Here is a 144,179-nt window from a genome sequence, read left to right on the forward strand (position 1 = left end):
CACACCCCCTCCCAACTGACCACGACACAGTGGGAGACGCGGCCTACTAGTATACAGCCCTCATGCGCTCATATATATCCACTCGGTCACGACATTGGGGCATCTTCTAGTACCAAGAGGGTTTAGCGATTTTTACCCAGGGCCATCTATGGTAGCCCTATGCTAATAACATATTGTTGGTGTCCCATCTGGCCATCCACGATATGCCTGTGGAGGCTACGACCCTGATGTCGATAGGGCATATAATAATCACAACACATAATGCTAAATGCATGAGTTATACAATCTAGTCATGCATCAATCCTACGCATACCGTGCGCTCATATGAGACAATCTCTGCCTATCAGGGAGTCTCATAACAACTTGCCCAATGACATATGCAATGGTCAACCACATCTCATAACAAACATGCAGATGATGCGTATGGGCATGTATCATGATTCTATGCTGTCACATACTCATAATTGGTATCGATAATCGTCATCGACAATCGGCCTCGACAATGTGGACATTTAACCAACATTGCCTCTAAGGAATGGCCCGCATAGAGCCTAACATATAGTGGACATATGGCCTCACACAACAGCCTAATATACAACACCATGGGCCTCGCTCAAGAGTTTAATATACATCATGATGGGCCTCTCACATGGGCCTAATATACAACACAAAGGGCTCCATCGCCTGGCCCTCAAATGCACCACACTGGGCCTCATCACATAGGCCTCATATATATAACATAGGCCTTAAATGCATCAAGCCGAGGCCGAATGCTCATCAGAATGGGCCTCAAAAATGGCTGCATATACATCACAATGGGCCTCGACAATCGGCCTCGATATCCAGCCTCGACAATCGGCCTCGACAATCGAAGTCGGCCTTAATAATCAGAATCAATCATGACAATCAGAATAGGCAATCGGCCACGACAATCGAAATCGATCGATAATCAGCCTCAATACTCGGAATCGGCAATCGGTCATGATAATCGGCCTCGATCGCTAATCGGTCAATCGGCCACAACAATCGGAATCGATCGATAATCGGCCTCAACTCGGAATCGGCAATCGTTCACGATAATCGACCTCGATTGCTAATCGATTAATCGGCCATGACAATCGAAATCGATCGATAATCGGCCTCAAAACTCAGAATCGGTAATCTGTAATCAGCCTCGACAAGAATGGGTTGTACAAGGCCTAAGGGAAGGTCACAACGTGGACGTTAAACCATCATTGCCCATCAATGTGGCCATTTAACCAACATTGCTTCCAATGAGTGGCCCACATAGAGCCAAACATATAGTGGGCCCATGGCCTCACATACAATCATGATGGGCCTCATTTACGTAACATCGCCCTCATCATATGGGCCAACATACATCACATCGGGCCTCGAATACACAATAGGTGAGCCTTGCACCTGGGCCTCAAATATATGATATGGGCCTCCTCGTACGGGCCTCAATGCTAGGCCTCATATATCAAGTGGGCCGATTTAAATGGCCAAATCAAATGGGCCGAATCGAATGGACCGATTCAAATGGGCCGAATCAATTGACCGAATCAAATGGGCCAAATCAAATAGGTCGAATCAATGGGCCGATTCAAATGGGCCGATTCAAATGGGCCGAATCAAATGGGTCAAATTAAATAGGCTGAATCAATGGGCCGATTCAAATGGGCCTCATAAACATCGAGTGGGCGGCACTACTTGGGCCGCACCATTCATCTATTGAAAAAGATCATTTTAAAGCACTATCTAAACAATGAATTGGATCAAAAGATCATTTAGACCATACCACAAATAACAGTGGTGATAATGATTTCCACTGTTAAAATTTAAAGGGGCCCACCATAGCGTTTATTGTCCATCCAGTCAGTTCATAATGTCACAAAAACCTGGACTGAGAGGAAAAACAAATTTCATATTGATCCAAAACCTCTGTGACCCAAGGGTTGCAATGGTAGACGTTCAAACCCACTATTCTTCAGGGTGGTCCAAGTGATAATGGATCTGTCTTATTTTTATTCCCAAGCCTTAAGACACACTCGCCAGGTAGATGGATGGTTAGGATGCAACATACGCATCAAATTATGGGGCCCACCATCCAACCATCTGGACGGTGCGGCTAAGACCCAAGCATCACGGTGGCACCACATGAATGAATGGACGGTACGGATTACAACACGTGAATCATGGTGGGGGCCATGTTTGGCACGCCAATCAGGTGGACAGCTGGGATACAACACGTACACCATGGTGGCTGCTCAAAGCTCCTGCCCATCCCAGCAAAATGGGTGGACGGTTTGGATGAAAAACATCCATCAAGGTGGAGCACTAATGGCAAGAGAGAGGTACGCCAGCTAATCCACTTGTAAGGTGGTCCCAGGTATGTGGGCTATGGCTTGGGACCAAGCAGATATTCGTGGTTTCCCCACCCTCCAGACAGTTGGACGGTGTGGACAGATACATCATAATGTGGCCCGCAGAACTTGCTACTATAAATATAGCAAATATATAGCTGGTGTGTAGGTCCACCATCCATCAGACGAATGGCTTGGATATGAAATAGATGGACATTGTGCAGATATAACACATACATCTGATGGGGTCCACGTAGATGGACGGTCTGGATAATCAGACCCAAACGTCAATACACCAGCTAGGTGGGCGGTACCTCTGCCAACCTGTCCAGCAGGTGGGTCCCACATGGGGCCCACCACACACATGTATATATATGTGTACATCATATATATATATATATATATATATATTTATATATATATATGTATATATATAATATAATATAATATATTATAATGGTATATGCACATTATATATATAAATATAATATAATATTATATCCTTTTAATAGGACCAGCGTCAAGGCCCTGGACTAACGGCCTGGATGAAATTCACATATCTCACGTGGGTCCCACCGTCCTGCAATGGACGGTGGACACCACATACACACATACATCAAGGTGGGACCACACGTGTGGCCCACCAGTCCAGTAAGATGGACGGGCAGTGTGGATGTTCACATACATCACATGGGGTCCATGTACTCATGGCTCACCAGCCACATTTTATCGAGATGGTCCCATGTTCATGTGGCCCACTTATGGACGGTGTGGATCGAATCCATTCATCAAGGTGGGGTCCATACGTCCCAAAACGGATGGTATGGATATAATACATGCATCATAAGTGGGCCACTCACATCATCATCATCACCAAGGAAAATGAAAGAGAGAGAGAGAGAGAAACGAGATGGAGGGGCCCCGCTACTATGGGCCCCTCATGATTACAATTCATACATCAAAATGGGTCCCACCTACAAGTGGGCCCCCAAATGTAAATCGATGGTAGATCACCCACCTTTGGGCCTCTTTCTTTAGCTCCTTGGACTTGTATGCTCCTTGCCTTCAACTTTGATGGACGTTGATGGAGAATGAGTGGTTGAGATGGGAGATGAGAAGGTGGGCCACACTTAATTTTTGGGAGAGACCTTGGACGTTGGAATTTTATTGCTTTGGAAATGAGTTTTGAGAAATGAGAGAAAGAGAGAAATAATTGATTAAAGGGATGGATGGAATGGTTGTTGTAAGGAAAAGAGATGGAGAGGTATGGGTGTGTTTGAAATTTTGAAAAAGAGGGATAGGTAGGGGAGAGAGAGAGTTGACTTAGGGAAAAAGGAGGGATGGGTGTTGGTACTTGTGGTATGGAGTGTACTTGACTTGATTGATTGATTGATTGATGGGACATGTTGTAGAGATTCCCTCAAAATTCACAACGCATGACATTTCTTATTAATGAACGTGGGCCCACATCTCCTGGCCCAGGTATTGGATCAATACACGAGTCGTGGCATTAGAACCCTGGTGACGGTGCGGTTGCTACGGTACAAGGTTCGGGTCACGCCAACTTTGGTATGCAGGACTCAGCTTAGCATCGCCCGTAAACGTCGGATATAGGTCGAGGGTTGCCGAAATTCGACCGGGAGGACCACGGAAGCCTATGGAACATTACGAACTAGAATACAGGTCTTATAACTCTCCCCTCTAAATAAAAATTTCATCCTCAAAATTTACACAATCATCACAATTAGACATAACTCATAAGGAAGAGAAAACATAACCTCATCATATAAAATCGGAGACAGTATACAAGATACAATATATAATCAATCGTCAAAGAGATGGGGATAGCGCTCTTGAATTTAGGCCTCGCGCTCCCAAGATACCTCATCAACAAAATGGTGACCCCTACTGAACTTCAAATCCTGGATTAGAAATGATTAAAACTAGGATACTTCACAACCTCCGAATTTTATTAATGATTACTCTAACAAGACGGTCCTATAAACTGGTCGCGCGAATCGTCGGCAACTCCTTGTGACCATGAGGGTCCTACTAAGCTGCATAAAGTCTGTCCTGTGCCTGTTGGGGAGGTGTGTCTTCTTTATGGTTGTCGCTGTCGTGGCTACTGCTAGGGTCCCGATGGTAGGAGTTGTTGTTGCTGCTACTGCTGCTCAAGGTGGGGACACTCGCGCCAACGATGTCTCATCTCGCTGCACCCATGACAGACACCAGTGAACTGCCTCAGAGGTGGTGCTAGGGGTGCTGTCGATGCTCGAATGGATGAGCGATTCTTATGCCTCTGCGGCCGTCGATGCTGCTACTACTGGGAGTTAACGGAGGGGGCCTGCCTCTTCCGGTCTCTTCTTTGGTCACAATCCCTCTGCGAGCTGACCCACTCGTCCTTATAAATTTGGGCCCTCCGTACTACCTTCTCAAAAGTCAAGATTCATTCCCAACAACATGGCCTTGGAGACCAAAACGTAAGCCGTTCTCGAAACGGCGAGCCTTTCGCCCCTCATTATCAACCAAATACAGCACGAACCTTGATAGCGCCACAAAACGGGCCACATACTACACCACGGACATGTCCCCCTGTACCAGAGTCTCGAACTCTAACGCTCTCTAATGACGAATATGGTCAGAAAAGTACCATTGTTCGAATCGATCAATAAATTCCTCCCACGTCCAGACAAAATCAGGCCCTACAACACGGGTGACGGAGGTCCACCAGTACTCAGCCTCACCCTGGAGAAGAAATACTGCCAACTGGACTCGTTGTTAGGTCGTACATGCCATAGTATCAAAAATCTTCTCCACATCGGAGCGCCATTTCTTGGCTACTGTCGGATCTGGCTCGCCTTAGAAACGCGGGGGATCGAGCTATCAAAATTTCCAAAGAAGGGGGCTCGCGTGCTCCTTCTCTGCCTAGGCTGGCGAAACAACGAGGTGCCTACCCTGCCCCTGAAGGGTGGCCATCACAGCTAATAACATCTGCTGTAACTGGGAAGCACTCATAGGTACGGTCGAATCCGCACCGGTCTCAGGTGGAGGAACAATATCCTCAGGCTGGGGGGGCAGGGATCTCTGGTGGTAGAGTGGAAGTCGCTCGCGTCGCTCTCTTGGGTGGCATGTCCTATAGGAAGGAACAAAGGCACCTATTATCCTTAAATACTCTCGAATATCCACACGATGGTGAGCTTTATCAGAAAGTCTTTAAATTATTCGAACTCGAGGATCTAATCATTCTAAGTTCTCAACAATCATAGAGTGTAAGGTATCTATCAGTAGATATGTAATGTTATCCTCCGGTATTCCTAAGTTATGCTCTGATACCAACTTCTGTCACTCCCCAAACCCGGAAATTGGATTCACAGGAATCTTGATTGTCAAATCTGATGTCGACAGCCTCTGTAGTGTCCCATTATTGGCTCCTAATACCCATATGCCAGGTTCCGATCTTAGGATCCTACAAGGAGGATTTTTCAAACGTGCATTTATCTTGTAAGAGGCATAACCACAAGTTTACCCAATCACAAAGGCAACATCATCATCATCATCATATATCCACTAATATAAACATTTGAATACAATGCTGAAAGGAAAATACATATGTTAAAATCAAAACTCCAGAAGTCAGCTACATGCTCCAAGCTCCAAGCTGCTGCAACCTAACATCACCTACACACATCTATCATGCATAAGCTTATAGAAAGCTTAGAGGGTGGTGAAAGTGTGTGCGCAAGATAAGTGCTAAGCACACAATTACAATGCCATAATCATATAATGTCGAAAATACAGGTAAGATCATGAATCATACAGCATCAGAGTAAGCGGAAATACTGACAAGTCCATAAGTCAAACAATATCAGAGTATGCAATACAGATCAGTTATGCAAGTGAGGAGTCATAAAGAACCAAACGTCAGATGCCGTACATCAACCATATAAATGCAGAAACACAGTAACCCAAAATACGAATGGAATGATCATGCTGGAGTACCCCATTCTCGAGTCCTAGCGTCCATATGCCAGAGTTCCGATCCCTGGGATCCTACAAGGAGGATTTATTTTTTTTGTATATACATTTACCTCGTAATAAGCAGAACCACAAGAGTACCCAATTGACACAGGCACCATCTTCATCACATATCCACTAATATAATCATTTGAGTACAATTTGAAAGGAAAATACATATATCGAAATCAAAGCTCCAGAATACAACTGCACGCTCCAAGCTCAACGCCGCTGCAACCTAATAACACCTGCACGCATCTATCGTGCATAAGCTTATAGAAAGCTTAGGAGGTGGTGTAAGTGTGTGCACAAGGTAAGTGCCAAGTATTCAATACAATGTCATTATCATAAAAACTGAAAGTACTGGTAATCCATAAATCGTACAATATCGGAATAAGCAAAGATACTAGCAAGATCATGAATTATCCGAGTAAGCAGAAATACTGACAAGAGCATGAATTATCGTAGTAAACAGAATACTCACAAGATCATAGATCATACGATAACGAGTAAGCGGAAATACGAGCAAGTCCATGAGCCAATCAATATCGGAATACGCAATATATAACAGATACGCAAACGAGGAGTCATAAAGAGCCAAATATCAAATGCCGAGAATGCAATGGGGTATATAATTCCTTATTTGTTCACAAATACGTCATCCATATCTAGACCATATAAATGCAGAAGCACAGTAACCCAAGATGTCGTATGTCGCGGATGTAATGCAATATGTGGTGCGAATGGAATGACCATGCTGGAGTGTGAAGTCGGGATGGTAGTGCGTAGTATCACAGGCTATGGGGTCTATCACAAGGGACTTCTATCCAAACCAGTCCCATACCTAAATTTGGATAGTCAGATTCAATGTGGTAAACTCCTGATCTCAGGTTAGTCGCGCGCCCCAACCGAAATCCTGGCCATTGCGAAGGCACACGTAACAACTAGTTGCATACCACCAACCCGAGTAGATAGTGAATGAATGAATGCATGAATGAGTATGCAACTCCTGCTCACTAAATCCACATATCAGTACGGTTCATCTCTGGGATCATCACCGGGGTTTAGTACACTCCAAATGGCACTGCCGCTCTCCCAGCCGCACAGTCCAAGTGAGCATAAGAAACCTCACTATCCGCCTTGCCAATAGTCTGCCAATACCTATCCGGCACGTCGATAGCGGACCCATTCACGAGCTGGTCAAACTCAGCCTAGTATTGCCCCTACCCTCGGGCGAGTAAGGCCACACCCCCTCCCAACCGACCACGACACAGTGGGAGACGCGGCCTCCTGGTATTTGGCACTCGGGCGCTCATGTATCCACTCGGTCTCGACGTTGGGGCGTCTCCTGGCCACGGAGGTTTAGGGATTTTCACCCAGGGACATCTATGGCGCCCGTATGCTAGAACCAAACATTTTCGGTGTCTCATCTGGCCATCCACGATATGCTGTGGAGGCTACGGCCCTGATGTCGCTAGGGCGTATAGTAATCATAATGAGAGATTCATGAGTCATACAATCCAGTCATGCATCATTCCTGCACATACCGTGTGCTCATGTGAGATAACCTCCACCTACCAGGGAGTCTCATAACAACATGCTCAATGACATATGCAATGATCAACCACCTCTCATAACAAACATGCAGATGATGCGTATGGGCATGTATCATGATGCTATCCTGTCACATACTCATAATCGGTATCAGCAACATCTATAATCGACCTCGACCATGTGGACACTTAACCAACATTGCCCCCAAGGAATGGCCTACATAGAGTCAAACATATAATGGGCCCACGGCCTCACACAAGGGCCTAATATACAACACAATGAGTCTTACTCAAAGGCCACATATACACAACAGGTGGGACCCCGCTCATGGGTCTAATACATATCACAATGGGCCTTGCCCATGGGCCATGAATACATCACAATGGGCCTTGCTCATAGGCCTCAAACACAGGACATGTGGGCCCTACACATGGGTCTTGAATTCATTAAATGGACCATGCATCATAGGCTTAATACATATCACAATGGCCCTCAACTACGGGTCACATATACATCATGCAGAGGTCTCGACAATCGGCCATGGCAATCGAATTCGATACTCGAGAATCGGCCTCGACAATCGGGAATCGCCAATACAATCGACCTCGACAAATCAACACCGATAATCTACATCGATAATTAGCACTCAACAATCGGCTTCGATAATCAACACCGACGACCGGTCACATAGACAAGATGGGGTCCATATGAACAGTCGATCAATCATAATATAAAGATCGACCCTCGACCATGGTTATATCAAATCTGGTAGCATGGAGCCATCCGTCCATGGTAAATGGGGCCCACTTATTTGGGTTAACCCACTAAGAGAATGATGAGAATGGGCCTGATAAGGCTTAAGGAAGGGTCACAATGTGGACATCTAACCATCACTGCCCAGCAATGTGGACATTTAACCAACATTGCTCCCAAGGAGTGGTCCATATAGAGTCAACCATAAGGTGGGCCCAAATATCCAACAAGTGGGCCTCAAACAGTCATCACAGGTGGGCCTTACACATACAGCACGTGGACCTACACATCACGGTGGGTCGATACATTGGGCCGCACGCCACACCAATGGGCCTCAATTCAACAAGTGGGCCGCATCAATGAGCCAGAAATACATCTCAATGGGCCTCATCACAAGAGTAGGAATATTTCACAATGGCCTCACTAAATGGGTCGGAAACACATCTCAATGGGCCACGACGTATGGGCCGAGTATATATCACAATGGGCCACGACCCATGGGCCGCAACCCGTGGGCCTCAAATACAAGTGGGCCACATTAATGGGGCCCATATATAAACCTCAGGTGGGCCCTGCTCATGGGCTTCAAATACATAATATGTGGGCCCTACCCATGGGTCTTATACGCTTCAAATGGGTCACGCGTCATGGGCCCAATACATGTCACAATAGGCCTTGCATCAATGGGCCGCACTAATGGGCCTCGTACACATCAAGTGGGTTGTATCAAATAGCAGCACTAATGGGCCTCTACCCATGGGCCCTGATATATATATCATAATGGGGTGCCTACCCCTGGATGGCGTGGATAAAAATACATCAAAGTGGGCCTGACAAATGGGCCACAACATACATCAAAGTAGGCCTCATAACATGGTCATACATACATCAAATGGGCCACACCAATGGGCCCCATATATATCAAATGGGCCACACTCAAATATAAGTGGTGATAATGATTTTCACTACTAAAATTTTCAAGGCCCGCCATAACATTTATTTCCCATCTAATCTAATCATAAGGTCTCAAGATTTCAAAGATAGCCGTTCAATCCTCACCGTGCACTATGGTCCACTTGATAAATAAATCTGTATTATTTTCATCCTAAACCTTAAAATCATTTTTCCAAAAATGGTTGGACGGTTGGATGAAACACATGCATCGTGGTGCGTCCCATTGGGATGGAAGGCATAGATAAGTCACATATCCCGCTATGGAGGTCCACAATTGTGGACACAACACATGCATAAATGGGTCTTAAGTAAGACCCACCAAAATGTTTATTTTCCACCCATCCTAGGGCCCAACATACTGTCCATCCAAACTGGGGCCAACATGATGTTTATTTTCCATCCAAACTAATCTGGTGATAGGGTCACATGGGCCTAGGGCCCGCTATAATATTTATTTGCATCCAACCTAGGCCACTGTAATATTTATTTGCATTCAACCTGGGCCACTGTAATATTTATTTGCATCCAACCTGTTAATAAGGTCATATAGACCTGGGGCCCACTACAATATTTATTTATTTATTTATTTATTATTATTATTATTATTATTTTAACCTGTTGATAGGGTCACACGACATTGGACCCACTACAACATTTACTTGCATCCAATGGGTTGATAAAGTCACATGGGCCAAGGGCCCACCGCAATGTTTACTTGCCATACAACCTCTTTATAAAGTCACGTGGACTAAGCCACTGTAATATTTATTTGTCCACCAAACTTTTGGTACGATTATGTGATCTTGGGGTCCACCATGATGTAGTTCACAAATCCAACCCATTCATTGTGTGTGTCCCACCAATTTAAGGGTCCAAACAGAGTTTCAGGTGGATCCAAGCTGCATGTGGACCCCAACAGTTGATTCCATGTGGCTTGACATACCACCGCATGAAAGATGATGGTGTGGGCCATACGAGAACGTTTTATAACTGATTTTTAGAACCAACGTATCAAATAAAGGGACCTATCAAATGAATGGCGTGGATGTAGAACATACATCATGGTAGGGTCCACCATTGGGGCCAATGGGATCCTCCCTACTTAACGTTGGACGTCCAGAGAGTCTGGACGTCAATGTACATGCATGCATATATATTTATATATTTTTTTAATCCTAGGTGGGACCCACATTAACCAGATCTACTCCGTCCATTATATCTGTCCCATAAAGTTAGGGGTCCAAACCAAGTTTCAATCACATCCAAAACTCAAGGAGGCCCCACCAGATGATTTTATATTTTTAGGCATGTTATCACATGATTTTAGATGGTATGGCCCACCTGAGTTCCGTATACAACTAATTTTTGGGATGGACGGCTGGTCCATGGGGACCCATCAAATGCACGGTTTCGATGTTCAAAATGCATCACGTGGGGCCCACGGCTGGAGCCGTGAGGTCCAGCCAAGCCGTCCGCCCGCCCATGCAGTCTTCTGACAGCGCTGCCTCGTTTTTTTTTTCTCTAAATCCAATTTTTCTAGGGAATTTCTTAGGTGGGGCCCTCATCAGGAAAATCTACCCTGACCATTGCATCTCACGGCTCAATATTGACCAAACAAGACCAATATTGAGTATTTTTCAACAGCATGTAGAATCGTTGGGTGAGTTTTCAACGATAAAAATTTCCATTTCATACAGTATGGCCCGCTTGATTGTCAGATTAGCCTCATCTTTTGGCTCAACGCCTAAAATGAGATGAGAAGTGAAATGGGCGGCGTGGATTTTATACATACATCAAGGTGGGGCCTGCATGAGCAGCCCACCTCCAAATACTATTCTTCTTCCTCTCCTGTGCTTATTAGTACACCACCATTTCAGAGCACGCACACCACATTAGCCACTCTCTGTCCAGCGTCCCTTGGACGTTGGACAACATAGGTATAACACAATCATCATAGTGGGTCCTACGTGTAGGTGGTCCACGTGTCACCAAGGTGGGTCCCACATGAACGTGGCCCACCATATTTAAATCAACTTGATATTTGTGTGTTTCCATCACTATAAAGTAGGGTCCACATGACTTGTACGGTTGGGATAAAACATACCTCAAGATGGGATTCATCCAAGTGGGCCACACATCACCAAAAAAAATGAGAGGAAAAGAAAGGAGCACCCACCTCGAAATCTCTTCTTCCTTCTTCCGCCAATGCATGATAGAGCCCCAAAGAAACAATTTCAATGGCGAAGATGATCATTGGATGGTGGAGATGGGAGATAGGGAGGTGGGCCACACTAGCTCTCTCATGGGAGCCATGGACGTGGGTTGCTCCATGGAGGGATTGCTTGGAATGGAGAGAAGTGAAAGAGAGAAATGATGTAAGGGAGTGATGGGAGAGAGGGATGGTGAGGTAATGGGAATTAATGAGTTGACTTATGGGGAAAAGGGAAGGTAAGGTGGTATGGTAGGGTGATGTCACCCCTAGGGTGACATCATAGTAATTAATGTTTTTAGGGAAGTACAACAATAGGGATAGGTGGGTCCCACAATCAAGCGATCAACGGCCTAGATAATGCACGGGCCGGATCTTATAATCTGAGCATCGTATTGACGCACAAGACGCATCGTCGGAACCGCGGCGACGGCACGATCAAAATGACATAGGTCTCATTTTGAGTCGGCTCGGGTTTACAGGATGTGACTCAAGAGCATGCGCCAATGCTATCTACTCGTCCCGGGTCGCCGAAACTCGACTAGAGGGAACCGTAGAAGTTTATGGAATGGTACAGGCTAGGTTACGGGTCTTACAGCTCTCCCCACCAAATAAAAATTTCGTCCTCGAAATTTACAGAACAGACAAGGGAAGATGAAACATCATCAAGTATATATGTTAAGGCTCAATCAATCTACAAAAGGATGAAGATAACGTTCTCTAATCGCAACCTCGCCCCCAAGGTGCATCATCAACACTATGGTGACCCTACTGATCTTCGGACGGATCAGAGACGATCGAGACTTGAATACTATGCAGCCTCACAATCCCAACGGTAGGGCGCTATATTAGAAAAATTTCTAGGTTATCTGAACTTGGGGATCTAACCATTCTAAGTTCTCAACAATCATAAAGTGTAGGGTAGCTATCAAGATATGTGATGTTATTTTCGTATTCCCAAGTTATGCTCGATACCAACTTCTGTCACGCAAACCTAGAAATCGGATTCGCAGGAATCCCGATTACTGAATTGTTGATGACCTCCGTAGTACCCCATTCTCGAGTCCTAGCGTCCATATGCCGATTCCGATCCCGGGATCCTACAAGGAGGACTTTTTTTTTGTACATTTAACTTATAATATGCATAACCACAAGATTACCCAATTCACAAAGGCAACATCATCATCACATATCCACTAATAGAATCATTTGAGTACAATGCTGAAAGGGAAAATACATATATCGAAATCAAAACTCCATAATACAACTGCACGCTCCAAGCTCAACGTTGCTGCAACCTAAAAACACCTGCACGCATCTATCATGCATAAGCTTATAGAAAGCTTAGAGGGTAGTGTAAGTGTGTGCACAAGATAAGTGTCAAGTATTCAATACAATGCCATTATCATACAAACTAAAAGTACTGGAAATCCATAAATCGTACAATATCGGAATAAGCAAAGATACTAGCAAGATCATGAATTATCTGAGTAAGCAGAAATACTGACAAGAGTAGGAATTATCAGAGTAAACAAAAATACTCACAAGATCACAGATCATACGATAACAGAGTATGCGAAAATACGAACAAGTCCATGAGCCAATCAATATCGGAATACGCAACATATAACAGCTACGCAAACGAGGAGTCATAAAGAGCCAAATATCAAATGTCAAGAATGCAATGGGGTATATAATTCCTTATGTGTTCACAAATACGTCAGCCATATCTAAACCATATAAATGCAGAAGCACAGTAACCCAAGATGTCGTATGCCGTGGAGGTAATGCAATATGCGGTACGGATAGAATGACCATGCTGGAGTGTGAAGTCGGGATGGTAGTACGTAGTATCACGGCTATGGGGTCTATCACAAGGGACTTCTATCCAAACCAGGTCCCATACCTAAATTTGGATAGTCGATTCAATGTGGTAAACTCCTGATCTCAGGTTAGTCGCGCGCCCCAATCGAAATCCTGGCCATTGCGAAGGCACACATAACAACTAGTTGCGTACCACCAACCTGAGTAGATAGTGAATGAATGAATGCATGAATGAGTATGCAACTCCCGCTCACTAAATCCACATATCGGTCGGTTCATCTCTGGGATCATCACCGGTTTAGTACACTCCAAATGGCACCGCCGCTCTCCCACCCGCAACCCAAGTGAGCATAAGAAACCTCACTATCCGCCTTGCCAATAGTCGCCAATACCTATCCGCACGTCGATAGCGGACCCATTCACGAGCTGGTCAAACTCGGCTAGTATTGCCCCCTACCCTCGGGCGAGTAAGGCCACACCCCTCCCAACCGACCACGACACGGTGGGAGACGCGGCCTCTGGTATTTGGCACTCGGGCGCTCATGTATCCACTCGGTCTCGGCGTTGGGGCGTCTCGGCCACGGAGGTTTAGGGATTTTCACCCAGGGACATCTATGGCGCCCGTATGCTAGAACCAAACATTTCCGGTGTCCTATTTGGCCATCCACGATATGCTGTGGAGGCTACGACCATGATGTCGCTAGGGCGTATAGTAATCATAATGCGAGATGCATGAGTCATACAATCCAGTCATGCATCAGTCCTGCACATACCGTGTGCTCATGTGAGATAACCTCCACCTACCAGGGAGTCTCATAACAACATGCTCAATGACATATGCAATGATCAACCACCTCTCATAACAAACATGCAGATGATGCGTATGGGCATGTATCATGATGCTATCCTGTCACATACTCATAATCGGTATCCACAACCAGCATCGATAATCGACCTCGACCATGTGGACACTTAACCAACATTGCCCCCAAGGAATGGCCTACATAGAGTCAAACATATAATGGGCCCACGGCCTCACACAAGGGCCTAATATACAACACAATGAGTCTTACTCAAAGGCCACATATACACAACAGTGGACCCTGCTCATGGGTCTAATACATATCACAATGGGCCTTGCCCATGGGCCATGAATACATCACAATGGGCCTTGCCCATAGGCCTCAAACACAGACATGTGGGCCCTACACATGGGTCTTGAATTCATTAAATGGACCATGCATCATAGGCTTAATACATATCACAATGGCCCTCAACTACGGGTCACATATACATCATGCAGGTCTCGACAATCGGCCATGGCAATCGAATTCGATACTCAGAATCGGCCTCGACAATCGCAAACGGCAAATACAATAGACCTCGACAAATCAACACCGATAATCTACATCGATAATTAGCACCAACAATCAGCGCTTCGATAATCAACACCGACGACCGGTCACATAGACAAGACCGGGTCCATAGATGAACATCTGATCAATCATAATATAAAGATCAGCCCTCGACCATGGTTTTATCAAATCTGGTAGCATGGAGCCATCCGTCCATGGTAAATGGGGCCCACTTATTTGGGTTAACCCACTAAGAGAATGATGAGAATGGGCCTGATAAGGCCTAAGGAAGGGTCACAATGTGGACATCTAACCATCACTGCCCAGCAATGTGGACATTTAACCAACATTGCTCCCAAGGAGTGGTCCATATAGATTCAACCATAAGATGGTCCCAAATATCCAACAAGTGGGCCTCAAATAGTCATCACAGGTGGGCCTTACACATACAGCACGTGGACCTACACATCACGGTGGGTCGATACATTGGGCCGCACGCCACACCAATGGGCCTCAATTCAACAAGTGGGCCGCATCAATGAGCCAGAAATACATCTCAATGGGCCTCATCACAAGAGTAGGAATATTTCACAATGGCCTCACTAAATGGGTCGGAAACACATCTCAATGGGCCACGACGTATGGGCCGAGTATATATCACAATGGGCCACGACCCATGGGCCGCAACCCGTGGGCCTCAAATACAAGTGGGCCACATTAATGGGGCCCATATATAAACCTCAGTGTGGGCCCTGCTCATGGGCTTCAAATACATAATATGTGGGCCCTACCCATGGGTCTTATACGCTTCAAATGGGTCACGCGTCATGGGCCCAATACATGTCACAATAGGCCTTGCATCAATGGGCCGCACTAATGGGCCTCGTACACATCAAGTGGGTTGTATCAAATAGGCAGCACTAATGGGCCTCGACCCTTGAGCCCTGATATATATCATAATGGGGTGCCTACCCTGGATGGCGTGGATAAAAATACATCAAAGTGGGCTTGACAAATGGGCCACAACATACATCAAAGTAGGCCTCATAACATGGTCATACATACATCAAATGGGCCACACCAATGGGCCCCATATATATCAAATGGGCCACACTCAAATATAAGTGGTGATAATGATTTTCACTACTAAAATTTTCAAGGCCCGCCATAACATTTATTTCCCATCTAATCTAATCATAAGGTCTCAAGATTTCAAAGATAGCCGTTCAATCCTCACCGTGCACTATGGTCCACTTGATAAATAAATCTGTATTATTTTCATCCTAAACCTTAAAATCATTTTTCCAAAAATGGTTGGACGGTTGGATGAAACACATGCATCGTGGTGCGTCCCATTGGGATGGAAGGCATAGATAAGTCACATATCCCGCTATGGAGGTCCACAATTGTGGACACAACACATGCATAAATGGGTCTTAAGTAAGACCCACCAAAATGTTTATTTTCCACCCATCCTAGGGCCCAACATACTGTCCATCCAAACTGGGGCCAACATGATGTTTATTTTCCATCCAAACTAATCTGGTGATAGGGTCACATGGGCCTAGGGCCCGCTATAATATTTATTTGCATCCAACCTAGGCCACTGTAATATTTATTTGCATTCAACCTGGGCCACTGTAATATTTATTTGCATCCAACCTGTTAATAAGGTCATATAGACCTGGGGCCCACTACAATATTTATTTATTTATTTATTATTATTATTATTATTATTATTATTTTAACCTGTTGATAGGGTCACACGACATTGGACCCACTACAACATTTACTTGCATCCAATCTGTTGATAAAGTCACATGGGCCAAGGGCCCACCGCAATGTTTACTTGCCATACAACCTCTTTATAAAGTCACGTGGACTAAGCCACTGTAATATTTATTTGCCCACCAAACTTTTGGTACGATTATGTGATCTTGGGGTCCACCATGATGTAGTTCACAAATCCAACCCATTCATTGTGTGTGTCCCACCAATTTAAGGGTCCAAACAGAGTTTCAGGTGGATCCAAGTTGCATGTGGACCCCAACAGTTGATTCCATGTGGCTTGACATACCACCGCATGAAAGATGATGGTGTGGGCCATACGAGAACGTTTTATAACTGATTTTTAGAACCAACGTATCAAATAAAGGGACCTATCAAATGAATGGCGTGGATGTAGAACATACATCATGGTAGGGTCCACCATTGGGGCCAATGGGATCCTCCCTACTTAACGTTGGACGTCCAGAGAGTCTGGACGTCAATGTACATGCATGCATATATATTTATATTTTTTTTTAATCCTAGGTGGGACCCACATTAACCAGATCTACTCCGTCCATTATATCTGTCCCATAAAGTTAGGGGTCCAAACCAAGTTTCAATCACATCCAAAACTCAAGGAGGCCCCACCAGATGATTTTATATTTTTAGGCATGTTATCACATGATTTTAGATGGTATGGCCCACCTGAGTTCCGTATACAGCTGATGGACGACTGGTCCATGGGGACCCATCAAATGCACGGTTTCGATGTTCAAAATGCATCACGTGGGGCCCACGGCTGGAGCCGTGAGGTCCAGCCAAGCCGTCCGCCCGCCCATGCAGTCTTCTGACAGCAGCAGCGTTGCTGCCTTATGTTTTTTTTTCTCTAAATCCAATTTTTCTAGGGAATTTCTTAGGTGGGGCCCTCATCAGGAAAATCTATCCTCACCATTGCATCTCACGGCTCAATATTGACCAAACAAGCCCAATATTGGGTATTTTTCAGCATGTAGAATCGTTGGGTGAGTTTTCAACGATAAAAATTTCCATTTCCTACAGTATGGCCCGCTTGATTGTCAGATTAGCCTCATCTTTTGGCTCAACGCCTAAAATGAGATGAGAAGTGAAATGGACGGCGTGGATTTTATACATACATCAAGGTGGGGCCTGCATGAGCAGCCCACCTCCAAATACTATTCTTCTTCCTCTCCTTTGCTTATTAGTACACCACCATTTCAATGCACGCACACCACTTTAGCCACTCTCTGTCCAGCGTCCCTTGGACGTTGGACAACATAGGTATAACACAATCATCATAGTGGGTCCTACGTGTAGGTGGTCCACGTGTCACCAAGGTGGGTCCCACATGAACGTGGCCCACCATATTTAAATCAACTTGATATTTGTGTGTTTCCATCACTATAAAGTAGGGTCCACATGACTTGTACGGTTGGGATAAAACATACCTCAAGATGGGATTCATCCAAGTGGGCCACACATCACAATAAAAATGAGAGGAAAAGAAAGGAGCACCCACCTCGAAATCTCTTCTTCCTTCTTCCGCCAATGCATGATAGAGCCCCAAAGAAACAATTTCAATGGCGGAGATGATCATTGGATGGTGGAGATGGGAGATAGGGAGGTGGGCCACACTAGCTCTCTCATGGGAGCCATGGACGTGGGTTGCTCCATGGAGGGATTGCTTGGAATGGAGAGAAGTGAAAGAGAGAAATGATGTAAGGGAGTGATGGGAGAGAGGGATGGTGAGGTAATGGGAATTAATGAGTTGACTTATGGGGAAAAGGGAAGGTAAGGTGGTATGGTAGGGTGATGTCACCCCTAGGGTGACATCATAGTAATTAATGTTTTTAGGGAAGTACAACAATAGGGATAGGTGGGTCCCACAATCAAGCGATCAACGGCCTAGATAATGCACGGGCCGGATCTTATAATCTGAGCATCGTATTGACGCACAAGACGCATCGTCGGAACCGCGGCGACGGCACGATCAAAATGACATAGGTCTCATTTTGAGTGGATCATACAGCATCAGAGTAAGCGGAAATACTGACAAGTCCATGAGTCAAACAATATCAGAGTATGCAATACAGATCAGTTATGCAAATGAGGAGTCATAAAGAACCAAATGTCAGATGCCGTACATCGACCATATAAATGTAGAAACACAGTAACCCAAAATACGAATGGAATGATCATGCTGGAGTGTGAAGTTGGGATGATAGTACGTAGTATCACAAGCTATGGGGTCCATCACAAGGGACTTCTATCGAAACCAATCCCATACCTAAATTTAGATAATCAGACTCAATGTGGTAAACTCCTGATCTCAAGTTAGTCGCGTGCCCCAACCGAAATCCTGGCCATTGCGAAGGCACACGTAACAAATAGTTGCGCAGCACTAGCCTGAGTGGATAGTGAATGAATGAATATGCAACTCCTGCCCAATAAGTCCACATATCAGTACTGTTCATCTCTGGGATCTTTACCGAGGTCTAGTGCACTCTATACTAGCTTGCCGCCCAATCAAGCGCACAACTGGATAAGTGGAAAAGACCTCATTATCCGCCTGGCCAGTAGTCGGCCAATATTTACCTAGCATGTTGATAGCGGACCCATTCACGAGCTGGTCAAACCCAGCCAAGCTATGCCTTCTCTCTCACGTGGGTATGGCCACACCCCCTCCCAACCGACTACGACATAGTGGGAGACGCGGCCTATTAGTATCAGCCCTCATGCGCTCATATATATCCACTCGGTCTCGACGTTAGGGTGTCCTATAGTACCAAGAGTGTTTAAAAATTTTTACCTAAGGCCATCTATGGTAACCCTATACTAATAACATATTAATGGTGTCTCATCTAGCCATCCACGATATGCCTGTGGAGGGTACGACCCTAATGTCGATAAGGCATACAGTAATCACAACACACAATGTCGAATGCATGAGTCATTCAATCCAGTCAAGCATCAATCCTGCGCATACCATACGCTCATATGAGACATTCTCTGCTTATCAGAGATTCTCATAACAACCTGCCTAATGACATATGCAATGGTCAACCACATCATAACAAACATGCAGATGATGCGTATAGGTATGTATCATGATGCTATGCTGTCACATACTCATAATCGATATCGATAACCGGCATCGTCAATCGGCCTTGACAATGTGGACATTTAACCAACATTGCCTCCAAGGAATGGCCCGCATATAACCTAACGCATAGTGGACCCATGGCCTCACACAAGGGCCTAATATATAACACCATGGGTCTCACTTAAGAGTTTAATATACAACACAACGAGCTCCATCACCTGGCCCTTAAATGCACCACAATGGGCCTCATCACATAGGCCTCACATACATTACATAGGCCTCAAATGCATCAAGTCGAGGCAGAATGCTCATCAGAATGGGCCTTAAATACGGACCGCATATATATCACAATGGGCCTCGGTAATCGGCCTCGACAATCAAAGTCGACCTCGATAATCAAAATCAATCACGACAATCAGAATCAGCAATCGGCCACGACAATCAGAATTTATTGATAATCGACCTCAACACTCAGAATTGGCAATCGATCATGATAATCGGCCTCGATCGCTAATCGGTCAATCGGCCACGACAATTGGAATCGATCGATAATCAGCCTCAATACTCGGAATCGGCAATCGGTCACAATAATTGGCCTCAATCGCTAATCGGTCAATCAGCCACGACAATCGAAATCGATCGATAATCAGTCACAATACTCGAAATCGATAATCAGTCACGATAATCGGCCTCGATCGCTAATCGGTCAATCGGCCACGACAATCAGAATCGTTCGATAATCGGCCTCAATACTCGAAATCAGTAATCGGCAATCGGTCTTGATGAGAATGGGCCGAACAAGGCCTAAAGGAAGGTCATAACGTGGACGTTAAACCATCATTACCCATCAATGTGGCCATTTAACCAACATTGCTTCCAAGGAGTGACCCACATAGAACGAAACATATATTGGGCCCATGGCCTCACATACAATCATGATGGACCTCATTTACGTCACATCACCCTCATCATATGGGCCAACATACATCACATCGGGCCTCAAATACACAATAGGTGAGCCTTGCACCTGGGCCTCAAATATATTATATGGGCCTCCTCACACGGGCCTCAATGTTAGGCCTCATATATTAAGTGAGCCGATTTAAATGGGCTAAATCAAATGGGCTGAATCAATTGGCCGAATAAAATGTGCCAAATCAAATAGGCCGAATCAATGGGCCAATTCAAATGGGTCGATTCAAATGGGCCGAATTAAATAGGCTGAATCAATGGGCCTCAAATGGGCCTCATAAACATCAAGTGGGCCGCACTACTTGGGCCGCACCATTCATCCATCGATAAAGATCATTTTAAAGCATTATCCAAACAATGAATCGGATCAAAAGATCATCTGGACCATACCACAAATAACAGTGGTGATAATGATTTCCACTGTTAAAATTTAAAGGGGCCCACCATAGCGTTTATTGTCCATCCAGTCAGTTCATAATGTCACAAAAACCTGGACTGAGAGGAAAAACAAATTTCATATTGGTCCAAAACCTCTGTGACCCAAGGGTTGCAATGGTAGACGTTCAAACCCACTATTCTGCAGTGTGGTCCAAGTGATAATGGATCTGTCTTATTTTTATTCCCAAGCCTTGAGACACACTCGCCAGGTAGATGGATGGTTAGGATGCAACATATGCATCAGATTATGGGGCCCACCGTCCAACCATCTGGACGGTGCGGCTAAGACCCAACCATCACGGTGGCACCACATGAATGGATGGACGGTACGGATTACAACACGTGAATCATGGTGGGGGCCATGTTTGGCATGCCAATCAGGTGGACAGCTGGGATACAACACGTACACCATGGTGGCTACTCAAAGCTCCTGCCCATCCTAGCAAAATGGGTGGACGGTTTGGATGACAAACATCCATCAAGGTGGGGCGCTGATGGCAGGAGAGAGGTTCGCTAGCTAATCCACTCGTCAGGTGGGTCCCAGGTACGTGGGCCACGGCTTGGGACCAAGCAAATATTTGTGGTTTCCCCACCATCCAGACAGTTGGACGGTGTGGACAGATACATCATAGTGTGGCCCGCAGAACTTGCTGCTGTAAATACAGCAGATATATAGCTGGTGTGCAGGTCCACCGTCCATCAGACGGATGGCTTGGATATGAAATAGATGGACGGTGTGCAGATATAACACATACATCTGATGGGGTCCACGCAGATGGACGGTCTGAATAATCAGACCCAGACGTCAATACACCAGCTAGGTGGGTGGTACCTCTGCCAACCTGTCCAGCAGGTGGGTCCCACATGGGGCCCACCACACACATGTGTATATATATATATGTACATCATATATATATAATATAATATAATATATTATAATGATATATGCACATCATATATATATATAATATTATATTATTTCCTTTTAATAGGACCAACGTCGAGGCCCTGGACTAACAACCTGGATGAAATTCACATATCTCACGTGTCCCACCGTCCTGCAATGGACGGTGGACACCACATACACACATACATCAAGGTGGAACCACACATGTGGCCCACCAGTCCAGTAAGATGGACGGGCAGCGTGGATGTTCACATACATCACATGGGGTCCATGTACTCATGGTGCACCAGCCACATATCATTGAGATGGTCCCATGTTCATGTGGCCCACTTATGGATAGTGTGGATCTAATCCACTCATCAAGGTGGGGTCCATATGTCCCAAAACGGATGGTATGGATATAATACATGCGTCATAGGTGGGCCACTCACATCATCATCATCACCAAGGAAAATGAACGAGAGAGAGAGAGAGAGACGAGATGGAGGGGCCCCGCCACTATGGGCCCCTCATGATTACAACTCATACATCAAAATGGGTCCCACCTATAAGTGGGCCCTCAAATGTAAATCGACGGTAAATCAACCACCTATGGCCTCTTTCTTTAGCTCCTTGGACTTGTATGCTCCTTGCCTTCAACTTTGATGGAGGTTGATGGAGAATGAGTGGTTGAGATGGGAGATAAGAAGATGGGCCACACTTAGTTTTTGGGAGAGAGCTTGGACATTGGAATTTTGTTACTTGGGAAATGAGTTTTGAGAAATGAGAGAAAGAGTGAAGTAATGGGTTAAAGGGATGGATGGAGTGGTTGTTGTAAGGAAATGAGATGGAGAGGTATGGGTGTGTTTGAAATTTTAAAAAAGGGGATGGGTAGGGGAAGAGAGAGTTGACTTAGGGAAAAGGAGGGATAGGTGTTGGTACTTGTGGTATGGAGTGTACTTGACTTGATTGATTGATTGATTGATGGAACATATTGTAGAGATTCCCTAGAAATTCACAACGCACAGTGTTTTTTAAGAATGAACGTGAGCCCACATCTCCTGGCCCGGGTATCGGATCGGTACACGAGTCGCGACGACGGCGTTGTCGCTAGGGTACAAGCTTCAGGTCAAGCCCATTTCGATATGCAGGACTCGACTTAGGATCGTGCGCAAATGTCAGATATAGGTCGAGGGTTGCCAGAATTCGACTAGGAGGACCGCGGAAGCTTACGGAATGGTACGGAGTAGGATACGTGTCTTATACCACTTACGGACCTAGTTTAAAAATTTTTAGAAACAGCATCAAATTTACGCAGTCCACGCGTGGGCCGCATAACCCTTGACTAGTCAAGCCAGGGCCTCTATTGGTCGAAGGACCTCTTCGACCGGTCAAGCCTGACCCTCGATTGGTCAATTGGCCCAGATCTCTAAAAAACAGTGCTCGCTGGACTTCGAGTCGAGCGGGCCTCGAATGGTCGAGTGGACCCTCGACCAATCGAGCTAGTCCCTCGACCAGTCGAGCAGTGTGGTGATCAGAAGATTTAAGATATCTGTTTTACAATAGGAACTCCTTTCCATGAGGGATGCCACATGCCCTAGCAAAATCTAAGGTCTAACTTCAATAATGACTACTTTTGTAAGAGGAAAGGATAACTCAATCAACTCCAACCAACCTTTTATTCTTTCAAGGAGTCTATATGTGGATTTAGGAGTATGGATTTGGAAACCCCCTAGATTCGGAACCCCCTTGATTTAAAACCCCCTAGATTTGAAATCCTCCTATTGTGTTTGGCACCCTGGATAGGGAATCAACTTTAATCCAAAAGTAGCTATGGATGGTATATTTATAGGGGCTTCAATTTAACTACTAAATCAACTTTAATATCTCTAATTAGTGAACGTATGTAATGTTTAACACAATGGTTACAATAATCCCGATGAAATATATGCTTTGCCCGAAAATGATGAAATTCTAAGTCTTGGATGGGCCACATGCACAAAATCATATCCGAGTGACTAACCAATAATTTTTACCTATTGATTTACATGGACAATGTTTGGACAGCATTGATCATCATATTAAAGTAATTATAGTGATGCAATTGATAATCTAATTGTTTTGGGACATCATTAGTGGGTCACGTGCCCAAAAGAATAATAGTACGGTGATATACATGTTACACATGCAACTTTTGGAAGGATTTTAGATGTAATCCAAGCTCTCACCGTGGATTTCAAACCCCTTTTTTGAGGAAATCGGACTGTGTATTGAGTTACTCAATTTGCTTTTGTCGTATAAAGTAAATTGAGTTGGGCCCATTGTGAATGTATGTGGTTTATCCACACTGTTCATCCATTTTTCCTGCTAACTGTAGAGGTTGGTACCAAAATCGAAGTAAATACAAAGCTCAAGTGAACCATGCCACAAGAAATGGTGTGGAATAATGATTTCCACCGTTGAAACCTTCCTAGGGCCCACAGTAATGTTTATTTGTCATCCAACCTGTTCATAAGATCACGAAGACATGGATGAAGAGAAACCACAAACATCAGCTTGATCCAAAACTTCTATGGCCTCCAAGAATTTTTCAATGGTAGAGGTTCAATCACACTGTTTCCTAAGGTGTGGTCCACTTGAGCTTTGGAAATGCTTCTGTTTTGAGATAAGCCCTAAAATTATCTGTTAACATGGATGAACCGAGTGGATAAAATAAATAAATAACAGTGGACCCCACACAGTTTAGTCAGTACTCAGTCCACTTTCCTTTTTGAGGGGATTTGAAACCCAAGTGTTACTCCATGGGCAGTACGCATGGTGCCAAACAACCGGGAGATTTGAAATCCCCCAAATCCACTCAAATCCCCCAAATCCATGTTGCCAAACAACCAGGTCTGTATTACTTGTGGGCTAATGCACTAAATAATTTGGAAAAAATGATGGACCGAGTGGATAAAACACCTACATCATCGTTGGCGGACAGAGAACCGCCGGCTGTAGGCAATCCGCGTCCCCCACTTGGCTCACCTAACCAGCGTCCATGAATAAGGGAAACCCAATGAAGTTTGAATTCACGGGCATTAGTTTTTGTCATTTTTCTCATTATCTTCTGCTTGGCAACCAGCTTACAAGCTACATCTGACGGTTGTAATTTCACCCGCAAAATGCAACGGATAGTCCAGGCGCAGAATCCGTTCTCAAAGTTACACAGATCCACAGAGAAGTGGTCGACTGATTATGAATGCGAAGATAACCTCATTTCAACACTAAGGTCTTCTGTATCGATTCCCCAGTGAAGCAGGTCCGACTTGAGCTCTAGTGGGCCATACCAAAGATGACTAGAGCTCTAGTGGACCATACCAAAGACACGGATTGTGTCCTACCCTGCCTGTCACGGGTGGGAGCTTTGAGTGGCAAGTATCATTTTAAGGTATAGGCCAAAAAATGTGGCAAATCCAAGGCTCTAGTGAACTACACAACGGGAATTAAAATTTTACCTTTGAACACTTCTTGGGTGCCACAGAAATTTGGAATGAAGGTAATAGTTGTATTTTCTCTTTATCTAGGTCCACGTAACTTTATGAGTGGTTAGATGACAAATAAACATCACGGTAGGCCCTAGAAAAGTTTCATAGGTGAGAATCATTATCACTGCTGCTTCCTGTGGTGTGGTCCACTTGACCCTTGGATCTGCCTCATTTTTGGGCATATACTCTGAAACGATACGAAAAAATGGATGAACAAGGTGGATAAGACCCATACATCACAGTGGCCACTCAAAGCTCCTACTCGTACCCAGTTGGAGACATGCTTTGTGTATTTAATCTAACCAAATTTATTATTTGGTATGGTTCCATTAGAGCAGCGTTGTATCTTACTTAATCTTGAGCCATATCTTAACATGATCTCAGAAAAGAGATGAATGGCATGGATAAACAAATACATCCCAATAAACTTGCACACAAATCTGCTAGAGCATCAAAGTTTTACGTCCTTCTTATTATATATGGATATAAAAATAAATGAGTATAAAATGTAAATATCTTACCAAAATAAATAAAGAAATCATTTATCGCATTGCTTCTTTGCGACATTCTCTGCGCCGGTGTATCATCGGCCAACGCCTGCTAGAGTATCAAAGTTTTCTGACATTCTTATTATGGATATAAAAATAAATGAATATAAAATGTAAATATCTTACTAAAATAAATAAAGAATATAATATCGTTACATAAATAATTGAATATGGACACTGATGACGACGGTGATAATGACAATTTGCTAAGCCCATAAACGTGCGTCTGCATGCATCCATATCCTTGCCAACATGGCAGATAGAGATCACCCACCGTTCCTATCCCTGACTAAAAGTCAAGATAGTTCATTTATCAGTCCGGCCTAATTTATTAAACAAATTAGATAGATGAGGAAAACTTGCCAATTATTTCCAAGTTCGTGCTTTCTTTCCAAATTGTTGGGTCATCTGATCATTTTGGGTTAGATCATTTGCAAAGGTTAAACCACTGGAATGGGTGGGCCTGGATATAGCTTCGTTGGTATATATGGTGTCATCAAGGTGAAATACCTTATTAAGGTTTTGATAGGGTAAAGTGGCCCCTACCACAGGTTCCTTACAATGGCCTGTTTGCACCCTGAATTGCAACTTAGATGGTGATATCAACAGTCCACGTTCTGAATTTTATACAATGGAAGAAACAATTCCTGCACAGGTGATTGTGTACGAAGATGAAGTGAAAGATTGAGAAAGTACTTTTCTAACTGCTCATGTTCATGTTCAAAGGAAACGGATTGGCTACTCCCCTGCCAATAGCCCGGTGGCTGGTGATCGGTGCTCTGTGGGCCCCACCATGATGTATGTGTTTCATCTATGCTGTTCTTCCATTTTTTACAGATCATTTTAGGGCTTCACACCAAAAATGAGAGGGATATAAATCTCAAGTGGACCACACCACAGGAAAACAATATTGATTGGATATCCACCATTAAAATCCTCCTAAGGCCCACTGTACTGTTTATTTGACATCAAATCTGTTTATTAGGTCATACAGACCTAGATGATGGGAAAAAACAAAGATCAGCTTCATACAAAACTTCTATAGGCCTCAAAAAGTTTTTAATGGTTGAAGTTCATTCAACACTGTTTCTTGTAATGTGCTCCAGTTGAGATTGGTACATACCTCATTTTTGGTCTCATACCCTAAAATGATCTAGAAAAATAGATAGACGGCATGAAAGAGATACATACATCATGATGGGGCCCACAGAGCACTGACCAGCAGCTATTGGTGGTGGCAGGGGGAGTAGCCAATCCGTTTCCACGTTCAATTCCAAAGCATTAGCAATGACGGACGCGGATTTCCTGCCAAAGCCTTTCGACGGAAGTTCCTGCTGCGCTAGGAACCAAGGTGGGGCTCACCGTGATGTTTGTATGGAATCCATCCTGTCCATCCATTTTGTGAGCTCATATTAGGCTATGACACCAAATTTGAGCAGGATCCACGACTCAAGTGGGCCGTAATAAAGGAAAAGGTGGTTAGGGAAATTCCTACCGTTGAAACCTCCCTGGGTTCTAAAGTGATGTTTACATGCCATCCATACCGCTAATAACGTCATTCCTACCGAGATGAACTGACAAAACCAATATTAGAATGATTCAAAACTTCTGTGGCCCAGGAATATTTCAACTGACAAAATTCAATTCTCACACTTTCGTCCTACCTGAGAATTGGGTAGGGTTCATTTTTTTTCTTCATAACCTAAAATAAACTCAAAAAATGGATGGACAGAGAAGATTTCTCAAAATCATCACAGTGGGCCTCACCTGAGTTCCCAGCCCAGGAACTACCTGTGAAAGGCTTTAGCAGGAAATCCATGTCCAGCAATGACAAAGAAGGACGCGGATTTCCTCGCCATGAACTTAGGTCGGGCCCATGGTGATGTTTACGAGAAATCCACCCCCATTCAGCCATTTTCTGAGGTCTTGATTCCGATATTGACATGTATCTAAGACTCAAGTGGGCTGCACTAAAGGAAAAGGTGGGTAGGTAAATTCATACCATTGAAACCTTCTCGGGGTTGACAGTAATTTTTACATGTCACCCATATTGTTCATAAAGTAATTCCTAGTGGGATGAACTGAAAACACAAATATCATACTGATTCAAAACTTCTTTGGCCCCACGAGTATTTTAACCGCCGACGTTCAATCCTCACTTTTTTGGCCCACTTGAGTATTGGATGCAGTTCATTTTTGTCTAAAAGTCCTAAAATCAGCTTCCAAAACGGATAGACGGGTTGGATTTCTCACAAACAACATGTTGGGCCCCACCTAAGTTCCCAGCGCAGGAACTTGGTGCGAAAGGCTTTAGCAGGAAAGCCGTCCGATAAAGAATATGAACGATTGGGTTCAAAACCTACCCAACAACAGCAATGATGACAACCAAGGAAATGGTTTCATGATCAATGGGAAAGGTTCAAACGTTGCATAATTAGCCGGAATTATACTGGGTCCAACCATCGCATGCTTAAAAATAAATCTCTCTGATTGAAACATCCTACCCGTCTATCAGTGGCAATATAAGTTGGTGGGACATCAATGGTCAAATAAAAAGGTATTTTCCAACCTGCAAGATGTTCATCAGATCAATAGACTGGATCGCTTACAAATAAAGGTTCGGCACATGGACGGCGACCATGTGCATAATTCCTCTTTAGTAATTATAAGATTGTATTTAGTACTTGCATGGATACCTCAATGGAGGCGAGTAGGGGGGCTCGGTCGTCGAGCCTGACTGGCTAGCTTGGCTCGGTTCAATCAGCAACTGGGGCCAAGTTCGAGCCAAGATCGAGCTAAGTTTTTCTGTGCGGCATTTCCACAAACACCTGAACTGCACTTTCAAAATCTTATTGTCTGTAAAACAGCAGCAAAAGTTGTTCAGGTATTTTATCAAATAACTTTCAACCAACCTAAAAATCTTTTTAAAAAAAAGGTATTTGTTTCATATACATACCTTCCTTGCCACCGGTCACGCTTCGTTGAGTGAGTTCATCAAACACTTGGTGAGCAACATCAACATCAAAGTAACCGAGTCACCAAATTGGTTCGATTCGAGCTGGGCTCAATCCAAGTCAAGTCGAGCTAGGGCCAGCTCGAACTCGGCTCAAACTCATTTTCGAGCTCAAAAAATCAGCTCCACTCAGCTCGAACTCAGCTTCGAACCAAGTCAAATTAAGCTTTTTCGAGTCAAGTCGAGTCGAGCGAGCTAACCGAGCTAGCTCGATTAGTGTACACCCCTAACGGCAAGGTTATTGCATGCAGCCAACATGGACATTTGAGCTTCAAAAAAGTGGGCCCCTTAACGAATAACACTTGGTGCAAAAATAGGCCGATTCACTAATCAAATAGAGCAATTAATATAGACAATCTATGCACGTAGACCTACATAGTGTCTGTAGGACCCATCATGATGTATTTGTTTTATCCATGCCATCCATCTGTTTTTCAAATTTAATTTAAGGCATGAGCTCAAAATTAGGATATATCCAAAATTCATGTGGACCACACCACTGGAAAGAGTGGGGATTGAACGCCTACAGTTGAAAACTTTTTAAGGGAAACAAAAGTTTTGAATCATGCCGATATCTGTGTCTATGTGACCTTATTAACAGGTTGGATGGCAAATAAACATCACTGTAGGCCCTAGGAAGGTTTCAATATTGGACATCATCATCCCCACTATTTCTTGTGGCTACTGTTGAAAACGAATGGATGGCATGGATAAAAAACATACATCATGGTAGATCCAACAAAGTACTTTATGAATCGGATTAGGTGAGGCACGACTAGAGGTGGGCATCGAGTCGAGTTGGACTGGATTGGGTCCAACTCGACTCGATCTAATTTTTCAAGAACCTGACCTAAACTCGATCCAATCCGGGATCGAATCCAGCAGGACTAACTCAATCCAATCTGAATCCTTGCTGACCTGACCCGAATCGAGTCTAACTCAGTCTGGGAAACCAAATCGAGTTGGATCAAGTTGAGTCTGTCTAGTCGATTCTGACTGGGCTGAATCAAGATAGGGAGAGAGAGGGAGAGAAAGAATGAGATGTGGGAAACCAGGAGAAAAAGAATGAGAGAAAGGAAGAGAAAAAGAAGGAGAGAAGGGAAATCGAGAGAGAGGATGAGAGATGGGTGGGTGTGGCGCCTCCTTCGGGTAGAGAAAGAGGGGTTAGGGTTTGTTCGGTTCGGGACGGGTAGAAATATGGGTAGTAGAAAGTAATATATATATATGTGTGTGTGTGTGTGTGTGTGTGTGTGTGTGTGTGTGTGTGTGTAAAAAACTTATACATAGGAACTGACCGGATCGAGTCGAATCAGTTTGGATCGAATCCATTCGGATCGGATCAGTCCAGATTGACTATGGTCCAAACTCGATCCAATGTACGATTAGATCTGAGTGGTCCTACTCAATCCACACCGATCCAAGCCTTCGGTTCGGTTTAGATCGGGCCAGATTCTACCCAGCTCTAGGCAGGACTCACCCAAGATGTTGCCGCCCTTACCGTGGGGCTCACCTTGATGCATATATTCTGTATCCACACCATCCATCTGTTTTTTCAAGTCATTTTAGGTTATCATTTCAAAAATTAAATAGATCTAGAAATCAGGTGGAACCATCCATTAAAAATAGTGGTGACTGACCATTAATGGGCCATAAAAGTTTTGGATCAATCTGATATTTGTTTTTTCCCCTTCATCCAGGCTTATGTGACCTTATCAACAGATTGGATGGCAAATAAACACTACAGAAACATTAAGGTCGACCTTAAGAAGTTTTCAATAGTAGGGTGTTCAATCGCCACCGTTTCCTATGTTATGGTGCACCTGACAATTAGATCTGCTTTATTTTTTATATAATGCCCTAAAATGATTGGAATAAATAGTTGGACGGCATTGATATAGAATAAATATATCAAGGTGGGCCACAATGTAAGGGCCCTGCACCATCTTGGGTGAGACCGGGTCTTACCTAATCCGCTCACCAAAAATATGGCAACCCCCCCGTAATGAAAAGGCAAAAGTTTATGGGCAGCTGAAGCCAGACCGCAACGTGTACAAAATTCATGGCCTGCCTGTAATTAGATTGCTGCGTGTAGGGTTCCAGTCCTTGCCTTAGTGGTAGACTCTGAGGAGTTTCAAAATGAGGTCTTAGGTTCGAAGTCCATAGGTGGTGAAATTAGGGGTGCACATTTAACCGGTAGAATAAAAAATAAATAAAAATAAAAGATTGCTGCATGTACGAAACCCACCACAGAGAAAAGTGAGGATTGAACACCCACTGTTAAGACTTAAAAACTTCTTTGGGCTACATAAGTTTTTGATCAAACTGATATTCGTATTTTCCCTTATTCCATGTCTGTTTTAACTTATAAACAGCCAGTGATTTCTGTGGTGGGGTCCACTTGAACTTTAGATCTGTCTCATTCTTTGTATAATGTCCTAAAATGATCTCTTCAAATGGATGGATGGATGATGTGGATACAACACATACATCATGGTGGGGGCTCAAAGAATATGGTGCCGTAACTTCAGTAGCCGACTTGTTGCCGTCGAGTTCAGTAGCTAATCCGCGTCCTACAAATATAACGGGCAGCTGACACCATTTATGCTCCGGCCCATCTACAATTAGATTGCCACATGTACAAAAATAATGGGCAGCTGACTTCATGTATGATATGTGGGCCCAGCTGATAAGTACATCAGCCTAAATATTGTTGCAGCAAGTGATCTCCAAGGTGAGGCTAGCATCTTGGTCAACTTCCTTGTCAGTTGCAAGAAACTCAGCAACGCACCGTCTATCAAGATGCATTTCAAAACTCTTCGTAGTCGTGAAGTTTCAGATTATTTGATGGTATTTTCTTGATAATAAAGTTTGAAAATCAAGAACTTAAAAATCGAATTCATCCACATTCAAACCTAAGGATTGACAATATCAAATATACGGTTGCGATGCAGTAATTACTCGATGAGACTGAGGTTCAATGTTCAAAGAAAGGAAAACACAACTTAAAACTAATACAAATGTAAATGATTTATCTGAGTTTTAATCCAGCGAAAAAAGGAAAACACAACTTGAACTAATATAAATGTAAATGATTTATCTGAGTTTTAATCCATCGAAGAAAGGAAACACAACTTAAAACTAATATAAATGTAAATGATTTATCTGAGTTTTAATCTAGCGAAGTAGAAAAAATAATTTTAAACAAAATAATAAAAGATTAAGGATATAGGAATCTACTCATATCAATCACAATATCGCATTCATTGATTCAAATTTAATAACTCAATTGAAATCGAAGTCCTATTGCATCTAATCAGAAGATAATATTGTTAAACCAATTATTAACACCAATAATATATGAATTTGATTAAACGATTCTCTCATGAAGCACTCAGACACCAATCGCAAGGAATCAAGATTGTCTAAAAGCATCCTTTGGCAACAATAGACTGGCCCTTTGCAACTATGTTGTTTTTATCCTCGACACCTTTCGGGTTTTTACCAAATCCGCTATGTGCCCACTGTTTTTAGTCATAGCGCCCTTTTGGGTTTTCAATCTTTGTTTAGGCACATCTTCTTTTTTTGTATTTTCTTCTGATTTTTGCAACGGCTAAAAGGTTAAAAAATTTCATCGTTGCTGACCATTTAGTAGTCTCTCCAACCTTATCTTGGGTCACAATGGTAAAGCTATTAACTTGGGTAAGGTTCACCCTAAGGGTGAAGGGGTGGATGATTTGTGCTTCAAGGTTGATTTTTCTATATATATATATATATATATATTTTCCATCCCTTTTTTCTTTGACCCTTATTTGTAGCACTTGTTAGTGAACAAGGAAGGATATCCTTCAGGATGACCTACCTTTGGTCGGTTTGGTTTTAACTTTACTAATATAACCTTTTTTACAACATTAGATTAACCTACCCGTGAAAGAATTTCACATTATCGGCATTGATTAACTGTAACACCCCATACTTTCTAGTACTCAGGTATTACCATGTAACCTAATTTAGTATAAATACAAACCTAGCTTAAGTAAACATTTATGTTCATTCTAGTCTCAATCCAACCATTGAAAGCAAATCATTATCCTTAAATAAATTGATCCATCATTTAGTTTTAAAGATGGACCATCACACCGCCATATGGATCTAATTTTGGGGTTGTAATCTCCTCGATCAAAAAATCCAACCATTAGATTGTTTGGGATTATGGACTAACGATCAGAATGTTAGTTGGATGGCCCTTTCAGGTATTAGAGCGACTCTTTATTGGAGTGCCATACTCAGTTTAACAATCCGCTCCTCGATGTTACAATTGGGGCCTTATATCACCAAATCCACTAAGGATTTCCATATAGGCAGGGCTAGAAATCCTAAGAATCACTAATGATCATATGAAGAATTAATCTGAATGTCGGATTGATGGAAACCAACATTGACCACATTTTGCTTAGTGCGACCCATCTAAGCTTTGGATTTTCCTCATCTCTAGTCAGATGACCCAGATAGGCCCATAGAGAATCATGGATGGAGTGGATTTTGATAAAACATCACGGTGGGCCCCAAACAAGTGCACGTGTGCACAACCCATGTATAACCGCGGTACACCGAACCCGGTCAAAATGGGTTTGACCAGGATTTCCGAAAGAAGGAAGATATCTTCTTCCTTTATCACTCCCGTGCTCAGCGCATTTTGAACGGGCAAGCGACCGTTCATCTATTCAAGTTGTTGCCCACCTCCATTGCATGCATGCTCAATCAAAACCGTCTATCATGTTAGGGAGCTCAGTCTGACCAGAACCATGCCATCCATGTGCATTCATGCGCGCGTGCGTGCACACAGAAACGCATGTAAAGGAGTGGCATGTGGTGGATCTTTCCAATAATGAAAATCCTGCTCTGCTGCTGCCAACCTGGCGATCCGTGTGTGCCTCTCCCTAGCCATCTCAACCATTGGATGAAATCATCCTAGCCCTTTGTTTAGAGAAGCGTGGCTTAGGGTTCCCGAGCAAACAATGGCAGATTTTGGTTGCACCAACTGTTTACAAATACCCCCATCAATAGAAACCCTAGCATCTAGGCAATCCCAACCGTCCATTCCTATCTCTTTCTTTCATAAATAAACCCTAGAAACCAGGTTCGAGCACACCTCCACCTTTCTTGCGGGTGCGAGTGAAAACCCATCCGCAAGCTTCTCCTTTCGAACCCACCAGAGAAATCACGTTCAAGCTTCATCCTCTCCATTCTCTAAGCTTCATGCAAGGAATCCACACAATCCGGATGCTTTGGAGCGAAGGAGTGGTCGAATTCAAACGCATCATTAAAGCTGCCAGTCGTCTTCCTCGATTGGCCAGCGAACGCCAAGGCATTTTAGTGAGTGCATTCGAGTTCTGGAACCGAGTCTAGGTGAGTACAAACTATGTTGGCCACATCAGAGGAAAAACAAGAAAGACGATCGGAAAATAATAGACGAGATGAGAGAGAGGGTAGGTGGTGCGGCTGCACTGTGACGCTGCTCTGCCCACCGGGTTGCTGACTCGGTCATGTTTGGGGTGGGCCTAATTCAGTCCAGGTCACCCTAGTGAAGATAGAAAGAGGAAAAGAAGAAGAAGGAGAATAAAAGAATGGATGCGTTGCTGCACCAACTCGAAATGAGCCGAGTCTAGACCAAGTCAGGCCAGGCTTGGTGTCCGCTGTTGGATGTCCAGAATAGGAGAAAAAGAAGAGATTGAGAAAGAGAGAGAGACCCATCTCGAGTCAACTCGACTCGATTGAAACTCGCTAGGTCTAGTTGTGCGAGTCAAGCATGTTTGGTTTAGTCCAGCAACCTTGCTCGCATATGGGTTTGAGTGGAAAAAAAGGGAGAGAGAGAGAGAGAGAGAGAGAGAGAGAGAGAGAGAGAGAGAGAGGAGAGAGAAGAGAAAGGAAAAGAGAGGAATGTGGAGGAGAGGTATTGTCGAGTTAGTTTCGGTCAAGAAGCGAGGTTCACCTCCAAACCACATTAAATCGCATCGAGGCGAGCTGCCGAGTCAAATAATGTAAGTCAACCTTTCTCCCCAAAACATATTGCTTCGAGCCATTATTATAATTAGTATTACAATGATAATTGCGATTATTAAGCATGATTAACCATTAGAAGATTATCCATGCTAATATTAGTTATTATAAATAAAAATTGCAGTTATTAAATATTAGCATTTTATTTATGATTCTTAAATCGTTGATAATAGATTGTACTAATTGGTATCATCGTAATGATTATTATTGCTACATTAGCTAATATTAAATATAACACTATTGTTAATAAATATTTTATAATTATTAAATTAACATTATAATTAATTACACACCAACTAGGGTTCAAACCATAAAAATCTAGCCTAGACCTAAACCGTAGGATGAAATCCTAGACCTAAGTAATCTAAACCCTAGGTCAATACTCTAAACATAAATAATGTGGATCTAATTGTAAAATTTAATAATTCATGGTAGGACCCAAGTCTAAGGGCGTGTGCACTTCCTAATGACATCAGTGGACGATTCGACACATAAGATGATGATTTCTTTCCCTTGAGCTTTCCACTTTCTCATTAGCTTAAGTGATAGTTTTTATTTTAATTTCAATTATAATTGATATATCTATCTCATAATTACTTATGCTAGTTGTTCGAATTGAATTCTAAATTACATACTCACATTTATCTTGTATGAACCTCCATATGTTGTACTTCAATATCTTCTTATACTGTGAATTGCTTATAGAACTTGAATTGTTATATCTATCAATGAAAATTTTCACTTATATATGTAAACCCAAACTAATTAGGATGTAACGGGATTGAATGTGTTGGAAATGGACCCTCGACTTGGAAGTTACCTTAGGTGGTGGAATATTAATGTGGGTTCACCATCCATATGTTGTTGTGCCTACATGGCTTTTGGGGATAACCTCTTTACCGCTTGATTTAAATTTTCCTACGTGACCTCTTTATCACTTCGACTTGGTATTTACTTCACGCGACCTTTTTTCGTTTCAGCTTGGTATTTATCCTTTGTGGCCTCCCGATCATTTCAAATTGACATTTGCACTGTGTGACTTCGATGGTTCATCCCTACATAACCATGCAGTGGTGAGTCCCACGTGTTGAAATATGATTGGCCACTAGTCGATGCGGTTCCATTAAATATCCTAATGTGGGAGTCTCATGAGCCGAGGATGGTGGTATGGGACACTATGCCTGAGCTGTCAGCCTACGCTGGGTGATGAGCCCCCTGTAATAACCTTTAAGCTTTCTGAAATTGACTGGTTGTAATCGAAATAATAGCGATTGAGCTAATCATGCATTCATAACATACGAACGATGATGGGTGGCTAATTCTGGATGTTGTAGCATGTGCCCTTAGCGTGGTATCGGATCACTATCTCTCAAACCATCGACTATTGACTCACGTATGTGATGTATGATAGCTTAGTCACTATGCTTGTACGTGATGTACTTCACTGGCAACCAACCATATATATGTATGGGTGATGACCCCAAGTCCAACTAGATGAGCATCCTCAAGTCGATGTGCATTCGTGCATCCATGCATTTAAACAAGACTACATCATGTATTGTTTTGGATGTCTTATTTCTTTAAACTATGCTTGACTAATGTGGTGATGTGTAATCTTGAGAGGAATTCACACTGAGCTGGTTACTCATTCATCAAATATATAACCATACATGTAATACAGGTGGTTTAAATGATATTCATATCTAGATTGGTAAGGACCAAGGTACAATTATCAAGGAAGCATGGCTGCATCTGATAAGGGAAGCTACGCGATCTTATGGCTCAAGGTTATATGCATTTTATTATTTCCTATGAGTTAAATTGTATAATTCTTGTATATGTTAACATAGAGACATTGGTTTGTATAAGTCATTTGGGTAGCCTCTCGTATATTCTGAATTTAAATGCAAATTTTTCTTTATGTTTAATTTGTCCATCTTCCGCTAAACTGCTAACTTTGATAAAAGAAAATAAAAAATATATATAAATATCTAAAATTTGGTTATCTTTAAAGGTTAACACTTGGGTTTTTGGAAAACAAGTCATATAATCGGGTTTCGAAAACCCAAGGCATTACATTGACTCTAGAGGATTTTCTCCCCTTAAGTCGGTGACTCGAAGAGCGCCTCCTAAAAAGACTTTTCAAATGATCAGTGGTCCCTCCCACGAGGGTTTTAACTTCCCTTAAGGATTAGCTAGGTGTGATGACAAAATGTGCTTCATGACCATGTCACCCACTTTGAAGCTTCTCTTTTGTACTCTCTTATTGTAAGCCCGAGTGATTCTTTTCTGATAGCATTGGGAATGACTTAGTGCACGCATATGCTTCTCATCTACAAGATGCAATTGATCATATCTGTCTTGTTACCACTCCCCTTTCTCAACTCTTCTATCTAGTAACACTCGTGATGATGGGATTTCTATGTCAACTAGTAGGACTGCCTCAATTCTGTATGTCAGCTCAAAAGGAGTGGCACCTGTGGCAAACCGTACAATTGTTTAACATGCCCAAAGTGCATATGGAAGCATCTATGACCAGTCCCAATATGTCTTGACCATCTTTTTTAGTATTCTAAGGAGTGTCTTGTTAGCAGCTTCAACCCCTTCGTTCATCTAAGGACGATAAGGACTAGACTGATGTCGTTGAATCTTGAATTTTTTGAAGAAATCATCCATCTTCTTGTTGACGAAGGGTGTCCCATTAACGATAATGATAGCATGTGGGACTCCATATCGATTGATGATGTTGTTTTTCATGAACTTGATCACAAAAGATGTTATTATAGTAGTGTAGGATGCTTCTTTTACCCACTTGGTGAAGTAATCGACTACCATGAGTATATATTCATGGTGGTTTGAAGCTTTCGAGTTCACCTTTATAATGATGTCAAGACCTTACATAGAGAAGGCTAGGGCATAGTCAGCTTGTATAATTCTAATGCTAGGACATGAATTTGGTTTCGTTTAGCCTCATTATCCAAACCGAGGTTGAAACCCTCGTAGTTAAAGGCTTTAGCCTCAGTTTTAGCAACCGACACTAAAATGACTTTTATAGCCTCGGTTCTTCAAGTGAGGTTAAAAATCTTTTTAACTTCAATTTTCTCAAAATGAGGCTAAATCAAAATTTTAGCCTCCATTGTTTTCAACTCAGACTAAATTCAAATTTTAGCCTTAATTGCCTCTAATCGAAGCTAAATCTATTTTTAACCTCGGTTCTCAACAACCGAGGCTAAAGCCTTTAGCCACGGGAATTTCAACCTTAGTTCTCAACAACCGGGGCTAAACTCAAGTCCCGGTTACAAATTGAGGCTAAAAATGTTTAATTTTTTTAAATATTTATTTAAACTACTAATCCATTCATTCAATCCACTCATGAAACAATCAATCATGAAAGCCACAATACCAACAAAACAGTTAACAACAGTCTATTTAAAGTTTAACTCAATCAAACTGTTACACAACATTAGGTTCCACAAATAATACAAAGTCAAGGTTGCACCCGTCATCACCGGTGCCGTCAGTGTTTAATGCGGCAGACCTCATCAGGTCCATGTTGTAGACTCTCAGCCTGTAGAAATTGATAAAAACTACGATGAGGCAGGAGAAATAAACTTATGCATTGTAACATAAGACTTTTATCCTATGAAAGACAATGCATCATAAGATATTCATTCTTTAAAAGCAATTGATATGACCTTCTTTTTCTGATCCAAGCTATGCTTTTCACAATAAGCCTTGTGCTGAAAAAACTTGCCTCCACCAGTCTTCACATCCATGTGCAGGCCAACATGTTTAGCACAAGTAGGATGAAATGCAGTTTGACAGTCATCATGATTTTTTTTTGTTAATAATGCAACAGAGAAACATACCAGCTCGTCCGATCTGTGGCATTTAGATGCAAGTAAAGGAAACCCAAGATCGCCAAAGCAAGGATAGGAAAGGAGTATACAGTGAAATTAAGGCCTTACAAATCAGAGAAATATTGATAATTAGGAGGATTAATAAAGGAGAATCTCAAAGTGCTGCTGCAATTCCATTCAAAGAAGGCATGTGAAAGAAGAAGTAACTATAGTGAGAATTTAAGTACCGGAGTATCCAAAGAAGGTGGATTTGGCATCATCTTCAACTACACGCCATGATTTTTTCCAGATTCCAGTGGGGATGATGAACCACACACATACCCAACTGGTGAATATCAAGATCATTAGCATTTTCATTAGCAGGAATGACCTTGTCAGTTGTGTTGTACAAATACAACTGAGGGCAGGGAAGCTGGTCGCTTGAGAGGATGGAGATGATCTACCTCAACCTCCTACTTACAGCAACATACTGTTAGAAAAACTATACACAAAAACTTTAATTCGTGACTGAGTAAGCTGCATTAACTAAGATCATCAAAAGATATAATGGTCTGTAATCATTCAGTGTTGATCGAAGGAGGAGGGCAAACATGATTAACTAAAACATTCAATGCTGGATGAATCACCTGCCAAATATGAACACATGCTACAAATCCAGTTGTTCAAACCCACCTTGAAGCTCCTCCCACTGTGATGATTATAAACTCAATATATCAATCACAGTGGATTGATATTACAGAAATGTACTTCATTGACTCCAGAAATGAGAATAATCTATCATAAACATCTATTATAATGTTTGTAATTTGAATTCAAAGAAAAAGTGCAGTGAGAAAATAAGTTTAACCATATGATTTTTTCTCTCTTCAAATATGAGCCACTCATTATTTTACTTTGAACCATCCATTTGATAGCAATTAATTGGATGGTTAGAATTGCTTTTGGTAAGTGGATTTTTAATGATATGCTCCATCCACAGTGGGATTCACAGTTCATGAGATAAATTACCAAATTCAATCACTTGAATCAAATTGTTTCATAATCATACCTTGTTAACACTGCAGAAGTTACATCATGGTCATTTGAGAACACCCTTCCGAATCATATTGCCCCAGAAATCAGAATGTCCACTTTCTCAGGCAATTCAACATCCTCAACTTTACCTTTGATCACTTGTAATATAAAGAACAAAAACCCTCACAAAAATGAGAACAATGTAGGAATAAGGTGAGTTCGCAAAGAACTCAAAAAAGTTAGGTATTAAGTTTAAACTGCAAAATAAAATCACTGCAAAATAAAATATTCTTATAATAGAAATAACAGATCTGAATGCAATGTCGTTTCCACGAGTACAAATTAGCCATGCAACCCATATAAATATACGATTTTGTGCTGGAATGTGAAGTCGGGATGATAGTACTGAAAAGGCCAAGCTATATGTCCTAGAGGAGGGGTGAATAGGACAATGCCAAATAAAAACTTATAACAGCGGAATAATAAAGAATATGATAGCCAAAGTGAATAATAATGCAAGAAAGAAAAACAACCTCAAAATTCAGATCTTGAGAGGTTGATACAAACGTTATTCTAAGGACAACCTTACACCAAAAACGAGTTTATAGTAGGACAACCTTATTTCTAGAAAGGTCTTTGTATCAAATCTCAAATCGAAGAGGAATACAAAAACAAATATGAACTGAATTGAAATAACTTGTAATTAAAGATGTATTGTTCTAGGGACAGCCATACACCATAAAAATGGCAGGGCAACCTTGCTGGAACAACTTTCAAATGAAATTGAAAAACAAGCTTATAAAGGAATAGCAGAAAGTAAATTCTAAGCTATTACAACATTCTCACAAAGCTTGAAATAATTACAACATTCACCACCATACATACATCCCACAAAAAGAATAAAAAAATTAAAAGAATAAACAACCACAACACAAAGGATTTATAGTGGTTCGCCTGTGTGTTCACCAACTGTTAAACAACAGCCACACAGCTACTCCACTCCTAATATCCTCACACAGGGATATTAGCGTTCACTAAAGATAGGTTTTCCCAGGTTCACCCAAAACCCTTACAATTGTGTCTTTGTATGTGGGCTTACACAATTAAAAACCCCCACTTCTGAGTTTTCCTGGCTCTCCTCAGATAACCAAAATAACAAGATTTTTCTGGCAAATCTTGAAAGAAACTAAAATAATAGAAAGGAATTTACAATATGTAAAATACCTGAAAATCTTCTTCGTTGTAGCAGCCCGGTAGAACCAAATCAAAGTAGATGATTGAATGTCCAAGTTCAATGTCCAGTACTCGATTACAATGGTTCTAGATCTAATTGATTTTAAATTAAACCAAACAGGGCTTGCCTTAATTGATTTTGATTCCAAAGAAAGGGAATAACAATTCCTCTTTTCAAATCAGATTGGAATATACGAAACAAAATCAATTAAAATAAAGCTAAGGAAAGAAGATATTAAATAAGCACACTTAGCTTAAATGGAGCACAAAATTATCTCTCGAAGTTCGACGAAGATTGGCTTGAATACTATAATTAAATCGATGATTTCTTCGAGATTCGTGCTCTATTAATAGGTGAGAAGATCAGTTCATCGACTGGTCTAGAGTGCTCTTCGACTAGTCGAAGCCATAACAGATATTTGAAAGATTAGGCGGGATAAGCGCAGACCGTTCTACGACTGGTCGTAGCCCTCCTACGACTGGTCGTAGGTTTCCTTCGACTGGTCGTAGGTCCTGCAAAAGTTCGCTGGACTTCGAGTCGTAGATTCTACGACTGGTCGAAGATCAGTCGACACTGTTCCTACGACTGGTCGAACAGATTCCTGGACTAGTCGAAGGCTAACAGATTTTATCCGGAATTTGTAACAAACTTACGACTGGTCGAGGATTTTCTTAGACTGGTCGAAGCAAGTCTAGGACTAGTCGAAGAAGCCCTAGGACTAGTCGAAGAACAGACCAATCACATGTAAAATAACATTCGGTTTATGTATCCGAAATGACCTACTTCTAAGGTCATCCTATGGTCAAACAAACCTCAATCATGAAGTATGGACATTGAAACAAGAGACCATGAAGAATGAGCCTTGAAGTCTTGATGAAGATTAAACCTTGAAGTAGCTCAATCTTGAAAGTGGCTTGAGTTTCAGCTTGAGTCTTGATTTCAGCTTGACTTTCAACTTGAGTCTTGAGTTCAGCTTGAGTCTTGCCTTGTACTTTCTTTTCGGCTTGAGTCTTGTTTTGTGAGCAGCTCTTGCATTCAAGATCTTGAGTTTTGTACTTGAGAGCTTTGCTTGATGTGAGCTTAGCTTGTTCATGTATGTTGATCCTTGAGAGAGCTTCACTTATGCAAGTTATATATAACAGAGTATAATAGTGATTTTGGCACTACAAATTTGACAACACATAGGGATAGAAACTATAGCACTTACAGGAAGGGATTTTGTAGTTCTTACCATTTGGGTAATCCTCTTATAGCACTAGTGCCCATGGACGACAAGTAGTTTCTCCAGAAACCGTAACTGAGCAATAGAGAAGTCACTAGGTGGTTGTTCTTGGCATCGCCTATTTTTGAAACCATCATCAAGACAAGAACTTTAGTTGTAGTTTCGCAAAAAGCAGGAGCAGGGAATCACCTGTTTTTGAAAAATAAGAAGTCGAAAAGAATCAGGAATTGTGCTTTGTTTCCCATGTGTGTGGAATTGTACTGTGTGTGTGAGCATGCACACACTAGTAAATTGCATGTGCATCACACATGGGAATGCCTAAACATTTTTCCTACATAACTACAAAAGACAGAAAGGCAGTGATTTACTTACAAGAATCCAACAACAATTTGGTTCTCATAGTTCAAACCATCAGACATTCCTAGATCTCCAAGGTGATCACCAAGAAGTAACACATTAGTTCTTTTATTCACTGAGGCATTGCCATCGTTTGGCTTGTCAGTATCTCCTAATTGGTGATGAAGTGCTGCAGCCATATCAAGAGCATTTTAAAAACTCAAAATATGAACAGAAGAAAGAAACTGCAATACTAATACAATATACCGACCAGGACCAGCACTGTTTCCTCCAATAGCAGACATAACACAGCTAAAAAATGTTGCAATTGTCTGTTACAAAACCAAAAGAAGAAAATGAATAGTTAGAGCAACCATTTGTTTCATAATCTAACTAGTTTAATTTGAGTTAGCACAAGCTTATCTTTTCCAGGGCATTGAATTACTCAGCTCTACTTTAAGTATATTGTGGGAAGTTTCTCCTTTTTGGTATTCTGACTCACGTGTGACATTCGGGGACATAAAATTCTCTGTTTCTTGGTCCATTGTTGATGGACAAAAGAAAGTAAGATATGAGAAAGGTGCTTCAGCATTTGAGAGCCCAAAATAATCATAGAAACCTATGAGTCTCAATTTGCCCACAAGTTTAGGCTGAGTTTGGATGTACAGAAAAGGTTAGGAGGAAAGAATGTATTTTGCAGGTCAGAACTGACATGTAGCAGAATTTACTTGTCATGGTACAGATAGAAATGTGGGCAATGTATAATGTGGTTCCTAAAATTCTGCCACCAGAATGCGCATTGGAATGGATAACCACCCGTAACCCATCGAAATATGCATTTCTGTTGAATTTTGGCATCACCCAGATGCACTCTTAGTTCACAAATGAAGTCATCACCTTGCTTTGAAAATTAAATCACAGACCATTTTAGAGTTATTAGAAGCCCTAATGAGTTTTCCTTTTTTAACTTGTCCACAAGTTCAGTTCTTTGTATTTTGCACATCTTGCTATTTTTAAGAAATAGAAATCCTAGAAACCAATGAGATTCCAATACTCATGGTCTGTAATCAGGAAAGTGCAGCACTGACTATCAGAGGCATAGTTAGATCATCTACGATTTTGAAGATTTTTGCTAATATATTACAACAAGTACAGAATCTGATGACTGATACATAATATATTAGCCAGCACGCAAAATATATGGTACCACTGAACTGGGATACCAGGTATCCTTGTAGTTTATGTTGTTCTTCCACTTCTCCTTTCTTTGTGTTATTTTTATTATTATTCTTGTTGATAAAAATATAGGTGGTACCATCCACCTTCACTAGAAAAATAAATGTATCCTCCTAAAATGAGCCAAGAACCTGCCATTAACCAGCAAATTGCATAATCCTCTAGAAAAGCTAAAGGGAAACAATGGAAAACAAAAGCGCTGTTTTCAGGATTTCTAACATGAAATCAATGGAAAGGGAAGACAAGCTTCAGATTTTCAGCAAAAGGAAAGAAAAAAAAAACCAATGATGAAAAATGTTAAAACAAGTATATTATTTTATATTGCACCACATAGTAATGAGCATGCTTTGTCGAAGAACCATGATTCATTAAGATAATATAAATCTCGTGTCTTGATCTAAGTGGACCGTGGCCCATACGTGGATTATGGCAATCAGAAGATTACAAGACAGCCCATTAAAATACGAACAGGAGCTCATGTGTTCCAAGTTGTTGGTTTGGTATAAACAAGATGGTGTTGCACTGAAACAAGTTGCAGGACAAAGCATAGGAAGAGAAAATTCAGCAAATGTCTTCCCACATGGATTAAGTTGTGAATTGGCAACATTTTTGATAGCAGGGAAGCATGAGCAGAGATAATTTCTAACAGGAGATCAGAGTCACATGTACTATTAGTAGATAAGAAGCAATTGAAGGTTCCTAAGAATCTGTGTTTTATTGCAGGTTCATATATTTCAAATCACCAAAAGAAACAGAAAATCCAATGAAATCTCAAAATGTATTTGAAATACATGATATTACATAAATCAAAGATAAATCTCTAAAATCTAAATACAAAAACCTAAATTACAACTTAAATCAGCAAGAATCGAAACAAAATCCAATGAAATCTCTAAGAATGAAGAGACATAAGTTGGATCGAGATCAAAACAGATCAAGCGAAGAAAAAATTACAAAAACCAAACCCTAAGTGGAAAATTTTGGAGAAATGAGAGGGGGAAACTCACCTGATTGAAAGTTAAAACCTTTCCTCTGTCCTCAAATAATGCCAACTGTGAATCTAAGTAACTTCTTCAAATGAATAATCAAACTGAGAAAAAACAAATCGAAAAGGAAGGCAATATGCATCATCAACTCAAAACAAAAATAAAAAAGCAAAGCTCCAAACAATGAGATCTGAAAGGAAAACAGATCTATCAGCAAGAATCAGATCAAAATCCAACGAAATCTCTCAGAATCGAGAGACATAAGCTAGATTCATATTAAAATAGATTAAGCACTAAAAATTGAGAAAATAAATTCATAAGTGGAAAAAAATAAATGGAAAAGAGCTCACTGTCTTTTGAGGATCTAATGATCGGGGAGAGAGAGAGAGAGAGAGAGAGAGGAGGTAGATCTGAGAAAGACGAGAGAAATATTGGAGAAGACATAGAGAAGAGCTAGGGTTCGGTTCGATGAGGAGCTGATATCGGTGTATATGCCCCTTGTTTATCTAGCCTGCACGGAAATCAGCAATGGAGGAGCAGATTTCGCAGCAGAGAACAAGGTTTTGCTCTTAGATAGAACACCAAACCCTAATCGCTGATATTGCAATGCAAAAACTGCTCAAATCCAGCAAATAAGCTAGAAACGACAGGATTTTGCACTTCCTGAGCAAGATTTCAGTGAAATCAGAAAAAAAAACTCCTCAGATCGAACCAAAAAATGTGAAAATTGGATTTTGAACGGCCAAATGGGGAAAACGCATGAAAATGAGAGATTTCTGCCCCGATTTCTGATTTTTGAGAGGATTTCAGTTGAGAAATCAGTAGATAAAAAGAAAGAATGAGTACCTGAAATCGGCGAAGAGATCGCTGGTGTGGAGGACAGAATTTCCTTTCAGAGCTGAGGGATTTTGAGAAGAGAGCTCTATTGAGAGAGAGGGATTTTGAGAATTTCCTTTTATAGTGCCACACACTAATTACTTACTAGGCTTCTGAAAACTAGATTAGGCCGGCTCTCCGATTGAGCTGGGCCTATTCGAGATCCAAGCTTTCCATCTGGACGGCCTGGAAGGACCGACCAATTTTATTTCTAGCCATCCATTTCGATACTAAAATCTATCAACCATTCTAGAGAAATGCTATAGCTACTCGCCATATATCCGCATCTTATTCCTCCACTTCCTGCACGTGCCAACCTCACATCTGTGTGAAACATCAAGGCCGTATATCACGTGGGCCCCTCCATGTATGTTCCTTGGCCCCAGAGTTAGGTAGGTCTAGTAATCGCGTATGAGATAAATGTGTGCTAAATCTGGACCGTTGGTAGTATTTTCTATATAATCCATTTTAACTGTTGGTTGTGGCTCACCTGATGATTGAGCTGGTCTGATTCAACTACAGATTTTTGGTCGATATATCTGAGCTGGTGCATGCACAATAAGAAGAACTCAATAGTATTTTTTTTTTTTCTACATTGTGATTTTTGGAACATGGCCCATTCATTATTTGATCATGAAATGGGTGGTTTCAATTTGATCAGACGGAGCAATGTCTAGACGGAGCAGGACCCATTCATCAAAAATTAGACCTTTCGCCTCAGTTCCTATGCAACTGAGGTTAAAATGTAGACTTTTGACCTCGGTTCCTATGCAACTAAGGCTAAAAATTAGACCTTTCACTTCGGTTTGTATGGAACTGAGGTTAAAAAGTAGACCTTTCGCCTCGGTTCCTATGAGGCTAGAATGTAGACCTTTCGCCTCGGTTCCTATGCAACTGAGGCTAAAAAGTAGACCTTTCGTCCCGGTTCCTATGCAACTGAGGCTAAAAAGTAGACCTTTCACCTCGGTTCCTATGCAATTGAGGTTAGAATGTAGACCTTTCGCCTCGGTTCCTATGCAACTGAGGCTAAAAAGTAGACCTTTCGCCTCGGTTCCTATGCAACTGAGGTTAAAATGTAGACTTTTGGCCTCGGTTCCTATAGAACTAAGGCTAAAAATTAGACCTTTCGCCTCTGTTCATATGGAACTGAGGTTAAAAAGTAGACCTTTCGCCTCAGTTCCTATGCAACCGAGGCTAAAAAGTAGACCTTTCACCTCGGTTCCTATGCAATCGAGGCTAGAATGTAGACCTTTTGCCTCGGTTCCTATGCAACCTAGGCTAAAAGTAAACATTTTGCCTCGGTTCCTATACAATTAAGGCTAGAATGTAGACCTTTCGAAGGGTGTCCCATTAACGATAATGATAGCATGTGGGACTCCATATCGATTGATGATGTTGTTTTTCATGAACTTGATCACAAAAGATGTTATTATAGTAGTGTAGGATGCTTCTTTTACCCACTTGGTGAAGTAATCGACTACCATGAGTATATATTCATGGTGGTTTGAAGCTTTCGAGTTCACCTTTATAATGATGTCAAGACCTTACATAGAGAAGGCTAGGGCATAGTCAGCTTGTATAATTCTAATGCTAGGACATGAATTTGGTTTGCATATTCCTGACACTTGAAGCATTTCTTGATATGCCAACAGCAATCTACGTTATCATCTAATAGTAGCCGAGTTGTAGGATCTTCTTTGCCATCATATACTCGTTTACGTGTGGGCCGCACACTCCATCATGGATTTCTTCCATGATTCTTATAGTTTCGGATTCATCTACGCATTGAAGGACTTGGTTGAAGGATCGTTAGTAGAGGACTTCACCATTGATTGTGAATTGCCCCGCCAACCGTTGGATAGTTCAGTGGTTTGTTATTATAGCTTCTTCCAAGTGTTCTTGGCTTTCGAGGTATGGCTTGATATCAGTGTAACAGGGTTTGTTGCTTGGGGTGGCTTCAGCTTCTTCAATCTGCAGGCAAAAGGTTGGCTCTTCTTGGATTTCTACTATGAGCTCCCATTCTATAGCACCTTTTGGAATATCTAGCATTAATGCTAGAGTGGCGAGAGCCTGTACGAAATGGTTCTTTACTCTTGGCATGTGTGAGAAGATGATTTCTTCGAATTCTTCAACTAAATTTTTGGGATATACGTGGCATGGTATCAACTTTTCATCTTTAGTTTTTCAGTCATCATTTATAATATCTCGAAATTTCACAACCAGAGTTTATACTCATGCCCGAGAAAACCGGGTGTTAATAATGTACAAACTGGATGCTCTGAAATCGCACCGCACCGTCGCCGCGGCTCTAACGCCGCGTCTTGCATACCGATCCGATACTCTGGCTATGATATGTGGGCCAGTGTTCGGTGCGAGAAAAATACCGCACGTTGCGACTCTTAAGAGAATCTTTACAACATGTCACATCCATCGATCCCATCAATCACTTCATCAATCAATTAATCACCACATGTCAAGTACAAGAGCAACCCATGCCTTCTCTCTCCAAAGTCAACTCTTTCTCACCCTCTCTCTTACACACCCATACATGTCAAGTACCATATCACCTCACATCCATCACTCCATCACACATCACCTCTCCTTACAACTCTCTCTCTCTCTCTCTCTCTCTCTCTCTCTCTCTCTCTCATTTCTCAACACACTTTCTAAGCAAGGGAAGAGAGTGCACGTCCAAGCCATTTCAAGAGAGAAAAGAGTGAGTTGTGTGGCCCACTTTCCCATCAAATCCATCATCCTAACCATTCAAACCTCATCTTTCACCATTAAAGTGAAGCACAAAGAGACCGACTTTCCAACGGACCGAGAAGATCGAACGGTGGGTGCTTTTATAGGGTAGTTTTCATGTTTTTAAGATGAGCCAAGTGAGGCCTACCGATTAATGGTATGGATCTCACTTTAGATCCTAAGATGTGGTCGATGACCCACCTTGATTATCAATATCATTCCATGATGGGGCCATTCTCCATGGACCCCATCATGATGTTTACCTTTCTAGCTTGTATATGGGTCATCTAGACCGTCTATTTTTGTGGAGAAGGAATCTCCACCGTTGGATTTTTTTTTGAATTAATGGGCCCACATATAATGGGACCCACTTGATGTATGATTGATTGCAATGGAGGGCCCATAGTGTCGGGGTCCCTCCATCACACGCGTGTCCCACTCTCCTTCCCTCTCTCTCTCCTCTTTTTTCTAATTTTTTAATGTGATGATGATGTGGTTGTGTGGCCCACCCGGATGGACCCCACCATGAGGTATGTATTTTATCCAAAACATCTAGAAGTGGGGCCCACCTTATATGTGTTGTACCCACACCATCCATCATGAGGTGTCCCACTGAAGCAAAGCCCACCTCCATGCATGTACTGTGAGAACCCATCCAGCGTCCCTGAATGTTGGACGTCACTGGTAAAACACAAATATTAGCTTGTTTCCAAGCTCATGGGGTAGCCCACTCATATAGGCCCCATCTTAATTTATGTTTTTAATCTATACCGTCCATTCCATTCCCTAGCTCATTTTAGACATTGAACTGAAAATTGGAGCATAAGTATCTGGTGGGTCATAGCATAGCAAACGGTGGTTTTTACCGTTAAAAATTCACTAATATTTTAATACACCAAAAGATATTAAATATTGGGCTTTTTGGCTTGTCTTGAGATAAGGGAAACAATGGCGGGTTGGATTCATCCGATGCGAGCCCTACGCGTGAAGTATATGGAAAATAGTTTTCTTTTTAAAAAATAAAGAACAATGGTCCACCTCAATAGACTAGACCATGGGGAGCTGACGGAAGGCGAGGCACCCACGGCCCCTACCGTGGGCCCCACGATGATGTATATTTGATATCCATACCGTTCATCGAGTGGGCCACTCCCCGAAGTGGACCCACTCCAAAATAAGCCTAATCTAAAGCTCAGGTGGCCCACACCGTAGAAAACAGTGAGAATGAACGTCTAGCATTGAAACCCTTTTCGGGTTCACAGAAATCATGGATCTTAGCGAGGTTGGATGGAAAGCAAACGTTATGGTGGGCCCCACATGGGACCCACATTGATGTATGTGTTTTATTCACACCATCCAGGTGAACGATGGAATCCCACAGTGATGTATGTGCTTTATGCACACCGTCCACGGACGGTGGAACCCATGATGTATGTGTTTTGTTCACATTGTCCAATGACAGTGGGACCCACCATGATACATGTGCCGCATCCCATCCACCCAACCATTTTAAAAGCTCATTTTATGACAGGAGTTAAGGAATGAGCCAGATCTAAAATTCAAGTGGACCCCACCATTCAAAGTAGTGGTTAATGACGCCCACCGTTCAAAATTTCCAAGGGCCATAGCAGTTTCCCATCAAGTTGATATCGTTCCCACTTCATCTATCACTATGTAAATTATGAAAGGGGTTGGATGGGAAACATATTCCATGGTGGGCCTTAGGAATTTTAATAGTGGAAATCATCACCACCACTTATGTTGGGTGTGGCCCATTAGATGTGCATGGTGCCTAATTGGTGTGGCCCATTTGATATACATAAGGCCCATGTGATTATGCCTATTTTGATGTATTCTAAGGCCTATGGGCCATGGCCCATTACAATGTAATAAGGCCCGTTGGTGAGGCCCATTAATACGACCCATTTGATGAATGTAAGGCCCATGTGATACGGCCCATTTGATGAATGTAAGGCCCATGTGATACGGCCCATTTGATGTATTGAAGGCCCAATGGGATGTACCTAAGGTCCATTGCAATGTGTGATCCCAACATGGTTTATGTAATGATGTTTACGACGGGCTATGCCTTGGGAGCAATGTTGGTTTGACGTCCACATTGCAAGTATAGTGTTGGTTAAATATCCACATTATGATTCTCCCTAGGGCCTATTAATAGGCCCGTATATATAATGTGTAGGCTGTCTAAGCCCATCTTCGTTGTGAACTGCATCCATTACCATATAACATGTTTAGTACAGTTCCATGATTCATGATCATACACATCATATGTGTGCTTGACATGAGAAGTGACTGATCATAGCATATGCCTTTGGGCAGATTATTTATGGGCTCCCGGATAAGCGGTGCTGCCCTACATGAGCGCACGATACGCGCAGGACTACTGCATGACTGGATAGTGTGATTCATGCATTCTCATTGTGTGATATGGTACTATACGCCCTAGCGACTTGAGGGCCATAGCCTCCATAGGCGTATCGTGGTTGGCAGGATTGGATATCGAAAATCTTGTTCCACATGGGGTGCTATAGATATCCCTGGGTAAAAGTTTCTAAACCCTTATGGTACCAAGAGGTTGCTCCAACGTCTAGACCGAGTGGGTGCATGAGCGCCGAGTGTCGATTACCAGAAGGCCGCGCTTTCCACTGTGTCGTGGTCGGTTGGAAGGGGGTGCGGCCTTACCCACCCGAGAGGAGGGGACAAAGCTAAGCTGAGTTTAACCAGCTCGAGGAATGGGTCCGCTATCGACGAGCCAAGTCCGATATTGGCAGGCGGATAGTGAGGTCTTTTCTACTCACCTTATTGCGTGCAATGGGGCGGCAATCTGCCTTAGAGTGGACTAGACCTTGGTGATATTTTAGAGTTGAGCTGTATTGATATGTGAACTTAAATGAGGATTCATATGCTTGATTTGCATCTCGCATCGCATGGTATAGGTACGGTCGACATCATTCATGCCTTTCATCGCATAGCCTTGGTATGGCTAACGGTATTCATGGATTTATCAACATGTTCCGCATTACTCTGATATTGCATAATTGTATTACTACCTTACGCACACACTTACACCACTCTCTAAGCTTTCTATTAGCTTATGCACGACCGTTGCGTGCAGGTGACGTTGGACTGCAGCAGCACTGAGGCAGGCGCGCATAGCAGATCATCTTGGAGCTTTTTATCCATTATCATTGTATTTTCCTTTATGCTCATTGTACTTGTAGAGTTTTTTATCATAGTGAAAATGTGATGGAGTTTTTGGTTGTTGTTTGTGAGTTATGCCTTTGGTTATGCTTATTACGAATCAAACTGGTGTTGAAAATTCTCCTCGTAGCATCCCAGGATCGGAACCTAGCGAATGGGCGCTGGGAGATGAGAATGGGGTTCTACGGAGGCTGTCGGCGTCGGATTCGGCGATCAGAAATTTTGTGAGCCTGGTTTCCGAGTTTGGGGCGTGACAGAAGTTGGTATCAGAACATAACTCGGGAATAACTAAGAACAACATTACATGTCTGTTATGAATGATTAAGTCCTAAGTTCGGATAGCCTAGCGATCTTTTATTACAGACCCTTAACGTGCATGCCTTCGAGAGTTTTCAAAGTTGATAGGCGTCTTCGCTCTTTCCTTTAGGATATGCCGCGTAGGAGAGTGACCCAATTTATTCCCGCTTCACCACCTGAGACACCTGCTCCACCACCTGCGGCTCTCGCCCTACCACCTACGATCCCCACTCCACCACCAGAGGTTCTTATCGCCCATCCTGAGGATGTTGCTCCTCCACCAGAGACCGGTGGGGATCCAACCATATCCGTGAGTGTCTCTCAGTTATAGCAGATGTTACAGGCTGTGATGGCCGCCCTCCAGGGGCAGAGCACACACCCTGTTGTTTCACCGGCCTAGGCAGAGCAGGAGCGTGCGAGCGCCCTCCTTCGAGAGTTTCGACAGCTCGATCCCCGCGTTTTCAGGGCGAACCAGACCCGACAGTAGCTGAAAGATGGCGCTCCGATGTGGAGAAGATATTTGATACGATGGGATGTATGACCGAGCGGCTAGTCCGATTAGCCGTATTTCTTCTCCAGGTGAGGCTGAGCATTGGTGGACATCAGTCTCCTGAGCAGCAGGCACCGATTTTGTGTGAAACTGGGAGGATTTTGTGGATCAGTTTGACCGATAGTACTTTCCTTATCACATCCGACGACAGCGAGCATTAGAGTTCGAGGCCTTGGTGTAGGGTGATATGATAGTGGCTCATTATGCGGCTCGTTTTGTAGCGCTGTCCAGATTTACACCATATCTGGTAGATGATGAGGAGCGGAGAGCCCGCCGATTCGAGGACGGCTTGCATTACGGTCTTCGAGGCCATGTTATTGGGCATGAGCTCCTAACTTTTGAGGGGGTGGTACGGAAGGCCTAGATTTATGAGGCTGAGTGAACCGATTCTCAGTCTGATCGCGGTTAGAGGAGAGACCAGAAGAGGCAGGCTCCTTCCGGTGACTCCCAGCAGCTTCGACCACAGTAGCAGAGGCGCACAGGTCACCCAGCCTTCCGAGCGCCAGCAGCACCTCCAGCACCACCTCCGAGGCAATTCACCAGTACCTATTTTGGGTGCGGCGCGACGGGGCACCGTATGTGGGAGTGTCCCGGCCCCAGCAGAGAAGGCAGAGAGGTCCACACGCCTCCAGCAGCAGCAGAGACCCCCATAACAGCAGCGATAGGAACCCCCACCACCGAGGCCACCTCGCGGCGGCATCGACCACCTCGAGACCGCGGCAATAGAGGCGAGTTTCAACCCCTCGGCCGGCAGCGACGAGCACGCTCGAGAGGACAGGCACCTCCCCAGTCGGCTTACACTAGATTCTATGCAGCTCAGCAGGACCTGCAGTCATCTGGAGGAGTCGTCGAGGGTATACTTTTAGTCTCTGCATGCATTGCACGTGTTGTTTGATTCTGGTGCATCGCATTCTTTTGTTGCCGAGAGTTTCTGCCGATCGACTGGCTTACCGTTGGAGTCTGCTCGTGAGATCCTGTCAGTATCGACTCCCTTGTGGAAGACTGCAGTGCTAGGCCGATTTTGTTCATCTTACCCTGTTCTAGTTGGGGATACCTTTTTACCTGCCGATTTGTTTGCTTTGCCGATGTTTGAGTTCTATGTCATCTTGGGTATGGATTAGCTTGCCGAGTACTACGCCATATTGGACTGCTCCGTGAGGACAGTCACGTTCTGTATACCTAGCGTACCGTAGTTTCAGTTCATTGTAGAGCCCAGAGGAGAGCCGTTATCTTGTTTGATGTCATGTGCCATAGAGGAGCCCATAGCAGTGAGCATCGACCAGTTACCTGTGGTTTGTAATTTTCTCGATGTATTCCAGGAGATTCTGGGATTACTGCCTCACCGACTCACCGAGTTTCAGATTGATCTCTTGCTCAGTACCGCGCCTATTTTGAAGGCCCCGTATCGTATGACACCATTAGAGTTGTGGGAACTATAGAAGCAGTTGGATGAGTTGTGCGAGTTGGGCTTTATCCGTCCGAGCAGTTCACCGTGGGGAGCGCCGGTACTCTTCGTGAAGAAGAAGGATGGCTCGTTGAGGCTCTGCGTAGATTACCGCGAGCTCAACAAGGTCACAATCAAGAACAAGTACCCGCTCCCGAGGATTGATGATTTGTTTGATCAGCTGCAGGGTGCACAGTTCTTTTCGAAGATCGACTTGCGTTCCGGTTATCATCAGATTCGGGTCCGAGAGGAGGATATTCTGAAGACAGTATTCAGGACGTGTTATGGTCATTTTGAGTTTCAGGTCATGTCCTTTGGACTGACCAATGCACCCATGGTCTTCATGCAGTTGATGAATGAGGTCTTTCACCCTTATCTCGATCAGTTTGTTGTAGTCTTCATTGACGACATTCTGATCTATTCGAGGACCCGTGAGGAGCACGAGCAGCATTTGGAGGTTACGTTGCAGACCCTCCACGTACACCAGCTGTATGCGAAGCTGGAGAAGTGTGAGTTCTGGCAGGATGAGGTGAAGTTCTTCGGTCACGTGATGACGAGAGAGAGCATCGTAGTGGACCCCTCGAAGGTTGAGGCAGTACGTCGGTAGGGTCAGCCCACGACTACGTCCGAAATCCGCAGTTTCCTTGGTTTAGCGGGCTACTACCGGCGTTTCCTTGAGGGCTTCTCTCGTATTGCAGTCCCGTTGACCAGGTTAATCGAAAGGGCGTAGAGTTTATTTGGAGCGACGCCTGTGAGCAAGCATTAATGGAGTTGAAGGACCACCTCACGTCTGATCCTGTCCTCACTCTTCCCTCTGGGAGTGATGAATTTATTGTATTTACCGATACCTCTTATATTGGTTTGGGTGCTGTCATGATGTAGCACGGGAGACCAGTGGCCTTCGCATCTCGTCAGCTCAAGGTCCATGAGCTGAACTACCCTACGCATGATCTGGAGTTGGCAGCAGTTATCTTTGCACTGAAGGTGTGGAGGCACTATCTCTATGGGGTGAGGTTCGAGCTCTTCTCTGACCACAAGAGCTCGAAGTATTTGTTCTTTTAGTCCGAGCTGAACATGAGGCAGAGGCATTGGATGGAACTCCTGAAGGACTATGATTTTGATCTCCAGCACCACCCGGGTAATGCGAATGTGGTGGCGGATGCCCTCAGCCATCAGCCATGAGGCCTGGTGGCACACATGATGATTCGGGAGTGGAGGATCCTCGATGATATAATAGAGTACGACTTCGAGTTTGGTCTGTAGTCTTCTATCGTTCAGCTATCAAGCCTGTCGATTCAACCCTCTCTTATCGCACGGGTGATCGAGACTCAGCAGACAGACGAGTCGTTATAGGATTACCGAGCAGAGGCAGCGTCTGAGAATCAGACTGATTGACAGATTGGTTCTGATGGTAGAATTCACTTTAGAGGCCGATTATGTGTCCCGAATATTCCTGAGTTGCGTAGAGATCTTATGACCGAAGCACATCGATCACGGTTTTCTATCCACCCTGGCTCGATGAAGATGTATCGTAATATGAGGGGACAGTATTTTTGGACGGGGATAAAGTGCCAGATCACTAGTTTTGTAGCCGAGTGTGACACGTGCCAGCGTGTCAAGGCCGATCATCAGAGACTCCCTGGTCTATTGCAGCCGTTGAGCATCCCGATGTGGAAGTGGAAGCACATATCTATCGATTTTGTCATGGATTTGCCGAGGACATAGTGCGGTCATGACGCCATCTGGGTTGTCGTGGACCGTCTGACGAAGTCGACACATTTTCTTACGATTCGTGAGACCTGGCATACGGATCGGCTCGCCAAGATGTTTGTTGATGAGATCGTGAGACTGCACAGTATTCCTATCTCGATAGTCTCATACTGAGACCCGAGGTTCACGTCTCAGTTTTGAAGGAGCTTGTAGAGAGCAATGGGCACTGATTTACAGCTCAGCACCGCGTATCATCCGCAGACCGAGAGGGTCAACCAGATCCTTGAGGATATGCTCAGAGCTTGCATGATTGACTTTGCAGGTAGTTGAGATGAGCACCTGCAATTGGATGAGTTCTCATATAACACTAGCTATCAGATGACGATTGGCATGGCTCCTTTCGAGGCATTATATGACAAACCATGCAAATCACCAAGTTGTTGGGCCGAGGTTAGAGAGCAGTGTCTCTTAGGTCCCGAGCTTGTGCGGTAGATGTTAGAGGCTATCGATATCATCAGGTAAAGGATGCACACAGTTCAAAGATAGCAGAAGAGTTTTGCTGATCGTCGGCGGCGTTCCTTGGAGTTCATAGTTGGAGACTATGTGTATCTCAAGGTCTCACCCATAAAGGGTGTGGTTCATTTTGGAGCGAAGGGAAAGCTTGCCCCAAGATTCATAGGACCTTTCGAGATCACCAGGCGCGTTGGCGTCGTGGCCTATCGGCTTTCCTTTCTATCTCGATTGTGTAGCGTCCATAACATTTTCTATATCTCTATGGTGAGGATGTGTGGGTTAGACATCGTTCCCTTTATTGATTGGCAGCCATTGGAGGTTCGTGAGGACGTTTCTTAAGTTAAGCAGCCAGTTCTTATCCTCGATCGGAAGGAATAGGTCCTCCGAACCAAGGTCATTCCCTTAGTGAAGGTGCAATGGGGCCATCATAGTATGGATGAGGCGTATTGGAAGCGCGAGGCAGAGATTCGAGAGTGTTATCCCCATCTTTTCGATGTTTGATTGTTTGTTGTATTGTGTTTTAATCATATATGATGATATGTTTTCTATTCCCTTATGAGTTATTATTAGTTGCGATGGTGGTGTAAATTTTGATGACAAATTTTTTATTAGGTGGCGAGAGCTATAAGGCCCGTATCTTAGTCCGTACTGTTCCGTCAACTTCCACGATCCTTCTTGTCGAATTCTGGCAATCCACGACCTATAATCGACATTTGAGCATGATCGTAAGATGTATGCCGTTAACCTGAGTCGACTCAACCCAAGACTTGTACCATTGCGACCGCACCATCGCCGTGGTTCCGACGCTGCGTCTTGCATACCGATCTGATACCCTGGCAGGGAGATGTGGACCCGCGTTCAGTTCGAGGAAAACACCGCGCGTTGCGAATCCCAAGAGAATCTCTACAACATGTCACATCCATCAATCCCATCAATCACTCCATCAATCAATTAATCACCACATGTCAAGTACAAGAGCAACCCATGCCTTCTCTCTCCAAAGTCAACTCTTTCTCACCCTCTCTCTTACACACCCATACATGTCAAGTACCATATCACCTCACATCCATCACTCCATCACACATCACCTCTCCTTACAACTCTCTCTCTCTCTCTCTCATTTCTCAACACACTTTCCAAGCAAGGGAAGAGAGTGCACGTCCAAGCCATTTCAAGAGAGAAAAGAGTGAGTTGTGTGGCCCACTTTCCCATCCCAAATCCATCATCCTAACCATTCAAACCTCATCTTCCACCATCAAAGTGAGACACAAAGAGATTGGCTTTCCAACGGACCGAGAAGATCGAACGGTGGGTGCTTTTATAGGGTAGTTTTCACGTTTTTAAGATGGGCCAAGTGAGGCCTACCGATCAATGGTATGGATCTCACTTTGGATCCTAAGATGTGGTCGATGGCCCACCTTGATTATCAATATCATTCCATGATGGGGCCATTCTCCATGGACCCCATCATGATGTTTACCTTCCTAGCTTGTATATGGGTCATCTAGACCGTCTATTTTTGTGGAGAAGGAATCTCCACCGTTGGATTTTTTTAATTAATGGGCCCACATATAATGGGACCCACTTGATGTATGATTGATTGCAACGGAGGGCCCATAGTGTCAGGGTCCCTCCATCACACGCGTGTCCCACTCTCTTTCCCTCTCTCTCTCCCTCTTTTTCTATTTTTTTAATGTGATGATGATGTGGTTGTGTGGCCCACCCGGATGGACCCCACCACGAGGTATGTATTTTATCCAAAACATCTAGATGTGGGGCCCACCTTATATGTGTTGTACCCACACCATCCATCATGAGGTGGCCCACTTGAGCAAAGCCCACCTCCATGCATGTGCTGTGAGAACCCGTCCAGCATCTAGGGATGCTGGATGTCACTGGTAAAACACAAATATTAGCTTGTTTCCAAGCTCATGGGGTAGCCCACTCATATAGGCCCCATCTTGATGTATGTTTTTAATCTATACCGTCCATTCCATTCCCTAGCTCATTTTAGACGTTGAGCTGAAAACTGGACTCAATCCGATGGTCTGGCGGGCCATAGCATAGCAAACGGTGGTTTTTACCGTTAAAAATTCACCTGATGTTTTAATACACCAAAAGATATTGAATATTGGGCTTGTTTGGCTTGTCTTGAGATATGGGAACCAATGGGCGGGTTGGATTCATCCGATGCGGGCCCTACGCGTGAAAAATCGCGGAAAATAGTATCTTTTTCAAAAAAATTAAAAGAACAAGCAGCAGCCGCTGCTGCTGCCAGAGGCGCAGGCAGCGCCTGCGCTGTAGGTGGGGGGGTGGAAGGCAGGGACCCACGGCCCCTGCCGTGGGCCCCACCATGATGTATATTTGATATCCACACCGTTCATCGGGTGGGCCACTCCCTGAAGTGGACCCACTCCAAAAATCAGCCTGATCTAGAGCTCAGGTGGCCCACACCATAGGAAACAGTGAGATTGAACGTCTAGCATTGAAACCCTTTTCTGGGTTTTTCCTGCCGTCCAGGTCCGTGCGACCTTAGCAACAGGTTGGATGGAAAGCAAACGTTATGGTGGGCCCCACGTGGGACCCACATTGATGTATGTGTTTTATTCACACCGTCCAGGTGGACGGTGGAATCCCACAGTGATGTATGTGCTTTATGCACACCGTCCACGGACGGTGGAACCCATGATGTATGTGTTTTGTTCACACTGTCCAATGACAGTGGGACCCACCATGATGCATGTGCTGCATCCCATCCACCCAACCATTTTAAAAGCTCGTTTTATGGCAGGAGTTAAGGAATGAGCCAGATCTAAAATTCAAGTGGACCCCACCATTCAAAGTAGTGGTCAATGACGCCCACCGTTCAAAATTTCCAAGGGCCATAGCAGTTTCCCATCAAGTTGATATTGTTCCCACTTCATCTATCACTATGTAAATTATGAAAGGGGTTGGATGGGAAACATATTTCATGGTGGGCCTTAGGAATTTTAATGGTGGAAATCATCACCACCACTTATGTTGGGTGTGGCCCATTTGATGTGCATGGGGCCTAATTGGTGTGGCCCATTTGATATACATAAGGCCCATTGTGATGTATTCTAAGGTCCATGGGTTATGGCCCATTGCAATGTACATAAGGCCCGTTGGTGAGGCCCATTAATGCAGCCCATTTGATGAATGTAAGGCCCATTAATGCGACCCATTTGATGAATGTAAGGCCCATGTGATACGGCCCATTTGATGTATTGAAGGCCCAATGGGATGTACCTAAGGTCCATTGCAATGTGTGATCCCAACATGGTTTATGTAATGATGTTTACGACGGGCTATGCCTTGGGAGCAATGATGGTTTGACGTCCACATTGCAAGTATAGTGTTGGTTAAATGTCCGCATTATGACTCTCCCTAGGGCCCATTGATAGGCCCGTACATGTAATGTGTAGGCCGTCTAGGCCCATCTTCGTTGCGAACAGAATTCATCGCCATATAACATGTTTGGTATAGTTCCATGATTCATGATCATGCGCATCATATGTATGCTTGATATGAGAAGTGACTGATCATAGCATATGCCTTCGGGCAGATTGTTTAGGGGCTCCCGGATAGGCGGTGTCGTCCTACATGAGCGCACGATACGCGTAGGATTGCTGCATGACTGGATAGTGTGATTCATGCATTCGCATTGTGTGATATGGTTACTGTACGCCCTAGCGACATCAGGGCCGTAGCCGCCACAGGCACATCGTGGTTGGCAGGATTGGATACCGAAAATCTTGTTCTACATGGGGTGCTATAGATATCCCTGGGTGGAAGTCTCTAAACCCTTATGGTACTAAGAGGTTGCTCCAACGTCTAGACCGAGTGGGTACATGAGCGCCGAGTGCCGATTACCAGACGGTTGCATTTTTCATTGTGTCATGGTCGGTTGGAAGGGGGTGCGGCCTTACCCGCAAGAGTGGAGCGGGCAAAGCTAGGCTGAGTTTGACCAGCTCGAGAAATGGTTTCACTATCGACAAGCCGAGCCCAGTATTGGCAGGCGGATAGTGAGGTCTCTTCCACTTACCTTATTGCGCGCGATGGGGCGGCAATCTGGTTGGAGTGTACTACACCTCGGTGATATCCCAGAGTCGAGCTATATTGATGTATGGACTTAGATGTGGATTCGTATGCTTGAGTTGCATTTCGCATCATATGGCCTTGGTACCGCCGACATCATTCATGCCTTGCATCGCATAGCCTTGGTACGGCTAATGGTATTCATGAATTCATCAGCATGTTCCACATTACTCTGATACAATATAACTGTATTACTACCTTACGCACACACTTACACCACCCTCTAAGCTTTCTACAAGCTTATGCACGACCGTTGCGTACAGGTGACGTTGGAGCGCAACAGCGCTGAGGCAGGAGCACTTTGCAGATCATCTTGGAGCTTTTTGTTCATTATCATTGTATTTCCCTTTATGCTCATTATACTTGTAAAGTTTTTTATCATAGTGGAAATGTGATGGAGTTTTTGGTTGTTGTTTGTGGCTTATGCCTTTGGTTATGCTTATTACGAATTAAACTGATGTTAAAAATCCTCCTCGTAGCATCACAGGATCGAAACCTGCGAATGGGCGCCGAGAGCCGAGAATGGGGTACTACGAAGGTCGTTGGGATTCGAGATTATTACTACATCACGACCCTACACTTGGGGTTGTGAACAACATCCTTCTTAGAGAGAAGGCACTTTATGTAACATCCTGAATTTTCATGGCTACAGTTCGTACTTGTGCCCGAGAAAACCGGGTGTTAATAATGTACAAACTGGATGCTCTGAAATCGCACCCTATTTTTTTCATTTAGATTACATCCAGTTACAAACATGAAGGTAACGTTTATAAGAAGAAAATCAACTATATTGATTATATTTCATCAGAGTAACAAGAATAATTAAAGGCCTTCATGGTGGAAGCTTATTACAATCATCGAGTTCACAGCAGAAGTATAAAACTAGATTATAAATCTATCTTCTCATTCTTTCGTATAATCTTCTATAGGGAATTAGTTCTCTAAGTCTTCAATCTATACATCACCTGCATCAACTGTACGGTTGGGAGAGGGTCAATGCCCTACTCATAGTGATGGTTATCCTTTAAAATTAACAGTAATTCAAGAGATTTATAAAAGCAAGATAAATGTCCTGATACGTTCAGTGATCCACACTACAAGAGATATCAATGCATAATCAATCTATATGAGATGCATGCTTAGCAAAGTATATGTGGTGTATCACCCTTAATGATCGCCACAATATGGAATATGATTATAGCTATCCGACTCGACCCGCATCCCATACTACGGATATTCGCCAGCGTGTCCGGTGCTTAACATGGTTTTACGTGGTTGTCCTAAGACGGCCACAACACATGAACTAGTAGAATACACCCCTAGAGATTGGAGTGACTATTTACAACAACTAACCCTCCATAACTCGGCATTGATGTACTGCGTATATAGAACGTCTCACGTACACTAACTAGGACACCATTAACTTGAGAAACATGGAATTACGTGTTGCCCCAGGGCCACTACCAAAAATGCATTACGTCCACGATATTTAATCAAACGCCAGAAGAGGGATTCCAACATAGTACTTGCATCAAGAAAGAATTCCTTTATCCATGCTCAGTTAAGAATATCAAGATACCTGCCAAGCCCTTAAGGAAAAAAGGACGAGTGACAATAACCAACTCGAATAAGAGGCGAGTGACAAAGGTCAACTCGAAGATGAGGAAAGAGGTTAAAGCCAACTCAAATAATAGAAGAGCGGAAACGGGCGACTCTTTAATAAGGGTGGCAACGGCCAACTCCATAATTAGAAGAGCAACCACCGTTAATTCTTGGTAATGGAGAGTGGCAAAGCCATATCAGTGATAAGGCAAGAGCAAGGCTTGTATCCATAGCCTCCCATGAATCCAAGAAAACCTCTTATAATGGATATCATGTAAAAATCTCAAAAGGGCCAATAATTAATGATAATAATTAAAATGGAAACAGAGGGAAAGTAATAGAAATCTAAGATCAGCTAAAAGGCATGTAGAAGACAAGTGTAAAAGTAAGATAAGGAGCATCAACTCAATTAAGACAAATGGCACGTAAAAGGAGCAATAAAATAGCATGAAGGCAAAAATGGCAAGATAAATATATCGACTTAAATTAATGTAAGCATAAAGGATAAAACCCTCACTTCGAACTTGACTTAAACCTGGCCCAGAGCCAGTCCAGGGATCCATCGAGTCAACTTGGCACACAATTTCTCTACCTCTCTTTCTTTCTTTCCTTTCCTTCTTTCTCTTTCTCCTTCTCTTCTTTCTTTTCTTTCCCTTTCTTTCTTTTCTTTCTTTCTCTCTTCTTTCTTTCTTTCTTTCTTTTCTTTTCTTTTCTTTCCTTTCTTCTCTTTTCTTTTCTTCTCTTTTTCTTTTCCTTTCCTTTCTTTATTCTTCTCTTCCCTGCAACGACTAACTTATGGCTCTTTTGTTGGACGAATAGTAGTCAGCGACCACTCTCTCTCTCTTCCCGTTTTTTCATTTCTTTCCCTCAACGTTGAATGGGTTCTCTTTTATAGACATGGGGAGAGTCTTCTATACTCTACTCTCTTTTTTTTCCGAATCTGTGCGTGAGTCTTACACCGTGGCTTTCGCTGTTGGATAGACTCTGCGTCCCCATCTTTCGTTGCGTACTTCTGATCGGACTAGTACAAAGGGTCGTAGTCCCTTCTCCCATTCATTCTTCCACCGTAGGAAGGATCGGATTCCCCATACTTGTGATATTAATGGTCTTGATTAGGACCGGGAGTTTGGTATAAATCGCACTATGTGTGGAGAGCTCGGGCGCGCCCGATTTTCTTCTTCTGCGAGCGTCTATTGCGTAGCAGATCTATTTGCGCTGTTTGATGGGGTCCACGATCATGAGCATGTGAGAAATATGCTCCGTCCACTAATTTCGACGTACAGTTTTGGCCTAAGAGGAGGTGTTCTTCGGTGTGGCCCATCGAGTGATCTCGCTGTGGAGATCTGAATGCAAAGGAATGGTTAGGATGGGCCCTGGTCCATTTTCGACACTGTCAGGCCAAGTTTTGGTTGGAGATCTCGTCTTCTCCCAATGGATGGTTCGGATCTTCCTTCTGGGCCACAGAAGATCGCATCAACCGTCTGTTCAAATTTTTCATGGCGAGAAGAAAACGAGAAGAAGAAGGAAGAAAATTCAGTTTTTGCGGGTCAAACCCGATTTGACTGGGACTCCCAGTCCGGTGCACTGCGGTCATGCACAATCTCGTGCACACGCACTACAATCGGGGTCTACTCGCAGTGCTCTTCTAAGAAATCTAAACCGTCCATTACCTTTTCCATCTAATTTAAGGGAGGATGAGCCCAAAATTGAAGCGTACCCAAGGATCAAATGGGTCACACTACGTGAAAAAAGGTGTATTATGGTTTCCTCCATTGAAACCTTCATAAGCCCTTATGTGATGTTCATTTATCATCCATTCTGTCCATAAGATCATACAGACTTAGAGGAAAGAAAATGTCTTTACTATGACTACCCTTGACCTTTGATGGATGCCAACCTTGATGGTTACAGGCTGATCTGTTGATTGGGCTGCTTATACAATAATCTATTGGCTGAAATTTGACATGTACGGTTAATTTATATAGACAAAACCGATACAAATTTTTATATGAAACTGATCACAACAACTATGTATTCTAGAATTAAGGTATCTAGTTTGATGACATTTTTGTAATTTTTTGTAATTCTAATCACTTTGCAAAATCTAAGGGCTTTACATGGTTGTGGCCATGTTTTTAAGTAATTCTTAGTTAAGAACTTGTGTCCAACTCCTTATGGATGAAGGGTCATACATCGTTTTAGTTCAAAGGATTGTACCTGTATTAATCCATGTGATTAATAGTTGGACGACCTGATTTATAGATGGCAGCTATTCTTAATGATTGGATTCACTAATTTACTTAAGAGGGGTACACAAGTCAAGTTTATGATGGATAGTCCAATCTTTTAAATCAATGGATAGATGGCTTGATCTATGAATAGAGGTCATCCCCAATGGTTAGGTTAGTTGTCATGGTAAGGATGTAAGGCTAGAATAGCCGGATTGGTATCGTACACACGTATTTGTTACATTAAATTCTTGGTAACGCTCGAGGACTTTCGATGCTCGAGTATCGAAAATTTTGGGGCATTACATCATTGGCCTAATTAATTATGAGTTGTGCATATCTAAATACTCATAGCTTCTTTACACCTAAGATTATGGCTTTCCTCAGACCAGCAATGCAAGCTTCGTACTATGTCATGTTGTTAGTGCATTGGAATTCAATTCACCTTTATATGGGAATATGGATATCATCGAGAGAGTAGAGAATTGCTCTGATTCTTCTTCTTTTAGAGTTTGCTACACCATTGAAGAATAGCGTCCACTCATTCACCTTCTTGTCCTCTTCTCCCTCAATGAAGAGGAAATCCCCATCTAGGAATAAGGTCTTTAAAGACTGGTAATCTAGTAGCGAGTGGGCAATTAGATGCTTGGTGAGTGCTTTCCCCTTGATTACCCTCCGAGTGACATGTGTGATGTCAAACTCAGATAAAAGTAATTACTACTTTACCACCCTCCCATTGAGTACCGGCTTTTTGAACAAGTACTTGAGCAGATCCATATGGACGAGGAGAAGGATAGGATATGCAATCATGTATTGCCTTGGTTGTTAAGTTGCCCAAACTAGGGTGAGACATGTCTTCTCGGGTGCTGAATACCGAGTCTCATAGTTGGTGAACCTGCGGCTTAAATAAATATTGCTTGTTCTTTCCTTTCTATTTCATCTTGTTGACCAAGGACACAACCAATGGCGTCTATTGCGACTAAGATGTACAACAACAGAGGTCATTTAAGAGTTGGCGGCACCAGAACTGGGGGATTCATCAGGTATTTCTTGATTTTGTCAAAGGCAAATTGGCAATCTTCGTTCCATTCTTTTGATGAATGTTTCCGTAGGAGCTTGAATATCGGCTCATAGATGGGAGTGAGTTTTGCGATAAACCGACTGATGTACTGGATCTGGTCAAGGAAGCCTCAGATTTGTTTTTTGATCCTTAAAGGAGGGAGCTTGTACTTTTCTAACCTATCGAAAAGTTTCTTCAAGTCTTTAAAGTGTCTTTCATCGTACGAGATATGACAATCATGTCATTTATATACACTTCCATTTCCTTGTTCATCATGTCATGAAACAAAGTCTTCATTGCTCCTTGATATGTGTATCTTGCGTTCTTCAGACCGAACAGCATAACCCTATAGTAGAACGTTTCATAGTGAGAATTCATCTTTAAATAAGGAGATCTTGTGCCCTGCAATGTTATCAACCAGCATGTCGATATGTGGCAGGGAAAAGTCATCTTTAGGACTGTAAGTGCTATGGTTATTTGCTCCTTTTAATTGTCAAATTTTGTAGTGCCAAAACTACAATCTATGTCTTGTGTAGCACATTGATATATATGTTTAAGGCAATGCATCACACGTACAAGGACAATGCTTCAAGTCAAGAACAAAGATCTACTACATGAAATGCAAGATCAAGTACATTGAGTCACCTTTAAGCATCAAAGTTCAATGATTTTAAAGCGACATCAAGACTCAAAGTGAAGCACGATTCAAGTATTACAAATTCAAGCTTCCAAAGATCCCAATTACAAGCAGCATGAACTTCTACGATCATCCATCATCTGAAGAAAGGAAGGTTCAATGTTCATACTTCATGGTTAAGGTATAAAAGACCTTAGATTGACCTTAGGGTAGGTCATTTCGGATACATAAGTCATTTGCTTATTTTATAAGTGTTTTGGTCTGTTCTACGACTAATTCTGAACTCTGTTCGACGAGTCCTAGCACTGGCTCGATCAGTCCAAGAAATTCCCTGACCAATCCTAATTGTTGCAAATTTTCAGAACTTTTTGGTTGAGCTGCTCGATCGATCGTGTGAACAGTGCACGACTCGTTCACGACCAGTCCTGCAACTTCGACTCAAACTCTAACAACTATTCCTGACTCCTCACGACCAGTCGTGGGCAGGTCACGACTAGCCATGGAGACCATATAACTGGTCGTGAAGTGCCTACGACCAGTCGTGGAACGGTTTTATCCGATCACGCTCAAAATTTCAAAATTCAGTTCATCATACGACCAGTCGTAGTGTCCTCAGGACCAGTCGTAGACTTATTTTCTGCAACTATAAATAGAGCACGAATTTCAGAGTTTGATATTCGAGTTCAAGTAAAATCAAGGCATCACTCTGAGAGATAAGTTAGTATTTATTTTAAATTAAATTGTGCTCATTTGATATTCTTTTTTTATTAGCTTTTTATATTTGATTTTGTTTCTACATTCCAATTTGATTTGAAAGAGGAATTGTGATATTCCACTTCTTGGAATCAAAATCAAATAGAGCTAGCCCAACTTGATTTAATTTAAAATCAATTAGAACCTAGAACCATTTCAAAGTGAGTATTGGACATTGAACTTTTATATTCGAACTTCTACTCCGACTTGGTTCTTCCGGGCTGCAACAAAAGGAGAAATCCAGGTATTTTACATTTGTGTTAATCTTGTACGTTTTTGGTTTCTTTTGAGATTGAGCCAGAAAAATCTCATTGTGTTGGTTATCCGAGGAGAGCCATAAAACTCGTAAAGTGGGGTTTTTGAATTGTGTAAGCCCATTTGAAAGACACAATTGTGAGGGTTTTAGGTGAACCTGAGAAAAACCTATTTCATAGTGAACGCTAATATCCACTGTGTGAGGATATTAGGAGTGGAGTAGCAAGCTGTGTGGCTATTGTTTAACAGTTGGTGTACACACAGGCCAACCACTATAACTCTTTGTGTTTTGTAGATGTGTGGTTTATTTTCTATACCTTTAATCATTCAATATTGTGGAATGTATTTGTAGATATGAATGTTATAGTCTTTTACATTTCAAGAATTGTGAGGAATGTTATAATAGATTAGATTTCATTTTCTTATTATTTATTTAATTATTTATTCCTCTATATCAAGTTTGAGTTTTTGATATAAAGACCTTTCTAGGAATCAGGTTGTCCTACCATAAACCTTGGTTTTTGGTGTAAGGTTGTCCTTAGAATAACATTTGTATCAATCTCTCAATACTCATACATTTGAGGTTGCTTTACATTTCAGTATTGTCAACCTATTAAAAAGGTCACAAATAGCTAGATGAAGAGATGAGACAAATATCAACATGATCCAAAGTTTTTGTGGCCCAAAAGAATTTTTAAATAGTCAATCACCAGTGTTTCCTATACAAAGGTCCATCCAAGATTTGAAGGTAAATATTGGCGAGCCATTCAGGGTAGTTGGAGACTACCAAGAATCCTATATTATATTGTTTGATGACTTCGGGCCTGTTTGTTAAATTTGAAATCCGAAGTCTGAATCTGAAGTCTAAATCTGAAATCTGAATCTAAAGTCAGAAAACTAATAGTGAATCCGTTTTTTAACTAACATCTGAAATGCTTGAAATATATTAACTTGACACATTTACCCATATAGAACAATTGTGATTGAATCCCTACCTTTAAAAACTCCATGAATTTCACTGAAATGTTTATTTGTCATACAACCTATTAAAAAGGTCACAAATAGCTAGATGAAGAGATGAGACAAATATCAACATGATCCAAAGTTTTTGTGGCCCAAAAGAATTTTTAAATAATCAATCACCAGTGTTTCCTATACAAAGGTCCATCCAAGATTTGAAGGTAATTTATTTTTTGTATCATGCCCTAAAATAAGCTTTTAATATAAATGGGCAGTATGGATGTAGTCACATATATCACCGTAGGCCCCTAGTGTGAGCTGGATTTCATGGAAAAGCCTTTCCTAGGAAGTCCACTGCTGGAAATCTAGGTGGGGCCCACCGTGATGTCTGTGTGAAATCCACCCCATCCATCCTTTTTGTGAGATCATTTTAGGACATAGTGCTAAAAATGAGCCGTATCCAATACTCAAATGGGCTAAAAATGTAAGGATTGGACGCCCATAATTAAAATATTCATGGGGCCACAGAAGTTTTCAATCATGCTAATATTTGTGGTTTGAGTTCATCTCACTAGGAATGATAGTATGAATGGTATTAATGGCATGTAAACATCACTATCGACTCTGAGGAGGTTTCAATGATATGAATTTTCCTACCCAACTTTTCCTTTAGTGCGGCCCACTTAAGTCTTATATCCTTCTCATTTTTTGTCTCGAGTCTTAAAATGATCTCAAAACACGGATGGACAGATTAGATTTATCACAAACATAACGGTGGGCTCCACCTAAGATTCCAGCACGAGAACTTCCTACGAAAGGCATTTGTACATAATTCACACCCCCAAATCTGGGAAGGGATTGCGTACTACCCCACCAAGATCTACCTAAATATGGATAATTAAGAGCTTTGTGGGGTCTATCATGATATATATGTTTTATCCATACCATCCATTCATTTTTTTCATATTATTTTAGAAATTAAGACAAAAAACAAGGCAAATATAAGGCTTAAGTGGGCCACACTACAAGAAACTGTGGGAATTGGGTCCCTATATTGAAAACTTTTGATTTTTGTGGTGGGCTCAGATAAGTGTTTTTTGTGTTTTTCCTTTATCCAGGTCTATGTTTTTGTGTTTTTCCTACCCCACCAAGATGAAGCTGATTTTTGTGTTTTTCCTTCATCCAGGTCTGTGTGACCTTATAAAGAGATTTGATGGCAAATAAACTTCACAGTGGACATCAGGAAGGTTTTAACAGTAGTCATTCCTATCCCACTACTTTATGTGGTGTGGTTGACTTGAGCTTTGTATGTGCATCTTTTTTCGGATCATGCTTTAGAATGATATAAAAAAGTTGATAAATGATGTGGATCTAATATATAAATCATGGTGGGCTCAGATAAGTGCCCCATGTTAAAGGTTGGGATGTATATAATGCAAGGGAGAAAATCTTTGTCGCAAAGGACAATTTTAGATTAAAACAAAAAATCACGGAGCGCATTCTTGATTCCCCATTAAGTTAGACTCCTATCATGGAAAATTTTGGGCGTAAAATGGAGTGCTTTCTTTCTTCCACGTTAACAAACACCACTAAACATGGAACATTTTCTAAATTCTGCGTTAAGTGCAAAAATTTAGCGTTAACAAACAAGCCCTTCTTCTCGGACTTTTAGAGCCCATTCTAGTTTCATTCTTCTCATCTTCTATTTGACAGGCTTCATTTTAGGCTTAGTCGGCAAGTGAGGCATGATAAGTTCTTCATCGAGTCCAGGCATGTCTTCGGATAAGAACGCAAAATTGGGCAGCCTTGGAGTTAGGAAATCTACCATTTTCTGCTTGTATTCTGGAACAATGATTTCCTGATGTGCACTTCCATAGAAACTTCAGGAGTCCCCAAGTTTATAATCTTAAAGTCTTCTACCACAACATTAGCCTTGATTTCAAACTTTTTAAGGAAAACATCTAGTTCGGACCATGTCATCATCTTCCCCATCCTAGGCTTCATCCTGACCCATGAGTTCAAAGTCTAACTCAATGTCAAAGTCATATGTGTCGACCTCCGTTTCTACAAGAAACAAATGTATTTCGATAGGGGACTATCATTCAATAATAACAAAGAAAGAATGAGAGAACAATCATCATGAGATATTTTATTGATTCAAGGGTTCGTTTACATCCTCATATTTCCCTTGATTCCAAGGTAGAGTATACAGTTATAACAAATATTATAATAAAGCTTATTCAAATATTAACTCCAACATCATTTCAGCTTTTAATATGATCTTCCTAATAAGTTATTACATAGATTTAATGATCCCTTGACAGTCCTTTGGATTCTTCAGAAGCCCCTTGTCTTTCCTTTGAATTAATGGACATCATCTCATTGTGCACGCAACAACCTCATTGCGCATCGCACAATGGACCTTGGATTCTTCATTGCATGTAGTGCAATAGGTGTCTTCAAGTACCTCTTTCTTCTCCTTCCTTCCTTCCTCCTTGCGAAATACCTAATTTTGCGAATAATGCAAATGAAGAGAGAGAGAGAGAAGGGGTATTTATAGACAACCACACATGTGAACCCCCATTTCCGCACAAGAAATCATGATTGTGCGAGAGATAAAATCCCATTGCGCAAGGCGCAGTGGATCATTATCAAGTTTTATAGCGTGAGAGAAAACTCTCATTGCGTCCTTCACAACAAACCTTTGTTAGTTCCTATTGTGCAAAAGACAAACTTTTATTGCACCCAATAAAGCATTATTTTCACTTTTATTGCATATCATGCAATATAACTATGATAATTACAATTCTTCCTTTCTATTTTCCTCGTTCTTCTTAATTTATGCCCCAACAGATGCCCCTTACTTCTTCATTTAATTTTCACTTTCATGTTAAATGAAGGATCAACACATACTTTAAAATTCGCCTCGTGTAATTCATTGCGTGGCAATTCTGTACATTGCGATGTCGGGTCCACAAAATGGAATTCGGGTCCAGCCAACTATATAAGCAAAAATATGTCTTCGTCTAACCATTTCATTTTTCCAGAGTCAACCCGTTGTGCACTATCACCTTCTTGGACAATGACAATCTCTGCGCAATAACAACCTTTACTCACCAGTCTTAACGCGTAACGAACCTTGCTCACAACATCTCTATTTTTACATAAGCTTTTCAAGTACTCAAACTCTGATGAAATTTCCTCCTCAGTCCCTTAATGGCTCGTACCAAGAGACGACACACTCCACCCAAGGAGTAAGCCACTCCTCAGCGCTCTGAATCTTCAAACCCTCAATCCTATTCTGCTGAAGACCATCCTAAGAAGAGAACACGAGTGACCAATGAGCAACCTTCCCCTTTTTGAAAGAACCGATCCTTCCAACCATTGATTTCTCTGATCGCATACTCCTCTTGGCTAGTCCGGTTAGGAATCCTACATAATGGGAGACATTGAAAAACTGTCAAGAGAATGCCATGAATCTGACTGGGAGACATGGTTAAAATCAACTACCAACTTCCACACTGATAGTTCCCGCCCTGTTGATAAAGAACCTACCCCTCCTCCATCTTTCTCAAAGAAGAAGAAGTCAAAGAGCAAAGGAGAGATTCTGTGAGAGAAAATCAAGGAACACAGCAAGAAACATTTCCAGAACACATGAGATGGCATGAAGATTCATCAAGATGTGATTAGATTCAGAAATCCTTATAAAGACGAGATGGTCATCGTCCCTATGAGTCTTCATCGTCATCTATCAATACTTTATAGAGAGTTGACTAACCAAATGACACAGAATATGATTATTTATACTGTCAGCTGGGTCATCAAGGAGACGCAAATCTTAGAAGGCTTTGTTTTGGAGAAAGGATTATAGTAAAAGATGGGCTGGATATCTTATATGCAATTTTTTATTCCCTGTTATAACCTGCACACCCTTTATCCCACTCATTATTTTAAGACTCTTCAACAACACTTTCGCAACAGGGATTCTTTATGGGCTAATGAAGAGTTTCGGACACGCGGTTTCCTATCTCATCGCGTTTACTATAACGCATGAGCGAAGGCTATCTTAAAGAGATATATGCATATCTTAGTGGACATTGACTTGCACAGTGCCATCGAGGCCATCTCTTATCATTTCTTCAAAGATACCATGATATATAAAGGTTTCTTGAAATATTGGTCCCCTACGACGAATTCTTTCCACCTTCCTATATGTGAAGTGAGTATAACTCTATAAGATCTTCATCGTATGGCAGGACTTCTAGTCACAGGGTGCTTCTTTGATGAGTTTGTTCCTACTAATGAAGAGTTTGCTTACTTTGAGCCTCCAAAGAGTACCATCGTTCTCTGACACAACTACAGAACTCTTTCGAGAAATATCTAAATTCCCTGACATTCAAAAGATATCACCTCTTAATGGCTTGCGCATTTTATGAGAAACATGGGGTATATTTTTCGATCTTTTCCGTGTATACATTCGAAACATGTCTTCTCGTGATATTTTTTTTAATATTCTTTTCCCTTTTATAGCTTTTCAGGCAGCCATTCACAAGATCTGGAGAATCTTAAATGCAAGATAAGAAGCCCAACAGATTATAGTTCCAATGCTAAAGTAGTTGCTTTTCTAGCCTACTGGCTTTGCTTGGTGTTGTAACTAAGCTTGAAATGGGTAGATGCTATCCGGCCAACCTTATTTGTAGCTGTCGGAGCAATGGCTGAAGACAGGAGATATTCGTTGGCTCCTCCAGTTCTTTGTTCTCTCTATAGAGCATTTGGGGATGTAGCACGCACTTTTAGAGTTCGGCTTTCAGAGCCTCATCTACATATATAGCCTGGCATTATTTCTCTAGTTGGCTAAACGTCTATTTCCCATGGACATTCGACCAACTCGAAAAGGCATATATCAATCCAGAACATCTTCCTTTGTATCACTACCAACAACATAAAATGATAAAGAAGACGTACGATTGGATAGTTAATAAAATTGAGAGTACTAAATCTATCAACTTCTTCCAATTCCCTCTATCTCATCAGTCGAAGACAGAGATGCAATAAATAACGACTCTCTGGAGCCAGTTGAACAAACATCTTTCATATGTATCAGATCGAGCAGTCTTCCTTTGAGAGAAGGTAGCGAGTTTTGGCATGAACCATACTACCCAAATAAATTTGCCTGGGAGTTCGGTTACAATCAGACTGTGCCACAAGATGGAGAAGCTATCACCCGGATAATGAGAAGTTATGGAGTAGGTCCTTATAACTGGGCTTTTATATGAAAGCAACTTCTGTCTAGAAGCTTAGGCTCTCATTTCATCCTCCCTGATTATAACCAAGTTCAGGCTTCTTATATTTGGATGCGATGGTGGACACAACATGTAACACCCCGAACTTTTCAACACCCGAGTATTGAAAGTTCTCGAGTATTACCATAAAATTTAACTTATTATGTACATGTGTATGTTACCAATCTAGGTATCCTAACCTTACATCTATTCTTCAACATGAATCTGACTGTTGGTAATAATTTTCATTCATAGATCAAGTTATCTGACAGTTGTTTTAAGATAGGATGATCATATACCTAAATATCATCACTTGTCTATCATAACCAACTACTCAGTCAAATATACACTGCTAGATAGAGACATCTAACCGTCCACTTTGATTTTGGACCACCCGATCGTAGTAAACTAGCTACTTCATCTCTACATCTGCTTGTACACATATTAAGTTGATATTCTGATCCGTTCATCTTGTTCATCACCTATGAATATGCTTAACCCACTATCAGAACTATAATTTGAGAAATTTACACAAGTAAACAAAATACTCAAATCTAACGATACACATATTCTACCCACTAATCACTCCAGAAACCCACCTTATGTTTTTCCGTTTACGAAACTGACCGTACATCCACCTATATACATGGTCAGAGTATTAATCATCAATTTTTCTTATTTTTAACAAGTCATCTGACCGTCCGTCATGTTTAATCCGCCAAACCGGTCACACGAATATTATGGTAAATCGGTCATCATGAAGATCTTAAGGTATAAGCCCAAACCACCTGTTAACTCATCAATTAGGCATGTACAAACATTATTTTAGAATTTTAAAATGTATTAACCATTAAAAGAGCATCTTAGTCATCCTTGAAATATTAGAGCCCAAACCTAGGCGATGGAAAGAGCATGAAAAATAAAGAATTACGAACGATGAAAGTTTGGGCAAAATAAAGGGTAGAATTGTAAATAAGGCAATACCACTGGCACTGTTGGACGAAATTTTCAATTGAAGTTTCAACGGTGAGTGTTCTCGATATTGGATCGGATCCTGCAACCCACTTGATTAATGAAACCATTTCATTTTTGACCTCATGTCCTAAATTGATGTAATAAACCGGATAGACAGAATGGATCCCCCGAAGGGACATCACAAGTGGATCACATAATGGCACAACCAATCACGGTATCTCATTACCTGGTTCCAAAAGCCATTAAACGTGGGCAGCATCTGCTTTTCAAATGTGTTGTGGCCCTTTAAAAGCTCAGATCATCTCCATATTTGAACACATGCAACTACATGATCCGTCCAAGATGATGAACGGAGTGGATTGTGCAAACAAACATCATGATTAGACCCGACAATGGCCCATGTTTGTGCCAAAAATTGTAAGCTCGTCATAATAAAATCTGAACAACCATGCTTGCGAAAATCTCTCTCCTGTTCTGTCTCGCTTGCGACGTTCTTTTAAACCAAAGGCCTCCGACCAGACCTAATATGGGCCACCATCACAGAAGGTTGGGAAATCAGAACTGTCCAATGGCCACCACTCCCATTTTCAGCCACGAGGATCCTTACACGAAGCGAAGATCAAGCCGCGCGCTGATTTCAGCAACACTGCAAACCATGCGGATGACCCAACCAAAACTCCAGTCTTCTTATGTGTCGACTATCCACCCTCCCAAGAATACGACTAGAATCTCTCCCAAATTAGAAAGAGAAACAATCGCAAATCCTCCGACTCTCATGACAATTACGAGCTTTCACCAACCATGTGAAAGAACTCCTTTCACAACATGCCCAAAGTCTTCGCAGCACCATCAATCTAATGGGCCTGGAAGCTGCAGACAACAAATTCGATCCGTTCAGGGATGACAGAATGAAGGAGAATAGATCGAGAAAGATCCACCATTAAAGTGGGGGCCGTCTCCCTCATCGCACGAGTCATCAGAATCGTATCCCAAGACACATTATCAAGAAATCTAAAAAGATCTGTTGATGGATTGTTGGACCCCTAGTGGGCTTAAACAATTGGGAGAAAGAGACGGTCCTGGCCGAAAATTGGAAAAACCCCAGCAAATTGCGTTGCACATTCTGCAGGAAACACCATATGAGTTATGTCGCCCACCTTCGCACATCATGTCACGTATAAAGAGTGCTTAAGATAAGCCTAGAAGGCTAGATAGTTATAAAAACATCCCGATGTTTGTGCGGAAGACACAAGCAAATAAACGAGGAAAGAAGGAAAAGAAAGAGAGAGATCGAGTGGAAGGAAGAAGGAGAAAGAAGGAAGCTACGACGGAAAGTCCACAAGCCGACAGCAGCAAACCATGCAAGGCGGGAAGAAGCTTTGTGTACCACTGATAAGGAAGAAAGAGGCATGAAAAGTTGATGCCGGGAACAACTCACCGAGTTGTTACCAGGCACAATTAACCCTTAATCTCACTTTACAATCTCTTCTCTGCAAACCCTTTTCAAAGAGAATGGTGGAGAATTCCACCATGACAAACCATCTTGGATCAACGGAAGGATGTAACGAAACCTCCTAAATTGGAAGTTAGGCAATACACGGCACAATATGAATCAATACTTTAAACTCACTAAATTCTAATCTTTATTCCAGCCAAACTTGAACCAAGAAAACTAGAATAGAAGTTGGTCTCTCGGTGCGTTTCGGAATACTTAAGCAAACAGCAATCAAATGAATCAAGGTGAGGGATTCCTTTAAACTTGCATTAATTTAAGTTAATGCAATTTATCTTGCCTTTACATGCTTTCACGTTACTATGAATCTTCCTTGCAGTTATTTGATTTACCATCATCAGTTATTCATCCTTTGGGAATTATGGTATGATGTTGATTACGAGAGATCTTCATTATTTTTATGTGGGATGATGAATACAAGCCTTGCTCTTGCCTTTACAAATTTTGTTGAGTTAGCCCTTGCTACTCTCCTCATTGTTGAGTTGGCCATTGCCGCTCTTCTCTTTGTTGAGTTAGTCAATGCTACTTTCCTCTCTATTGAGTCAGCCATTGCTACTCTCCTCTTTATTTTACTAATCATGTGTTATTTAACTTTATAGCTTAGGCATGTATCTTGGAATTTCAAAACTCTCATAATTTGAATTATCTCTCTATCAATACAAGTGATGTGTTAGAGGTATCACAAATAGTGATTCAAATATTTATCATTGACGTAATGCGTTACGGGTAGCAACCCTCTTGGTCGGCATATAATTTCATGGGTTGGTTGGCGTGGTACATAATCAATGTAAATAAATTGTCATGCGTGTTACATCACTTCTCGGGATTAGATATCGCAAATAGTCGCTCCATGAACACATCGTGTTACGTAAATCCCCCAATCACTTTGTTGTGTCGCCTTGAGATGATTGCATAAGATGGAGCAACGCTTCACAAGGCTTCTTTGCTTTTATGAGAGCATAACCTTGGGAAGGATCTGCATAATGGAATTCTCCTGCTAATGCAATGGGCATGTACTGAGATTTTCAGAGAAAGTTAGAGTATCTTTTTTTTGCCTCAACATAGAGTACGTAACGTATCAAAACCCTTATATTACTTTTATGAATCGCTTGAATTACTGTTAATCTTAAAAGATAACCATCACTATGAGTAGGGTGTTGACCCTCTCCAACCATACAGATGTTATAGTGATGTACATATTGAAGACCTAGAGGTCCATCTCCCTGTGGAAGATTATACTGAAAGAATAAGAAGATGGTTTTATGATTTAGTTTTATATTTTCGCTGCGAACTCGATAACATAATAAGCTCCCATTGAGAGGCCATTTGATAATTTGTTGAATTCTCTTACTTTAATGAAATAATAGATATAGTCAATTTTATTCTTATGAATGGTTACCTTTATGAGTGTGACTAGATGTGATCTAAAGGAATATATATATAGTATGATTTTTAAAGCATCCAATTCATTCAATTATTAACACCAGTTTTCTCAGACATGAGTATAAACTCTGGCAGTGAAAATTTGGGATTCTACACACCAATTCCACCTTGTACGCAATTGTTATACGATAGATCGTCCTGTCTGGATACCTCCCCCCAGGATAAGGAACTATAGACCAAAGCAAGGCATCGGTTACATAATTGAAAGAGATCATGCTACTACTCCCAGTCACATTTGTTTGAGAATTTCATTGGAAGAGCCTATTCGGCAAATAAAGCCTGCCAACACAATGGAAGGATAGATCGCTTGTGAGGCTTCCCTAGACCTTATAAGGCAGTCGGGAAGACAGTCAGCCAAGGCTGCTACTCCGAACCCATATGAAGCCTCTGAAGTTCCAGCTATTACCCCGTATACTCCTGCTAGAGGTGCAAGAGAAGATACGGGAAACAAGACCATCACTTCAGCATCTCATGCAGCGAGGTCATTCCGCCTTTCTCCAAGAACTCGTTCTCAGATAAGATCTCATTTGCCTCAAGTACAAACTTAGTAATGTACTTCTTCTTCTCCAAGGAATATCCCATCTCCTCCGGCTAAGACAAGTCTTTTAGCCAAGGGTAAACAAGTAATTTCTTAGGAGAGCTCGTCTAGCTATTTTAAAGAGACTAAAACTAGTGAGTCATCATCTAGTGGAAGCTCAAATGAAGAAGACGACATATTGAGGGATGATAATCAAGAAGAAGATGAGGAAGTGGATATTGGCAAGGAGGGCGAGATTAGAGGTGCTTCAATTGTGGAAACTCAAAGGGAACTTCAGGGTACCCCTTTACCAACTGTCTGAACAGGCACACCTATTGAAGAAGAGCCACTTGACTATGGAGACCTCAGCTGCTCTCCTATGCGACCATTTTTATATCTTTTGATGCTCTCTATTCTCCTTCACCTGTGCCCATTTTTGATATACCTCAACACGATCCTGCAGCCCTTCCTGTTATCACAGAAGTTTCATCATCAAGAGAAGCTGAAATTTTGTACCAGAAGTACAGACAACACCAGAAACACTGGTCTTGCCACATAGCATGGAAATAAATCAAGATACTTTAGACATCCCACTGACTACTGAGGAAAACAGGACTGCTACTGAGCATGTACATGCTGAAAGAATGGCAATTGCACACCCCGCCATTCTTCAACCAGTCGCTCGAGGCCTTCAATTTCCTTCTGATCATGTTGATGTGGTGACACCAACAACTCTAGACTCTAGTACTGGAGTCAAAGAGTTATCTTTTAACATCATAGGTACTTCCATAGGTATTCCATATTCTTCAGAAGTAGGTTCCACAATATCACCAATTATCTCTCATCCTACCCCCCATATCGGTATATTTTCTTCTTAAGTACCCTTTCATTCATCTTAGTTCCTTATACTTTAACTACTGTTACATTGTCCTCTCTCTTTTTATTGCAATTACACCTTCTTCTAGTGGCTCAGCAAGTTCAAATTCAATAGCCATGATATCAGATAGGCTCACACTGGAAAAGGTTCCACCTGATATGCTTGTCCTCATTAAAAATATCCTCTCTGTTGCCGCTTGTATGTTTAAAGATCCTGAGCAATGGCTTTTTATAAACAATGCCTTAGTTATTCTTGATCATGCAGTAGAGGTAGCAAACATAAACACTCTTCCTTTGCACGACTCTTTAACCCATTTTTGTGCCTCACTGCATCATTTAAAATCAGCACGTAATGCGGTTATTGCTCCTAAGATTTTGGTGCATCAAAGGGAATTGTTATCTCTTAAGGAAAAAGTTTCTCGAGCTGCAGCTGTCATTTTTGGCTATAATGATGAATACAAGTCTCTTCAAGAACATTTGAAGGCTTCTAAACAAAACAAGAAGATCATCAGAGAGCAGATATCCTTTCTTAAAGAGAAAATCATCCAGCTTGAGATTCGAGAGCAAGAGGAAGAATTGAACATAAGTAAAGTCAAAGCAGACATGGAAGATAATATCCGCATCACTGAGCTTGAAAAGTCTGAGATCGCTAAAAATGAAATAATAGTTGTTTCTTTGGAAAGAGAATTGGCTAATGCACCTGACCAGGCTAAAATTATCCTTAAGGCTGAACTAACGAGTGTTGTTGCTCAAGTTCAATTGAAATAAGATTTGCAGAGATATATGACAGTTTTAGGTGTCTCAGAGAACTTGTAATAATTTTGATTTTAATCATGTACTACAACTCCATTTAAATGAAATTTTGATGTTTTCTTCAAAATGATTTTTAAATTATGATTAATGGAAAGCAACCTAAAATAGAGAAATTGAAACAAAAATTGTTCTAAGGACAACCTTACACCAAAAACCAAAGTTTATGGTAGGACAACCTTATTTCTAGAACAAATAAAGAAATTGAAGCTCAGTGTAATAAAGAGATAGGAAAAATATAATGCTGAAATGTAAATCTAAATTATTACAATATTCCCCATTGTGCTTGAAATGAAATTATTACAACAATCACATTCACACATACATTTCACAATTCAGAATGATAAAGGATAGGAAATATAAATCACACATCTACAACATAAAGAATTATAGTGGTTCTCCTATGTGTTCACCAACTATTAAACAACAGCCACACAAAATGCTACTCCACTCCTAATATCCTCACACAGGGGATATTAGCGTTCACTATCAAATAGGTTTTCACAGGTTCACCCAAAACCTTCACAATTGTGTCTTTTTCAAAGGGCTTACACAATTCAAAAACCCTCACTTCTGAGTTTTCTGGCTCTCCTCAGATAACCAACAACTTTGAGATTTTTCTAGCTTAACCTCAAATAAAACCAAACAATGTAAATTACACAAATTGTAAAATACCTGATTTTCTCCTTCGTTGTAGCAGCCCAGAAGAACCAAGTCGGAGTAGAGATTTGAATGTCAAAGTTCAATGTCCAATACTCACTTTATAATGGTTCTAGGTTCTAATAGATTTTAAATTAAAACAAAAGGGCTAGCTCTAATTGATTTTGATTCCAGAAAAAGGAAAACAACAATTCCTCTTTTCAAATTAGATTGGAATGCAAGAAACAAAATTAATTAACAAAGCTAAAGAAAGAGAATATTAAATATGCACACTTAGCTTAAATGGAGCACCGACTTATCTCTCAGAAGACCGAATTAATTTAACTTGAAGTTCTTGTTTTATTCTGAGATTCGTGCTCTATTTATAGGTGAGCAAATCACACCTTCGACTGGTCTAAGGACCTCTATGACTGGTCATAGAACCAACAGATATTTGAAAAATTCAGGCATGATAAGATTTGGCAGTTTTACGACTAGTCGTAGGTGGTCTATGACTGGTCGTGGGTCTCCTACGACTGGTCGTAGGTTTCACACGACTAGTCAAAGCAAGTCGAATTTCAGCACTATACATTGAGTCGTAGCTCTACGACAAGTCGAAGATGCAGTCGACACTGTACCTACGACTGGTCGAACAGTCCCCAGGATTAGTCGAACCCTAACAGAAAATTTTTAATTTTTGTAACAAACTTACGACTGATCCAGGAATTTCTTAGACAGGTCGAAGCAGTGCTAGGACTAGTCGAACAAATTCTAGGACTAGTCTTAGAACAGACCATACTCACTTATATAAAACATATGAATTATGTATCCAAAATGACCTACTCTAAAGGTCAACCTAAGGACAGTCATGCCTCAGGAGTGAAGTAAGGACATTGAACATAGGAGACAAGTGACCTTTGAAAGTAGTGAAGCTTGAAGTCTTGATGGAACTCAAACTTGAAAGCTTCTTGAGATCTTAAGGTAGAACTTGAAAGCATCTTTGAGAATCTTGACTTGTGAACTGTGCTTGTCAACCTAAGTTGATCTTGAGTAGAGCATTGTTCTTCACAGATGCAAGCTTCATAACAGTGTCTTTGGCACCACAAATTTGACAACACGAAGGGCTATAAATTATGGCACTTACGCCGACAGCCTCCGTAGTACCCCGTTCTCGGCTCCCAGCAATGAAATTTTGATGTTTTCTTCAAAATGATTTTTAAATTATGATTATAGCATGATAAGCATGTTCTTTGTAAATTAAGAGCATGGTGAGATGAACACATATTCGTGTTAAATTTTCATTCATCAATTCAAAATTTATGATTGCACACTTGACTAGATATGTAATTCGCAACACAATGAGGTAGCAGATCATCTTATTATTAGTATCTCTTATATGGTATTTATTTTGATGAGCAGAGCTAGTTTAGAGTTTAGTTAATCTTAAGGCTCCACACATAGTTTAAGCTCCTGAGTAGTTGGAGCAACCATAGTTTTTTGGGCTCTTAAGTAGTTGGAGCCGAGGGACTTACACAAATGGTCTTTATAACTCTTAAGAGTTCGTTGAACCACTGCGGCCGGGGAGTTCACAAACAATAGTCCATCATAGGGGCCCAATGAAGTTACCGGGGTCGTGAACTTGATAGGATTTATGTACAGGGTTGGCCGCAGTAACTCTCTAGAGTTCATGGGGCACGCACGGCTATCTGTTAGAGTACCAAATCCAAAGCCACCAATCCATTAATGAGGGGGTAGCTCGTTTAAAGGTCGACCCTTCCTCATGAGTTACTACTGAAATCAAGCCAGTAACCTGGGGGGTCTACGCATGGTTGGCCTATCTATGTACAAGCCAAATAGCACACGCTACAGTCTGCTTTTTCTTCACCTGCAAGGTCTGACCCATTCATGAGAGGACATTTTCTCCCACATTCCCTCATGACGCTGTCAGAAGTTAAACAGACGGCATTGGTCTTATATGTGGTTGGCCTCGTTAGCGCTCTCCGCTACCCGCATGAGTCTAAGCATGTGATTGCTTTCATGAGTTTTTTAAGGCCACTAGCTTTTCACTACTGCTCGAATGATATGTGGAGAATGGCGAATTGATGGTATAGTATAGGTCTTATGCGTGGTTGGCCTCATTAGGCGCTCTCCGTTGCCATAAATGATATATTGCCATTGCTGATATAGGGCTTATGCGTGGTTGGCCTACCTGGGTGCTCTCTTCTGGTGTAAATGATAATGATAAGATTTACAATTAGAGGAATATATCATCTTAGCGATAGTATCAAGATCGATGATAATATTCATTAATATCAATTATTGATCCAGAGAACTTTCTTCAAAGAATGATAGTATGCTTGTGAATTTCTGTTTTCATTCAAAACAATATATGGAGAAAAATACACAGCTTGGCGCCCGTTGAGGCTTTTTTCATCATTCTACTATCTTGCCCCTTTTTTATTGAGATAGATTTTTGTAATGATCTTGGCAATCAAAACCATACTGATCTTCAAGGATGATATTTTTAATGAAGCAAGCATTGACGGGTATTCTGATTCCTAGTCCATTCTGATTTGTGACTCGATAGGCCCCATTCGAGTATATTTCAATTATAACATATGGTCCGTCCCAATTAGGATCGAATTTTCCCCCTATTCTGCGAGTGACCACAATGGGTCTTTTCAACATTAATATTGTATCACCTTTCTTGAAGGAACGATGTTTGACTTTTTTATCAAAAGTGGCGGATATTCGTGCCTAATATAGTTCCAGTTGTTGTTGCGCCGCTAATCATTTTTCATCGAGTGTATCCAACTCTATCAATCTTATCTTGGCATTTTCATCGCCTTTGATTGATTCATGTACTACTACCCTGAGTGATGTAACCTGCATTTCAATAGGAATGACAGCCTCAACACCATAAACTAATGAATACGGCGTGGCTTTAGTCGCAATCCAATGGGTCGTTCGATAAGCCCATGGGCTTCTTGTAATTTTTCATCACAGTCATGTTTATTCCCCATGAAAATCTTCTTCAATATTTTGACTATCATTTTATTTAAGGCTTCTACTAATCCATTGGCTAGGGGATAATAAGGTGTCGAAAATGAATGTTGAATACCGAATTTTTGTCATAATTTCACCACGCTCCTATTTTTGAAAGGGGTGCCATTATCGGTAATGATCTTCTTTGGAATCCCTTGATGGTATATGATTGCATAGCGAATAAAATTCACGGCATTTTTCTCTTTAACACTGCGCAGCGCAATGGCTTCAGTCCATTTGGAAAAATAATATATTCGGCCAAAATATATTGTCATCTTTTAGATGAAGGAGGATTGATAGGACCGATGACATACAATCCCCAGGCTGCAAAGTGTCAAGAAGCTACTGACTAGTGCAGATCTTCAAGAGGTACATGTATGATGTCACCATGTACTTGGCATTCATGGCATCGCTTTGTATAAGCTATCACGTCTTTGAACATAGAAGGCCAATAATATCCCATACGATGTATGCAATGAAACAAATTTTGACCAGCTTGATGAGCTCCACATTCACCTGAATAAGCTTCCTGTAGTACACGACTTACTTCTTCTGTATCCAGACATCGTAACAGTATTTCATTATAAGACCTGTATAATATTTCATTATGTATAATAAACATTTTCAATCTATGTTTGATCTATAACTTCAGCGCTGGATCTTCTAGAAGAATGTTGTATTTAAGATAATTGATAAAGGGCTGACGCCAATGATCTACAGTAATCTCTAAACATGACACCAGTAGTTCTTCAAGGTTCTCATTTAAAAATTTTGGCAACGGCAAAAATCTTCGTTCTTCGATTGTTACTTGGAGAGGACTCCGATCAGGGCAAGATAAAGTTGTAGCCAAACTAGCTAAAACATATGCCCTTGTATTCTCATATCGCGGTATATGTTTAATTTCAACATTATAAAACCCCTCCAACAATGGTTGTGCCCGTCAACAATAAAGTAACAGTTCTTGTTTTCTTATTTTAAATTCTGTCATCATGATTTATTACCATTTTAGAATCCCCGAATATCTGTAGGGCTTTTATTTTATCTCTTGCGCTATTTCCATTCTTAGGATTAGAGCATTATACTCTGCTTTATTATTGGTGCATGTAGCGCCTAGTGTAAATAAATATGGCAACAAATTGCCTTGAGGGCTAATGAATATTATCCCAGCGCATGCTCCTGACATCTAGGAAGCATCATCGAAATACATTTACCATGAATTAGGCGGTTCAATCAACAATACTTGTTCGTCTAGTAACTCATCAGACATCACTTCATCATCTGGAACGGGATGAGCTGCTAGGAAATCCGCAACTGCTTGTCCTTTCACAGCTTTTGTTGGTTCATAAGAGATTGTTTATTCAGATTTGAGTAACATCCACTTAGCTACCCTACCAAACAACATTGGTCTCGTCATTAAAAACTTTATCGGGTCAACTTGTGAGATCAGGATTATGTCATGGGAGACAATACTTCTATACTGCAAACACTAAGGCCAAACAAATCTTCTCGATGGGAGAGTAATTACACTCTGCACCTATCAAAGTTCATCTTAAATAATAGAGAGCGGTCTCTTTTCCTTGTTCATTCGCTTGGGCTAGCAGAGCCCCCAAAGACTTTTCGGATGCAAAGATATATAGAAGCAGGGGTTTACCCTTTACAGGAATTGCTAGTACTGGGGGATGCATAACTCTTTGATGGAGTGGAACGCATTTTAGTGTGATTGATCCCATACAAATTCTGCTCCCTTTTTCATAAAATGAGCAAATGGCTGACATCTATTGGCCAAATTGGAGATGAAGTATCATATTTATGCCAACTTTCCTTGCAAATTTTTAAGTTCTTTCAATGTTCTTGGAGGCGGCATTTCTTGTATGGTTTTGATCTTTCCTAGATCAATTTTGATTCCCTAATGTCTAACAATAAACCCGGAAAATTTACCAGATGACACACTAAAAGCACATTTTGCCAGATTCATTTTTAACTGTTTCTTTCTAAGCCGACGAAAAACTGCAGTCAAATGTTCACAATGTTCTTCATGATTTTTTGACCTGACTACCAAATCGTCAACGTAACATTCTACGTGTTTATGTGTAATAACCCAAATAAATCTTAACCATCTAATTTTAACCATTGATCGACGTACCCAATTAATCCGATATAACTGTCGATATACAAGATCAACTAGTCTAATGTCCACCATTGATTTGGCCATATCCAATTCAATTATTCATTAACTAATAAATCCAACCATACATTTGACCATCCATCCAACGATACAACCATCAAACCGTCCATATGCTGAAATCATCGAAATACTTGCCCATCCATCTAAACTAACCGTCCATCTCACCACCAATCCACAGGTACATCACAAAGCCCATCCACCCGATCACACATGAACTCATCTAACCGTACATTTATTCATCCATCTATCCATACATCCATCCATCCATCTATGTCTACATCGATCTGTCCATCCATTTATGCAACATTGAGTACATCACAACCACACATGCACCAAACACATCACATACATACTTCTCATGCACACACAAGTGGCCCATGCATGAATCATAAACTATACACTATGCACACTTATCATAACCACACCTCACATACATGGACCAAACACACATGTAGCACATGCATGTGCCACACACGTGGCATGCATGCAATGCATGGCACCTTACACTATTACACTACATTAATGGTGCACGTTGTTTAAATCTTTTTTTTAAAAAAAAAAAGTGACCAAATGAGATGAAAACCGAAGCAACAACCGTTGCCTTCTCCCCATGTGTGTAATAGCTAGTGAAATGAATCACTATAAATAGGATAAGAGGAGTAGTTGTGGGGTGGTAGGTTGTGAAACGTGAGATGAGGTGAAGTGAGGTGAGGTGAGGAAGTGATGAGGGAGAGAGAGAGAAGGGTCTTGCTGGTTATTCACGTGAGGAAGAGAGAGAAAAGAGAGAGAAAGGAAGAAAGAAAAGGAGGAGAGAGAAAAAGAAGAGTTTTTAATTATTTTTTTAAGATGAGTTTCTCTCACTTGATATTATAAAAATGTTATTTATTTATTTATTTATTTGTTTATTCATTTGTACTTATAATTAATTATTTTTGTTGACATCTTAAATGTTCTTTTAATTTGATGTAATTGCTTAGTATGCTTCCTAAAATAATTTTTATTTTTACTTCGGTTGTCGTTATTTTAATATGCCTCAATTCGGCTTTTATATCGCCTTATTGTTAATCATGCCTTGAAAATTCATTTTTTATTTATTTAGATTTTAAAAAAAATATATTTGTAGGAATCTTGAGTTTATATATAATTTTTTATTTTTTTTTTTTACATATTCTAAGATCTAATTAATTACGTTGCATGTTTATTCATTTTTATTTTTATAGAAGTTTAATCATGTACGGACAATTTACATTGACCGGAAACTTTGTTTTAAGTTTGATAAATCATTGACAACATATATTATGGATTCAACCGAAGAATAGCAATCGTTGTATATTTTTAGAAACATTTATTTCATGTAATATTTAAATCATACATAACCAGAATAGTTTTTGGAACACCAGAAAATATGTGGGGCGATCAAGTCATTTGGGTTGAAAATCCCTAAAACATAAATAGGTAGGGCAATCAAGATCCTTGGGTTAAAAGTCCCAGAAACCCAACTGGTACCTCTTGGAACCTCTACCATACCCTTTGAGTGGGTAAGCATGTCAGGATTGCAACAGGTTCCCACTGTCAGGTTCGGATGGGTAGTAATCTGACCAGCTAACATACAAATGAATCCCTCACCAAGTGCCCTTTGGATGTGTGAGCATGTTACGCAAGAGGTTCTCATTGCTAGGCTACGTGTTGTATTGGCGCGGGTATTGGCCAACCGGTGTAAACTGGCCCTGGTATTAAAAATAATAAACCACACTTGTTATTATGGAGTATAGCATATGTTGATTTCATTCATTTATTTTTCTTTGAATTTACATTGAAAAATCTTGTTTATTAATATCATCATCTGTTGCTTTACCTAAATAGGTATAATATCTTTTAGTACATTTTATTTAGATTATATGAGGTTATTTTTTAAACCTGTGTTGAGATTACTCACTAGGCTTCGCAGCTTACCCTGTCGGGATTTTAAAATTTCAGGATCAGGATCTCGTGAAGGCGCTTAAAGAGATTTGCTTTTATTTATTTTGTTTCTTTAACATTTTCTAAATAAGTGTAATAAACATTAAGTATAGTATGATAGTATAGAGATGACATGAGTTTGGTGGTAATCTTGAATAGTCCGAACATGGATATTTTATTCTTCTCTAAATAAATATTTGATAATTTAATTTTTGAATGGTTATATTTTATGAATGAGAATCATTTTGTCAATATATGTGTGAATTATGAAATGTAAACATACAAGACATAAGTCATGCTTTCAGGTATGAAATCGGGGTCAGATATACCCGAGTGCTGGATTTTGGGGCGTGACATTATGCATCATGTCTTGAAAGATATTCTTCATCGCCCTCTAATATACAGCATCGACATTCTTGAGACCGAAAGGCATGACCTTATAATAGTAAATTCTTAGAGAAATTCTAGATGTCGTTGCTTCTTCATCTTTAGGTGTCATGCGTATCTGATTATATCTTGCATACTCATCCATAAAGGACATGACTGCATACTTTATTGTACTATCGATTAGCAACTCTTTTATAGGCAATGGAAAGTCATCTTTTGGGCATGCCTCATTTAAATCTTTAAAATCGACGCATACTCTAATTTGTCCGCTTTTCTTTTTTTTCGAGACAACATTAGATATTCATTTAGGATATTTGACTTCTTTTATGAAACCGACTTTGATCAGTTTGTTTACCTCTTCTTCTATCAAAGGTGTCAGATCTGGATGAAATCGCCTTTGGGCGTATTTGATCAGTTTCTTATCTTTAGAAATGTTAAGTCGATGCATCACCACTAATGTCACGCCCCAAACCTGGAAATCGGGCTCATAAAATTCTCGATCACCGAATCCAGTGCCGACAGCCTCCGTCGTACCCCATTCTCGACTCCCAACGCGCATACGCCAGATTCCGATCCTAAGATCCTATAAGGAGGATTTTTTCAATGTACATTTTTCTCAAAAAAAGCATAACCACAAGTTTACCCAAATCACAAAGGCAACATCATCATCATCACATATCCACTAATATAAACATTTGAATATAATATTGAAAGGGAAATACATATATCGAAATCAAAGCTCCAGAAGTCCGCTACACGCTCCAGGTTTAATGCTGCTGTGACCTAATGCTACCTGCACGCATCTATCGTGCATTAGCTTATAGAAAGCTTAGAGGGTGGTGAAAGTGTGTGCCCAAGGTAAATGTCAAATATGCATTACAATGCTATAAATCATACAATATCGAAAACACTGACAAGATCATTAATCATACGATATCAATGTAAGTGGAAATATACTAATAAGTCCATGAGTGCTATCAGTCGTACCAAGGCTATGCGATGCAAGGCATGAATGCGAACGGCCATATCAATGTAGAAACATGGCAATCCAAAATGCTAAATGCTGTGGATGCAATGCAATATGCAGTGCGAATGAAATGAACAAGCTGGAGTGAATTCGGGATGATAGTACGTAGTATCCAAACCAGTCTCATACCTAAATTTGGATAGTCAAACTCAATGTGGTAAACTCCTAATCTCAGGTTACTCACGCACCCCAACCGAAATTTTGGTCGTTGCGAAGGTACACGTAACAAATAGTTACGCATCACCAGCCTGAGTGAATAATGAATGAATGAATGAGTACGCAACTCCTACTCAATAAGTCCATATATCAGTACTGTACATCTCTGGGATCATCACCAGGGTTTAGTACACTCCAAGCTGGCTACCACCCTAGCCGGCCGCGTAGCCCAGTAAGTGGAAAAGACCCCACTACCCACCTGCTAATAGTATACCAATGCCTACCCGGCTCGTCGATAGTGGACCCGTTTGGGAGCTGATCAAACTCAGCCTAGCTTATAGCCCCCTCACTCGGGTGGATAAGGCCACACCCCCTCCCAACCGACCACGACACAGTGGGAGAAGCGGCCTACTAGTATTCGGCACTCAGGTGCTCATGTAACCACTCGGTCTAGACGTTGGAACGTCTCCTAGCCTCGGAGGTTTAGGGACTTTCACCCACGGACATCCAAAGTGCCCAGATGCTCGAACTAAACATTTTCGGTGTCCCATCTGGTCATCTATGACATGCCTGTGAAGGTCACAACCCTGATGTCGTTAGGGCATAAAGTAATCACAATCACACAATGCAAGATGCATGAGTCGAGTAGTCCAATCATACATCAATCTTGCGCATACCGTGCGCTCATGTGGGATAACTCCACCTATCAAGGAGTCCCATGAACCATCTATATTATGGCATATGCAATGTTTAATCACATCTCATAATAAACATGCAAGTGATGCATATAGGCATGTATCATGATGCTATGTTGTCCCATACTCATAATCGGTATCAGTAACCGGCATCGACAATCGGTCTCGACAATGTAGACATTTAACCAACATTGCCCCCAAGGAATGGCCCCCATAAAGCCTAACATATAGTGGACTCATTGCCTCACACAAGAGCCTAACATATAACGCCATGGGGCTCACTCAAGAGCTTAATACACATTACGATGGGCCTCTCACATGGGCCTAATATGCATCACAATGGGCTCCATCGCCTGGCCCTCAAATACACCACAATGGGCCTCAATATATGTCTCATATACATCACATTGGGTCTTAAACACGAGCTGAATACACATCACAATGGGCCTTAAATACGAGCTGCATATACATTACATTAGGCCTCGACAATCGGCCTTAATATTCGACCTCGACAATCGACCTCGATACTCGGAATCGGCCTCGATAATCAGCCTCGACAAATCAGAATCGGCCTCGACAATCGAAATCGGCCTATACAATCGGAATCGACCTCGACAATCGACCTTGACAATCGAAATCGGACTCGATAATCGGAATCAGCCTCGACAATCGAAATCGACCTAACAATCATAATCGGCCTATACAATCGGCCTCGACAATCGGCCTCGACAATCGGAATCGACCTCGACAATCGGCCTCAACAATTGGAATCGACCTCGACAATCAGAATCGGCCTCGATAATCAGAATTGGTGAGAATGAACCTAACAAGGCCTAAGGAAAGGTCACAATGTGGACATCCAACTATCATTGCCTATTAATGTGAACATTCGACTAATATCGCTCCCAAGCAGTGGCCCACATAGAGCCAAAGATAACATGGGCCCATGGCCTCACACAAAGGCCTAATACACATCACGATGGGTCATATCCATGGGCCTCTCATACATTAGGTGGGCCGCATCATATGAGCCACATATACATCACAATAGGTCTCTAACATGGGCCTAATATACATCACAAAGGGTCACATCTCATGGGCCTCAAATATATCACAATGGGCCTCTACCCATGGGCTCCAAATACATCACAATGGGCATTAACCCATGGGCCCCAAATACGTCACATCGGGCCTCACCAAATGGGCCCCAAATACATCAAATAGGCCACTCCAGCTACACCATTCATCCATCTATAGAGATCATTTTAAAGCATTATCCAGACAAATAAATCATATTAAAAGATCATCTGAACCATACCACAAATAACGATGGAGATAATGATTTTCACTGTTAAAATACAAAGGGCCCTCTACAGAAAACCGTGGGAGCAGCCACACCCACTGTGAAAACATTTATAGGACCCACTATGATGTATTTTGAAATCCAACATATTCATCTGTTAAAATTGATAAAGTAGAAACAAAAATATCTGCTTGCTTGGAACTGCCATGGCCCTTAAGAATTTTTGAACGGTGGATGTCACTGTCCCCACTATTTCAAATGGTGGGGTCTGCTAGAATTCCAGATCTAACTCATTCTTTTACTCATGTCATAAAGCAATCTCTCAAATGGTTGAACGGTATAAATATATCACATGCATCATGGTGGGTCCCACCATCCAAGGTCTAGACTGTGTAGATAAGACCCATACATCACAGCGTGCTCCGCAGATGGGTGGACGGAAGGTAAACATCATTACGGTGGGCCACTACACTGATGGTGCTGGTGGGGCTGAACATGGCATCGTCCAGACGGACGGTGCAATGAATCACATACGATGGATGGCCCCACACAAATGGTCTGATGGTGTGGTTGATCACATACATAGCGGTGGGACATGTCAGCACCATCCAAATAGTCCGGCACCGTCCAGACTGTCTGGACGGTGTGGATGAAGCAAATACATCACGGTGGACACCACCTTTGGCGGTGTGGATCCAAAACACGTACATCAGGGTAGGGTCCACATACACGTGGCCCACCAGCCACGTCAAGGTAGCCCACGTCCCATGCACGGACGGCAGGGACGTAAAACATATACATCCATGTGGGTCCCACCGTCCAGGAGATAAAACATATAAATCACGGTGGCCCCAAGCTGCTGCTGCACGTGCAGCAGCTACTAGCCCACCGTCCATCAAACGGACGGTGTGGATAGGGTCCAGACAGCAGCTGGGTCCCACATGCTGCTGACGTCAATTTCACCAGCCATATAGCTGGTGTACGTTATAACAGCCAATCGGCTTTCTAGATAGGTGGGCCCACGACCCACCACATATACATCTATGTATATAACATATATTATATTATATATATTTGTTGTTTTTTAATAAAAAAAAAATGGCCAGAGCCTTTAATCGTCCATAGTCCAGCGTACACGGATGGCCTGGATCTAAGACACATCCATCACACGTCCCACGTGGACGGTGAGTGTGTGGACCCCACACGCATGGTGGGTCCGTTAGATGGACGATATGAATATAGCATAAGCATTAAGGTGGGTCCACGTGGTGAACAGTGCACTCCACTTGGGATTTGAATCTGACTCATCCGGCCAGGGAGGCCTGGATGGACGGTGTGGATCCATACACATATGATGGTGGGCCACGTGGATGGAATCCACGGATGGACGGCATGTATGAAACACATACGGAGAGGTGGATCCCACCGTCCAGAGGGCTGGACGGTGAGGATGGTGTGGATCTCACACATAAATCATTGCAGGCCCCACGGAACTTGGTGACGTCACCTCACCCGTCAGTAGCTAATCCTTGTCCGTGCAAGCTCACCATCGTTCATCTGGTGGGTCCCACATGTTGCAATGTGGACCGAAATTCAACGGGGTGCATGGACGGTGTGAGTATCACATATGCAGTAACGTGGTGGTCCACCAGAATTTAAATCAAGCTGATATTTGAATTTCACTTCATCCACGTCCGTCCTCAACAGACAGCCAAGTGGGCCCTGATGTACATGGCAGCGGTGCGGGACCCGTTTGATGCACGGCCTAGATAACATACATGCATCATGGTGGACCACAAGAACATGGAAGGAGAGGGAGAGAGAGAAAGAGAGACGACGTAGTGGAGGGACCCCTCTACTATGGGCACCTTTCTATACAATGCATATATTAAGATGGGTCCCACCATATGTGGGCCCTCAAATATACAAAATCAACGGTTAAAAAATCATAAAATCACCTACCTTTTATCTCCTCTTCATTCTTCCTCCAATGCGATCTAGAGCTCCAAGGGGTGCGATTCAATGATCGAGATAGGCTTTGAAGGGTTGGATTGGATGGTAGGGAGTGGGTCACACAAAGCTTCTCTCATGGAGGTCTTTTGCTTGGTCGTTCGATTGCTTTCATGGAGCTTGGGAGAATGAGAGAGAAAGGTTGTAAAAGAGAGAGGGATGGGTGAGTGATAGGGTGTGATGGGTGAGAGATGGGTGATGGGTGATGGATGTGTACTTGGTTGTAAGAGAGAGTTGACTTTAAGTAAGGTTGTGTAAGAGAGGGATGAGTTAGGTTGGGTTGGGTTGCTTGTACTTGATTGATGGATTGATGTGAGTTGTCGTAGAGATTCCCTCAGTATTTGCAACGCGTCGGCGTTTTCCTCGAACCAAATGCGAGTCCACATCTCCTAGCCCAAGTACCGCCTCGGCGCGCGAGACGCGGCGACGGCGCGTTCGCTAGGGTACAAGTCTCGAGTTGAGCCGACTCTGGAATACGGGACACGACTCAGGGCCGCGCGCAAATGTCAATTACAGGTCGTGGATTGCCGGAATTCAACCAAGAGGACCACAGAAGCCTATGGAACAGTACAAGCTAGTATACAGGTCTCACAACTAATGGTTCCAAACCTGACATCATTGCATATATCTAAACAAATACATCTTTGTTTTCTTTCAATAACTTGATATATTGATTAGCTTCCCGTTCAAACAAACTGGCATTTATATATGTATACCACAGCCTTTTTTCTGTTCCGAAATTTATTTCTCGTAGAGTATCGACCGTTGGTTGACTCCTGTCTTTTATCTATTTTGGAGCTATTCCAGGATGTTTAATTACTTCAGGATATGCCTTCTGGCTGGTTGTTGGATTGGTAGTGATCATGTTTGCTTGTGTGTGAGAAGACGATGCTCCGCGAAATTTCTCTCGTTTCTTTTCGCTTACACCAATCGGGATCTATATACCTTTCCCGTAATTTAACCCGGTTGGTTCTTTGCAATCGAAGCCCATGTTCTGCATAATTTTCCTGTTGATCGAAATATATTTCTTTAAATCTTCTGATGTCAGCTTGTCACAATTCACATTATCACTAATCCTTTCTTTTATTCTTTTCTCTGATGGAGCATAGATTTCAATACATATGATAAAATTGTGAAGGGTTGGAAGAGTGATTTTGCATACAATTCCTTTGCTTTGCAATTTTTTCAACCACTATTTCCTAATAGATTGAAGCTTGCCCGTCAAAAGCACAAATCATTTCTGAAGGAGTGCCAAGATCACCTAGTAGTTCAATTAGAAACTCATATGCTTAAGAGTCGAGAACCATACATCATTGATACAGAGAAAAACAAAACCTACAAGCACGAGGAGGTATGTTTATGGTCTAATTTGTGCAACACCTTATTAAAATTTTCACGTGCATATTTGTAATATACTATTCCATGATGTCTGATTAGGTTTCATGGAATAGGTGCAAAGAATGTAGTTTTATCTCAAGAAAATCAAGCAATTAAGGTGCAAAAGCATGAAGTTGAGAGATCCAGATAGGTAGTTGTTTCTCCTTTTCACCTAAAAAAAATTTTTTTTGGTCTTTTTATTTGTCTAATATGTCTAATTTCACATATTACATATGCTTCTACCAATTTGATTGCGTTTGTTGTTAAAGGTTTGTAGAGATGAGAAAAATGGCGTCGCAAAGACATTTTTGATAAAAACATTAGAAAGCCACTAGTTATATGCACCTATACTGATTCTCCTATGTACCATTTTAGTTCCTAGAAGAGTTTTTGAACAAATAAACCGGGGTGGGCGTGCATCTATCAGTTTCACTAAACTCATCCGCATATTTGAACTGAGCAACTTGAAATTTCATGCAATATACCAAATGGAGTTACAAATCCCATATCTGAAGATGAGTTATTGATACTACCCTGGAAGAATGATTATTGGATTTTTTTTAATTTCTTTTCTTGTCATTTAGAGAAGGTTTTGAGTCGTGTTCTGCTTTTATCTGGGTGGGTGAATATGATGGTTTTGTGAAGTACCTTTGATATTAATGGGGCATATTACATGGATTTAGCTTTAATGTTCTATTTCAATTTCAAAATTTTCAGTTCTCCCTTAGTTTTGTGAATTTGTCTCTTAACATGGCATTGTGCTTTCTCTGTGCAGGAACTTGGTATTACTGCTTGACACGGGAGTTGGTGAGTGGCAGAAAAATGGAAGTATGAAAAATATTAACAGGAAAAGAACAGTTTCAAGATTTCAGAAGGAGAATATGTTGCAGTTTAAAATCTAGAGAACAACTATGGTAAAGTTTCTGAAATTCACTCAGTATGTGTTGCACTCGACAGCTTTTGAAGTAAATGGGTATGTTAACGTGCTTAACATGCTTAGAGGTAGATTATTATGCCTATGCATGTGATACCTTTCGTGATTGGGGAAGGTCCATAATAAGTAGGGCCCACTTTCTGGTAGAAACTCGCTTGGCTAAGTTAGTAAATATAACTCATTATGCCAATTTTATAAAGATTGACCCTAAGAGTTCTTTTGCTTGTCAGATTTTCTTCTTTGAAGGCTCTCTTAGGGTTGCAAATTTTACTTGGTAGAGCCCACGCATTACAGGAAAAAGCTTCAAGGTTCTCCTTTTCTGGTAAGTTGTCTCCAGTAGACAACATAATCGACACTTATTTGACAGATCAACTACAGCCAATTTTTATATAATTTCTTCATGACAAAATCTTGAGTTAGAGAGTTGGCCCGCGTTGCTTGATAGGGTTCTGGAGCAGTATGAATTTAATGCTGGAAAGGTAAATTGTAGTTCCCCATTTGCATGCAAGAAACGCAGGGTAATCACTAATTTCTTCTTCTTCTTCTTCTTTCTTTTTTTTGTCACTTTGAATGATGCATCTCTGGTTTCTCCTCCACTCAGCTCTTCATTATCAACCTTCTGGTAACATTATTCGTGATAATCTATCTACCACTCAAAGGAACGTGGAAACTCCATTATTTCTATTTTGGTTAAATTTCTTGTTAGACATAATATTTGACACAAATTGAGAATGCAGCTTTGAGGAGTTTATTCAAACAACTAGTGTGGGAGAATTCAAGAAACCCCTCGTACTTGCTTTTCATGGACAACTCAATACCAGTATCCGCTTGAAAGCTCATTGGAGGTAAGACATGCTAAATTTTGATATTATTTGGCTTGTCAGCTTTTAACATCAAGACTTGAAGCAACACTGGTTTCTTTTCTGCAACTATCCTTACATCGCTTGAATATCAATGCAAAGGTAGCACTTAGCAGTAGTAAATTGCGCCATTCATTTGATGTTTTTACAAAATCTAACATCTTTAGGATATTTCTATTTTTTTTTGTGCTATGAAGTACAATCTGATCTTATTTTGTTCTGGCTTGGATTTTAGACTTACTCTTGAATTCAATCCTGTAGCATGCACTTGGTGGAAATTTTGAAGATTATATACATTTTTTTTTGGATATTACATAAAATTCTTGCTTTTGTAAGTTGTCTATGAATTACTTTCCATTCTTAGCCTTCTAAGTCCTACTTGCAACGATTTTTGAGCTCTTTTCAATGGAGATTCTTGTAATTCATAACATTCTGCTCCTTGTTTCAGAATTTCAGAGCACATAACTGCTAGCAGACAAAGTGTAGAAACGGATTTGAAAGATGTCCTGAAGCTTAGCTAGTGGGAGCTTCACTGTTGCAACTTTTCAATTGAGTCCTCCAAAAGGACTTGTTAGAAGCTTGGAAAGCTTATACAGAAATTCAATGTAATTTCAGTTATTTATATTAAAATTGTCCTCGAATTATTGCAAGATTTATTTTCAATCATGATTCATCTAGAAATGGATGAAAAATTAAGAAGTACAAAAGTGTGAAAAGATTTCTATTCTTTTCCTTTTGTCAATTGTCATATAAATATTATCTTATGGACAGATATTGCCTCCTTTTATCTCCGATATCCGGTAGGATCCAGAGAATTCCATCCTGAAAATTTTTAAGTCAAGCATGATATTGGAATTTGAGACTGGGTGATGCCTATGCAGTTGGGCATTTTTTTAGGCATATAGACAGCCTAATGCTAAATGAAGCAGATCTCGAACTCTCCTCTCCTTTATGTTTGCATAGCATAAGCATATGCAATTGTGCATTTGGGTCCTATGCTTTTGACATTGCTTAGTTAAATTAATTTATTGAAAACCATAGAGAAGAATGAGGCATGTCAAAGCCAAAGGATGATTCTGCATCTGCTGTCCACTTTAGAGCATGATAATGCCTACATCTTTCTTAATATCAGGATGAGCACTGACACAAGACTCACACCCTAACTGTTAAAATTTAGGCTTTAAATTTGGGGCCCTTTCTTCCTTAAGCCAAACACAAGATCAACTTACCAGCATATATTAGTTATTGGTGGCATATTTTAGAATTTGATGTTCTGATGATGTTAAACATAGGATAATGTGGTTTGTCTTGTTTATAAATATTGAATTTAAGATTAACTCTGCTTTTGCTATAGGAGCTCTTTTGGTTGGAACCTTGTCCTCTATAAAAGTGATACAAGTAGAAGTATTCCTTAACCATTTTATTCTCAATAGAGAACTATGAGAGCTGAAGTTTGAAGATGGAACCTTTTTAGTATTGGAAAATAGGTTAGTTTTTGAGGTGTTCTATAGTAGAGATGAAAAATAAAATGGGCTTTTAAATTTTGCAGGGGAAGGTAAGAATGGAAGGGTTTCATTCTGAACTGGAGCATGCAAAAAAATCCAGAAGCCTTGGTGAAGAGGGAGCTTCCTCTGCAGAGAACTTCAATGAACTCGATGTTTTATTTTTTGAACTGAGGACACTATAAAACAGATTATTGACACATTTAAAAAGCTAGGTTTGTTGAATAAATCAATTACTCCTGATGAGGACCCATTGAGTGCAAAGATAACATCGTGGAAAGTTGTTTCCAAGTCACACATAAAAGCTCGACGTTTGGTCCTTACATATGATGCACTTGGTAGAACAATCATTGATGCGGTAAGGTTTTATCCTTTTAATGTGCCACATAACTTCATAGAAATTTTTTAATATATCCATAACATTTAATATCTTTAGCATGTTCCTTTACATTTTTCTCATTTTCCTTTGCATGAGTCCACGTCTCATTTTATACAAGCTTATAATGCCTACACTTTTGCATTGAGAGAGTGGCCTCCAAGAAAGGGTCAGCCCAATATCAACTGAAAATCTTAGACTTCTGCTTTGTAGCCACAGAGCTTTATTTGAATCCAACAGGCCCCAAAATTGTTAATTTGGCCTTGCCTTTATCATTTCTAACTCCTCCCTACAGTCCAGCCCAGATATAGAGGCTACATTGTAATTAAGCTTAAGAATGAGTAGTGGCTATTGCATCTTTGGCCAGAAACTTATGCTTGTTTCAAATCTTGCATGGAAAATCTCAAAAATCATTACATAACATGCCCCCATGGATACTAAAATTCTCAATTCTCTCAATGAGCGTCAAGATGTTTTCCATTTCATCTGTAAGTATCTTACGGACTACAGCTTACAATATTCAACTTTTATATTTTCACTTTTTTCCCTTGATTTTCTTTAGGGGAACCTGCATTGTAAATTTCACGTTACTATATGATGTTAGTCAGTTGGAAACATGTTGAAAGTAGGATATCTTACCAATTTCTACATGTTAATGCTCATCTCCCTCCTGATTTTCATCATGTTCGTTGCATGCAGTTTTAGATGTTATCTATGCATCTTCTCTGTATTTCTTCTTCATTTATTATCTTATTAATTACATTCAGGCTATTCAATATAAAAATGGCAGTTGTGAATGTGATCTCAGTTTTTGCACTGCTAAGATATCCTACTTTCACATTGTGACTTCATTCTAATAAACTTTTTATGTCACTGTGACATTATAATTCAGCTTGGAATCTTTTGGGTAACTAGTTAGGACAAGCTGCATTCCTTTATGGATTCCTATAAATTGGGAGCTATGATGACGAAAGGTTACTACTCATACATTTTTTATGGCTTGAAAATTTATATATTGATGATCCATCTGTCTTCTCTTTATCTCCAAAAATTAAAGCTCTATCATTGTCTACCCTGGATGCAAATCTTATGCCAAAGCACTTGCTTTATGCATGCTTGGAGTATAAACAAAAATTTATTCCATTCCAGCAGTCATCACATGTCTACAATTTCTACAAGGTGATGTGAAATATGGTGCACTACTATGTAAACTGCAGTGTTATTCTTCCACAAATTTTAAATTTATTTTTATGAACTTCCTTACAGGATTTAAATGCTCCAGAGTTGTGTAAAATGGTAAAGCCACTTACCACCCTTCAGGAGAAAGCTATATCTCTTTTGAATGAGTGGCAAGACCATCCTGGTCTCCAAAAAATTTTAGATGTAGCGCAAATGCTCTTAGCTCTTCTACTGGATGCTCCCTTGGCTAAGGTAGTAAATATAATTTATTATGCCAGTTTTATAAAGATCGACTCTGAGAGTTATTTTACTAGCATGTTAGATTTTCTACTTTGAAGCCTCTCCTAGGGTTGCAATTTTTACTCAGCAGAGCCTAGGCATTACAGGAAAATGTTTCAAGGTTTTCCTTTTCTGGTAAGTTTCTCCTTGATACAACCTTAGTTTTAATTCATTCTTCACCGGACAACATAATTTACACTTCTTTTACAGATCAACTGCAGCCAATTTTTGATACAGTTTCTTCAAGGAAAAATCTTAAGTTGGAGAGTTGGCCCGCGTTGCTTGATGGGGTTCTAGAACAGTAATTTTAATGTTGGAAAGGGAAATTGTAGTTTCCCATTTGCGTGCAAGAGATGTAGGGTAATCACTAATTTCCTCTTCTTCTTCTTTTCTTTTCTTTTCTTTTTTGGTCTTTTTTTGTCACTTTGAATGATGTAGCTTTGGTTTTCCCTCCACTCAGTTCTTCATTGTCAACCTTCTAGTGACATTGTTCATGACCACTTAAAGGCACATGGCAACTCCATTATTTCTATTTTGGTTAACTTGTTTGTTTGACATAATATCTGACACAAAATTGAGAATGCCTAGAGGAGTTTGTTTAAACAGCTAGTGTAGGAGAATTTAAGACATGCCTCGAACTTCTTACTTTTCATGGATAACTCAATACCAGTATCCACTTGAAAGCTCATTCGAGGAAGACATAGTAAATGTCGTTACCATTTGGCTTGTCAGCTTTTAACATCAAGGCGTTAAGCAACACTAGTTAGTTTTCTGCAACTATTCTTACAACTCATTTTTACGACTTTTTTTTTTCCCAATGTCTCTTTCTTTTTAACCACTCTTTCCTCTCTTTTTTCACTCTCTCTTTTTGTGGACTCTTTTTTTTCACTCTTTTTTTCCACTCCATTTTTTTCATTCCTTTTTTCCCGCTCACTTTTTTTTATTCAACTCACTTTTTTTCGCTCTCTGTTTTTTACTTTCCACTCTCTTCTTTCTTCCACCCACACTTTTTTTCCACTTGCTCTCTCTCTCTCTCTCTCTCTCTCTCTCTCTCTCTCTCTCTCTCCTATCTTTTTTTCACTCTTTTTTTCCACTCTCTCTTTTTTTGCACTTTCTCTTTTTTTTTTTCTACTCGATTTTTTTCAATCCCTCTTTCTTCCACTCTCTTTCTTTCTCCACTCTTTTTTTTCCCTGAATCTCTTTTGTTTTAGTTTTATTTTTTCACTCTCATTTTTAACCACTCTCACCTTTTCTTTCCACTCTCTTTTTATTTATGTAATAATTTATGCATAGACTTATTTATGTATTTATTTATATATCCCTTTAAATGTATGTGTGTGTGTGTGTGTGTGTGTGTATAGAGAGAGAGAGAGAGTCATGCTCCCCTGCGCACCTACGCACGTGCGCACCTTTGCACACGTGTCATGGGTGTCTAATCTGAACAGTCCATGTGATGCGGAATCCCATGAAACCCCATCTGAAAAATTTTCACCCTGATCTAAAATTCTGGTGGGCCATAGAAAAGAGAAATGCAAATCAAGGGAGGAAAATGTTTTCATTTTTCATGGGCCATCAAAGTTTTAGATCAAAGTAAAACTTGGGCCCGGGGGGTTTCACGAGGTGCTGCTTCACATGAACGGTTCAGATTTTGGATCCACATCACATAGGATGGGTTCTCAAAAAAGTTCGTACGTAGTACGTACGAACTGGTTCGCAGGTGAGCGTTTCTGTGTGTGTGTGTGTGTGTGTGTGTGTGTATATATATATATATATATACACATTTTTTACTTGTATATTTATTTATTTATTTATATGTATTTGCTTTTGAATTGATGTATTTATTATATTTCATTATTTATGTATTTATTGATATTTATATAAATTTGTATAAGCTTATATGTTTATATGTATTTGTTTATGTATTCATTTGTTTGTACTGATTTATGTATTTATTTATTGATTTATATGTATTTTCTAATTTATTTTATTTATCTATTTATATATTACGTATGGTTTTTATATGTATTTATTTATGTATTTATTTTTCTATTTATATGTATTTAATTAAATATATATATAATTATTGTTATCTATGTTTATTTATAATTAATATGTATTTATTTATGTATTTATATTTGTTTATGTATTTCTTTATTTATATTTATATGTATTGGCTTATTTATTTATTCACGTATGCTTTTGTATGTATGTATTTATGTGCATTTGTATTGGCTTATGTATGTATGTATTTATGTTTATTTATATGTATATGGATGTATTTAGGTATTTATGTATTTGTTGATTGAATTGTATTTATTTACGTGTTGATTGATTTTTTATTTATGTGAATTTAATCATTCATATATATTTACATATTTATTTATTTATTTAAGTAATTCTTTCTTTGTATATTGATATGTATTTGTTTCCATATTTATTTATTTATTTAAGCAATTCTTTCTTTGTGTATTGATATGTATTTGTTTCTCTTTATTTGTTGTTTTATTTGTTTATGTATTTATTAATTTATATGTTTATATTAATTTTTTTATGTATATATTTTTATACATATTTATTTATATGTATTAATATGTTTCTTTGATTATATTTTTACATATTGAGTTGTATATTTATACATGTTTATTTATATCTATTATTTTTTGTGCTTGTGTATGTAATTGTATATGTATTTATTTACTTATTTGTTTATATATATATATATAGATGTATTTAGTTGTATATATTTGTAAATATTTACTTATTTATATTTATATATTTTTATTTAAGGATTTTTAATTCTCTTCTCTTTTCCTTAACTCTTTTTTCCACTCTCTTTTGTTTTCACGTTCTATTTTTCTACTCTCTTTTTTCTGGTTGTAGATTGCAACTTCTTAGATGTTTGATTTTTAGCCTTTCTTTTACCCCCTCTATTCTTTCTAATGATATCTCATATTAGTTGTTTTCTTCATTTTTCCAATTTGCGATCTCCTTGTATAATAACAAACTAAATGGGATACTGGCAGAAGAGATGAGTCTTGGCAAGATTGCATAGGTCACTTTCTCTTGTTAGTTTCTCTTCTTAGGACTTTTCTTATTTAATATTGACCGTGAATGAAAAATCATTAGAAAAAAGGTTTAGATTTTTGTGCCTCTTCTTTTAGCTGTGGTTTTGTTGTCAAAAGAACCAAGGTGCTTGCCGATCTCCTGTTAGTCTTGGTGAAATCTGAGTAACATTTTGGCAACTAGGAGTGACACTCCAAAACCAAGTTGGAGCTTACTACAAACTGTAGCTAAGGGTCTGTTTGCGTAGGGGATCCCACATAATTGGGATTAAGTGCGATCTTAGTTATGGCAGGCTTCATTCTCCATGCCCTCCATATCAAATTTTGAGTGCATGGAGCCTAGAGCCTACCAAAATTAGAATTATGCTTAATCTTGATTTTGTAAGATCCTCTACGGAAACATACCATAAGGGATTATAGTATTTCTATTTTGATATAGAATGCATATGTTGAGACGCTACATTATGTTTTTTATAGAGCAACTAGTTGACATACTGAACGTCTTCATGACCTTTGATGACTATTTAGTAGTATTTGAATAGAATTATAAAAGCAAAACTAATAAAATTTTGTCCAAATAGGTCAAGGCCTTAATAGCTTATCTAATGGGAGTTGAAGGGGAATTATGGAGCCCATCTTATACTTGTTTGCGGTGTTGTTATGGCTAATTGGAAGGTTAGAATCCTTGTGAATTTGACATTTCGCTTTTTCTCTTTTTTGACATCTCACTTTACTTACTATTTGTTTTCTTTACAGGGAATTGTACCTTGCATCAGGCAGCAAATAAGCCAGATTAGCCTATGGGTTTCGAGTCCCAACCTGAGCTGGTTGGGCTCGGGCCTATAACATAGATACACTGACGGGCCCTAGCCCTGATTTAAAATGGTTTGGCCTTAGGCCTGCGCTGGGCTGGATTATAGGTTAACTGACCTAACCTGCTTCTGAAGTAAGTTTGGGCCAAAATAATTGGGTAGTGGGTTGGGTTCGAGCTAGAAGTATGTTTGTTTAATTTAATGGGTCGGGTTTGGGTTAAACCCTACCTGCCGATATGGGTTATTAATGTGTTGTGCCAGATGACCTGGCCTGATTCAACCCAAAAAAATAATAATAATAATAAGAAAAGTAATGCATCGATTGTCTAAACCTAAACTCAAACCTAATTTCTTGGGTCTAATTTATTAAACCTGAAGTCGTATTGGGGCTGGGTTTGTGGGTGGAGTTCATTAGGTACCCACAGTTTCAAGTACCCATTAACGTTCTCACCGACCTTAATGCAACCTGTGTGATAATTTGGACCAAAGGGCTAGTATAGACCCATTAAATTAATGGGTTGGTTGCATTTGATTTCGACCCAACCTAAATTGGTCCTGAGTTTTAATGGGTTGGCTCTAGTTCCAAAACTCCAACCAGTTTCTTAAATAGGTTGAGTATGGGGCACCCCTAGACCTGATCTGAGGGGCCAATATGGAACAATTAAATTAATGGGTCTACTGCATTTGATTTCGACCCAACCTATATCAGCCCCGAGTTTTAATGGGTTGGGTCTAGTTCCAAAACTCCAACTGGATTCTAAAATGGGTCAAGTACTAGGCGCCTCTAGACCTGATTCGATTAGTCGAGGGTTACGCAGATTCTGTGCTGATTTTGTACGGACTGCGCAAATTTGAGACGGTTTTGCAAAGGTGCGGAAGGGTATTCACTCCCCAAGTATAGGGTTGTGATGTAGTAATAAACTCGGTGAGACCGAGGTCGAATCCCAAGGGACTGAAACCTATACGTAATCTAAAAATACCAGAACTAGAACTAGACTAAGATGTAATCTAAATTGAATAGAATTGAAGGAATAATTGTGAAATATTAATTTAAAACTTAAAGAATTCAGAGGTAAAAAACTAGGGTGCCAAGGATCCACTTGTAGAGATCAAGGAGATCTACGCTTGATTCAAGGACACAACCGGACTTCGAGTCCTATCTTCATCTAGTTGGAAGATATATTACTAAAGCACAATCTGAACTTCCTTTGATTTAGTTTTCACAAGATAAGACGGATGTAAATTAAAATGGATTCCATCACCAAACCATGCGCATGAGACAAGATAAACAACATAATTAAACCAATCCACAACCAATCTAAGAGATGTATGAATGTTAGAAAGGATTCCGTCATCCAACCATGCTCAGGAGACGATGGTGAACAATAGGGTTCCCAAATTCATAAACCCTATAATACTAAGAACATGCTCAAAGCTATCGCAGATCTATTGTAATTTCAGTCACAACAAACCATTAAAAACTGAAAGCATTCCATATAATTAAACTAGAATCAAACAAAAGGTTCATCAACATGAATCAGAGCCGTAGAATCAGTCCCATTATGCCACAAGCTTCACCTCTTAGCCCTAGCTAAGAGGTTTAGCCCAACATGATTGGACTAAAACTCTCAAAAATCATAATAACTAAACTAGTAATTAAAACAAATAAAACGAACTCTCCCTTTCTCTGCTCCACATCCATGCTCCAGATCAAGATGATTCCCTTGCACGTCCTAGCCCTCTCCCTTTTATACAGTAAAAAGGTCGGCGGCTGAAGCTTTACGCAGGCGTTTTCTTTATGCAGTAACAGATCGCATCACCGACTTGCGTTTTGGAATCGAATCGCAGCCGCATATGCGAGATCCGAGACATTCAGTCATCTTGGCTATGGTTGGTCCCACCTTGAGAGAAATTTGGACGGTCCAGATGATCGGAATGATCCTAACCACGACTATAAAATGGCCCTGATCGGCCGGGTATTCGGACGCGCATAATGCGTAATCCTTACACTGTTGAAGTCGGTGGGCCCCTGGTCAGTGTCATATGGAAAATCCAGTCCGTCCACTGGATTCCCCTCGCAAAAATGGTCAGATATGGATGATTTTAGATTCGTTTTGGTGTGGCCCATAGAATTCTCACCCGAATGTTCATCCTATGTTTGAATGGTTGAAATCCGATACATGCTTCTTCTTGGAAAATTTCCACATAGTTGAGGGTCACAGCCCCCCTCTAGACATGATGAACGGCTTCGATCATAGATTTTCATGATGATGGTGGGCCATTGATGAATCAGCGGACGGCCCTGCGAACGAAAACAGAGACCTTCTCTGTTTGGAAGTCGAGCGGACACGGGGCAAATGCAGTCAAACTGCGTGTTTGGCTCAGTGTGTTGTGAGCACACATCCAGTGTGTACTCTCTCTCACATAAATGGGTCCCACCTTGATGCGTGTAAGAAATCCTCTCCGTTCATCTATTTTCTCATAAAATTTAAATGGTTGGGACCAAAACTAGAGCATATCCAGATACCAGGCGGGCCCCAAATTGAAAGGTTTATACGCTGATCTATCCGTTGGCCCACTTCCAAAAGGATCCAATATCTGAAATTTGACGTGTACGGTTAATTTATTGTTCTCAGGCCATATATGAAGTTTTGGCCGAACGGATGGTGGGAACCCTGTGATCTTGCATTCTGGATGATTTTCAGGCCCGTTTAATGTGAGTGGCGTGATTTTCTCTGATCTCTGGCATGTAAATCCCTCGATTTTGGTCCCCTGGAGTCCATCCCTTGCCTTGATGAATTCTGAGCGTTAATTCCATGCTTTTAGCACCCCATTTCAATCCAAGCTTGTAAATATACCTTGCAGCACAAACACAATTAAATCAGGCCATTAAACAGTACCATGTTCATAAATCTAGGCAATAACTAGGGTTTGATATGCAATATTTGACCCCAACAAAGGGGAGTTTCCTAAACTATAAATAGGGGTTCCTAGGGCTATTCTAGGGTATGTTAAGGCTTTATAAAGGGGTTCCAAGGGTTCCTAAAAGGGTTTTAGGGTTTTTAAAGGGTGTAGCAAGGGTTAGATTCAAGGTTGTTCGAATCAGGTAAGCCTTTTCTCTTTATAATTTCTATTTTCATAGTGAAATTTTGTCTCTTTGTGCCATGGTTTTTTCCGCAAGGGTTTTTCACGTTAAATCTGCGTGTTCTCTTATGTGTGCTTGGTGCCATTGGATTGCTATCATAGATCTAGATCTGCGTAATTTCGCAGCACAAATCCCCAACAAGTGGTATCAGAGCAATCATTGGGGCACAGATCTGAATTTAAGGGATTAGTAATAATAGGAAGCACTAGGTATGATATTGAGAAGTACTCAGGATAAAATAATTTTGAGTTATGGAAGATCGAGATGATCAGTTCCTTAATCAAGCAAGGCGAAGATGGAGCTCTTGAGGAGCAAAAGCCTACTATGACTGATGATGAATGAAATACTCTTGATAAGAAGATTTTATCATCGATCTGTTTATGTCTCACAGATGAGATTCTCTACACTGTCATGAGAGAGAAAACTGCGGCTAAGTTATGAGCGAAGTTAGAGGACTTCTATGCAAAAAAATTCTCTGAAAATCGCCTACACTTGAAGCGTCAGTGGTATAACTTCAAGATGGCAGAGGGTGGATATCTGGAGGCTCACATCAGCAACTTTAATAAATTTGTTTGCAAATTGCTAGATATGGAGGAAGTGATGAAAGATGAAGAACAAGCATGTATGTTGCTGAATTCTCTTCCGACGTCTTATGAGGCATTCAAGGACACAATGTGCACCACGAATAAAACCCTAAGTGTCGACACCATTATCTCAACCCTTCAAGGGAAGGCCATGAGAAAGCTTAATGGCAACATGGGGATATCTTCAGATGCACTGCTTACAAGGGATAAAAATTCTGAACAAGGTACAGGTTCTTCAGGTTCTAGATCTAAATCAAAGGGCAAGGGCAAAGGAAAGGTAAAGTGTTGGAACTGTGGGATGGAAGGACATGTGAAGAGGGATTGTACAAATCCTAAATCTAAGAGAGAAGATTCTCAGGCTTCGTACAGGGAGGCCAATGCTATCACGTCAGATGGATCGAGTGAATGTGATGGTGATGTTTTGTCTGTGTCTATGATCATACGGCCATACGACAATCGTAAGGACGAGTAAATGCTAGAAACAAGGGCATCTTTTCATATGACTCCTCATTGGAATTGGTTCACCAGTTATAAGGAGTGCGATGGTGAACAAGTATTTATGAGCAATGGCTTTGCCTGTAATGTTATGGTTGTTGGTTCGGTGTGCATCAAGATGTTTGATGGGGTGAAGCGTACCTTGACTGATGTCAAGCACATTCCTAATTTGAAGAAGAATCTAATTTCTCTTAGTGTACTTGAGGCAATGGGCTGCAAGTTCACAATTATTGATGGTGCTCTTAAGGTATCTAAGGAGGCACGGGTTATCATGAAAGCGTAATGACTCGGTAACATGTACAAGTTGATCGGGAGCACTTCAAAAGGTGAAGCTGTAGTGCTTGTAGGGAATTCCACCTCTACACGTGTGTGGCATGTTGGGCATGGCCACATGAGTGGGCAGGGCAAGAAGGCTGTGCGGACAGGGATATAGAGCAGGTGGAGTAGCCACCTATGAGAAGAATCACAAAGCATAATCGCAGTATATCGGCAAGGTACATGGACGTGTCCAATATCGCAGGGGATCCATCCTCTATTCAAATGACTCTACGTGAGCCTGGTGCTGAGAAGTGGAATGTGACTATGAGCGATGTTATGGACTCGTTGTACCAGATCAACACATGGGAGCTAGTGGAGCTTCGAGTGGGCCGGAAAGCGGTTGGATGCAGGTGGATCTTTAACAGGATACAGTATAGATACAGAGTAAGGTTGGTAGCGAAGCGTTATGCTCAAAGAGAAAAGATCGGCTTCTCATAGATATTCGCACCGACGATATAACAGCAAGTGTCATTAGATCCATGATTGGCGCTAGTTAGCTAATGTGATCTTGAGCTGGAAGGATGGATGTGGAGTCTGCACTTCTGTAAGAGAAATTGGAAGAGCAGATCTACATGAAGCAACCTGAGTGGTTTGAAGTTTAAAGAGCCTGAGAAAAGAGTTTGCAGGAGGTCGTAGTACGACCTGTCGCCTAAGCAGTGGTTTGATTCCTTCATGGTGAGTCAGGAATTGTATGCTAATGACATGTAGATCACCAATTATGACATGTCTGAAATCAATGTACTGAAGACTTGGTAAAGTGGGACATTCAGGATGAAGGATTGGGGGGCTGCAAAGATGGTTCTCAGCATTGAGACTGGAAGAGGAGTATGTTTTGGTAATCACAGGCAGAATAACTTGGGTAGGTATTAATCAAGCATGTGATAGACCGGGCAAAGCCGAAGAGCGTTCCCTATGCATCTCTCCTCAAAGTTTTCCTTAAGACATGTACAAAAACAAATGAAGAAAAGTAGGATATATCTCATGAGCCTTATTCAAATGCGGTTGGCAGTTTATGTCATGGTCTGGATTAGACTAGTTATTTCACAGGCTATCAATGTTATGAGCAAATACCCCGGCAAGTAATATTGGGTATTGGTGAGATGGTAAGAAGACTATGTCTTTACTTTTAGGAAGATAGGGACAAAGTTGGAAGGGTATGTGGATTCAGATTACACAGGTAGTGTGGATTTCAAAAAGTCGACTTCAGGTTACTCGTTTGTACTAACGGGTAGAGCAATTAGTTGGATGTCCATGTTATCCGACAAATGCTTGAGGAAGTAGGCATAACTCTGGTGGAGATTCACAGCTGTGTGAATCCGAAAGACATGATCTCCAAGGTCGTTCCTACAAAGAAGTTCAAGTTATGTGCAACTCATCCGGGCTTGGTGATGGCGAAAAAGAAGGACGTAGTGTGCACGAGAAGCTAAGATGTGATGCAGAGATAGAGAAGAAGTCAAGAAGCTACATGGTTGAAGATTGAAGACATGGTGGAGATTGTTGTATACATATGTCTTAAATCTATTTTTTCTGGGCTGCTCGAACGGTCGAGGGCCTAGCTCGACGGGTCGAGGGTCCACTTGACCAGTCGAGACCCGCTCGACTCGAAGTCCAGAGGCTATTGATTTTTCTATTCCACGCTGCTGACCAGTCGAGGGGCTTACTCGACTGGTCGAAGCCCTCCTTCGACTAATCGAGGGTTACGTAGATTCTGCGCGGATTTTGTACGAACTGCATAAATTTGAGGCAGTTTCGCAAAGGTGCAGAAGGGGAGTTTCCTAAACTATAAATAGGGTCCCTAAGGCTATTCTAGGGTATGTTAAGGCTTTCTAAAGGGGTTACCAAGGTTCTTAAAAGGGTTTTAGAGTTTCTAAAGGGTGTAGCAAGGGTAAGATACGTGGTTGTTCGAATCGGGTAAGTCTTTTCTCTTTGTAATTTCTATTTTCATAGTGAAATTTTGTCACTTTGTGCCATGGTTTTTTTCCGCAAGGATTTTCCACGTTAAATCTGTGTATTCTCTTATGTGTGCTTGGTGTCATTGGATTGCTATCCTAGATCTAGATCTGTGTGATTCCGCGGCACAAATCCCCAACAGTCTAAACCTGAACTCAAACCTAATTCCTTGGGTCTAATTTATTAAACCTAAAGTCATATTGGGTTGGGTTTATGGGTGGAGTTCATTAGGTATCCACTGTTTCAAGTACCCATTAACCTTCTCACCGACCTTAATGTGACCCGTGTGATAATTTAGACCAAGGGGCCAATATAGACCCATTAAATTTATGGGTTGACTGCATTTGATTTCGACCCAACCTAAATTGGGCCTTAGTTTTAATGTGTTGGCTCTAGTTCCAAAACTCCAACCGGTTTCTTAAATAGGTCGAGTACGGGGCACCCCTAGACCTGATCCGAGGGGCCAATATGGAACAATTAAATTAATGGGTTTGCTGCATTTGATTTCGACCCAACCTAGATCAGCCCTGAGTTTTAATGGGTTGGGTCTAGTTCCAAAACTCCAACCGAATTCTAAAATGGGTCGAGTACGAGGCGCCCCTAGACCTGATCTGACTTGACCCTACTCAACCCAATCTAACCCATTTACAACCCTAACCCAACCCAAACTAACCCATTTACAACCCTAATCTGACCATCCAATTAGTAATTAGAAAATATAATAATTCATGACAACTCACATTAAATATGAGGAAATTTAGAAATGGTTTAGCTAGAATACATCTCATTAGCTGATGGGTCTAGGTCCTTTCCACTGACAAACTGTGTATATGATGAGCCTCTTTGCATAAGGTGTAGAAAAATCTCATTTTATAATATTTCAAACATTTGTTAATTCCAACGAGTGCAAGACAGTCTATCTTGTAAGGAAAGAGTTAAAAGATGAATAAGAAACATTCCAATCTAAAGTTTTTATTTTTCAAATATTCTTATTAAAGACAGGCCCATCATTAAAATAAAAATAAAAAGTTGGGATCATTCAAATAGGATTCTGATCCTGTGGTTTCTATTTCCCACTGTTGAACTGTTTCTTTGTTGGCCCACATATTGATAGTTTTAGTGGTTTTGCATGTGCCACTTATAGTGGGATCTACATTAATAATGCTTTAATGGTGGGGATTTAATCAAAACTGTTTTCTTTGGTATGGTCCACCTATGATTTCGATCTATTTCATTTTTTTTGGATCATGCCCTAAAAAGAGTTGTCGAAATGGATTTAATGTTTGGATGTAAGGAACATACATCCACGATCCACCCAAACCGTGCCCATCGTAGATATACAACTTCAAGGTGGCACTACACCAAAAACACTGTTCTGGTACGGCAAAAACTTTGTTTCAGAAAGAGAAATTTACGACTGTGGACCCCACCTTTTATCCAGCGGTTTTTACGAAACAATACAAACTTAGAATACGCACTTGGACCTCCTCGTACGGAGTCGGAATTTCAGGACGAAAATACCCCTCCTTTTTGACGGAAACGGATTCGGTACTCCCCCTGCCACCAGCTAATGCGGACGGTCGGTGGTCCGTGGACCCCACCATGTTGTATACTTTTCATCCATGCCGTCCATATATTTTTCCAGATCATTTTATGGTATGAGACCAAAATTAGGTATATCCAAATCTCAATTGTACCACATTACAGGAAATAATTTTGAATGAGCGTCAACCATTAGAAACTCAGGTGGAGCCCACTGTGATGTTTGTGAGAAATCCTCCCCGTCTAAGTTCATTCATAAGGTCACAAAGACCTGGATGAATAGGAAAAACAAATTTCATAATGATCCAAAACTTGTGTAACCCCTAAAAGGGTTGCAATGGTAGACGTTCAATTCCCCATTGCCTTTTCCAGTGTGGTCCACTTGATTGCTAGATCTGTCTTATTTTTCACCTCAAGACTTAATTCGAGTTCGCCAAATAGATTGACGGTTTGGATATAACACATACCTCATAATGGGACCCACAAAAATCGGTGGGGATTACAATAGGGAAAAAGAAGGAAAAAAAAAAAGGAAGCCAGCGTGTTGGGGTCGACCGGGTCAACCAAGTCGACCGGGTCAGAGCTGGGTCTTTCGCTATGCACTTTTTTCTTTTTCTTTTTTTTTTATTTTTATTTTTTACATTGAGAATGTTTTCCCCCTTACATTTTTCTATAATACATAATTATGTAAATATGTATATACAAGTATATAAAAATATTTTTCTATCTTTTAATTCATTTCTTTGTCTATTTATTTAACAAGCATATCTCCTAAACTAGAATGATTTACTTAACTTACTACATATGATTTTGGGGTAGGAGAAGCTAATTTAGCCAATCAACCTAGTTATTTTCCAAGATTCCATCGGGTCAGTGGTCGAAAATCCATTTCATTTAGTTCATGGTCAATTTGAATCACTTCGAGGTCAAACTAGAAATTCACCGGGGCAAACATGAAATTGAGCAAGGCAAACATGAAATTGAGCGGGGAAAACTAAAAAAGAACTTCATTTTTATTATATTTCAATATAGGACTTATTACATTAATTTATTATATTTCAATTACGTGCTAATATTTTTGTTATTAAATTAGTTTGTTATTTCAATTACGTGCTAATCCATTACATGCTAATATTTTTGTTATTACATTAGTTTATTATATTTCAATATAGGACTTATTTTTGTTATTTATGATTTTATTAATTATATACGTGATTATTCATCATAAAGAATTTCATTTTTTTCTTTAAAAAAGTAAGCTAAAATATAGGACTACTCCTTTAAAAAGTCATGTAGCATAGCACGCAGTCTATTTGGGAGAGAGAAATCTGGTATATCTTATTAGCTTGAGTCCTTGGAAATGACATGGACAAATGAGACCCGACATTTGCCCCGTTGTTTTTCTTGTTTGCCCCGCTCATATTTCAGTTTGTCTCGCTGTTTTTCTAGTTTGTCCCGCTGTTTTTCTCGTTTGCCTCGCTATTTTTCTAGTTTGCCTCGCTCATATTTCAATTTGCCCCGCCGTTTTTCTAGTTTGCCCCGCTCATATTTCAATTTATCCAGTTGTTTTTCTTGTTTGCCCCGCTGTTTTTCTTGTTTGCCCCGCTCATGTTTCAGTTTGCCCCGCTGTATTTCTAGTTTGCCCCGCTCATATTTCAGTTTGCCCCACTATTTTTCTACTTTGCCCCGCTCATATTTCAGTTTGCCCCGCTCATATTTTAATTTGCCCCGCTGTTTTTCTAGTTTGCCCCGCTCATATTTCAGTTTGCCCCGCTATTTTTCTTATTTGCCCCGCTCATGTTTCAGTTTGCCCCGCTGTATTTCTAGTTTGCCCCTCTCATATTTCAGTTTGCCCCGCTATTTTTCTAGTTTGCCCCGCTCATATTTCAATTTGCCCCGCTGTTTTTCTAGTTTGCCCCGCTCATATTTCAGTTTGCCCCGTTGTTTGTCTAGTTTGCCCCGGTCATATTTCAATTTGCCCCGCGGTTTTTCTAGTTTGCCCCACTCATATTTCAATTTGCCCCGCTGTTTTTCTAGTTTGCCCCACTCATATTTCAATTTGCCTCGCTGTTTTTTTAGTTTGCCCCGCTCATATTTCAGTCTGCCTCGCTGTTTTTCTAGCTTGCCCCGCTCATATTTCAGTTTGCCCCGCTGTTTTTCTAGTTTGCCCTGCTCATAATTCAGTTTGCCCTGATCATATTTCAGTTTGCCCCGCTGTTTTTCTAGTTTGCCCCGCTCATATTTCAATTTGCCCCGCTGTTTTTCTAGTTTGCCCCGTTGTTTTTCTAGTTTGCCCCGCTATTTTTTTAGTTTACCCCGCTCATATTTCAGTTTGACCCACTATTTTTCTAGTTTGCCCCGCTCGTATTTCAGTTTGCCCCGCTATTTTTCTAGTTTTCCCCGCTCATATTTCAGTTTACCCCACTGTTTTCATGGTTGCCTAACTCATTTTCATGTTTGCCCCGCTGAATTTCTAATTTGCCCTGCTCAATTTCATGTACGGCTGAAAGTTGAGCGGGTTCAACCCGATCGACCCGACATTGGGTTGGGCTCGGGCAGGATATATCGGGCCCGATCTCTAGCTTGGGCTATACAAACACCAACCTGATAAAACTTGGGTTGGGTTAGGCTTGAGCACCAACCCGTACCAACTCGCCCGACTTCCAGCCCTAATTTCATGTTTGCCCTGCTCAATTTCATGTTTGCCGCACTGAATTTCTAGTTTGTCCCACCAAATTTTTAGTTTGACCGCGAAGTGATTGAAATTGACCATTAACTAAATTAAATGGATTTTTGACCATTGAAACAATGGAATCTTGGAAAATAACTACGTTGGTTGGCTAAATTAGCTTCTCCTACCCCAAAATCATATGTGGTAAGTTAAGTAAATCATTCTAGTTTAGGAGATATGCTTATTAAATAAATAGACAAAGAAATGAATTAAAAGATAGAAAAATATTTTTATATACTTATATATACATATTTACATAATTATGTACTATAGAAAAATGTAAGGGGGAAAATGTTCTCCATGTAAAAAATAAAAATAAAAAAAATAAAAAGAGAAAAGAGAAAAAAGTGCATAACACTACAGCTATGGCTACGGTTATAATCCGTAGCGATAGGCCGAGCTCTGACCCGGTCGACCGGGTCCCAACCCGGTCAACCCCAACTTGCTGGTTTTGTTTTTAAGTAAGCTGGCTTATGGCTACGGATTTAGCGACCTCTATGGATACGGATTATAACCGTAGCCATAGGTACCGCGAATCCGTAGCCATAGGTACCTTGGTCCAGGGACCTGATAAACTGGGTCAGCTAGTTGGGGACCCGGTCGACCGGGTCGGTTGTCTTGCCCACTTGTGTTTTTTAGATTTGTCTCATTTTTTGTCTTATATCATAATGAGAGTAATCAATTCATTTTTTTTATTTATCTCATTTTTTGTCTTATATCATAACGAAAGTAGTCAAAATGAATTGACATGAGAGCCACATAGCTTTCAATAGTAAGGGATTCCTACCCTAAGTTGTCGTGGGCAATCTGCATCCCTTTGAATTATAGGGAATTCATCTAACCCTAGGTTATAGGCAAGTTGCATAACTTTTAGACAATTTAGTTTGCATATGGCTCAATTGAGTTTCAAAACTCAAGATAAACTCGACTCGACTCGAACCACTAGCTCGAGTCGAAAGCTTTGGCAAACAAACTAAGCCTCAATGTTGAGCTCGAGGGCAAGCTTGAGATCGAGCTCAAACTCGAGTATAGCATGGACGAGTCAAGCCGAGCTTGGCCCATCTCGACTCGACTTGGCTTGATGTACAACCCTATTTACAGATAATGTGCAATAGTTAGGCCTCAAGTCCAGTTTAGGCATGATTTTGCTGACATGTGAGTGGTGTAATCATGCATCAGTGAGTTATGCCCTATTCTCGGCAATAAATACTCGAACATGTCTTATTTCATTCGGTATTGGATAATGGCATATTTGTATGCATGCTTAGCGGGCTCATCTAGCACTACAAGCTCTAGATGTCCTGCTTGTGTAATTCAGATAAGGTATGGATACGAGGAACAAGACATGTAAACTAGACATGACCCATTCATGATGTTTCCTCCGTATCAATGACTTCAATAAATATACAACTAAGTTTGAATAGATGGTTCTTGTGAGCTATTTTGGATGCTTAGCTAAAAGCATAGACTTCTTTAAGTTAGCCACAGAATGTTATGGTTAGATTTCTTTCGTTCGTTGGAATTCCTGAAGAAGAGTTTTAATGGATAATTGAAGTTTAAACATTGTAAACCCCATGAAATCAGATTTTTCAAGAAATCATTTTAAAAAAATCTGTTTTATTGAATGATCAAAACATCTCATTTCCCATTTCTCATGAAATATAAGCGAGACAAACTAGAAAATCAGTGGGGGAAACTAGAAAATAAGCGGGGCAAACTAGAAGATCAACGGGGCAAGCATGAAAATGAGCGAGTCAATCATGAAAATGAGCGGGTCAAGCATGAAAATGAGCGGACCAAAATAGAAAATCAGCGGTGCAAGCATGAAAATGAGCGGGTCAATCATGAAAATGAGCGGGTCAAGCATGAAAATGAACGGGGCAAAGTAGAAAATCAGCGGGGCAAACTGAATTATGAGCGGGGCAAACTAGAAAAACAGCGGGGCAAACTAGAAGATCAGCGGGGCAAGCATGAAAATGAACGGGGCAAACTAGAAAATCAGCGGGGCAAACATGAAAATCAGGGGGGAAAACATGAAATTGACCGGGGCAAACATGGAATTGAGCTGGGCAAACTAGAAATTTCACTACTAAACTATGGAGGTGTCCCAAAAGAATACTTTATGGATCTTCTTAGGAATGCTTTGAATCATGCTCGAAATGTTCATTTCAATAAGCACATTGCAGCTGTCTGGCTTCAATAAATGCCCAATGTGATGAATGTTGCTCTGGTTGCTTTGGTAGTTCACATGGTTGGAGTTGGTTATAAAGAGTGCATACATACTTATAGAAATATATAGATATGCATATGCACATACAGATACAAATACAGGCATGCGGTTTTGATTGTATATGGTGATCACACAATGCAATTCTTGAGATTCCAGAGAAGTCCATCTTTTTCATAGCCAACAATCATGGCCACCTAAGACCTATCACTTGCCATGAAAGAGAAAAAGTCCTCACTTTATTTTCAAAATTGATTAGTTGCCACTACACCTCGTGAATCAATGTAATTTCAAAATGAAATTACGCATGCATATAGGACTGATTTAGATAGTGGACTCAATCCAATTCCAAACAACACATTCCATCCAATTCCATTGCAAAATTCTTTTAAAAAATTCCGAATCAAGTTGAGAAGTATTAACAATATCCACTAATCAATGCAAAAATGATACCTATCAAGTTGAGATGTGACATGCCAAAGTATGCATATTACACCATAACTCTTTCAGGTTGTTTTGAATTTTCAGTAACATTCCTCCATATTATCATGCAACAAGAAAGGCTTGTTATTTGATTAGTTGCTCTTGAATTTAACAGGGACTCAACGTTTTAATCATTTTATGAACATGTTTGATCACAAACAAACATCACTGTTGGGCCTAATATGGTTTCAACGGTGGAAATCATTATGCCCACTGTTTCTCGTGGTATGATCTACTTGATCTCTTGATATGCTTCAATTTGGGGCTTAACCCTTTAAATTAGATGGAATAACGGATGGACGACGTGGATATACTACATACATTCAATGTGGGCCCAACTGAGTTTACTCAGTACGATGGGAGCGTACTGACTAGCTCAGTACGCAATCCGATTACGCTTGCTATGCCCCACAATGGTGTTTTATTTGTAATACATCATGTTCATCGGATTATGTAATACCCCTCCGTTTTCATCGTAATATGTATACACCAAAACCTCATATGTGGAAGGGAACCTAGACATAGAGGGAGGGAACTTAGACATTCAGCGGGGCAAACTGGAAAATCAGCGGGGAAAACATGAAATTCAGTGGGGAAAACATGAAATTCAGCGGAGCAAACTGGAAAACCAGCGGGGGAAACTAGAAGATCAGCGGGGCAAACTAGGAAATCAGCGGGGCAAACTAGGAAATCAGTGGGGAAAACTGGAATTGCAGTCGTAACATACTAGTGAAAACTGTTCATGGATCGTGAAACACATCAATGCTAGTCGTCACTCATAAATCAATGTAGCTTAAAAGATGAAACTATATCAGCGATTAACGTGATGCGTGGTCGTACGTACCTACCATGTCCTTAGCTCAAAGAATCGATGGTCCTGGGGCTATTGGAAAAAAGTGGCATAGGTAGCATGGGCCACTACAACAATCGTTCTAGTTCCGCTGGTAAAAACCTATATCATTCAATCGGGAGGTGTTTCATCCCAGCATAGTTGGTTGATAAGCACGTAGGTCCAATAATCATCCCAGCATAGTCGACTCTCTGCTCGGGCGGCGGGTGAATATGAAGTTAGGTTGTACGCGGGGTGTGGCTGGGTATAGTGAAAAGCTATATCCACCAGTCATATCAGGAAGTGACGGGCGCATCAGTTAGTTCATAGAGAAGTCACTCCGATTCAACGTACCATAGCCACAACTATTTCCTTTAATCCGCCATCTCATGCTCTTTCATAGTTCCACTTTCTAACCGCTAGGGGGACGAGGAGGGCATGAGGGCTAACATGGATAGAATCACAGGGATCTATAGATGAGGGGGATAACAAAGATTATATACTCTCTTTTTTAAACAGGATTGCTAAGTGGCTTGGTAAGAATGAAGTATATCCAGAGGTAAAGTAGAGTGGTGTTGGATAACCATTCAATTATGGTACGGTGGTCAAAGGATTGAGTTCCTTAGTTGGCCAGCTCTCAGATAAGGTTTTCACAATTGACTATTGCAGTCAGGTATTCGTCTATCATGAAGGAATGGCACCAAAGCTGAGATGGATGAAAACTCATAGAGATTAAGGAGTACCCTAGCCTTATGCTATCTAAAGACTAGGCAAACTGAAAAATCAGTGGGGGAAACTAGAAGATCAGCGGGGCAAACTAGGAAATCAGCGGGGCAAACTGGAAAATCAGCGGGGCAAACTAGAAAATCAATGGGGCAAACTACAAAATCAGTGGGGCAAACTGAAAAATCAGCGGGGGAAACTAGAAAATCAATGGAGGAAACTGAAAAATTAGCGGGGCAAACTTAACAAATAATTTCGTGCCTTGAGCTGAAAAATCTAAACATATCCAATGTTTAAATGGACCACACCACATGAAATTTTGAATTGAACTTTTAATGTTGATCATTTCTTAGGGGCCATAGAAGTTTTGGATCAAGCTTATAATTGTGTTTTCTATTAATCCATATCTGTATGATCTTATGAACAGGTTTGATAACAAACAAACATCACTTTGGGCCGACTATGGTTTCAGCGGTGGAAATCATTATTCCCACCGTTTCCCGTAGTATGATCCACTTGATCTTTTGATATGCTACAATTTGGGGGCTAAACCCCTTAAAATAAATGGAAAAACGGATGGACGGCGTGGATATACTACATACATTGAATGTGGGCCCAACTGAGTTTACTTAGTACAATGGGAGCGTACTGACTAACTCAGTACGCAATCCGATTACGCTTGCTACGCCCCATAATGTGTTTTATTTGTAATACATCATGTTCATCGGATTATGTAATACCCCTCTGTTTTCATCGCAATATGTAATACCCCGTGGTATGATCCATATGAGAAAGTTGTAGTCATCTATTTGTAGCTTGTATGATAGCCAATTAAGAAGGAAAATATTAGAAGTCCAAAATCAAAAGTGGGCCCAGTACATCAAAGATTTTGATTAGACCAACTCGTGCAAATTGAGAGTATACTGAAGGGGATCTCTAGCCAAGCGCTATCTATACACAATGCAATTAGCTTTTAGACAGTTTTTTTTTACCCACAAATACTTGTTCCAAAGGCAATGAATTTTATTTTTATTTTTTGTTAGAGTGGTGGTTGTGTTCGGGTGGAGAATGTGTAAGGTGTTTCCATGTTAGGAAACTTCTTTTTAGTTATCTTATTTAATACCTATAGAGTCTAACTTTATCGGCCTTGAGTAATTGATTTCTATCTATATATGTTAACGGTAGGAGGGAGAATATTATCCATAGAGAGGCATGTCTTCTTTGATGTGATATTCTTCTATAGTGCAAGACCGCGGGAATGGTGCAAGTCTTGCACTCTTAATTACTCTTGTTATGTTGAGAGTAAGTTTTATCTTACAATATAGCTGATATTGGAATATTATTGAATTGTGTAGATTTTTATGCTTCTTATCTCTTATTTTTCTTTCGTAATTTTTTTGTGTGCATCAATTGGACGGTTTGGATATAACACAGACCTCATGATGGGACCCACAAAAGCATCCTAGCAAAAAAAAAAAGGCATAGACAGCCGGCTGTCTGGCAGATTTTTTTTTATTATTTTTTTTAAACAGAGAGAACTTTTTCGCTCTTACAATTTTCTCTAATACATAATTATGAAAATATGTATATATAAGTATATAAAAATACATAATTATGTATATACTTATATATAAGTACATAATAAGTATATACATAATTATGCACACAGGACAGCGAGATGGGGTCGACCGGGTCAACCCAGTCGACCGGGTTACCATTTAAACAACAAGATGGGGTCGACCGGGTAAAAGGCTATTTGAGCCAGATGGGGTCGACCGGGTAAGGTCACACTGTAGATGGACAGGGTAGTCCTTTTCCATCCAAATTCGAGCAACAACAAGTATAATTGTCACTATTGTAGATGGACCATGCCCCTTCTAGTGTTAGCACACAAGTACGTAGTTAAGAAGAAATGCACCAACAAGTCATATTCAACGGTGAAAAGACCAAAAATAGACGTTCCTTATTCCTTGGAAAAGTCGGCCCCTTATATTCTAACTAGGGGTATGTGATAATGATACGAGATATTGAATTCAAAGTAAAATATTTCATTCAAAGGATTACTGTAAATGTTTGATAATTGGGAGGGGATTAGGTGTAGCCTGGCCTCCCCAAGACGATGCGACCCTCACAGTGGGGCCGATCTTGATGTATATATTCTATATCTATGCCATCCATCTGGTAATTTTCTAGATCATTTAAGGCATATTCCATTAAAAAAAATGAAATAGATCCAAATCTCAGGTGGAACATGCCATGGGAAACAATGGTGATTGACCATATATTAAAAACTTTTTGTGGGCCACAGAAGTTTTGGATCAAGCTGATATTTGCTTCTTCTTTTTTCCTTTATTTTAGGGCCTGGCTGATAATCCTGATGGCATTTTTCTTTTTTATCAACCTCACTCAGCAAAATCAGGTTTCAACTCATTTTGTCAACCATACTTAGCAAGTATTGGTGTGGCCAATTTGATATACATTAGCTTTGACATTACTATATGATTGCACGTCTAGGTGCCCATGTCCAAGTTCTTTATCTTCAATATCATTTACTTCCCCTCGCTTCCTCAACTCCTCACCCTCCTCCTCCATCACAAAACGTCCCCTCCGTGTATGACTACATTCCTTCTCCTTAATAAACTCTTCTCTCTCATTCACTAACTTTTCCTATTTTTTGTTGTGCATGTTCCATTGTATTAATTTCCTGTTTTCTTGATGTGTGTGTGTGTAGAGAGACAATTTCAGCCGATATGGATCCTATAATTTGATACGCCCAGTATCGTATCATTTTAGGGCCTGGCTGATACAGTCACAGCATTATTTAAAACCTTCCTCAGAAGTCAGAAATCCTTCTTTATCATTTGAAGCAGCAATCTCGTGATGTGCTAGGCTGACACTCATGGAAACTTCATTGTCCATCATTACCCAATTGGACCTCCATACTCCATGGAGTACTAATCAAGTGATAAAATGGATGTTATTTACGGTTTTGGTTTAATGGAGCTAACAGAGTTGAGTCAACTCCAGTCTCTCCATTACCTAATCTCTAATAAACTCAACCAATCATTGTGGCTCTTACCTACGTTTATGCTTTAGCCCCAATCTTTCCATCCCATTCATCCATCATCACTTTCAAATATCAGCGGGGGAAACTAGGAAATGAGCGGGGCAAAGTAGAAAATCAGGAAATGAGCAACCTCTCCCTCTCGGCAAACATTTCTTCTTTCCTTCTCATCTCTTCCCTCTCTTTTCTCAATTCTTCCCTCTCCTTCTACAATTCCTCTCTCTCCATCTTCAACTCTTCCCTCTCAATTCGAAATTCCTCCATAAAAACAACATTCTTCATAATACCCACCCTCGGTCCCTCTCCCTCCACGCCTTTCTCATCGTTATCATCTGACTCATCCTCCTCATGATCAGTCTCATTACCCTCATCATCATTATCTTCCTGGGTCTCAATAAGCTACAAGATGTATAGATGGATATGTAAGAGTAAGGATAACTTTACAATGACAGAAATCATTATGCCCACTGTTTCCCACGGTATGATCCACTTGAACTTTTGATATGCTTCAATTTGGGGGCTAGACCCCTCAAAATAAATGAAAAATCGGATGGACGGTGTGGATATATTACATACATTCATTGTGGGCCCAACTGAGTTTACATAGTACAATGGGAACGTACTACTAACTCAGTACGCAATCCAATTACGCTTGCTACGTCCCATGATGGTGTTTTATTTGTAATACATCATGTTCATCGGATTATGTAATTTCCATCCGTTTTCATCGCAATATGTATACACCAAAGCCCCATATGTGGAAGGGAACCTAGACATTGAGGGTGGACACCTAGACATTCAGTGGGACAAACATGAAATTGAACGGGGCAAACTAGAAGATCAGCAGGGGAGACTAGAAGATCAGCGGGGCAAACATGAAGATCAGCGGGGGAGACTAGAAAATCAGCGGGGCAAACTAGAAGATCAGCGGGGGAGACTAGAAGATCAGCGGGGCAAACTAGAAGATCAGCGGGACAAACTTAACAAATAATTTCGTAGCTTGAGCTGAAAAATCTAAACATATCCAATGTTCAAATGGACCACACCACATGAAATTTTGAGTTGAACTTCTAATGTTGATCATTTCTTAGGGGCCACAGAAGTTTTGGTTCAAGCTTACAATTGTGTTTTCTATTAATCCATATATGTATGATCTTGTGAATAGGTTTGATAACAAACAAACATCACTGTTGGGCCGGCTATGGTTTCGGTGGTAGAAATCATTATGCCCACTATTTCCCATGGTATGATCCACTTGATCTTTTGATATGCTTCGATTTGGGGGCTAGACCCCTCAAAATAAATGGAAAAACGGATGGACGATGTGGATATATTACATACATTCATTGTGGGCCCAACTGAGATTACATAGTACAATGGGAACGTACTACTAACTCAGTACGCAATCCGATTACGCTTGCTACGCCCCATGATGGTGTTTTATTTGTAATACATTATGTTCATCGGATTATGTAATTCCCATCCGTTTTCATCGCAATATGTATACACCAAAGCCCCATATGTGGAAGGGAACCTAGACATTGAGGGTGGACACCTAGACATTCAGCGGGACAAACCTGAAATTGAACGGGGCAAACTAGAAGATCAGCGGGGGAGACTAGAAGATCAGCGGGGCAAACTAGAAGATCAGCGGGGGAGACTAGAAGATCAGCGGGGCAAACTAGAAGATCAGCGGGGCAAACTAGAAGATCAGCGGGGCAAACTTAACAAATAATTTCGTAGCTTGAGCCGAAAAATCTAAACATATCCAATGTTCAAATGGACCACACCACATGAAATTTTGAGTTGAACTTCTAATGTTGATCATTTCTTAGGGGCCACAGAAGTTTTGGTTCAAGCTTACAATTGTGTTTTCTATTAATCCATATATGTATGATCTTGTGGTAGAAATCATTATGCCCACTGTTTCCCACGGTATGATCCACTTGAACTTTTGATATGCTTCAATTTGGGGGCTAGACCCCTCAAAATAAATGAAAAATCGGATGGACTGTGTGGATATATTACATACATTCATTGTGGGCCCAACTGAGTTTACATAGTACAATGGGAACGTACTACTAACTCAGTACGCAATCCGATTACGCTTGCTACGCCCCATGATGGTGTTTTATTTGTAATACATCATGTTCATCGGATTATGTAATTCCCATCCGTTTTCATCGCAATATGTATACACCAAAGCCCCATATGTGGAAGGGAACCTAGACATTGAGGGTGGACACCTAGACATTCAGCGGGACAAACCTGAAATTGAACGGGGCAAACTAGAAGATCAGAGGGAGACTAGAAGATCGGGCAAACTAGAAGATCAGGGGGGGAGAAGATCAGCGGGGCAAACTAGAAGATCAGCGGGGCAAACTTAACAAATAATTTCGTAGCTTGAGCCGAAAAATCTAAACATATCCAATGTTCAAATGGACCACACCACATGAAATTTTGAGTTGAACTTCTAATGTTGATCATTTCTTAGGGGCCACAGAAGTTTTGGTTCAAGCTTACAATTGTGTTTTCTATTAATTCATATATGTATGATCTTGTGAATAGGTTTGATAACAAACAAACATCACTGTTGGGCCGGCTATGGTTTCGGTGGTAGAAATCATTATGCCCACTGTTTCCCATGGTATGATCCACTTGATCTTTTAATATGCTTCGATTTGGGGGCTAGACCCCTCAAAATAAATGAAAAAATGGATGGACGGTGTGGATATATTACATACATTCATTGTGAGCCCAACTGAGTTTACATAGTACAATGGGAACGTACTACTAACTCAATACGCAATCTGATTACGCTTGCTACGCCCTATGATGGTGTTTTATTTGTAATACATTATGTTCATCGGATTATGTAATGTCCATCCGTTTTCATCACAATATGTATACACCAAAGCCCCATATGTGGAAGGGAACCTAGACATTGAGGGAGGACACCTAGACATTCAGTGGGACAAACATGAAATTGAACGGGGCAAACTAGAAGATCAGCGGGGGAGACTAGAAGATCAGTGGGGCAAACTAGAAGATCAGCGGGGGAGACTAGAAGATCAGCGGGGCAAACTAGAAGATCAGCGGGGCAAACTAGAAGATCACCAGGGCAAATTGAAAAATTAGCGGGGCAAACTAGAAAATCAGTGGGGCAAACAGAAAAATCAGCGGGAGAATTTTGAAAATCAACAGGGCAAACATGAAAATCAGTGGGGCAAACTTAACAAATAATTTCGTGGCTGGAGCTGAAAATTTTAAACATATCCAATATTGAAATGGAATGTTGAAATTGACCACACCATATGAAATTTTGAATTGAACTTCTAATGGTGATCATTTCTTAGGGGCCACAGAAGTTTTGGATCAAGCTTATAATTGTGTTTTCTATTAATCCATATATGTATGATCTTATGAATAGGTTTGATAACAAACAAATATCACTGTTGGGCCGACTATGGTTTCGGCGGTGGAAATCATTATGCCCACTGTTTCCCGTGGTATGATGCATTTGATCTTTTGATCTGCTTCAATATGGGGCTCAACCCCTTAAAATTTTCCGTTAACGGATGGACAGCATGAATAGTAAATTCAATGTGGGCCCAACTGAGTTTAAAATATAAAAGGGAAACGGATTAGCTACTCCCCCTGACACCAGCCCCGGAGCTGGTGGTCGGTGCTCTATGGGCCCCACCATGATGTATGTATTTCATCCATTCCGTTCATCCATTTTTAAATATCATTTTAGGTTTTAATCCCAAAAATGAGAGGGATATAAATCTCAAGTGGACCACACCACAAGAAAACAATAGTGATTGGAAATCCATCATTTAAGTCCTCCTAAGGCCCACTGTACTGTTTGTTTGACATCCAATATGTTGATTAGGTCATAAATATCCAGATGAAGGGAAAAAAACAAAGATCAACTTGATCCAATACTTTTATGGCCCCAAAAAGTTTTTAATGGTCGAAGTTCATTTAACATTGTTTCTTGTAATGTGGTCCCCTTGAGACTAATATATATCTCATTTTTTGTTTATTACTATAAATTGATCTAGAAAAATAGATGGACGGAATGGATGAAAAACATACATTATTATGGGGCCCACAGAGCACTGACCACCAGCCATTGGCTGTGGGCCCAACTGAGTTTAAAATATAAAAGGTGGGGTCCTTACTCTTGCTCGGGTGGTAACCTCTCAGTAGTTTCAACTCCCGGTCAAGAGTTCGAGTGCCATAGGTGGTGAAATTCCACCAGCGTGAGTGTGCGCGGTGTGTGTGCAGCGTGAGTGTGTGCGGTGTGTGTCTGTCCGTGTGTAATAATAATAAAATAATATATATATATATACCTGTCTTGTGTGCTTTCTTCGCTGGACCCACCATTTCAAGAAGAAAAGATGAAATGCTGATAAGAGGCCGACAAACAGGGTGTTTTTTTTGGGTCTTTCTACGGGAAATGCAGTGGGGAAATGGGGGGTGAAAGCAATGGCAGGGAAAGTGGCAGCAGAAAGGGAGAGGAAAAGCAAAGAGAGGAAATGGAGAGGAAGGGCCGTTTCCGTCAGGAGGAGGGGTATTTTCGTCCTGAAATTCCGACTCCGTACGAGGAGGTCCAACTGCGTATTCTAAGTTTGTATTGCTTCAAAAAAACCGCTGGATAAAAGGTGGGGTCCACAGTCGTAAATTTCTCTTTTAGAAACAGCTTTGAGCCGTTTTTGGTTGGAAACGGTTCACTACCGTACTCAATTCAAGGTTACTTATTTTGTTATTTCCACTGTTTTATTGGTGTGTCCCAATTGAGTATTGGATCTTATTAGTTTTTATTATGTTTTTTTATTATTTTATTTTAAAACATATGGATGGAATGGATTCAGTTAGGTGCCTCTCAGTGGACCCCACAAGGCCCAAGAGGTATGATGATCTATATGTACCACAAACTACCGATTGATTTAACCTATTTTCTTACGCTAGAAGCCAAAAAACTTCATTTCGCAGACCGCCGTCTCCCTCTCTCAATCTCCTCTCTCTCTCTCTCTCTCTCTCTCTCCCGATCTCAACCCTCTCTCTCGATCTCCATCTCACTCTCCCTCTCCCTCGATTTCCCTCTCCCTTTTCCGATCTCGACCCTCTCTCTCTCTCTCTCTCTCTCTCTCTCTCTCTCTCTCTCTCTCTCTCTCTCTCTCTCTCTCTCTCTCTCTCTCTCTCTCTCTCTCTCTCTCTCTCTCTCTCTCTCTCTCTCTCTCTCTCTCTCGATCTCCCTCTCCCTCGATCTCCCTCGATTTCCCTCTCCCTCTTCCGATCTCGACCCTCTCTCTCTCTCAATCTCCCTCTCACTCTCCGAAGGAAATGCTGGTCCGTCACGGTGCCGGATCGGGAGATTCGTTGGGTTCCGGTGTGTGGCCGCGCTCATCCTCGGTGTCGCCATCTTGCTGTCGGCGATCTTCTGGCTGCCGCCGTTCTTGAGAGCCGATTGGGGGCGTCTGAGCCTGGAAGAAGGTGAGTATTGATGGTGCTATGGCCGGATGCTTTTCATTTTGCTGACCTTTCTCTGGCCCATATCAATTACCTAAAACTATTGTGGTTCTCAGAATCTGGGAATGGTTCCTACGAATCAAGGGGACCAAGCGATGTGGGTACATGCCTAAACATGATGTAACTATATTTCATGGTTTGGCTTTAACATCTTATTCAGTCGATTCTATTTTAGTTGCACTGTCGCTAAGTTGATGTATTTGATCATATTGATGTTTCTGTTAAGCTTCCTACCCATGATTTTCAGATTTAGGTGGACACAGAACCATGATCATGTGTATCGACTACCACCAAAAATCAAGTATATAAACCATCTGCTCTATACCTGCGCACATCCCATCTCTCTGTCATGCTGAAGTGGCACATTTAGCATGTTGGTGTTTGACTGTACTTGTGTAGGGAGCATGCTAGCTTGACTGTTTGAAAAGCTTTTCTTCACAATGCAACCCAACCCACCTTGAAAAGCTCACATCTTTATAAGAGAGATTCAAAACGTAGGTCAGATACTTGTAAGAATTTGGTATTAGAAACCATTATTTTCCCCAGGCAGAATAGTGTTATAACACCATCTATGATGAAGATACTAAACAAACACCATACAATTTAACATATGGATGAACACGAGCCGTATTAAAATGTATGTTTGCACTGCAACTCAGGCACATTAGGTGGGCTATGAAGTAACATTGTAATCAAGTTTCTTTCTTCATAAGTTCTTTTTTAAAAAAGAAAAACCACAGTAGCTTTTCACTCTGCAGAATGCGCCCAAGTAACATAAAACTAGGTCAGTCTAACAAGTTAGTGCAAAACACAAACAAGTATAGAGAGAACCTGGTGAGGCTTGTAACAAAACTCAGGCAAGGTCTTTGTTTATGTTAGAGTTGGTGGGTTCAAACCTTTACATTTTTTTATCAAACCTTTTCACTTTATTAAACTCCGTCAAGTAATACAAAAGTCACCAGGTCCACCTGATTGGGGCTTTGTACACGTAATGGATACCAAAAGGCTACAGATAATCCTAGAAAATGGGATTCCAATTGTTAGCAATCAGGTAATGGAAACACTTCCAGTTTCTCTATGATTTAGGCTATGTTTGGATGTATTGAATTGTGAATATTCAGTTTTACTCAAACTCAACTTGCAGTCTTGTTCCTTTCAAGTCGAATTTGAAAGTAATGTAATTGCAATTTGTGCTAAGAAACAATAATATGATTACTTCCTCTTTATTGTGATATTGTAATTCAATGAGCCAGTGTATTCAAACTGTTTCCTACCCTGTTTTGCAGTTCAATGGTGAACTCTACATCTTAATTACTGACGAAGGTTATGCAAATCAGCCTGGTCTGGTGTGGGAAAAGTTAAATGAGGTAAAACTATGAATAGCTATGCTTCTGTCTTCCTCTTTCACCTGAAAATCTATTGGATTTACTTGGAATTTTTTCTCATGCTTCTTATTTTTGTTGCAGGAGTTCCTCATGAAATGAACATTTTATTTTATTTTTTGTACCAAGATTCTCTCTTTTAGTTTGATCTTTGAACTTTAATACTGCATACTTTTCAGGTCAATGTTCAGGACTATCATGCTAGCATTCACAATGCAACATCAATGGAAGCAACTTATAGGTCTATCATCTTTACCATTTCTCTTTTGTTTCAATTGTGTTATGCTTCATTTGGATGTTTGTAGAAATATTGAGAATACAAAGTATCTCCTGGATTTTTGGCTTATAGGATTTCTATGGCAAGTCCGGTTGAATTTGAGATGGGTTTTCTGAAAAAAAAAGTTCTACACATTGTTACTTGCTTCATGATTATCATTTCATTGTGGTTATACTATAGTCGTTTCATGAACTGTTGTTCAATTTAATAATCTTTCTATGCATCCAGGTTGGATATGCTATGCTGAAAAAAGCTTTGCTCATATACTACCTTTATTTCTTCTGTGAAGATTCCACAACAAGCAATTGGGGCAACCATCAAGCATCACATTTGCCAAAAAATGGGTCTAATGTAAGTTCTAATAGGCCAAATACCCACCCTTGTGACTTTGGTGCTGCTTAAATGGGTACTATATAAGAAGCTATCATTTTGAAGACTATGGAGCTGTTCAAAATTATTATTTTTTTTGGAAGGCTATGGACTCATCAATCAGTCATACCTACCAATTTGAATCCCCATTCAGGAGGGATTCTCTATCATATGTTTTCAGTAAATTGATGTTTGCTTGCACTACTTTGTCATGGTTATTTCAATACAGTGTGAGGACATTTCAATAGGCAATACTCTTCTTGTTTGGTTTAAGATTATCGTTGCACCATATATTAATCTTTATTCCAGCTTTTCTTCCTTATTTCCACTCAATTTTAGCAGATGGAATTACATATGACATTTTTTTACTCTAAATTCTTGTAACAAATCAACATCTTTTGTAGGAAAATGATTTCCATAACGGATCATAAAATCCTTTGACCTGGCTGGTAATATCACTGCAGACAAATCAAAGCTTCTCTAGAAAATTAATCTTGGTGTCAAATCCTTCATGTGGTTGAACAGATTTTTCGGTAAAGACTTGCCTCTGTCTCATCATGTTGTATTTTTTAATCCTTTTGTGCTTAATGCGCTTTATGTTTGATGCTTGGACCGTAACCTTGTACTGAACCTGCTTTGGTTGCCTTGTATTGAAATAATGTATCCCCTTTATTTGTAGTGATAATTTATTTTTTACTTTACTAGCTTGTGGTTTTTACCATCTGCAATTTAAATGGGATTCACAATGTAGAAGGCGAAAAGAATCATGGTGCCTACTTATCACACGCACTTTTTGATGCGCACCTTACTCCTCTGGGCTGGGACCACGTAATAAAATACCATGTGGCTTTTACAGTCTCCTGCAACCTGCAAACTTCTACTCACTACACCAAATTCATGTCTACATAAATATGTAAAATTATATAAATAGAGCCAAATGTAAGAATAAAAGATAAAATAAAGGCTTTCAAGTTCTCTGAGCACCGTTTCGGTGCCTGTCTGCACAACAAAATCTTTAAGATGAATTTACCTTGTCAAAGGTTTTCAAGTTTTCTGAGCACCACGTCAGTGCATGTTTGCACAACAAAACCTTTAGGAAATGGATTTCCTTGTTACATAACTTTAAAATTGTCAGCCAACTAGAAAGGTGTCACCATTAAGTTTGACCTAAATGAATTTGCTTAAATATCCATCTGGCTACACTTGGAAGGATTGGGTGTCACAAGCACTTAATAGGTTGGACGTTATCCACTGTAAATCTCATGTTCTGTAGCCATGCCAAAGTAATCTTGCTTATCAGCCCAATATGCTGAAGGTTTGTTACTACTGATCTAGTCATAGGCAGATCTGATAAATCTAGGAGAATAGGACACCTGGTATTGTTTGCTTCCCTTATAATATTATTCATTAACAGCTGTACTTGCTGTGTGCTACAAATTCTCTCTTTGGCAAATTCTGTCAGCATCTTTGATCTAATTCACATTTTTCCATTAAGAAAAATGATTTTTGACGAGTTGAATTGTGCTGAACTTTCTTTGATTAGAAAAATTGGACACGTTCCATGATGCAATGTGATCTAGGCTGTCGACTGTTTTGCATTGCCTGCACCAATCATCTACTGTTGTTTTTTGACAACTTTTAATTCTCATTTGGCATCCTAGGTAAGATATGATGATGATAGTGAGATCCTTTTCTATTAGCTGAGGTGGGCGGTGCTGTGAATATTGCTACAGAGGTAGGGAAGTCTTTGAGTTTGATAATTCTTCCATGGTAGGAGTATCTACTTTTTTTTCCTTCTTTTTTTTTTTAAAAAAAAATGAAATCTTGTTTATAGTCTTTTCTAATATCTTCAGTAAATGCCTCATCTTATATATTTTTTCGGCCAGTAATTTTCTTTCTCTAGCCTAGCTTTTGATTTGGTGGGGTTTCTTAATAAAGTTACGTTACCTTTCTCAAAAATTTCAAAAAAATAACTAAATAGAGCATCCCATAATTATTTCAAACATCTTAGATTTATTGTAATCCTTGACTTTGCCCATTACTCACTGCATGCTTATCACACATGCATTGAGGGAGCAGACCTCTTGGTTCATGAAAATTTTTGAAGGTCCCTAGTCCCTGCCCAATTACATAAAAGTAGGACCCATGCAGACCGCTAATCTGACGTGGTCTGCTGGGGATCAGGGATATGATAATATTTGGACAAGGCTGTTCTGTAATAAGTAATAACAAATCATATGTGAATTCATGATCTAGTCACTTGACACAGGCATCAAACTTTTGATATCACTAATCTAGTCACTTGGAGAAGTGTAGCAACCTCTGCAAATTTGGGAGTCTTGTACTCCAGCTGCTGCAGAGAATTCTATCAAGCTATTTCCACCATGGTCTTTAATGCAACCACCCACCCCGAGAAACCTGTGTTCCCAAATGGGCAAACATCAAAATCCAACATGCTGCAAACATCAATTTTTTATTTTTTTTTTGTTCTGATGTCCATTTATTGTTTGCCAATGTGGATTTTGACATGTGCACCCAACATGACATTTTTTAGATGTATGGAGTGTTGTTCAAGCACAAGTTTTATATTGGGTCATTGCTTCATTCTACTGATCTTTAACATTCAGTCCACATGTTTCTTCTTCATTATGTTTTACACAGCTGGGATTGCTTTGTCATAATTCATGATGTTGTTGGTTTTCATTTGTTGTAGGTCATGTGTCCTATATGCCTTTGCACGGGGATGGCAATGGCAAGCGAGCATGATCCTTGAATTGACCCCTTCAATTAGAGGTGCATTGCATCATTGTGTCTCTTGCCATCAGCTGAAAAATGAAAATGTCCTGTTAGTTGCATCTTCAAGCTGGTTGTAAGTGTTCCTGTACATAACTTATGGCGTACCTGAAAGAGTCATGTCTTTGCATATCTAGCATGCACTGATTAATGTTACTTAGATGTCCAAATCTTATGCTTACAATGCTTAGAAGATTGCTGACAGAAACATTGTACCCGCCCCAGTATGCATAAATCCTTTTGTATTAGGAGAATAATACTTTTCGGCAACTGCGATTTTGTATTTTATCTAATGATCTTTCAACTACTACAGGCTGATGGCATAAGCTTGCATGAATCTCCTGTCTATTTGGCTACTGTTCTTGAGTACTTGGCAGCTGAGGTTTTTGAGCTGGCTGGGAATGCTGCTAGAGACAATAAGAAGTCCCACATCATTCCAAGGTTTGTTCTTTTGGCTGTCAGAAATGATGAGGAGCTTGGGAAAATTGCTAGCTGGTGTGACAATTTCAAGTGGTGGTGTTTTGCCAAATATAAACTCTGTTCTCTTGCCGAAGAAGTCTGAGGAAGCTTCAAAATCTCCAAAAAAAGATTGATTGGGTTGGGATGAATGCTTGGGCCCCACTCTGTAATTCTTATCTAATGGATTTTTTGGAAATTTCTTCAAATTTGTAAATTTGGTTTTGGTGTTGGGATGGTCTTTGCTGCGTTCTTTTGTTTTTCTATATTTTGTAAAAGAGTAATCTTACTGTTGAGGTTTAGATGTATGTGCTTCAACAAGGATGCAATAGATGTTATCATTGGATCTCCATCAATGAAGTTTCTCTAGGTTTTAAAATTTTAAAAAAAAAAAAAAAAAAAAAAAAAATCAGGGTTTAAAATTGTTCCTAAAAATTTGTTCTTAAAATCTTTTGTAAAAGAGTAATCTTACTGTTGAGGTTTAGATGTATGTGCTTCAACAAGGATGCAATAGATGTTATCATTGGATCTCCATCAATGAAGTTTCTCTAGGTTTTAAAATTTGAAAAAAAAAAATAAATAAATAAATAAATAAATAAATAATCAGGGTTTAAAATTGTTCCTAAAAATTTGTTCTTAAAATCTGACCGTTGGCACCAGAACGGTTTAAAGCTGTTCCTAAAACTCCGTTCCTAAAAATTGAAACGGTACCCAAAACGGTTCTGAACCGTTCCTGTTTTTCTGCGACGCCTAATTTAGTAATGGTATGAAACCGCTCCTGAAGCATTTAGGAACGGTTTTAAACCGTTTCTAAATGACGATTTTGGTGTAGTGTGGGCTTGGCCCAACGCATCACCGCAGCACTGGGCAACGCCACCTGATCCACCCTCCCCTTTTAAAAAGGTATACAATTTCCCTACGAAAATTTTACAAAGTATTAGAAGTTGAGGTTGGGTCGTGTAAGGAATGGACGTCTTCAGTGGGCCCCACTGTGATCTGTATGTGAAATCCATTCTCACCATCAGGTGCGCCACCCATGGTAGGCTCCAGGCCCAAAAATCAGGCCCATCCATGTTTCAGGTGGACCACAATGATTAGAAACAGTGTGCACGCTCACCCTCAAAACTGTTTCCTGGACACATCCATTTAAATTTGTATAGGTCTAATTTTTGGGCCCCAGGTCTAGAAATTGATGCGTTCATGTGATGGCTGGAGTGGATTTCATATCATCATCATGATGGGCCCCCCTGTAAAAATCAAGAGTAGATGTTTCTCTAAAAATCAAAGGTGGATGTATCTTAACTGTTTCCTTAAGTAGGCCCACCTAAATAACACGTCTAATGGTCAAACTGTATTACAAATCTAATGGTTATAGTGGATTTCACGTGTATACATTAACGTTGGGCGACCATCCCTCAACTGGGAGCGGATTACCCTTACTGTGTGGACCCCACCTTGGTGAATTTGTCATTCACACCGCCCATCCGTTTTTTGAACTCATTTTTGGGACGTTATCCCAAAATCTAAGCTCATCCAAACCAAATCTCCAATGGACCATACCATTGGTAAACGTGGTGAATGACCATTAAAAACTTTTTTTTAGGCTCCTAAAGTTTGGATCTAATATTTATATTTTCCCTTCATCCAGGTGTGGTTATCAACGGGTTGGATGCCAAATAAACTTTAATAATCTGCTTACCTTATGGTGGGTCATGGGAAGTTTTGATGGTAAGTGTTCAATCACCACTGTCTCCGGTGGTGTGGTCCACCTGAGATTTGGATCTAATTAACTTTTGGGATCATGTCTTAAAATAGGCTGAAAAAAAGGATGGGCCCCGGCCCCAACTAAGGGCAAACTCTAAGGTGTTACTCAGGTAAAACCTAATCCGTCACTGAAGAGGGCCGGTGATGGCCCTGGTTGATGAGCTAATCTACCACTTGGCTCGGGGTGGCGGCTTAAGCAAGGGTGCTCGCCACCTATGGAGACGCCGTTGCCCCGACCAAGGTGGGAAGCACGCGACGCAAGGCATGCTATTCAGCTAATATATTCAAGAGAGAGAGAGAGAGAGAGAGAGAGAGAGAGAGAGAGAGAGAGAGCATACTTTTCCACCATTGATCTCTTACCGTCCTACCTTGAGTTGGGAGATCTAGTCCTAGGCCACACCAAACAAAACTAGGAGAGACATCCACCTGCCCACCATGATAATTATATGAAATCCACTCCAACTATTACATTCCGCACCAAAATTAAGCCTAGGTCCCAAAACTTAAACCTATACATGATTCAAATGGGCCACATCAAGGGAACAGTTTGGATGGTAAGCATTGACCTCCAATCGTCATGTTGTCCACTTAAAGTTCTATGACACAACTGGTGATCAGAGTAGTTTTCACATAAACATCATTGTAGGCTCATCCTAGCCTCCAATAATTACTTTAATTAATTAATTAACAAAGTAGCTTATTAAAAACCTCTTTGAAAAAGGTACCTATTGTTATCGAATATCCCCCCCCCCCCCCCCTTTTATTTTTTCACAATGCAAGTACCTTCCTATCATAAAATTACATACTGGTAGGTTTTTTTTTTCAAAAGATTTTCAATAAGCTAAACTATTAATTTAAGTAATTATATATGAGAAATGCTCCGACAGAACTAGTTGGACCATTCAAATTGGTCCAACTAGTTGTCCATTAAATGTCAAAATTTTGTTTTTTCATCCACATGTAATGCACTACATGTGAGGACATGTAACATTGGGTCTTACATAAGTATGATGAGAATTATGTGTCATACATCCAACTTGTTCATCAAATAGGGCCCACTAATGAAATTTTATATACTAAAAATTAGTAAATGGTCATCACCACTAGAGCAACACATGTAAGTTGATTATGGCCTGTTAGAATAGATTTTTAACAACTCAATTTTCTTGTAGATGATATCATATTATTGATCACAAAAAAATAAATAAATTGTCCTTCACATGCTTATAAGGGACCCTACCTAATTAATAGACTGGATTTTCAATATACGTGGCGCATCATTCGAATATATCACATGTGTACAGCTTCTTTCGTCATTTAATTTTCTTTATAAATATTCCTCCTCATCCTTTCTCTCTATCTTCATTTAATGATCTTTTTCCTTGTTTAATGCTCTCTCCCCTCTACCTTTGGAAATGAATCAAGTCCTTGTTAGCTTAGAGAGGGTTATGTGGGGCCCATCATGATCTTTGGATTTTATTCAAGCCGACCACCGATTTTGTTATATTATTTTAGGGCAAGAACCCCCTAAGAAAATCTAATGCACAAGTGGATCGCCATGATGTATGGGCTTTATCTTCGTTTTTTTTTTTAATCCTCTAAAATCAATCCCATGTTTGTATTTCCTTTCATCCAGGTTTGTGAGACATAATCAGCAAGTTGAAAGGAAAATAAACATTGGTGAGCCTTATAAAGTTATCAATGGTGAGTGTTCAATCAATGCTATTTCTTATGGTGTGGTCCCCTTGGAGTTTTGATCTGCTTCATTTTTAAGATCATGTCCCACCATGATATGGAAAAAAGGATGGACCGCGTGGATAAAACACATGCATTATGATGGGCCCCTAGTGCACCTCTAATGCTGACTTCAATATTAAAGGACACTACCGAATCCGAGTCCCCGTTGGACAAATCTTTTTTTAAGTTTCATGTCCAATGGTTTGGACTATATATCAAGGTCCAACCACTAGTAACTTCCAACCTTTCATGTTTAGATGACATTTAAACCCTCTAACAGGTTGAACGTCATAAGAATCACCTTTTTTAACAACTCTTTAATATGCAATTGTATGGTCATCATTTACCAACGTATACTTATTGTTTTATATGGTGTGGGCCACTTAATAAGTAAATACTAACAATCATTGTAATGAATGTTCTTCATGTTGGGGTTAAACTGTTGGAAGGGTTGGATTTTATAAGAACTTAAAACTTTAAAAGTTATCATACAACAAACAGTAGCTTATAGCCCAACCGATTAAACTAAACGGCTATTTCTCTCGGAAACGTATCATTTTAAGGGAACTTAGGGATGAACTTACGGATATACCAGATGTACACTTACACTTGATTTTTTATAGGATATATATTGATATGTATGTGTGATCCACTCTAATCATTACATGTATAATCCAATTATGGTTCAGGAGCTAAGAAATCAAGCTGATCTATGATTCAAGTGAGCTATACTAATGGAAATAATTTGGAGAGAGACGTCCACCCTTAATTTTAATAAGGCCCACCATGATGATTATGTGAAATCCACTCCAACCATTAGATACCACATCAAACTTTAGTCTCGACGCCTAAAAATCATGCCTACCAAGGGAAACTGTTTGGAGGGTGAGCTTTCATTGTACACTATTTCCAATTGTGTGGTCCACCTAAACTGTGGATGGGGCTTATTTCTAGCCTCTAGATCTAACATGGTGTGACTCACCTGATGATTGGAGTGGATTTCTCATTAATGCTATGGTGGGCCCACCTAGGCCGACAACTCTTTTCATCTTCAAAATAACTTTCTTTTGGGCGTTATTTATTAGCATTGATTAGCACTCAAATAGGCAACTAGTTGGACCATCCAACTAGTTGTGTGTGAGCATTACTTGTGTGTGCGCGTGTGCGTGCGTGTGTGTGGGGGGGGGGGGGGGAATGGTTCTATGCGGTCGAGCTCATGGGAACTTCTCATGAGGTCGAGCTGTGTGGGCCCACTGTGATGCGTGTCAAACATCTACCCCATCAGTCAGATACACTATTTCATGGTGGGCCTCAGGCTCAAAAATCAAGTCAATCCATGACTTGTGTGGGCCACACCACATTCAAAAGTTGAGAAGGGTTACCCTCCCATTAAAACATTCCTAATCATTTGTTGGGCCCACCGAGATGGGGCACGAATTAGGTACTACCCCCACCTATTCCAAGCTCGAGACAGGCGGAGGCCCCGCAGGCCACTGAGGGGCCACCGTGATGTATTCCAAACTGTCCATCCGTTTTTCATAACATTTTAAAATACTGGACCAAAAATGAGTTAAATCAGAAGCTCAAATGAACCACACCACAGTAAGTAGTGGTGTGTTGACACCCTACCTAGGTTAGAATCTTAAGAAAGCTAAGGCAATCAAGGGGCCATGATCATATCCTAAACCAAACCCTAATCCCAGCTTGAACCTAATCCAAAACCCCGACTCAAAATCTCGAACTTCCAATCCGTAACCTGAAATCCCAATCCAAACCATTTAATCCACATATAGCCCCTGCCTATACCTTATATCCTGACCAGAACCCTTTACCCAAACCTTAGTCTACCTGAACCCCAAAAGGGGGGCTATCGGACGAACCGGTGCATCAAACAAGCCCACACACTTGAGCCCAGCCCGAGCCCTTACTGGGCAGTAGTCAAACTACCGCCGCCGGTACTTGGAGTGCCGCCACGCGTGGCCCCTGTATGAATTTTTGGAGACAGCTGTCCCAACGTCCGAAAGTTAACTTTCTTTAGAAATTACCCTCTCATCCGACTTTTTTTACCATTTTACTAATCCCAATAGCCAATGAGAGTGCGCCACGTGGCGTCTCCCTCCCCTCAACCAATCACCACTTGCCACATCAGCATTTACCCTTCTCAAACCCAAAAATTACCAAAAGACCATTGGAGAAGGCTATAAATAGCCCTCTCCTGTTCACATTTAAAAAAAAAAGACAACTCTTGACTTCCAAGCTTAAGTGAGAAAGAGAGAAAGAGAGAGGGAGAGAGTGAGGGTGAAGAGGTGCTCCTAAGCCTCCAAGTTCAGATTTTTTAGCTCCTCCTTAGCCTCGTCCCGACCTTCCTAACCCGGCAAGCCTAGCCCGGATTGATCATGGCGCAGTCCATGTCTTAGCCTACTTAAGATCAAGCCAAAGATCCTTCTACTTTATGCAAGCATTCATCATGACATCTATTCACTTCTCAACCCCCCTGCTCCTCTAGATCTCTAGTGAACGTATGCTTTATGACTTGCCGTACATCGAATCCTGTCACATCAGAAATTTCTAGTGATCTAGCCTACTCTTACTTACCTTCTTTACATAAGCATCATCACATCTGCCTTTTAGACACGCCGTTGGACGTATGCTCTGTGGCTTGCCGAAATCTCAGATCTTGCCGCATCAGAAATTCACATGTGCCTAGTCCTACTTTGACCACATCATTCATCCCTTGAGATTTTCATACCACACCAAGTAGAAACCGTACATTTGTACGCGCAAAGAGGGTGCCTAACACCTTCCCTCTTTGTAACTGAGGTCCCTTACCCGGAATCCCGAATCGTAGACCAGGAGTCAATTTAAGGTAGGAGAGACTTCGAATTTTTTCAACCTTACATATTTCGCGGGTTCTAGCCGACTGTGAGATTCTGAGATTAATTGGCTAGTGGCGACTCCAACATATACAAATCAGTTTAATCACCCCCACCACCAAAACATAACATACAAACCAGCGTGGGCACCAATTTTCAGTGTTTACAGAATGGCGACTCCACTGGGGACTTGCTAGATCACACTAGTTGAGACCCAACTCAAAAGTGGGTGGTACTTTAATCTCAAGGGATATCATCACTACAATTCATTAAAAAAAACATCTTTGGCTTGCACTTTTCTAGGAATAGATTCGAACCATGGCCACTCGATCTCACGCAGCCATGACCACCCAAGCTACCCATGAAGAAGAGCCGGCAGCTCAGCCAGCTCCCGAAACATCAAAACCTGCACCTGCACTAACACCCACGCTGCCACCTCCAGTAGCTCCAATAAACCCACAAGCCAATACCACCATGTAAGAAGTGGCCCAAAGTCTCCAAGCAATACAAGAGTTATTACTTCACTTAGTACTAAGTGCCATACCGAATACATAGGCAACCCAGCCTAGTGTACAGAACAGTTCACTCCCTCAAACCCCTTTTGCCTTTTCTCTCATCCCTCCAACAAATCTTGTTCTCCCTCTCTCAGAAGAGTTAGCACAAGATCAGCAGCAACCAGCAAACGGGAGCAACCCTCCCAACCTCTCTACTCAGCACATCACAACAATAAAGTTACAACATGCAGGAGCCATAGATAAGAATTGGCGGATGCCCATCAAGGGGGTAAGTTTTAAGTCCAATTCACTCCCCCTAATGGGAGCAACATTCCAGAATTGGCAAATACCCCAGGCGAAAGCCATTTTCGAACATCACACCCTCCTCCGAAAGGGAACGACGTTCAATTTCAACTACCTCCCATCATTGGGAGTCCATCTTTTTTCCAACAACCCCCCATTCTCGATCCATATGAAGAGGAAGCAGCACAAGCCCTAGAGCAAGGGGCAAGGTATCCACAGCAAGGCAAGTCAGAAATTGAAGAATTGCGAGAACAATTACAAATTGTGCAAAATCAGCTCCAGAGGTAGCAAGGAGTGGACCACCCATCCACCAAGTTCAGGGATCTTTGTCCCTTCCTTGACGCTCGGGTACCTCCAAACTTCGAGGTACAAAAATTCAAAAGGTATGACGGTAGTGGGTGCCCCACAGTACATCTAAAGGCCTTTTGTGGGGAACTCAATGCGATAGCAGGGAACAATGGAGCCATGATACGGCTCTTCCAGAAATCTCTTAAAGGTGATGCTTTGGATTGGTATACTTCGCTGGACAGCCATCAAATCAGAACCTGGGAAAGACTCTCCCAAGCATTCATTGAGAGATTTTCATATAACCTGAACATGGCTCCAAGAAGGTCTGATCTGGCTGCCTTAAGACAAAAAAGCGACAAGTCTTTATCAGCATACGTAGGGTGATGGCGGGCTATGGCGGCCCGAATGAGAAACCCCATTGATGATGAAGAACAAATATCCATGATCGTACATTCAGCAAATCCCAATATTTTAGGATTTCTAATCTCTTACCCATACGTAAACTTCTCTCAGCTCATCCAAGCTAGAGAACAAGTGGAAGCCGGGATCAAAGCCAGAACCTTTTCCCCATGGCCACACCAGGCCTCCACAATCAGAAGAAACAAAGTTGAGGGAAAACCCATTGGATACGGGAATGGAAACGGCACTACCCCCACGCAACACACTATGGAGGTTAACAATATCATTGCCAACACTCAAGGCAATCAGTATGCTCCACAACCGGAGCCACAGCAAGACAAGCAGTACCAGCCACAATCAAATCGGCAGTACCAACCACAGCAAGCCCAACAGGGATATCAGGCACAACCGTCTCAACAACAACAGCCCAGGGGGAATGCGCAAGGCCCCTATAAATAGGCAATGTTAGGTAGAAAGTTCACCCCTCTAGCATAAACATACAGTCAGGTTCTGACAATGTTAATGCAGAAGCAACTTTTGACACCACTCCAGCCTTGACTTACACCTAATCTCTTGCCACCTGGTTATAATGAAAACTAGTACTTCGCATATTACCAGGCTCCTGGTCATCTAACGGACCGCTGTTTCACCTTGAAACATGCGGTCCAAGATTTAATCGAAAGCCAGAAAATTGCAATCACCCCGCAGGCCAACAATATAGCTTAAGCCAACATTCTCCAAAATTCCCTTCTGTCGCATCAAGCGGGACCCAGTACATCCAGTACCTCTACCGTCAACCACATTGAAGGAGGGCAACCCACGTACTCCTCTGCACATCATTCCATACAAGCAATCATGACCGATATAACAAATCGGACGTGGAGATACCAACAGGTGCCACCGCCTGGGCCACAGGTATTCCTTAAAGCAGCACCAGTAACTCAACCTCTCGTAATCCTTGAAGTAGCACCAGAACTCAGCCTCTCATAATCCTTGAAGTAGCAACTAATAGGTCACACCCTCAGCATCTCGTTCCCTAAGGGGCACATTCAACTTCATCCTCAGTACATCCAAAAAGGTCGAATTCTAAAATCCCTCATTCTCCCAATAGACCTCCCTGATGTAGCCCCGCTAACCTTACAAGGGGCACCCCCGTTTCAAACACCAAGTTTTCTAATGCCTCACCAATTGACACATGCCTAGAGGATCCCTCCCACACATCAAAGGGAGGAAGAAAACTTCATTACCAAAACCGGTCAAGACCTGGTAGCACCTCAAGAGAAATCATCAAGTCCATCACAAATAGTTCCAACCACAATTTCTCAGTCTCAAGAACCAATGATATACCTGGAAGGAAGAACGGTCCCCTCCTACAACCCAAAAGCAGTCTCATGGCAGTACCCAGAATGCGCTGAAGTGGGTAACAATGGGAGATATTTCAGGAGGGATAACCAGAACCTAAAGAAACCCGGGAAACTTTGTCGGGAACCACCTGCAAAACCGATGCTGCTTATGACATAGCAACCCAACTCAAATACATTCCCGCACAAATATCCATTTGGAAATTTTTATGTACATCAAGATCGCATCGAGAAATCTTTGTGAAAACATTAAATGATGCACATATCTCTCCCGACGTACCGCCCAAAATGGTAGCAAGTATGATCAGGCAACTCCTTGCACCATGAGCCATCACTTTCTCTAATGAAGAGTTGCTACCCGAAGGTCACAAACATGGGCGCTCATTAAACATAGCTGTCCGTTATGAGAATTTCAAAGTTCCTCTCGTACTCATAGACAATGGATCAAGCCTAAATGTTTGCCCTTTGAGGACTATCAAATATTTAGGGATAAAATTGTTTTCATTCTGACCCAGTACTATGAGCGTCCGAGCCTTTGATAACTCCCGGAGGCAAGTTGTGTTAGGCTCGTATCCAAGACTATATCATCTCGTAGGCTCCCGCGGTCCTTCCGGTTGAATTCCGGCTACCCGCGATCTGTTATCGGCATTTTCACGCGATCTTGAGTCGTGTCTAGTATATCTGAGTCAGCTCAACTCGAAACTTGTACCGTCATAACCGCGTCGTCGCCGCGGTTCTAATGTCGCGTCTCGTGCGTCAAAGCGACGCTTAGATCAGAAGTTGTGGCCTACGCATTATAATGGCTGTGGACCGCACATTGTGGGACCTACCTACTCCTATGAAACCATTCCCTAGGTGTCATGTCCTTATACAAGTAATAATGGCTCCTCCTCTTAAGTCAACACCTCCCCTTACCTAGGCATTTATGATGGCCTTACATCATTATGACAAGCCATAACTTCTCTCTCTCTTATCTCTCTCTCCATCCCTCTTTCTTCTTCACTTTTCCTCCATTGTTGCAAGCTTGGGGTGTCCAAGCCACCCAAAATCCAGCCATCTCCCACCTATTCTCCCTACTAATCCAGCCCACCAAACCCCATCTCGACTATTAAATCAACCTCCTTGAAGCTCTAAGACTTATTGGAGGAAGGAGGAGTTCAAGATTTTGAAGTGGGTGCTTCTTTCTCCCTCTCTCTCTTTCATTATTTTGGTGTGATGATGTGGCCGTGTGGCCCACCCGGATGTACCCCACCTTGATGTATGTCTTATCCAACCGTCCAAACCATGTGGGCCCTACCTAAATGAGGATGGGAAAAACATTAATATCAAATTGATCAAGTGGACCACGTCCACGTGGGACCCACCAACCGTGGTCCCCACACGAGGGACCCACCTTGATAAAAACGTTCACGTCCAGCGTCCCTGGACGTTGGACATTGAGACGTGTGAACAGACCGTGGATGTACTAACAGCAACAAGAATATATATATATATATATATATATATATATATATATATATATATATATATATATATATATATATATATATATGAGGTTTTTGGGTGGGCTGCTCATGCAGACCCCACCTTGAAGTATAGGTCTAATCCTTGTTGTCCATTCCATTTCTCAGCTCATTTTAGGCTTTGAGCCGAAATATGAGGCCAATCCGATTATCTAGCGGGCCATATCATAGAAAACGGTAGTTTTACCATTAACATCCATTAGGACCCACTCTGATGTTTCTATGCATCAAAATATATCGAATATTGGTCTTATTTAGACTGTCTTTAGTTATATGATCCAATGGGTGGGGTGGATTCTGCTAATGTGGGCCCTACCTGTGAAAAACCTTCATAAAACAAAAATTTTTATAAATACGTAACTGAGGGGCTGGACGCCCCCCTTGCTGCTGACGTCCAGCGTCCAAAGGACGCTGCAGTAGGATCTGCTGGACGTAGGTGGGACGGTGGGCCTCACCTCAGGCCCCACATGTGGAGCATCCACACCATGTAATTGATGGGTCTTCTTTTGGCATGGGAATACCCCAAAAATCTGCTGTTCATGGCTCTCAGGTGGACCACACCACTAACAACATGAGATTGAACGTCTGCCATTGATACCCTTTTTGGACCACAGGAGTCGTGAATCCATATGAAATTTGTTTTTCCCCTTTATTCAAGTCTCCGTGACCTTATCAAAAGATTGGATGAAAATAAATGTTATGGTGGGCCCACGTGGGACCCACTAGACGTATGATCTTATCAACCGTCCATCCATTTATAGATGGGACGGGCAGGAGCTTTGACTAACCACCTTGATATATGCGTTTACATCCAAGCCTGGATCTGGATGGACTGGACGTTACCCCTTTTCAAAAAAAACAAGAAGAAGTATTGTATATTATATAATATACATATTATTTATTTAAGGGATGGTGAGTCCCACGTGGGAAACCACCTTGATGTATTATTATATATTATAATATATATATATATATATATGATATATATTATTATATAATATAATATTTTATATTAAATAGACAATATGGTGGGTCTGGCGTGCAGGATACGGCCTCACCATGATGCGTGTGTTGTATCCTTACTGTACATCTGAGCGTGGACGTGGGG

At 41.0% G+C, this 144,179-nt stretch overlaps 1 long non-coding RNA gene across 1 annotated transcript; it reads right to left on the reverse strand.

The window, feature by feature from the left end:
* Nucleotides 1-45,267: 45,267 nt before the first annotated feature.
* LOC131252288 (uncharacterized) lies at nucleotides 45,268-46,164 on the reverse strand. Its single transcript, XR_009174366.1, has 3 exons — nucleotides 46,096-46,164; nucleotides 45,600-45,912; nucleotides 45,268-45,353 (listed from the first exon to the last, which is right to left on the reverse strand). It is a non-coding gene; the product is annotated as an uncharacterized LOC131252288 (long non-coding RNA).
* Nucleotides 46,165-144,179: the final 98,015 nt, after the last annotated feature.

Source organism: Magnolia sinica, chromosome 1, assembly GCF_029962835.1.
Source record: "Magnolia sinica isolate HGM2019 chromosome 1, MsV1, whole genome shotgun sequence".
In the NCBI taxonomy this organism is placed as follows: Eukaryota; Viridiplantae; Streptophyta; class Magnoliopsida; order Magnoliales; family Magnoliaceae; genus Magnolia; species Magnolia sinica.